Below are 126,743 nucleotides of genomic sequence, written 5' to 3' on the forward strand. Positions count from 1 at the left end.
TTGCTCATCTCCTGCTGTGGCTGCAAAGAGAAGAAATGCAAACAGTTGGTCAGCTACAAAAACTGACCAGCCACCCCACGCTATATGGATGTGTATGAGTACGTATTTGCACGTGTGTTTAATTATAATTACTTCTTTTCAGCAGCAAGCAATGTGTCCGTTGCAACCAAAAATGATTTTGCTATTTCAACGCTGGGAAATCTGCAAGTCAAAGGTGAGGGAATGACTGCACAGAGCAGCTAATATTAAAAAATCACAATCTGGCAGCCGGCAGCAGCCCGCGACTGCTGGCAGAGAGGGATTGCCAATCATTTTTATACCTCTGCACTTTAAATAGCAATAATGTGTTGAATGTGAAATTGCCTGTGCTGATGTGGTTTGCTTCGCGCTATTAAAATACAAGCGTCGGGACACACATTACACATTTGTGATTCCTCTGAGACATTGTTGGGGGAAAAATACAAACTCCATGAGAAAATTGAGGGGGAATTAAGAGGCAAAGGGGGAGGAAGAAGTGGCCAACCAGGTCACTGAGAGATCGCAAGTGTGCAGAAAGGAAACAGGGAGAACATTGTTCAGCGCATCTGGACACAGCCAGGAAATAGCCAATTATTCCGAAGTCACTGGGGCACATTAAGCGACGGAGATTATTTCCGATAACGTTTATCCCCTATTTGATTTCCATTTGTTTTGTTCTGCCTTTGCCCATTTCAGAGCAATGCTAGGCCCAACACCCAAGCCCCCATCCTGGTGCCAGGCACTGCTGTGCTTTGCTCCAGAGACAGAAGCACCAGCACAGGCACAGAGCAGCTGAGAGACGTGGCACAGCCCTCAGGGCACAGTGCTCCCAGCACACACTTCCCTGCCAACAGTTTCGGGGCTTTCCAGGAGCACGGCAGCACGGCCGGCAGCTTTGCCTGGGCAAGGACACGGAGTGCTGTACTTGTGGCCACGCGCAGCCTTGCATCTCCATAGGAGCCTTCTGTGTCCCGAATCAGGAAGCCATTACACATTCTGACAACCACATAACTCTTTGTGGATGAACAGGTCCCTTAATGTATGATTTTACAGCCTTATTTATATATAAGTACCCACATATAATGCATATCTGTATGAAAAAGTACCCAAGCCATCCCTGCATAAGCAGCTTTACTCCTGAAAGGGGAAAAAACGATGATATATGCACGGTGTTATTTCCGTCCACCTCAGAAGCTATTGCATGATTCACTAATCTCCACCCCGCTTTCTGCTCTCTGCCCTCTCCTCTGTCAACATATAAATAGCCATTCCTCAGCCACACATTCCAGGTGCCAAACTTCTGCAAAGTCTTTCAAGAATATGACATTCCTAGCTCAGACGTAGACAGACCATGGGTTGAGGGCAAATAACATAAAAAACCCAAACCTTCAATATTCTCAGTTGTTTTGCTGCAATCAGGCACAGCTGGGTCCCACCAGCAGCCACAAAATGGGGCCGAGGGGGGGAATGGGTGCAGGCAGAGGGTTGGGAGGTTCACTTGGCACACAGGGAACAAAGCAAAGAGATTTAAGGTCCTGTCATACCTGGGAGTTTTATTAGTTCTTCTGCAGCAGTTATAGGGCTGAATTTTTTATGATTATTTTTTAAGAGAATAGGCATAGCGGTAAGGTCCTAGCAATAAAAGGTGCCAGAACGGAATAAAAACTGAAGTATCTCTGTTCATCATAGTCAGGGAGTCATGCTATTGAACCAAGGTCACACAGATGTAGAACACAAACCCACATTTCTCCATCCCCTCTACGGCCATGGCTAAGCCCCACCGGCAGCTGTGCTGCTCTGCCTCTACCAGCAGCTCCTCACCATCAACAGAGCGACCTCGCCTCAAACCACACAGCCAGAGAGCACAATGTAATCAACGCAGAAAGGCTGAGAAAATTAACTTAAAAATGTTAAATGAGAGGAACAAAGACTTCAGACGTGAGCTGGAAGACGAATCACGCTCAGAGAGGAAAGCTGCCCGGGAACTCGGGTGCAAAGGAGCCGTGTTTACAGCGGCTGCAACGCGGAGGAGGTGGCAGGCGAGATATTGATTTGATAAGCAGATGAGCTGAAATGCTGAGTGCATTGGAGATGCTGATGGAAAAAAATGGGATAGATGGAGAGACAGGGGAAAGCAAGAGAACAGCTGTGTACACTGAGATGCATGAGATGTTATGGAAAATAGAAGGTCATCACGATCCATGAAATTCTCAAAAGAAATAGGAGAAGTAGAGATCGCAGAGAGACAGCAGATGTTTTCATGCCAAGACAATGATGGAACCGTAATTACAGAGAGATGGAGCATCCTGCATAGTCACAGCAATGAAGAAACAAAACAAACCCCCAAGCCAGACACATTTGATTGGCAACTGGAAAAGGCTACAAAAAGGTAATAAGCACTAAGCCCTTCTATTACACTGAAGTCAGATGAGTGGAGGAGAGAGGGCACTTCACCAGCGCAGGGCACCAGCACGGACCAGGAGGTCAATCAAGCTGTTGATGGGAACCCGTGGGTCTGCCTGCGTCCTTCCCACAAGCTGCTGCTGGAGGCTCACAGGACCACAGCAGTCAGAAGGAACATTTTTTCCCCTATTTCAGTATGGGGGAGCCCAGACACACAAGGATGGGGGGCAGGACACCCATCAGCCTGGCAAGTGCTGCCCTGGGTCAGGGCTAAGGCCGAGGGCTGTGTGCCTCAGGGGGCTCTGGGCACGCAGCCCCAGTCCAGGGGCTTCCCAGGCATCACTGGGAAGGCAACTGCCCAGCCAGTATTAAGTTTACAGTAAGCAAAGGCAACTAAGGAAATAAAATCAAATGCTTTTAAGGACTGGAGCAGCACAGGACACAACGGGAGGCAAAAAGAGCCCTCAAATGCGCATGGATCTGTGTGCCTGCATGAACATCACCACGGGGCCTTAGCTTCTGACTCATCTGTGCAAGGACTTCTGCTTTTGCAAGCCAGCTCAGATTCAGCCTGCCCCTGAGCACAGGCAGCTGTCCTAGGAGGTATACAGCACTGGCTGCTGTTGGAAGGAAAACAAGAGGGCCTCGGGCTCTCGATATTTTTAGCAGGTGCCAAGATACACTTCCAAATACAAAAGTGACCACTGTTACAGTAAATCTGCAAAGTGCATTTAGATCCTGGGCTAAGGCAGCAGCTGGGACGAGCCAGCACAGCACCGTCACTTCATTTCCTCCACTGGACTTTAAAGCGGCGATCTCTGAGCCTCCGTTTGTGCAAAAAGCAAATAATTACTTCATTTGCAAAAATAAAACCTTGGTTTCACGCTGTTTAGGAAGGCGTGCCACTAACAGAAATAAATAAATGCAGTAAAACCATTCAAATTAGGGGCCGGACTCTGCAAAGTGAAAAGCAGCGCTTTACCACCACGAGTCCGGGCACAGCGTAAGGACAAATCTGCGCGAGCAGAGATACGATCTGCACCTGCGAGCGGAAGCGAACATTCCAAGCATGTCAATCAAGGCCCGCAGGCTCCGCTCACGGCTCCGGAGCGCCGCGTCCCGCGCAGCCCCGCCCGGGGACCCCTCGGCTGGAGCTCGAGTGCCATCTGCTGCAGCCCCGCGCCGCCACGAACCGTCCGGGCTGCAGCGCGCCCGGAGCTCACCGCGGGCACAACCCGGCGCGGCGGGGACACCGCATCGCGCCCGGCCTCGAGCTCCGCCCGCGATGAGGCCTCCAGCAGTGCCATAAAGGAGCCGAGGTATGAACGTGAAGCAGCCAAGGCCTTCTGTCCTGCTCCGGGAAACAATCCTGCCAGCAACACGAGCACCTGTAGGAAGGGGTGGGGGCTCAGCTCCAGGTGGGGACGGAGCGTCCTGCAGCTCCGTGCGCGGCAACACAGCACCATGAGCCTCCCCTGACCACGCTCTCTGCAGCTGCTGATGAAGGAGAGTTTGCAGGGTGCCAGAAAGGTTACACGGGGGCACTCAGACACAAACACTCCAGACCCAGACAATGTGTGGAAAAAAAAACAAATCCACAAATTGCTTTGAGAGCCTGTTTTCCAGAAATGAGAGCACCCCACTTGAAACAGCATCAAATGTCACTTCAGCATCCTTGAATCCGAACCAGGGAGCTCTGATGTAGAAAAAACAACAGAACACCAATGTCACTCACTCATGCAGCTTCAGAGGGAACCAGGGCTGCTATCATGCCTCTGACCACATTTTTAGGCACCATAGTGCACGTCTGAGACTCAGCAGCTGCTCCCCTGTTCCGGATTGAGCAGAGGAAGGAGGCCCCGGTGTGTGTTCCATTGCAGATGGCCAACACAGGGCTAGGAAAGGCACCCACCGACTTCCACCTGAGGATCTGAAGGGACTGCAAGTGCCTCACCCTGGAACAGAGGCCAGGGACGGAAGTCTATAAACATGCTCACAGCATAGACAGGGCAAAGCAGGGACCATTACTCACCTCAGGCAGCATCAGGAAGATGGATTATCCAGGGATGTGCTCCGGCAATTTAGAAGGCAAAGTGGAAGTAACTCTTTCACCCACACTCACTTTAGGGGACATATTGCCACTGATCTCGGAGGTCAGATGGTCTCACACAGCCACCACGTGAACGCACCAGAGGGCATCGCTGTGTGTCCGCTACGGCTGCACAAAGCACCTGGCTCAGAGGGGCCTGTGTCACTGCTGGGGGAAACCGGGAGAACTGCTGGGCCAGGAGCACTCTATGGGAGATTCAGCTTTTGTATCTTCCACCCAAAATACTCCAAGGGACAGAGCTGGCAGGGGCCAGCCAGACCTACAGCCTGAGCTGCTACCATGACCTGACTGGTAGAGCAGAGCCCGGCACAACCCGTTCCTCTCACGCCAGCCCCACGCACATTCCCTGCTTTGCCCGACAGAGCCACAGTTTCTGCTCGTGCTTTGCTGCTGTCCCTGCCTACTGCCAGCACTGCGATGGGACGTGATGTTCGCACGTGACTCAGCAGCAAAGGAAAACAGACACAAGCTTCATTTTTACTTTCACAGGAAACGACCAGCCATCAGTAAGGCTTCCACTCCCACAGACAAAAGCCGGGCTCCAGCTGCTCCGACACGGAGCCCCTCTCGGCCCGCAGGCGGGAAGCACTCCAGAAGGAAGCCGTCCATCAGGCGTCTCCGGAGACCTCATTCATTTCCCCCGTAATAAAATTACCGCTTTTCAAAAGGGAAAGCCCCTTTGAACGGCTTCAAAGCCGCCCCTCGGGACAGCCTGGGCTCAGGCGCAGCTCGGCCGCCGGGGTCAGTCACCTCAGGGCCGCGGCCGCGCCTCGGCAGCGCCGCGCAGGGCACGGAGCGGCACCGTGGTGCCCGAGGTTGAGCCGCGCGCGACCGCTCCTTTTCATCGCCCCCCGCTTTGCCGAGAGGCCTCACCTCGCCTCACCTCACCTCCTTCAGCCGGAGCCCTCCTCGGCCGGGGCGTCAAACACCGGCGCCGCCGCCCGCCGCGCTCCCTCTCCCTCGCAGCGCACGAGCCGCCCCTTCCTCCCGCCCAGGAGCGCCTCACCGCGGGCTGCCACGCGGCCGCGCTGACCGCAGCTCCCGGGGCAGCGCCTGCAGCACGGCCGGCACCCACTGCTGCTGCCGAGCTGACCACGCGCGCAGCCCGAGGCCTTAGCTTGAGGAAGGGAAAACCTACTGGTCGCTTGCCCCCACCGCCTCCTTATTTTGGTAATTTCACCTCCGGCGTTCCACTTACTACAGCTTAAAGCACAAGCATGGAACAGGAAGGCCTGTGCTGCTGAGCCTGAGGAAAACAAAAGATGCAGAGCAGACTCAGAAGAGGGCTCCCACAGCCGCTGCTGCAGATCTCTGACAGCCCCATGACGCCAGGAGAGCATGAAGAGGAGCTGAACTTCACAGTCAGGTCCAAGGAATACACATCCACCCCCACGGTCCTGGAAATCCAGGGCTACTCTCAAGATGAAGAGAAGGAAAAACCACGCTTCCAGGCTAACCTGCACCTGTCTGAAACCAGCAGCCACAGGCTGCATCTTGCAGACTTCTTTGGGATATGGGAGTAGCCACAGAGATCTGTTTGCCTAGGTCTAAAAACTCTGAACTCTAAAAACTGCAGTGTCTGCATTACCTTGGGATGGTGATAGCACCTCTGGACTGCCAGGCTAAACTGCATTCTTCATCTTTGACATCTAGAAAGAGACAACGGGCAGGCACTTTGAACCAGCCCCTCCAGACTGCCTGCAGCTGGGGCAGAGCTGAGTGCCTGCACAGCTGCCAGCACCAACCACGCTCAGGTGTGCTAGGCAGCAGTAATGTTAACCACCCACAGCACCTGCCACCAACTTCTTACCCAGGAGACCACACCCCATGGCAAAGCCATCCCTCAGCAGATGCTGGGCGTGACTGCAAGGACCGAGGAATCTCGTGAAGTGGAACTCACCTTCTGCAGCGAGAAGCCAGGAAGGCCACTGCTGAACTCTGCAAGCTTCCAAACCACTACACCTCCAAGCATCGAGATGTTTTGTCTCCTGTCACTCGCCTAAACAGCACTGAGCTGTAGTCCGCAGTGTCCACAGACTGTGTATATTCTGCAATGAACCCAACAGACTGGTTTTAAACCTTAAGACCAGGAAGACTGATGATCCTTGAACAACTATATAGTCTGTAGATATCTATGCACTCACAAAGGCAATACTCTCAAGTTTAATACTTTGTTTTGTGCAACCCCAGGAGTCAGCCCATTCAGTGCCTTCGTTTCTCTTCCATTCAGAAAGCACAGATACATCCTGCCACCAAAAAATACTTGACCAATTGCAGGGTGCTCTGGCAGCAGGTATGGACAAACTGTTCACTGGGATGCCAATTCACGTCATTGCTCTGCTCAGCTTGAACAAAGAACTTGCCAACATTTTAAAGAGGAGGTTTTGTTTCTGCACAATAGGACGACTCCCAGGTTTGGGGAGTTTTCAGCACACAAGTGGGACCAAGCAGCTTCCCCAGTCTGCAGGGTAAATTCACTCCGCCATGCATACAACAGCTGTGAGTACCAATGCTCAGATGAAGCCTTTCTAATAAGCAGTTCCTCTCAAGATTAAGTCCAGTTTTCAGCTCTTTCATAAAATTTGAAGTAAAGAAAAAACAACCACAAAAAACAGGGGATTTGAAGCTTGACCTTTATGTACCTGTTGAAAAGCCATCAGGAATGTATCTCAGATGCTTATCCCACTGAGCTCTCTTCCCAACCCTACACCCCAAGAGGTCTAGAAATGAAGGCTCTTAGTCATCGCAGTTTGATTAAGATGGCTTAAAATTTGAGCTTTAATTGAAATGGAAAGAAACATTCCAGAAGGATATATGTTTTATAGATTTAACTGAATTACCAAATTTAGTTTCCATTGGACATTATTGCAAATATGAACATTAAATCATAAGCGCCAAATAGGAGAAAATTCAAAAAAGGATATAATAATCATAACATATCAGAAGGGATTGGACCAAATGCTTTTGTAGGCAGTTATCCAAATGTACGATGTACTGACACATTAGCTCATTGGATGTAGACACCTTTGAATCCACCTGAAAAAACCTGGGAGGCCCTGACTACATCATTTTCCTGGCAAGCATCTTCTCCACCAGCAGTAAATCCCAACTCAATACATATCTGAAGTGATATACATTAGAGGGCATGTGCTTAAGAGTATTAAGTCAGCTTAAATTACTTGGGCAAAAAATGTTTTAAGTTTGTGATACAAATAAATCTAAAAAGGAGCAAAAAAAATTGTGAGAGAGAACACCACTGCAATATTAATGCCAAATTGTTACTTTTTTTTTTTTTAAACAGGTCTGTACAGCAACATAGCAAAGAATGCAGTGATCACAATTCAAACCAGACAGCAACCTAGGGGAATGCTAATCCTGTATACAGTACAGCAGAAACACTCCCATCTCCAGATGCTTCAAATACGTTGGCTACCCTAATGCACTCCAAACCAGTTCTACCTACATAGGACATTTTGGTGTGAAAAAGTTTCTGTAAAGTTCCCTTTGTTTCCAGTGTTTTTCTTGTACAAAATATTACAATGTTTTTATATATATTTACAGACTTGCACAGCTAGAAAAATACAAATTACAATTAGGCTTGGCAATCAGTTCTTTTCTTTAAATACATATTTCAGAGCAAAATTGTAGTGGTAACGTATCCTGCACTTCAAGCATTTTTTTCCTTAAGCACATCAAGCATAAAAAGCATGATCGCAGTGAGATGTGTCACAGTATGTGCAACAAATGCAATTCATCAACCTCCTGGCATCAGGAAGATAAAAGACGAACGCAATTTATGCACGTCAGTGGCACCATATAGAAAATCCATAACTGAACGTTAAATTCCTTAATAACATTCATTAATTTCACAGGCAGAGCCTGTTTAAAAATAAAAAGGACAACCACTGTAACTTTCAGGAAAAGCAGACACCAACTTCATGGGGTACTATACATCTTCAACACAAATGTAGCCACAGCTAACACTTCAGGGGCATTTGTTAGCTCCAAGCAAGCCCCAGGATTTTAAACGTTTTTGCCTTTTAAGTAGAGGCCAGGGAGAATTTTTTTGCTTTAAAGCTACAGTATCTCTCATTATGGCTTTTAACACCCTGCCTTTCACTGAGATGAGGTATGTGTTTCTAGTGAAATGGTAACAGTTGAGCAAAACAATTTTCAATGGACCACAAAACTCTGCAGGCAGGTGTAAACAGATCTTCGTGTAAGAGGTTGCCAAACCGAATTGTAACAGTGCAAAACAGGATTTTTTTTCCCCGTTAGGAAAAAGTTGTCGAGGCATCTAGGACACCGCTAGTAGTTGTCAACCCACTGAGCAAATCCTCTTTCCACCAGAGTTCTGTTTATTGACACCACCTGAAGAAAGGGGAAAAAAGAAAGATGAATAAACCACTAACAAGGAAGGCCAAGTTCCGAATCAACTGTGTGCATTATCAAACTTGAAGCACGTTAAAGAAAAGTATGCCAACATACCTCATCTCCCATCATACTCCACAACTGTATCAGTGGCAGACCTGTTGCACTGTCATAATTTGTGACCTGGAAACAGAAAACAGCATGCAGCAATTTGGTCTCATCCATGATGGATGCAAAGCTGCACGATACTCAGTTCTTCAACCCACGTGCAGACCAGAGGAAACAGCTACTGCCAACAGGCAGCTGAGATACAGCTGGCAAGTTTACCTTATTTGTTCAAATCTTTGCCCTTGCCAGAATTATTGATGCCTTTGAGCACTGCATTAAACCAAAGGAAGTTATAAAACTATCACAAACACTACCAAGCTTCCCACACATCTCATTTCAATTAGTTTCTGTGGGTAGTTACAGTCACTATGAGAAACACTTCAAAAGAGGTAAAGTCCCCTTCAACACGATCTAGCGCTGTGTGTGGAAGCCTGTGGGCTCTACCAGAAGCCCTTCTCTCTCTAACCAGCCATGGGCCACATCTTGTATGTCAGTGTGGCAAGAACAATCCAGGCTGGCAGGGCAGTGCTTGATCTGCTGCACAACAGTCCACTTTGGCTCCATTCAGGTAGCCATTCTCAATGTCTGCATCAGCTGACAAAAGGGAATACCTGCCCCTTCCTTTGCGCATCTCTTAGAGGCACACAGTCCTGTGCATGGTGATGCTATGCAAGGCTTTTCTCAGCCTGTTCTCAAGAGCTGAGGCTTCTCAACAAGAATCTTACCCAGCAGCCAGGCTTACAGGCTCTGGACTTTGTTTCTGATTAACACACACACACTGTACTAGGGATAGAGAGGATAACAGCAGCAGTAAAATCATCAGCAAGTCTTTTCCAGACAGCTCTCATGTACCTGCGCCAGCAGTGCTGCCCCTCTGGTCATCTCACTAACAGCAGCGTCAGCTTCTGATGAAAAGTGATCCTCATCTTTGGAAAGAAAAGAACAGGAGAAAACAAGTGAGATATTCACAGGCTTTAAAGTCCAGAAGGCACCATTCATCTAATCTTGTCTGACCTCCCACATAAGTTAGGCCAGAGAGAATCCTCACCTACTGCTGCTGCAGGCATTTGCTGAAACCAGTCTATTAAGCTGGAGATCACAAGTATTACGCCTGCTGCGTTGCTGAAGGGAGAGGATGAAGCGCTTTTCAAAGCCACTAGCTAAGTCAACGTGAACATAAGCGGTTGATGAATTAGGAAGCTTTAAAGACAGAAGAGTTCTTTTGCAGTACCTCTGCCATTAATATTTTGATCCTTAATGAACTAAGCTCAGAAGCCTCAGGACTTTCCTGACCCTACAGCGTGCAATACTATAAATAGAAACTCTGAAACATTTGTCCCACAGGCTGACTGGCACTTGAATGGTGCCAAATGCATTCTGCAAGCACCGGCAGCCCAAATCTCACAACCTGCACAGCTTATGGGGGTACTGCTGCTAACTCCACACACATAATGCAACAGGAAACTCTCACATCCCAGCCAATAAAGTTAAAATCTACACAGTGAAGATGAGACAGGACAGAATTGTTTTCATTTTGGAAGAAAGTTGCTTATTTCCTATCTAAAGCTTACAAAATAAAGTTTCCTCTTCATGCTCCCCACCTTGAGATGATCTCCAAAATCAAAGGAACTCCCTGCACCTCCAGAATACTGAAGGAGGCAGATTTCCTCAGGGAACATGCAAACCCCTCACCTCTGCTAGCAGCAGCATAAACCCTGCCACCCATCTACAGCATTGGCAGATCCCACACTGCAGTCCTGCCAGCCACAAGTTCCAGTGATTAAAACCTGACCTGCCCCTTTATTGTACCCCTTCTGCACCAGGGGGCCAGGATTTTAGACACCAGTACAGCAAACATTGCTAGCAAAACCAGAATCTGCCACCAGGGGGTGGGGAGAAACAACTGCAAACACAGCAAGCATTTCCAGGCAGGGACTGACATCCCAGTGCTTGGAGGGCAGTCTTTTCAAGGCAGAATGTGCACATCAGTCTTTTCAGCAGGAAAGTCTCAGGTATTTGTCTAGCAGACTGAAAACCAAGTTTGCATTTACAGCTCCACTACGTCAGAACGCAGCAGAATCATTACAGCTGTTTCAGTTACATCCTGCCAGTCCTGCCAAACTGCTGTTCAGAAGAGTAATTCATTCTCTCCTCCATACAGGAAAAAGCCTGGATATTTATTATCTTCCTCTTGAAGAAGAGATTGTGCCATACTAGCAGGTCCAGAAGAATAAAATACTATTTTTCAAGTCCTTGATCTCATCACTTCAGAGGCTGCACTTGCAATAGGAGGGATAAAGCTTAGACAACCACTGCTTGCACACAGCTGGTGTGCATTTAAGCCTGCAGGAGGAACACCAATGGTACCTCAAGAGCTCCATTACCTGGAAGTGGCACCACGTTGTCTAGTAAAACTTCTGCTCCTTGGAAAGGTAGTGTTACAAAATCAGACCTTAAGAAGAGAATCAGATCAAAACAAGAACATGGCTTTAAATCTGTGTTCTTTAAGGTGACACTGTTTAATCAACTGCTCTAATAGGAACTCAGTTTATAACCGATAATGGTAAAAAAAAAAAAATCAGACTATTCCACCACCAACCTAAGTAGAAGCAATAAACTGCCTGATTAACAGGCCAAGTCAGTTTGAGCTCCAAGCAAATATCAGCTCCATAACAGAGCCTATGCGTCTTACCTCAAAGCCCTTGGGCACTCTTCCTAAAACAATCAAGTACTTAACACGCCTGTATGCAGCTCTCCCAGCCAATGGGGATGGAGCATATAGAATCTGAATTTTAGTTCTACCTCATTGATTAATGATACATTTGGGACTCTGGAAGGCATCCTTTTACTCAGTTTCCAAGCTGAAGTGGCAGAAGTTGCACGGTTTTTTTTGAAGGGAAGAGGAGAGAAATTGCAAGAGCTTACCGTGCACCCAAGAATTCCAAACCCACTGCTGGGACAAACCATTTTTACCATCTCCCGCTTCAGCAGAGCAATATCCTTCAGTGATTCAAACTAGATGGATGCTTTCGATGCAGATTCAAGCCAGATATTACCTCAGGTTATGGAAGAGGAGCTACAGACCTGATTTGTCTGAGCGTGTCAATCTTCACTCTCTCATATCCTCCATAGTCGACGTATCTGATCTCCACTTCACCACTGTCTTTGAAGTAGCCAACAACTTGCGCCCGCCACCATGCCCCGTCCAGGCCTGGAGCAGCGCAGATAATACCAACTGCAAAGCATAAGAGCACAGGGAAGAGAGGCTCAGCATTAGTAGATTTCTAGAAATCAGCACTTCACGCATTAGCAGTTCTGCACAGTTATTTACTGAGAGTCAACAACATTTCTTATGCTGCTTTTATTTTCTTTCAACACCTCTCACATCCCCATCAGATAAAGCCTGCAGGTGAGACCAGAGATACGCATTTTACTGCTAAATCTCAGCCACTATAATGCTGTTCTATGCAGATATCCATTCGTGTTCCAGCCTCTGGTCACTAGCAGCAGGGTCTGCTGTCTCCAACAAGGAAAGCAAGTGCTGATTACTCCTTCCCTGTGATGCACTCTCCACTTCACATCACATCTGAGTCACTCACCTTCCACAGGTGTTGGCAGGGTTGGAATTCCAGGTTGAGAATAGCAGACATACATCTGCTGGTCCAGGCTACGCAGGACATGGAAAGTGGGATGCGTATGCTGCTGTAGAAACATGTGTCCTGCATTGACTTGGTTAGCCACAACCACTTCTACAGTGACTCCATCTGGGAGCATCAACTGCCACAGGGAGGAGAGAAATACTCATCAGCTTTGACTGTCACATAAGCTTCAGTTGCATTTAGAGACACTGTTTAATCCCTCATTCCACCAGCAACTCCTGAAGCTAAAAGCCACAGGTGGGAAAACGCTGGCATTCTGGTAGTTTGCTTCCAAAGGCTGCTTTGGATCAGAACCAGAAAGATACTCAGCATTACTCTACACTGGAGGAAACCAGATCTGGGGAGGGGCCAATCTTGTGCACAAAAAGACCATCAGCACAGAGCAGCTGTAGGACTTACTCTACAAAAAAAAAAAAATAAAATCAGGAGAGAGCAGTCAGCAACAATGCAGGTCAAGTCACACTGCACTGTCGATGCCATACAGCTTACAAGGATGCCTTGCCCACAGGATTTTTAACATCAAGGTAATCTTTGCAGAGGCTGTCTAAGATTTGTCACAGAGGAGGTTTTCAAAGTTAGTTTGCCCTACCTACCAGAGAGCCACCGTGCTGGGCAACTTCCCAGAACACAAAGCATTACTCTGCTCACAATACATCAGAAGTGCCTTTAACTTTACTAAATTCAGTCCCCCTGAGCGAAGCCCGTCTTCACATCCATGGAGACAGTTATCTGCACAGTTACTGTACCGATTCTAGATACTCAATGCAAGCAGTGTTTCTAAGCATCTTACAACAAAAGCAGCAAGAAAAAAAAAATCTATGAAACACTAATGTGTAAGCATTCTCCAAATGCAATTAGGTACAATAACGTCATCACAGCCAGCAAACCGGGGCTTACCCAGGAAGTCATAGGGAGGGAATGAAGCGCCAGCGATGGTGGAGGTGGAGCATAGATGTTGGTGAGACTCAGCTCTTTGAACTTCTTGCCAATAAGGCTCAGTGCTTTTTCTACGTGATGCTGGGAACCTGGAAGACAGAAGTCCAGCACAAAGTCTGTTGCACAGATATACTGGGGACACACATGTATCCTATTGTGAAGCAATACAGCTGCAAGAAACGTCCTAAGCTACATCAACAATTAAAAAAAAATAGATTGGCCATTAAATCTGATGCTGGGTTCAATGTGAGCAATGCAGGTTGCCACACCATCATTTCAACAACTTTAGCCTCCAGGATGACCTATTTCACAACAGTACAAGCAGATTTTTTCAGCCACATTTAGTCATTTAGCATCCCTCACAGCCAGAGTCCATTTGCCAATGCACATCCCCTAGCTCCTCCCTCAAAACTGAAGCGATCCTGCAAAGGTCTTTGTTACAAGCTACAGCAGCTGAGAGTGTTAAACTGCACTCTCATCTCAAGAATAGAGTTCACGTGCCAGGGTACAGGTGACCTGGCACACACCCCTACTATAACAGCACTGTCTGAGAGCAGAAAAGTTTTGTAGAGCACTGGACTCATTAAGCCTGTAAAACTGTTTTAAATTCCTTGCCCATCTAATAACAACCCACAAGCTAGGTATTAGACCATGAATAGACACATCTCACCTTCAATGTGACAGATTTGGAAGTCGTGGGAATAAGGTAGTGTTGAGATATAAATTTTGGCACCAGACGTTTGCTTCAGGAAGCTCACATACCTCCCTTGTTTGCCAATCAAGCGGCCAACTAAATGCTTTATGAAAGAGATAAGAAAACAACAGTCAAGAAGAGAAACAGATCAAACAAAGCTGCTCTCCATGCCTTATTTCACTGACATTCCCACATCCCGGAGCACAAAGGGCCAGGCAGGACAAGCACAAGGCAACACTGGACCAGTTTTGTTGGTTTGCGATAACTTAAGGCTTTTTGTACAGATACAAACTGATCAGTGCGTAGTGATCATTTTGACACCCTCATATCTCGCAAAGAAACATGAAAACAAAACAGAATGTGGTAAAGGCCACTGTCTTCCTACAGCAAGTGAAGGAACATCTCCCAATTTGGACTTATGTTTATTTTTAAGGGACTGTATTCAACATGCTACTTTATATTTTGAATAAAACATGTAGCAGTTTTAACACAAGCTAATTTGATTAGAAAGGGAGTAAATCAGGCTACCACGTGCTGGACCATACAATCCTGGAGCAGTTGTGCAGCGTGCACTCAAGGCAGCAGCATGCTTATCCTGACAGAGCTGCTGTTTCACTCCACTGACTGACAGCATCTAGGTCTGCTAGGGAGCAGAACTGCAAGGGCAACAATGTGCACAGCAGCCATGGGTGACTGCATACACGAAGTAGGAAAGAAGGGATGAACGCAGTCCAAAAACCCATATCCTCTCCCTCAAATCCAAAAGAAAACTCATTATAAAGACAGACGCAAGGTGCTCCACAGAATAGCTCAGATCAGCATTCAGCTTGTGAGGACTTTAGACAGGCTGTTAAAACATAATCCTTCTATACAGTGAAAAAAAAAAAATCCTCACCTGCTCTTAATAACCTTGTACCCTCAAACCGTTCTGAAAACGCTTTTGAAGCAACGCACTAACAGGCTGGGGTGGAAGATAATGGGGAGCAAAGAGTTTAACACCCAACATTACCCTGGGTATAGACCTTACGTGCCTCTTGTTTACAGCTGTGTACGGGCTCTTCACTCCTGGTGAGTTGTAACAGGAGCTAAATGCTTAAATCCTTGTTTATTTGTTGATCTCCTTGGGATGGCACTGAGCCACTACCAGACTGCAAGAACCAGAAGATCGCTATGTAGGGCAGGGCAAGAAGCACGATGGGCTGGTGGCTGGTTACCTTTGGAACCTCGATTTCCCAGATAGTGAGGTCGGACTTGCTGGATTCTCCTCCTGGCTTAGAGTTCTGGTGGGTCTCTGTCTTCCCCAGGGCACAGCCACTGTCCACAGAATCCATGCTATTTACATCCGAACCTGCAAAACACACACACACCAGCACTCCAATTACTCACATAATCCACCCAGCTACCAGACACAAGGCCATGAAAATACATCATCTTGCAGAGAGGTTAGGTTAAGCTTTTCTTATGTATATTCACGTGAGATGTTCCTGTACTGAGTTCTGCAGCATTTCAGTAAGGATCAAGCCCTGTCACACAGTCTAAACAGTTTCCTTTTGTTCCTGGAGAGGAACCCGAGTACCTCTGGGAACACAACAGAAGGAAGCCAGAGTTCAGCATGAGTCCTTCAAGCAGGGTGACACCTTATGCAGAGACAGGACACTAAAGTCAACACTACCAGCTTCAATGAGAGCTATGTTAGCACCAGCACAGAGCTGCTGCAGTGGAAAGGTATTCTGCATTTTCCCTAGGGCTTACACAGGGCTCCTCGCAGGGAGTTCAGCATGCAGGGAGGGACACACAACCTATTTGTCTGCTTGTTGCACTGATATCACATTCCTGCCTGAACAAGGGCTGCACAGTGAATCCTGAGCATGCCCCAACTGCCTCTTGTCTTAATATCTCATATGCCTGAAGAAACACAGCACCAGAGCTGAGCTATGGCTTGTTCCAAAACTATCAGTGAATATCAAGAAGGTTTCCCTTGGGAAGGGGAAAAGCAAACAGCCTCCTTCAGGTCAGCATATCACAAGGTTGATCCTTCCTCCAGATTAACACACAGGAACATGAAGACCATCCAGTACAAGACCAAGAAGAAAAGTAATTGAACAGATACTTTACATTTGCTACCTCTGAACTAGTAAGACAGCACGGATGCCAAGAAAGTCAAAGACAAACAGCACAGCTGCTTGCCACAGACTCTCCAGACAAGGAGGAAGATTTAAATCCCACAGCCAGGGTGTGAAGGTCAGCTGTAGGACCTCTTACCCAACAATCACATTAACAACTTTACCTGCTGTATCCTGCCTCCCCAGCCTTCAGCTTTAGCACAGAGCTTTCAGCTCTTGTTATCAGTGGGCTCCACAACCCGTTCTTACATCTTCCCATCACATCAGCATTGACAGCAAGGCAAAACCATACTCTTCCCATAGTTATTCTCACCAGTGAAGATGTTCTGCGGGTTTAATCCTTCATTCTTGGCAAACTCAACCCTTGTCTTGCAACAAGCAGCAACCCTACTATGCAGCAATTACAAAAGACATCCTGTCATTAAGAGCTGTTGGCGCCACAGGATCCTAAAGGATTTTAACACCCATCCCCAAGGTCACATGGGTCAACATTTGCTCAGACAGTTTTGTATTCTGCCAGGCATACATCATCCAGGATCTAGAAGGCAAAAACAATACAGAGACAGATGGAGGAGCTCCACAAGCATTGCTGCCTGTTGAGAATTCTTGGCGTTCACCTACCCTTCCAAGCAAAGAAGGCTTCAGGGTAATTGGTCTGCAACCAAGTGATTTTATCAGGATTTATTAGAGCACTTTGCCAGTTCATCCAGCAGCACCTCAGAAGCCTGCCCTACAGCCTCCCTCCAGCAGCAGCCCACAAATGGAGATAAGATCTCAGTGCTTACTAGAGGCTGCCTGAACTGAAGCAGAAACCATTTGCATTAGAAAATTTCAAGCCAGTAAGGTGTTCAATGCCTGACCTACATCCAGACACACCGCTTCATGAGGACACTCACACGCTCAGCTTTAGACAGTACGCATTGTGCTGAGAGGGAATCAGCCTGTTCACCCCTTTGCAGCACATCATAGAACCTCGTGATTCCATGGTGTGCTGAACAACCAGCTAACACTTGGGATACCCATCTGAGTAACAAGGCTAAATATTCACCTGCTGGGAAAAAGTTAAATACAAAAAGGAATTATCTGAATGCATTGTGAAGCAAGGTGTTACTGCCAATAAAAAGTTTGTTCACCATGTTTTGCAGGAAGCTTTACAAACCCCTTACCTCCTGAGTGATCTCCATCCATCTCTGCCGCCCAGTTACCCTCGTGGCGCGAGTCCGAACCCTCTTCTTTCAGCATCCCATTACTGTATGGCACTTTGCTGTCTTCAGGTAGCTTCGGGGTAGGCGGCTTTTCACTTGGTTCTGAGCTCTGCTCTGCAGAAGTGTCTTGGGTTGCAGATGTGCTCAGTAAGTCCGAATACTGGCCTGATGCCACAGACAGCATTGTGTTCTGCAACGGGTCCTCCACACTTGTCCCACCTTCAGATGCACATGTGCTGCACCCCGAGTCCTCCGTAACCAAGTGTGATTTTCCCAGCGATCCTCCATGGCTTGCCACAAGAGTTCTATCAACTCCTTGGGACTCACTGTGCACACAGTTCTTTACCTGATGGTCTTGTACGTCCCCCTGAATCGGGCTGGATAAACAGCCAAGTGCTAAACAGCTGGAATACGTCACACACTGATCACGTTCCTCTGTTTGCAGGGACGTTGGTACCTCAGCATCGCTCTTAAGATCCGTGTTCTTATCCTCTCCCCCAGCTTCTGCCGCAAGCACCTGGTCAGAAGAAACAGTGCTTGCTCTCTCCAGAGGTCTCTCGACTCGGCTGACTGCGGCCTGGCAGATCCGACTGGACACATCACTTACAGAACCAGACAGCACTTCCTCAGTTGCTGCCAAAATGACCTTGGAAATTATTTGTATTGCTACTTGCTCAATTTTCTCAACTTCTTCCTTGTCCAAACTCACTCCTCTGATCCTCTCTCTCTCCAACTCATTTCCTTTTGCATGTGTGTCCTCCTCCTGACACACAGGTACAGAACTGTTGTTTGATTCAGACATCTTTTCTTCCCTAGATTGCTCCAAACAGGCAGACTCCAAACTGTCTGATAACATCCTAACTGCAGAATCCTGGTGACTCAATACAACTTCATTAGTGAGAAGGGCTTGTGGGGTATTGACTTCCTTCTCCAATCCCAAGTGAAGGGCTGTCACACAGCCAGCATCAGACAGCGCTATTTCTGGCACCTGGCTTTCCTTAGGGGGCTTAAATGAAGACTCATCTGACTGCTCTGCATTGCTGATCTCCTCCATGATTCCCAAAGACCCTTGTGTCAGCACCACCGATGCTGATGGGCACTTAGCTTGGTTTGCACTAGAGCCTGAATCCTCCTTAGGGCTGACTGCAGCACCGCTGTGACACTTAGCGCTCTTTGAGATCAGAGGGAGAGAAACACAAGCAGGGACGTTGCTTTCATCTCGAGAACCTTTAATTTCTAGTTTTTCACTGTCGTCCTCAACGGTGCGGGGCTGAGTTGTCCTTATTGCTGGGGCTGAAAGGTCCCGTGAGAAATCTAACCTCTCGTGAGTCTGACGCATAAGAGAGGGCGTCATGGACCCTGCTGGCAGCAGGGAGGTCGAGGTTTCATTCTCTGGGCGTTCCTCTTCTGGGGAGAGAGGCAGTCTTTGAGGAACACGTGCTTCTGTTTTGGGTGGTGAGTCATTCTCTGGCAGTTCTTTCTGCTTCTCTTCCACAATGGCTATTGCTTGTCTGTTACGATTGCTTGGATGCTTTTTTCTATGGGAATAGATCCACCAGCAGCCAAGAAGTGCCAGCACTCCTGGTATGGCGTATGGGAAGAAAGTGCGAAAGCGTAAAGCCATTTTACAAAGCCTCAGCAATTAATCCTAGAAAGGGAAACAGAAAAACAGCATTAAAGTAGTCACGTAAAACGTAACGAGAAGTTTCATAAATGCCTTGAGCTGCTTCTATTAGCACAACAGGGCTGCTTTCCAGCTGCTTTAAATTGACATCTCTGCTCTATCAGCAGACCAGAGAATGCAACCGTCACCTAGCAGTAGGGATATCTGGACAGTTCTCGCCAGTGCATTTATCCTGGCCAACAGCTTCACCTTCTTTCTCCTGTTGTGCCTTTATGGGTCAGCACTACACACAGGGCAGCATCCCACAGAGCACGTTTCTCCTGCACAGCCGTACTACAAGCATTCAACAACTCAGACTTGATACACCACAGGTCTCCCCAGCTCTCTGCTTTGAAGACAGCATCACGCTCCCAAAAGCATTTTATGGGCTGACAAATACCAGTGACTTACTGCATTTGAGAGACTGACGGAGAGCTGCTTCGCAAACCTCCTCACCCACATCACTGCAGGAGGGCAGTGCGTGGCACACAGCCCACGCCTGCACTTCTGGAGATGCAGAAGAGCACTATGTAGCTAATCTGTTGTGTTATGCACAAAGCAAAGGCATTCCTGAAGGAGTGCCTGCCCCCTCATGATGATGCAAGGGTCCACAATAGCCAGAAGTTCCTTTAAAAGATTTCACATTTTCCACTAGAAGACCAACACAGCTATCAAAAAACCCTGCCCTTTCCCTTATCTAGCCACTACCACCACAGGATGGGTATTCATTAAGAACCAAGGGGCAGTAAGTCCACTCAGAACTTGCAGAACCCTCCGTGCCACACATCAATCAATGGATTTATAAGCTAAGCAGATGGGCAATAAGATCAGTGTCAGCCCTCCCATCTGTCTGCAGTGTGGTTTCTGCTACAAGAACAGAGCTATATAAAGGGAGTGCCACAGCAGTAAATCAGGTCACAGCGCTAAGACAGGCAAGTCACCCTCACTGGAAAAAGCAACCCCCAAGCCAACAGGTGTCACAAGACCAGCTGGATGTGACCACACATCCCAGCAGAGAGGACAACACGGGCAGGAGAGGGTTACTCTGCCCCGTTGCAGAAAGATGCCAGTGGATACCACTGACGGAAGGCCCTGCAGGATTGGCTCCTACACACAAGTGCCTGGGACGTCTCTGAAACCTGACCCTGATCGTTTAGTGACTGAGATGGTGGAACAACATTTGCAAGCCTTTACGTGGCTACATGACCAATGTAAAACAGGAAGGCCTGCAGATGAAGATACCTCCAAGGAATCCAGGCTACAGAGACAGCAGCACACCAAGGATACACAAAAAACCCTAGCGCCTGCAGAGGTAGCTGTTGGCCGCAAGTAAGCCAGTGATAGCATGCTTTCTGGGCCCTAAGAAGCACATAAAGTGCACAGCCAGTTAAAACGAGCTCTGAACAAGCAGCAGCCGAGTCCCCAGCTTGCCGTGCACTGATGAGTCAGAAAGCCACCACCTCCCCACAGGGTATGGGGCCCCTGGGCCTTTCACTGCGGGCTCTAAGGCAGCGGGTGGGCACTCCAGCAAAAGGCACAAGTAGAAGCCAGAGGCTCCTGCGTCACCAGGGCAGCAGCTCTTTTATCCATGTTAGAAGGGTCCTACTGCTCATTCTGTGAAGCCTTTCAATGGGAATCATCCTACCACTCCAACTGAAAAACTGAACCTTGCCCCTCTTCAAGAGGAGTGAAGTGAGACTGATAGTTTGCTTAGAGAAATGTTATTTCAGTTGCTTCAATTTCACAATACATTGGAGGGAGAATAAGCAAAGCAACCCTAAGTGCCTCGAACACCACAGAAACTCAAGCTGGGTTTAAGCTGCACACAGCCTGCAAAGGCACATGGCTCCTGGTGCATTACGGTGGGCAGCAGGATGGTCTCAAAGCTTGCCTACACCATCTAAATTACAGTCTCTGTGCCACCATTAACAGGCAGGCAGGGACTATATCCAGGGCTGCTCCAGCCAGGGACACCACTCAAGATGTGCAGGCTTCGGGTCAGCTGGAGACAAGCACTGATAGATGGAGTATCCCAGCTTCACCCCCAGCAACAAAGGCCTCAATACTCAGCGGGCGTCCGAGAGAACGACATGGTGAGTTTGGAGCTTCAGTCTGTTGCATACACTTTTGGAAAGATGCTGTGAATTTTGGGAACATATCTACCCATCTGCACAGGGACTGCCAGTGAAGGAACATGCCCTGAACTCCTCAGCAGCAGCTCCTCATCGCGTGTGGAGCACTGAGGAAGGGACAGCACAAGTGGGGCTGCTCTGTGAGCACGCAGCCCTCCAGGGCCCAGCACCATGCATCATCCTCCCACATTGCTCACTACCCAGTTGTGTTTATGCTATGACCAGAATCCAGGACACCGACACATTTCTAACACACTGAACAGAATAACTCTTAATTGCAGTTTCAGCCTTTTCTTAAAAGGGGCTCAGTGGGTTTTTTAAGCACTGAAGTAACTTAGGAGCATGCTTTCATGTCTATAAATAGAGCTGTAAGCAAGATGGCACACAGCATTTAGCTGCTTCTTTGCATCAGTATGCTGCTTGGATAAAGACAGACATCACTGTGAATTAATTCCACCACATTAACGAGTGTCCAGGTCACACAGGTGGCTTGTGCACTCCCTGTTCTTCGCTAGGTCAGGGCACTCGTGCCTCCTGTCCCTGCAGCTCCCTGAAGACAGGCCCTGAGGAGAGGCCACACGGGATTTTCAGAGCAGCTGCCCCAGTCTGCTCCAACACTGCAGCAGTGTGCTCCTCCCCACAGCCCAACTGGGTGCGCTCAGCCCAGCAGGGACATCACACCCACCACGAGCCCTGGCACTCCTGGCCAGTTATGGCAGCAGACCTCCTGGAGTGTGCATGCTGTGTGGCCTCCCCAGGCTGCCCTGCTTCAAGCACCACCGTGGAAAGTGAGGCAGCTCCTGCACTGCGGGCTGAGGCTTGGCCCATACCCTTGCTCTGCTCCAAATCCTGCCCCGATGAAGGGCAGGCAAGCTCCATGCACCTCAGCTCAGCACCCAGAGCCCATCAGCTGGACAGGACCACTTCAGACCTTCTGGAATCCCCCAACGAGCAGCGTGAAGTAGCAAAGATGGGAAATATGCTCTAACACCCTTTGAACAGTGATACCCGTCGAGCAGAAACCATCTGGATAGAGATCCCACTACTTAGGAGCACAGCTCTGAAGTCTGCTCTACACCTAAATAAACTGCCTAGGTAAACAGCCATTACCCTCAAACTTCATGAGGTGAAAGCTGCCTCTCTCAGGAAGCATGCAAGCTCTTCCCTGCCCAGCGCTGCTGGCACCCGCACCGTGGTCACGCTCCCCACTCACGATCCTCACGGCGTGGTGCAAGGCAGGGCCAACATGCCTTTCCTTAGGGAAAGCCCGCAGCTGGAACACAAACCAAACCATTGCTCGCCTCGAGAACAGCCTTGCTGCAGAGCACTTACAGTTTACATTTTCCCTGAGCAGGAATTAAAGCAAAACACAACTTGCCTGACAATACCTACACACAACAGACTGTTCTTCAAACGGGCCTCAACTCTTGCCAATGAGAGCAAAAATAAGAACTGTTTTCAGGAGATAGGAGCCATAGAAGCAGGAGACACCCACTGAAAGAGTATTATCTAGTTCCTTTGAGAAGCACAGTATTTCTTAGAGAAGAAAAAACAATCAAGTCAGTCTGTTGACTATGCTTAGTCTGTCTCCACCAGAAAAAACTGATTATCAGAGCAAGTGTTCCAACGGCAGCTCCCAAGTACAACTCTCCCAGTCTTCATGAGGAGCTGGGGAACAAAAACATGCCTCCCTCCAGCTCTGCCTGAGCATTCAGGTCCCGCACAAGCCAATATTTTCTGCACTTTTCACACCTCTTCCTCCAGCCACACACACTACCTTAGCTGAACTGGTTCAGCCACCAGCCTCACCTCCTGGTTCAATGCACACATGAATTAAGAAACCCAGTAACACCTCCCATATCTCATGAATGAGGCTTTTATGTTGTTCTGTGCAGAAGCTGAAGCCTGTGTGCACTGGACAGTTCTGATACATTCTACAGGAGTTACCTCCAGCTGGCTTTCCAGAGTCAGGCAATAGAGCTCATGGCTGAGAATAACGTTTTGGTTAATGTGCTTTGGATTTGGAATTGAGGGGAAAAAACAACACAATTCTATGCAGTAGTTTGGATTTTGTTTGGAGGGTTTTTTTTGTCGCTGTTTGTTTTTGAGCTTGGTCTTTGGAAAGCCTGCCTGCTGCTAAGACAAAAGATTCACATCTATCCCCTGCAGCACAATGGTACATTGTGAGCCACTGCTGCTGCTCATCTGCTGTCCACTTAAGTTTGTCGTAATTAATGCAGAACCATCCCACAAGCTGTCTCATAGGCGTACCACAAACTCAAATTAAAGGAGCTCACAGAAGCCCATTCCCAGCAAGCTCCCCCATCAAACAGACAGCCCCATTATGACCATCCCCATGGAGCTGCACCAACCACACTGACAATAGTCCCACACAGCTCTGCAGTGCAGCAGACAGCAGCAGGATGCCCCACGGGGGACGGGCCTGTCCCGGCCTGGCAGACAGAACACTTCCAAGAGTTATTTGCACAGTACTATCATTTAAGATAAAGATCTTTGCGCTTCCGTGGTATTTAAATCAGAGGGAATTGGTGGTTCAGCCAACCGCTCCTTGGGAAGCCCATTTCATTTCTGGTTTGCCATCGGACTAGTTTCAGCAAGAGCTGAGTTCTGCTCCCAGTGACACCCTGCCACAGCCAGAAGAGCCACAGACACCCCACGCCGGGCTGGCACCTGTGGGGTGCATCAGGGAGGGCCCCACAGGCCAGGCCCCAGCTGCAGCCTGCAAGATGGCTGACCAAAGCCTGCTCTGCTGGTCCGTGCTGTGGAAAGGTGCTGGGATCCACACCTCCTTCATCTCCCCTGAAAGAAAGTTCCTAAAACCATATCAATTTTCCAACACATTCCAGAGACACAGAGCCCTCTCCCCACTGCTAATTCGACCGCTTGGGTGCATGTAGGCCGCTTAAATGCACAGGGCTGAGCGCCGCAGCCTCCCCTGCCAGCAGCAGGGCACAAGATGGCAGCTTGTCAAGTCACATGGCCCCGAGCACTGCCATAACAGAGGGGCCCGGCCCTGACGCCCTCACAACAGGAGGAGCCCACAGGGAAGCTCAGCAGCTCCAGACCCTCAGCCCAGAGGTGATCAGCTTGCCAGCACCAGAGCCAGCACCAAGCACTCACACCTGGGGCCGTTCTGCCCACACCAAGAAGAGCCATCACACAACAGAGCTCACAGAACTGGCATCTCGGGAGCCCACTCTGAACATCACAGCTCACACCAAGGCCCAGCCACAGCTCAGGCATGGGGCTGCTCCCCCTGCTGAGTAATGCCCTCGGGAGGGATTAGGAGACCAGGGAAGGCAGCAGGCAGCAATCCAGGTGGCATTCTGACTTGATTTATGGAGTACTCCTGGTGAGGACCTGGGAGATGAAGACAAGGATGAGCACACACGCTCACCTACCTTAAAAAAAAAAAAAAAAAAGCTGAGGACAATGAGCTCATTCCACTGGTTCACACTACAGTCCCAGAGTGGCTTTAAGCCACCTTGCTTCTTCAGGCAGGCCAAGCAATCCTTCAGTACACACATCCTTATAAGGTTAGAAATGTTTGTAGGACGAGCTTCGCAGGGAAGCCAGACAGCTCATTCCTAAGGCCTGAGAGGAGAGTGCGGCCATCTCCCGGAGCACAGGAAGGCACACTGGGGGCACTGCCCCACAGTGTGGACCCAGCACCGTGGGGGGTCCCACCCAGATCCCACCAGCAGGCCGAGACATGGACGGAGGTAAGTACTGGCCTGACCTGAGCAAGCAGGTGGCTGCATTGGAAGTGCGGCCTCCCCAGCAAGGCCGGAACGCCTCCCAGCAAGCCCTGCAGTTAGCGATACAGCACTTGGGAAATGAATACTATCTGGGTGAAAGAGAACTGGGCAAGGCTGCCTCGGTTAAACCTACACGGGTACACGTGGCCTCTTAAAACTTTCCATACTAAAAATAACCTGCAGCACACACTCTGCCTTATAGGAGGCAGATGAATGAGAGCAGACAAAAACCTAAAGAACTGGAAGCCCTACAAGTAAGAACAGAGGAACTGCTGCACAGGAACAGCCCAGAGGTGGCAAACCTGAGCTGCAGCAACCTGCCTCCTCCCAGTGCCCAGATGCCTCTGTGGGAGGCTGCAGTGAAGGGTGCCCAACACAGACCTCACAGGACAGGTCCATGAAGCTGCAGCCACCTGCCGCCTCCCCAGGCCACCAGCCTTGTGTCACCCACCCGAGGGGCCGCAGGACATCGCAGCATCTCGGACTCCTGCCCGTCCCACCCTGTTCTCCCAGGGCAGTGTACCACAGTCAGAAGGAACATCTGTCACCCAGAGCCAAGAGCTCAGGAGATGTGACTCAGAAGCAGCAAGGAGCCGACAGCAGGTAGGAGCCAGGACCTCAGACAGGATGGTATGTACTTGAAAATAAGTGAACAGGTGAGTTTCTCTGTACTTAATTAAAGCAAAGAGTTCTGCAGCAATTCCTGCCTCTAACACCAGCACTGGGATGCTCCGCAGGCAGTACCTCCCTTCACCGACTGCTTAGCACCAGCTACACAGCTCACAAAGCTGTCTCTCCTGCGGACAGAAACTATTAACAAAGCCACTCTACAATCTTCAAGTATTAAAAAACCAATGAGTCCCAGTTGCAGAGGGGTTATTATGACAAGCAAGAGGCTGAATAAGCTGGTTGTTGTAGAATTAAACTAGAGCCCTGGAACACGAAACACCAACACCAGTCTGCCTTTTATCTCAAGATAAAGACTGCTTTCAGTGTAATCAGCTTCACCGATGTTCCTACAACAGCTCACTCCCTTCCTCTGCAGCTGAAGCCACTGTGCTGACGGCCCAACTTAATCACTACTTCATCCTACAACCCTGCTTCCGTGTGTTCTGCCTCACCAAGGAGCCCAAGCCCAGACCAGCAGAGCTGCTCAGCTCCAGCAGCATCACTTCCAGGCCCTAAGCAAGTCTGAGAGTTGTTTGTATGGACATATTTGCAAGCAGAGGTTTACAATGAAAGTATCAGTTTTGCCAAACTGCATGTTTTTTTGCAGATGTCTTGGAAATCACCAAGCAACTCATACATACACAACCATCCAGTGCCAGCAGCCCTCCCCGCCTGCACTGCTGCAAGGATTAATGCGAGGCCCTGAGCTGATCCCATCTGCTATGCAACAAGCCACAGGTTACTCTATGTAATTAACATTAACCCTATCAGATTATCAAGCTTCTTACTGCACTCGGTACCTTATTGCCTTTCTGCTCCACTGTTTCATTATTCAGTTTCCTCAGCCACAATGGTGTCTCGCTGGGAGCCCTCTGTTACAGGGAAGGCCAAAATCGGCTTGCTGATTTGCCAGAAAGGTGAACTTCAGAAACAGCTTCTGCACCACTTCACAGTGCCACACCTTCATCTTTCTCGACTATTCCTCAAAAATTTGAGGAAGTTTGCCAGTTTGAGTCTGCTTCTGAAGCAGAGCCAGACCAAATGTTCCACTGCTTCGAGCTAGCCAGAAGAAGTTTAGCACACTGGCCAGAGGCCACACAACCTTTCCTTTATCACCCTGCTTTAGACAGCAGAGAAAGCCCTCAGATTCAGAGCCACCTGCTATGGGCAGCGGGGCCGCTCGCTGCTTCCCCCACCCCACACAGCCCAGCCACGCTGACGCGTGCCCTCCCCACCCACTGGGACTCATCTCCAGGTGGGCAGCAGCCAGCACAGCCACACCGTGTCCCTGCTGCACGTCCCACATTACACCAGGGCCTGCGGGTTCTTCCTGAGCACATCTTCTTTCCTCCCTGATGCACCCTACCAGGGGAGATTCAATGCTTTCAAAAGCACTTTTCTTAAAATACTGAAGAGAACCACTCCGTGGTAGTACAGACAAAGCCACTTTGATCACCTTTATAAACTACTGACATATTATAATCATTAAAAATCAGGATTTGTATCATCTTTCCTTCTTTCTGCATTGTTACTCAGCTTGGAAATTACTTCCCAGAACTTCAGAACAAATGCATCCAATGCGTACATGTCTTGTGTTTGCTTCTACATCAATACAAGACACAGCTCTTGCTACGGGCAGCAGTAGTGTAAACTGCAGGTGCAGTTTACAGATGAAAATCTAATCAATCAGTGAAGTAAAACGCCTGGCATACATGCTGATTTCCAAAACCCAGGCATGCACAACACCCAGGGGCAGAGACTAAACTAACTAACCAGCGTACTCCGCACACCACACAACAAAACAGACCTGGATTTTCAAGGAGACAGAACAGAGAGGTTTACGCCACAGCGCTGATACGGCTGTAGGAGGCAGCGTGGGGACAAGCAGGTACGCGGGGAGCAGCACCAGACCTGCGCCCAGGCGCTTGCCGCGACAAGACCTTGACAGAACACTTCTCAAAACAAAAGCTGGGCTAAAACAGAGAAGAAAGAAGTGGTGTTGTTCAGTGGGAAACTGTGTGCCTAGGGCTCAGCTCATTGCAAATAAACCACAGAAGTGCACAGAAGGACAGTGAACATCTGAAGAAAAAAGCACTCCGTATTCACCTACACTGGGAAGGAACAGCAAAGGTTTCAGCACAGCATTTAGACTGAACAAGCAGGAAGATGACTTTTTTTGCATTAATAAGCTTGCTACAAGAAGTTGCACAACATACTTGAGACCTAATCAGAGAGACGAGCTTCACTTTGATCTATATTACAGGAGCACCTACAAGCCTTCGCCCCAGCTGCGCTGGGGGCTGTTCTCATGCCCAGGACGGCTCCCCCAGAGACTGCAGGCCGCTCCTGGAGGCAGGACACAGAGCGACCTTCCTGCAGGCAGCTCGAGCTGAAGACACACAAGGAGCAGAAAGCAGGTATACCGAGCAGATGGACAGGAGCCTGTCCCTTTCACCAGCCAGCAAACAGGACGCTATATGCCATTCCTTTTGAAATATTTTAGAGATGTGATGTGCAAACCTCTTCCCTGCAACCCCAAACACCACAGTTGTTCTTATCCCCACAGTTCAACAGGAAATGGACGCATCCCAAGCTCACAAACAGAAGAGGCTACTCATCAGGGAAAGGGGAAAAAATACAGGATCACACCCTTGAGTTTTATGGGGAGATTTTTATCTCCAATCCTTGCTTCAGAGACTTCAGGCTTCCAAACCACCCGTACAGCCCCAAGCACAGCTAAAGCCCCCACTACAAGAGGCACATGCAGATCATGAGCTCTTGCTAGGAACTGCAGCTATTTATACCCAGAGAGCCCAAACCAGCTAGAGCACACGGGAAGTTTCTCATCCTCATTGCCAGGTGGCAGCAGAGGTCACAGGAAGCACTCCCCAGGACCTCTTCAAGGTCTACAAGCACAGATTTGTTTGCTGAAGAATGATTTAAAACCATCTCATGAAATACTCAACTCTGCTAACAGCAATGCATAGGCACCCTAAAGGCACAGCCAACTTCAGGCAGGGCGCAGCAGCACAGCCCGCATGCTGGTCAGCAACAAAGCAGGGGAACAGCTGAAGAGATCATTTGCAAAAGCAGCAACTGACACAGAAATGTATCACCTGCTGCAACCCCTGTGAGGAGCAAACCCAGCAGCCTGACCTTCCATGCAGCGCAGCACGTGCTGAACAGAACAGCCTCTTGCAGACACCTCAAAGCGGCTGAAGTAAGCAGCTTCAGGTTTCACCAGCCATTTGTGTGAAGCGTACCACAGAAGCACTGTAGTTAGAAATCAGGATTTTAGAAAGGCCAGTCATTAGATCTGGAATATTACATAATTAGAAGTAATTAATGGTTTTTAATGACTTCTAGAAGTTGCTAAGGGCACCTGGGGATACTAACCCTGAGCTCACCGCTCCTCTGGACACTAGAAATATCCTAAATAATTTTTTTGCAGCAATTAAGCACACATGGAAGACAAGAGCCATAGATTAGCGGAGAACGTTGCTTTTACAGCATCACGCTCCTCAGGTAGCTCTACTACTGCACAAACACACTTGCTCTTGAATATGCCTTAAGTCAGCCTGCAACGCTTCCAAAGCGAACACGAGTCTCAGTGCAGCAGTTGGCAGCTCCCAGTGCAGAGCAGCTTTGGCTGCAGCCCTCACACTGCTGTCACCGGCTCCCAGGAGCCCACAAACCGGCGGGTCTGACCCGCAGGTACCACCCCTCGCACTGTGCACAGTGAGGGGAATTCCTGACGCTTCACCCCGTGCGCTGGGGAACAGCTACCTTTACCCCAAGGCTTTCGATGCAGCTGATGAAAGAGAGGGAAGCTCTCTGGGCAAGCACCCCAGTGCATCTCCAGAGCTTTAAGGAATGCGGTTCCTCCAGTGGGTATCTAAGCTTGACATGATTAAGGAGAGCAAACCTAAATAAGAAGCAGCCACCAGAGCGTACAAAAAAAGGGCTCCTGCAGCACTATCCCGTACAGATCTCCAACAGCATCAGTTGTTCCACATCTGACAGCAAACAGCCTGTAGCCTCAATGCACAGGAGCCGCAGAGCCTGACCCTCCTCAGCACCAGGGCCTCAGCTGAGCTGTCAGGAGTCCTTCAGGAGCTCAAAAAAACACCGGAGGCAGCAGGCGCCGGGCGAGCAGTACCAGCTCTGCAAGTGATGCACTACGGTAGCCTCTAGTGAATGCCAAGCACAGCTTGAGTCCTACAGGTTTCTTGTTCCCTTGAACTTACTAAAACTCTAGTTACCATCAGTGCACTAGGCAGCACACGCAAGCAAATCAATCAAACAAGAACTAAGCTGTGAAATGAGTGAAGCCGTGCTACCTTCGTTCTGAAGGAATCACAGGTATGCAGACATCAGCTGATGCCAGCTGGGCACGGCCGCACAGCACCGCTTCAGCTGGCACCCAGGAAGCTCATTAGAGAGAGAGGAGCTTCAGCTCAGCGCAGCTCCACGACTCCTGGCCCTACCTCCCTCCTGCCACGTGCGGGGCCGAGCTCAGTAGATCATTCACAGACACAAAGTAAACACGAGAAAAATAAAGTTACCTTCTCTCGCTACAACTTTCCCCAGCAACAAACCGTTTCCTTTCACCTGAGCCAAAGTCCACAGCGGCTCCGATAACGCTCCCTGGGTGCGAGCACAGCCCCGGCCTTCGCAAAGCAGCACACGGCCCTGGAAACGCAGCGAGCCCGCGCGCCCCGCGGTGACCGCTCCTCCCTCACAGACCGCGGCGGGCGCAGCTCCCGCTCGGCTTCCCGCTGCAGCAGAACGCGACCCGAGGAAGGAATCCCGCACCGCGCCGCGCTCCCAGCTCCGCAATGGGACTTCACGGAGCTCCAGAAGGCGGCACAGCCCCGGCCCGGTAACCGGGACCTTCCTCCTTTACGGGGAGAGGGAGGGGAGCAGCGCCCAGCACAGGAGAGCGAGACTGCACGAGCACAGCTCCGCGAGCAGCGACGAGCCGGAACCGCCGCGCTGCCGAGTGCGGTCCGTGCGGCACACGAACAAACAAACAAACAAACAAACAAACAAAGGAGCAGAAGCGCACGCAGCGCACCGGGCGGCAGCAGCAGCAGCTCCCACCGGGATGACCGCAGCGCAGCCAGGCCCAGCGCCTCAGACGCGGCAGGGACGGCGCGGGACGGCCCCGGCCCCCGCTGCAACCCCGCGGCACCGCCGCCAACTCCGCGCAGCAGCCGCCGTGCGGGGCCGACCGCCGCGTGCCCCCACCGTCCCGCTCGGGTGCCGCTGGGTGACCTCCAGGCCGGGCCGACGGCGCTGACCTTGGGCTCGGCGCGGCCGTGCGGGACCCTCCGCGACCCCCAGAGCGCAACGAGCGGCGGCGCGCCGGACGGGCGCGGAACCCCCGGTACCAGCGGAGCGGATCCGCAGACGCGCCAGGCCCGCGGCCGAGGGCTGACAGCCCGGGACGGAGGGCCGCGAGCCTCCCGGGGAACGGGGCCCGGCCGCGCGCGGTACTTACGGACGGTCCGGCGCGGCGCTGCCCCTCCCGGCGCCGGTGCCCGAGCCGGTCCCGGTCCCGGTCCCACCCGCCGCCCCCCGCCCGCGCCGACCCACGTGCCGCCCCGGCCGGGCCGCCGCGCTGGGACATGCAACGCGCCCCGCCCGCGCGCCCCGCCCCTCTCGCGAGAGCGGCGCCGCCGCCGGGACCGCCCCTCCCGCGCGCCGCGCCTGCGTACCCACGGCGCCTGAGGAGCGCCCGTATCGCCGCCCCGGCGCGAGGAGGAGCCCCGCCCCCTGCCCGGCGCTGTTCGCTGTTGCAGCGCTCCACCGGACGCTGCTGCCCCGTAGCGCGGCTCCGGGCCGGAGGCAGAGGCCGCCCTGCTCCTCGCAGAGCCCCGCGCGACGCCGGGGGACGTTCGGACAGCGAGCACGGAGCGCGCGTCGGCGGCGTGCGGCCGGAGCCTCCGTGTGCCGAGGCCGAGCACGAACGCGAGCCGTGCCGGGGCTGCCGGAGCGCCGCGCTGGGCGCCGTGGGGCTCGGCTTTCATTTCACTGTTCGCGGCGGCGTTCCTCGCAGCGCTGCGCGGCCCCGGGGCTCAGGGCGGCAGCGGGAGGAAAAGCTGCGCCAGGGAGGGGCGACCTGGAGAAATGGCAGAAATAGCGGCTGGGCAGGGCTGAGCTCCCGGGGGTGTTGGGGTAAGTGTTCCGCTGTGGGCAGCGCCCAGTTTGCTGGAGTCTTTTCGTTTAGAGCGGTCGGAAATGGATAATAAGCCGCACGTGGTGTGAAAAAAATCCAGGGAAAACGTTTTTAGCGCGAAGATCACAGCAGATGGCGTGCTAAGAATGCCGTCCTCAGCCGGAGCAGACGGGCACTTGTGCTGGATCGTGAGACGTTACATTTATCAGAGGTCACAAGGACAGGGTTAGGCATACGTGGTAATTATAAACATTGAAGCTTTGGGGACATAAAGGTATCTTTGTGTGCAGCATGTAGCTGAGCAAAACTATGTGATATTGCACGATGATAACGATACGTTAAATAAAACAAATGCTGCTAACAGAACGAATAACTGCTTCCGTGTCTGACCAGTCGTGTTCTTACAGAACAGTCCATGTCTGAATTTTTCATGAGTGGGGCACTGCTTCCTGGCCTGCTAGCTCAACTTCCACGATGGTTTAAAAAGCAAACAAGAGTTCCTGGCAAGAAAAACTGGTGCCATACAAAGTAACAAGAGTACTGAAAATTAGGAAAGGATGGGCAAGTTACGTCAGCACCCTCAAGGCCAGCTTACTCTTGCCTTTTTTTACCTCTGCCTTTGTTGTGAATTACAGGGCTACCCATTAACATCTCAAACAGAACTGAAAAATTAGAAGGCCAGAAGAAGCATACTTGCTGAATTGCTTTGCAGGGTGTTTGATCCAGTTGTTGGAGTGTGACAGCAGTTCCTTGCTTTCAGCTCAATCCTGGTTTCATCTCTGCACCTGTGCCCGTTTGGTCAGCAGCACTGGGTGCTGCAGCAGACCCTATCTGCGGGCAGCAGGCACTGAGCTGGCAGTGAGGGGCTGCAGAGCATCATGGCCAGGTTTCAGCTGCAGTTATGACGGGAGCAGCAGTAATTTTTCCTTTTCCAGGACCACGCGAGACCGGCAGTGAAAACCAAGGACCACCCTGGCTGGAAAGGGACCAGAGGAGAATTGCACCTGGAGAAAAAGATCCCATCCAGCTTTCCAAAGGACAGGATACCCGGAGCTGGTGACGGCCTCTCCTCTTTCCACAAGCAGTAATTCAGCGCACAGAAACTCGGGTACCAAGTGTTTGGAACAAATATGTAAGTTTCTTTCCTGTTTTGCTGTCCTGCCCCTGCCAACCCCTGGCCTCACTTGTGTTTGTATGATGAGGCCTTTACTCCTTCGTCTGCTTTGCGTTGTCCTGAAGCAGGCTCCCCTTTGGCTCACTGCCACTTTGTGCTGTCTCTGGCCCGTGTTCAGTCATGCCTGTCTATAGACAGTTGGGTGGGTCTCCTACACTGCAGAACTCTGCACGTGCTCTCACTGCGAGAAGAGCTGGAACAACTGCCAAGGAGGGGAGAGAGCCCTGGCTGATATTGCACAGCCAGCAAGTGGAGGCACTTCACAGACTGCAAATAAATTAAGGCATAGGGAACGGAGCCCGGGACAGGTGAGGAGGCAGAGGCAGTCACTGCCACCCTGGCCCAGCATCTTATATTGTATCATAACCACAGGCAGCCTCAGGAAGCTGAATTAATGAACTAGGGGTTGGAAAACTCAGCCCCAGTCAGGCCTGTCTCTGATCTGCCTCTTCAAGACACAGTCACTTCACTTACCTGCATCTTTAAAGCCACGCTCTGGATGACAAATTCTCGTACTGCTCAAGAAAGTCATTCTGTTGAGCACCCAGCTCTGCACAGAATTCATTCTCTGAACATACTCATCAGGAGTAGAAGCTGCAGAACAGATCTTTTTCGTTTTTCTGAAGGACAGCATGCTATTGAAAATAATAACAAACAGTTTAATAGTTCATTGGGAGTTTCTTAAACACAGAGTTAGTCATCACTATAACTCTATCATTTGACTATGCCTTAAGATGTAGTTGTTGGACTTTTTCATTGTTGCTTTGAGCAGCAAACCTGTACTTGTTTTAACAAGTTACATCATGGGAGACTTTATTCCATGCTCTCCACCCACACAACCCTGGGATTTATTTTCACCTGAGAACTTATTAAGCATACCAGCAAATAAACTAATGTTCCAAGACGCTTAGGATTCACACATAAATCTTAAGTTCTACCGTTGCAAACAGAACACTGTTGCTTTGATAGGGAATAGTCAGTAGCACTCTTCACAGCAACAAGAGGCTGGCTTTAGTTCTTAGTTCCGTGACGCTGCGTGCCTGAGCACGATGTACTTGCTCAGGTTAATGTGTTTTCTGCCTACCTTACTGATCCAGATGGGCTTAAAGGGAGGAAAGAAAAATAAGAAGCATTTGTCAATCAAAGTGACCAACTTGCAGCAGAACTCAATCCTGTGGTAGGATGTCAAGGACCAGACTTCACCTACATTTCGTGCATGTGGGTGTTTCTCAGATGTAGCTCACGACAGCGTTTGGCCACTTGAACAAATGGTGCTGCAAAGAACAGTACATCCCCTCCCTGCCCTTGAACCAGTGTCCTGTGATGAGCAGCACCGCTGCCTCCATCTCCATCTGCTGCGTTTCCTTAAGCCAGCTGCACGCAGCGGTGAAGCGGCCTGAGGTGACGCTGCTCCTCGCAGCCATGTTACCATTCCGAGGTGTCAGATTCTGCACCATATTTGTGCCACAGTTTCCCTCAGTGCCGGCACCCCGCCAGCTTCTGGAAAGGGCTTTCAATTTTTACATTTGTGCAATTTTTTTGGTCGTTTTTTAGAGCGTTCACAAGAAAGTGACATTATCATTAAGAGAACTACAATCTATTATGAAACATCTGGGATATCGAGAGTGTGAATACTGAAAAGACGCGTTATTCCAATCAGAAGTATTTGGAAATATTTATGCTGGCCAGAGAGACAGCTTCGTACTTAGGAATTATCTGCTCTCACTATAGGTCAGTCTTATTGCAGGAGTTAGCAGCAGTTTTAACAATTGCAGTTTTCCTTCTTGTGCAGCTTTACCCTTATTTAAATCTAGAACAAAATTTATACCTTTTCATCAAAGAAGTTTGGAATCTAGACTTTTTTTTCCTTTGTAAAATATTCTGGCAGCATCTGTGCCAGCTGGGCAGGGATTCTGAAGCTATTTCCAAACAGAGAAGTGCTTGCTCCGAGGATGCCATTTTTTCCCTGTGTAGAGTTGTTCAACCGCATAAAGATTGAGCTAAAACAGCTCCCCTTTCATTCAGTTCCTGTGGCCATGGCACCACAAGAAGCAGGGAAGGTCAACTGTCCAGAAGAGGAATGTCAGCATTTTTAGCAGCAGTCACTTAGCGTGGCTTCAGGAAATACCTCTCTTAGGGCTCCTCTTTATGCACAATGCTGCTATTTCTGATACAGATTAATGAATATTTCCTCGAAAGTAAAGAAAATGTGCTCCTGTAGAAGATACAGAAGTAATTCTGATAATGGAAAGATTTAAAAGTGAAACCCTTTTATGATTCACAAAGGCAGCATATAAGTACTTACACATTTTTAGTAGAAAACTAATGTATTCCCCTAAAAGAGAGAGATTTTTCTGGTCATAAAAGTTGCCTGACAGTTGAAACTTGAAGCTTTTAAGCAAGAAAAGCCCAAATAGACAAATTATACTGAAATGTTCTTTAAAGGCCAAGCAGCTGTTTTATTAAAATACTGGATTTACATTAAAAAAATCTGATTCTTTCAATTAGAATAATCTTACTGAAGTGACATGAAATTCAAGACAAGGGGCTAGCATTATTCTGTCCAAATTCTGTCCTCAGTTACTCGCAGGGAGTTTTGCTGTTATTCAGAACCACGCAAGATCACACCCACACAGAAGCACATTGGTCTGGAAAGACAAATACCAAGGCAATTGGTTCTAGTTTTCCCTAGGGAGAACAGCTTTTCAAATCTCAATTTCAAACCATCCAAATCCGTATTCCAAGAAACAGAAAAAAGGATTTCACAATATACCAACTTCATCCCGTAAGTGAATGACCTTCAAACAACTTGAAGCAGGTTGAATTTACATTTTACTTCAAAAAAAGGCAAAGTACGTACATGAGGAGAAGATGGGAGGAACAACAGTTATCTGAAACCAAGCTGCTACCATTTCTGCCTACGCTTACCAGCGGTGTCTGAATCAGCAGGGCTCTCGCCCGCTCCGCACACTTGTAGGAACCGTAGGAACAGGACTCTGCATCGAGGGAACATTTCAAAGTTGAGGCCCAAATGGAAAGAGTAAGATATCATACACAGTGTAAGTTTATAGTACACAGCTTTTTTTTTTTTAAATGACGTAACGCAACAGCAGGAAGGAGAAGTAGTAGTTAACCATTACTAACACTAGAATAATCAAATTTGTATGTTATACATATACAGCAACTAACTGCTTTACAAAAAAAGCAAAATAATACAATATATTGTCACATGTATTTACAGTGTAGTAAATATACTTTTCTGTCAAATTTTACACAAAAAATATTTACAGGTGAATATACTGCATTAAAAAAAATGGTGGGACCAACACTAAAAGTGACTTTCTGTGGTAAGTTTGTTGCATAACAGTAAGACGTGCTTCATTACATCTGTAAAAATTAAACTTAGGATGAAACAGAAAAAGCCCTAAAACCTACAACCCATTTAGGAATAGAGCACTGGAATGCTCCCAAGTGCTCGGTCCACAATACTTATTTGAAAAGTTTCCTATTTTGGAAACTTCATGCACATTAAAGCAGAAACATTGGCATAATTAACAGGTAGGTTATGTACTATTCAAATACTACTGAATTATCTTTAAGTCAGGGAAAACACAAACACAAAATGTTAATCATCTTTACAGTACTTAACTGTAGTTAGTACGTAATGGATAACATGTTCTAAAACAGGGGTGTCAAACATACAGTCCCCATAGTGTAGCTACGTGGTCCACGTGTTACAATCAGGTTTTTCTGAATTTAAGTTTTCATGTCAAAGTACACAGACTCCATGGCTGCAGAGGTAACCCTCAGACCGTGACTAGGGCAGCCTGCACGCTGCCTGAAACAGAGACTGGAAGGTCTGAACTAGTGAGTCTCCCGCTTCTTACATCAGGTTTCCAGCCTGACCTTGAAGCATCATCACCAGCAGCTAACTGCTGATCACTAGCATAAATGGAGTGACAGGACGAGGAGAGGACTGAAAGAGGCTGGATTAGAAACTGAGAGCGGTGCTCACAGGAATGAAATAGAGCAGGACACAGAATACGCAAAACAGGAAAAGGGAACAAATAAAGGAGAATATGAGAAAGAAAACAAAGAAGGAAAGCAATAGCAATGGCTATTACAGGGAGCAGGTTTTCGGGTGATGAATGACAGTAAGGCACTGAACAACCATTTACTAATCAAAGTTTAATAATAAGACAGGTGTCTTCCCCCTCGATCTAAGCACAAACTTCCTAACTCCTGGTACTGCTGTGAGCCACGGCAAACAGTGCCCTGAATTAAATCTTTGCTGTAGCCTATGGCCACCTAGAGTACTGCATCCAGATCTGGGCTCCCCAGAGGCAGACATGGACCTGATGGAGCGAGTCCAGAAGAGGCCACGAGGACGATCAGAGGGCTGAAGCACCTCTCCTATGGAGACAGGCTGAGGGAGCTGGGCTGTTCAGCCTGGAGAAAAGAAGGCTCTGGAAGACCTCACAGTGACCTTTGGGGGCTGCAGGAAAGCTGGGAAGGGACTGTCAGGGAGTGCAGTAACAGCACAAGGGGCGAGGGCTTTAAACTAAAAGGGTAGCCTTAGATCAGATAAAAGGAAGAAACTCCTCGCAATGAGGGCGGTGAGGCCCTGGCACAGGCCGCCCAGAGCGGCTGCGGGTGCCCCATGCCTGGAGCTGCTGGAGGCCGGGCTGGGCGGGCCCTGGGCAGCCTGTGCTGGTGGGAGGGGCCCCACCATGGCAGGGGTCCTTCCAGCCAAGCCATTCTACAGTTCTGTGACTACAGTTATGCTCAAGTTCAGCTCGTTTTACCTAAAATGTTTGACACCCCTGCTCTGAAAGTTCGGGTCCCCTCACTGAACTACACAGTGAAAACGTTAAATGACTCCTTCCAGGAAATAGAACAAATTAAATTTTGCTGACTTGCTTTGTCAATGTATCATTTTTTTCAGTCAGGACCAAGAGCTTACAGCAGTTCTAGTTCTTGCTGAAAAGGTAATTTTGGTTTCACTGTACTTGTATCTCTAAGAATGAATTCATTCTTATTTCATGATGCATTTTTTTTTATAGAGACAATGCAAAATATTGGAAGAGTTGCTCTCATATGCACTCAGTCCTAACAGAACAGACTTGGCAGTTCATCTGGAATTATTTTTAAAGAAAATTTGCTCATAGGAGAAACAACTGAAAATTGTCTTTTTCTACCAGTAAATTCCAAGCGATTCTTTTTTCCTCCCACCTATGGAGGGAACAAGTCTTCATCTTTCTACAATTCATTGTCTTCAGCAAAAGAGAAAGGGCTGGAAATAGCTTGGTTCAGTATAATCAGGTGCAAACTGACAGCGATGCCAGGTGGCTATTAGCAGTTTGATGTATGAGATGAAAAAGGTTTTTAAATCAGTGACTCCCAAAATTACAAATGCATAGCAGCTTACAAACATGGCACAAGTCACTGCTCTATTCCTTAATTTAATTCTAGCCTTGTAACCCCTTCCACAGATCTAACAGTTCAGGAATCATGTTTCTACTGCAGTTCCTACACAATCAAGAATAAAAAAAAATTGGTTAATTGCACAAGTCTTCGTATTCTCCAATGTATCTATTTCAGGATCACTAATTCTACATTTTCCTCTTGTTTTGGCAAACTATTTGCATATTAAGCTTGTGTTCATAGTTCTTGGAGGACTGTAAACAAATTAGAAGAATTGTTATTTTATGAATCAATACAATAAAGGCATTTTTATTTACATAAATGTTACATTGTTACTGTGTGGGTACACGTGAATTATGTGCTATATCAATAAGATCGGAACACTAAGAATTGTACCATTCTCTAATAATTTAGCTGTGGAGTTTGATTTACTGAAAGCCACTAATAAAATTGCACTAGAGGATTTTATTTTTTTCATATAGCGGATATACTTTTTTTCCCCTTCTAAAGCCATTTATAAGTTGTTAACTTGAACATACAACAGATCCGAATCTAGGAAGTTTAACTGTTCTTTAGCAGTAGGTTTGCTTAGCCCTAAACGAGCACCTGGCTGACAGGCCTCTGTCAGAATGCCCATTCACCTCTGAGATCCAACGCTCCGCGCATCTTCAGTCCGTGCAGGTAACACCTGTAGCACCCAGTGCTACATCTTTACACGTCATTCAACATAGCAGCATATTATCACAGTCCCCCATTGCTAACGCACTACTGTGGCTGACAAGTCTTTCACAGTGATAGCAATTTCAGTTTCGTATAACCCCCAAGTACGAGCCCTTACAAACTAAAACCCCTCGAAAGTTCTGCAAGAAAACTTTGACCGCAAATGTCTGTACTGATACCAGAAATTGCACTGCAAACATTCAAACGTAACCTGGATTTGACAAAGTGTCAGTTATCTTTAAATTCATGTACCTTAAGCAAACATTACTGTTTTTATATCACTGCTTGGACAGCACAAAAGCAGCTTTGCCAAACAACCTCCCAGAGCTGGAAGTTCACTGATAAAACTCTCCCCTCCGTATCCCAAAGGTTTTTCTGCCAGGAATTTCTTGAAGGTGCATATTGTTAGAAGGGCAAAACTAAAGCATGCGTTAAATGGAAGAAAGAAGCAATAAATTTTAAACACTGCTATAATGACACCGTAATAGTCAGTTCTTGACGATTTTCTTTCCACTGTACAACCTTTTTTTTTTTAGTGCAGTTAAAGTACAGCAAAAAAAATTGCTTTGGAAAAAAGCCAGTTTATCCAGTCTGGTCCATATACAGTCCAAGTGTCTGAAGCTATGGTCTGGGGAATGGAGAGACTCATGAAGCCTCCTTGTCCTTTCTCAATTTATTGCTAATTACTAGGAATTTAATCTAATCAACCACTTCTGGCTAAGCTCATTGTACTGCGGCTATTGTTAAGTTTCTTTTAAGCATGGTAAAAAAAAGTCCACAGCTAAAAATCCTACAGGTTTGAATTAAAACCAGGATGATAGTAACCTCCCCTGGCTCATAAAGCCACTACCTTGAGAAGTGTGCAAACAGGATTAACACTTTCCTTTAGAGAAGAAACAAACAAGGCGAATCACAGAAGCAAGGTAGAACCGTCTATGGGAAATGGCTTTCGTATTTGGACAAGATATGTTCTGCAGCGTTAAAGAACTCCACACCTCCTTCGCCTACCGAGTCCTTCAGGATCTATAATGGTTCTGAAACACTGGCTTAAATAAAAAAAAAAACAGAAGAAAAGAAAAAAGGCATTAAAATTCAGGCAATGTTTCAGGAGTTGATCATCTGGCAACATGGCTGACAGGATGGGAACTTGAAAAATTAAGTGCAGCATCACAACTGGTGGGGGGCCCTTTGCAAGAGGCCCACGTACGTCAGTCAGTTTCAAAAAAAAAAAAAACCCAGAAAACCGATCAAACAAAAAACCAACCCAAAGTTTCACACAATCTTCTTAATGCTGTGACGTTTCAAGCTGCCAGCACTTCGCTGCTTTTGCACCTGGCTGGCGGAGCCGTGGCGCATCCTCCCGCTGTTGGTGTGGCCAGCGGTGGGCGAGAGCTCCACGTTCTCCTTGTCGATCCCTGGGGAAACACACAGACCAGCGTTAGCCTCGCTGCTTTGCCACCCTGCGGCTCAGCACCAGAACGGCAGATGTTTCTGCAAACAAACAGGTTAGAATGTAGGTGCCTTCACGTTACAAAATACTGTGACACCCCCGATGCCAGAATCAAGGCACCCCGCTGGACCACACAGGGCACTCAGTGACTGTGCTCAGGACACGACCCAGGTCTGCCATGCGAACAGGTGGAGGTGAGGAGACAGCCTCTGGGAACACAAGCAGCCAGCGGTGCTGCCCTAGCTGGGAAGCACTTCAGACATCCAACTAACAACGTATCCTAAACAACTCGTGACTCTATTAGCAAGAAGTAACACAGCCTTACTGGTGACGATGACTCGCAAATGAGAGATTCAGTGCAGCTGTTTTATTGAAGTACTGTAATATGAAGAATCATTTTTTCAGATCAAACATACAACTCTGCTCTCAGGGAAAGCACAGCCCCTGACCAGGTCCAACACCCCCCCCGTGCTAACCTTCAGAAGGACAGGAAACGTCACTGCAAACACTCCTGGAATTCCACTAGTAACAAACAGGGCAGTGAGACTCGGGTCCAGTTCAGGAGGGAGGGCAGCGTGCTCCGCTTCGGAGCTGCCTCAACACCCTGCAGCTGACAGCAGCGTCCGTGCTGCCTGTGCACACAGCTGCTCATTTGCAGGAGCATGTGCTCTGATATATTTGTGGGCAGAATGAACAAGGGTACTTGAAGATAAAATATTCCATCCATACCCTCAAAAGACACCCTCCCAAATCAAAAGTAAAGAAACTCTACGGCCAAAGCTTGGATATAACTGCACAATCACTGACAAGAGGTGAGTCTGGAAATGTTCACGACTGCTGTTGCAGAAGTGCTGCTCCCCCAGACAGAGGCAGGAGGAAGGAGGCGAGGATGAAACCGGGCAGGATTTATACCCGGGTGCACACACTCTCCTAGAAGCTTTAGACATTCTCTGCAGGACAAGGTAACTTTACTATGTTGTGCTACAGGAATCACATCAAACAACCCTCCAGAACAAACCCCACCAGTGTAACTTCGTGCTGACATGATGACAAAGCACGACTGGGTATGAGCCACTGCTCTACATCTCTGGATACAGTCTGTCATTTGAAGACATGAAAGCTGAGACTTCTGCTTTGTGCAGACGTGCTTCCAATCAGTTATTACTTTTATGCTAACCCTACTTTGAGTTAATCACTCGTGTGGCAGTATCTTCGTGCAGCTGTCACATTACTTCTGCAACAAAATGAATATGTTTGAGGCACATTTAACAACACTAAACACTTACAGTACATGTGCAGCATTGGAATGAGTAGTGGGAATGGTATTTTAATGGGAGAAGCTCAAAGTATAACCAGCAGCAAAAATTAGCATGTCTGACAGCAAATAAAAAGGTTAGAGCAAAATCCTATCACTACACACGCTATCTCCCACAGTTTTATTTCTCATCCCTCTAAGAAATTGATTCTCACTGGCACCAACAAGAATAGTGATTACTCTGCACTATTTCACACAGTTGCAATGAAAATCAAAACTACAGCCAGAAGCTGTCTGCAGGCGGCCATCCCTCCTCTGCCCATGGGCACGAGCTCACAGAAGTCACAAGCAATGAGAACAGGAAGCAACCTGCAGGTGTGAGTAAAAAAAAGTCTTCTGCAGCCTAACTTATTTATTTCTCCACACAGAAGCAGAAATCAAATGGTGCTGATGAGAATTAATTTTATTGAACCCTCTGTCTGCTGCAATTTAGTTCAAAGAATTTGTCTGTTCCCTGGTGGTGTGCCAACGATGCTGAAGCTGACTTCCTGTGAAACTAAACAGCTCATGAAACAGTTTTACATTTTAGCTTAATATGTGCAGCAGAATATTTTCACATACCAAGCTTCCACTTCTTTATTGCCAAATTTATCTTATGCTTAAAGATGTGAGTAACTTTTGCCTGCTATACCATTAAGTATTACCAGCATCACACGAGAAATGCAACAGCTTAGCACTTACACTGAAGCCATTCCTGTGTTCGGAAGGATTAGTAAACCACTTCTCATGCCACAAGCCCAACCCTAAAGCAGATCAAGCAGCATCTCGTGCAAATATGATGGAAGTAGAGTGTACCTTGATGAGGAAGCTGCATGAAAACTGCAGATTTAGAGCAAGGCAGAGAAGCTTTACAAACACAGAATGAAAGAAAAAACGTAAGTGAATAATGTCCACAAGGGGAATGGGGGGGAGAGATGACAGACAGACAAAACATGTATAAACAATCTTGTCTATTTGTTTCTGGATTCAAGAAATATGTTATCTGCAATTTAATGGATTTGTTACCATATTAAAAAAACATACTTGGATCAAATTGTTTCTTTAATTCAACTCAGCACTGCTAAATACTTGATGTTCTCGTTCAGCAGTTCTCCTACCAGAGTAAGTGGATGACAGGCCTGCATCTCATACCAGCCCTGCAGCTGCGGTGCTGCTTCCAGCAATCCGGCGGCCCACATTTACTTCATATCCTGCACTTCTTTTACCAGTGGTTTTTATCTTGGCAGATACATTACATCTCTCGCTGCTTACTCCCTCACACCGTGATGCCTCTAGGCACGGTGAAGGAGAATGCAAGACTCCTGAACGCGGCGATGGAGCTGTATGAAGTGCCAGAACAAGATTTTTTGAAACAATTCAGCAGCTTAAAAAGCAAAGCCTGTTTTATGCAAAGTAGCGCTGGTTAACGAAACAGTTTAAATGAGAGAAAGTGCAAGTTGACTTAGGTGGAGCAATGGAACAGATGTAGGACAAAGGAACAAAATGAAATGCTGAAAATCCACTCCCTAAGTTTTTGAAGGCGCTCAAGCCTATTCAAAAAAGCGACTGAATTTTATTACTGCCCTTTGCATTCCTTTCAGCTTTTGATAAAACAAAACAAAAAACCAACAAACCAAATCTAAAAAACAGCTGATAAAACAAACTGGAAAATATACCTACTTGATAACCACCAGCAGATAACACAGCCCAGCCTTTCATAGGAAAGGCCTGTGACAGTAACTAAGTTATCCCTCAGTAATCTCCTTTGCTTCAGAGACCTTCTAGCATTTCACCTCCAAGCAAACCATGCATTCAGTGTCAAAAATGCACGATTACAGACTTGCTCCTACCCTGCATCATTTAACAAGTTTGCCAGTTCCTCTCTAATGCTGCTGGTGGAGATGGGCTCTTAACCAGCATTCATCAAAACCCATCTGTTTGTGCAACACTTGAAAAAAAATTTGAAGAGCTGCCTCAATTCCTTCTGCGAAAGAACATAAAGTGAGGGGTAAAAGAAGGATGCAACCAGTAAGTTCCTTTTAAGTCAATGTTCTTTTCTTACTTGTTCTCAGGCTGGAATGCAAAAGAAGGAATCAATACCAAGGCCACAACGACAACCAAGGTCTCCTCTAGGCTATAAACTATTATTAAAGTAGCAAAAAAAGAAGTAACAACTGTGCAAAATACCTTCCACACTTCCTCACTTCAAACAACCCTATTTAATGTATGTAACACATCTTGTAATGGTGGGACTGGAGATCAAATCCTGTTTTGAGAATATTTATGCTGACAGGAATCTCACAATGTATTTCTAGAAGTCAGCATCTATACATTAAGAAGTGATCTCTCCAAACTTGAATAACTTAAAGTGAATTCTCAGACTGGGGAAGAGTTGTAGTCACTTCTCAGCGTGTGAAAAAAAGGAAATTGCTGTTCCCACACTACTACACCACAGAACACTGTCTCACCTCTGCAATACTCGTAACAGTCAAAAAACCCATGCATGGCATCTGAGAGCAAGCTGATGATCTCAAGGACCAGGTTTCTTGAATAGAGCTATGCACAATTAAGTAGGACTTATGTCAGAGCTAGGAGAAACCAATTAATAAACAGTCAAAAAAACCTAACGACATGCTTCAACATGCTAACAACAGCATGTAAATATCACACCTAAATCTAAGTGGTCTTGAGCCTTTCATTAGGTTAGAAACAAAGGGCTGATTGACTTCAGTGTTTAGAACTGCAACAGTTAAATCATTATTTAAGGAACATCAGACCGTGTAACTATTATGACAAATAGCAGCAAAGCATTTCCTCAAAGCATTTCCTGTATGAGCCACTAATCCAAATCACTTCAGGCAGAATCTTCAAGCAGATTTCTATGACGTACCTTCAATTTTCTTCCTATATTCAATTTTCTCTAGCTTCTGTCCCATATGCTATGCCAAATACTTTTTAGTCTTTTTTTTTTTTCATTTTTCACCCCCAAAACCTATGCTGCTATATTAAATCTCTGCATCTTCCTATAATTCCCCTCTCCCCAAGCCAGAAGGAATTTAGCACTTCTATCTATTTACAGCCTTTGATGACTGTGCTTCTGAACATTGTCACACATTCTTTTTTTTCTCCAAGGAGAATCTGAGCCTCATTTGGTGCTGCCTCTAAGAGTCTCGGCCTTATACCACATAGCCAACTGAAACAGAGTCAGTCCAGGCACTCTCAATCACAGCACAGCTCTGGATTATTTTTCCTAGTATACGCTAGCTTGCAGTGTGTAAGTGGCTATTATTTTCCTTGCAAAACTTCATGATTATGTATTTGTGTTTATCAACTTTCTAGGATTCACTGTCACATATGTTCCACATTAAGATGCAGCTGCTATTTGTTCTGATGTACCTCGTGTTATTTCCTTCATGCATAACGACCTGGAAGACAGCTTTTGTCATGGACAAAATCCAGCATCTGAAACACCAGTGTAACAGCTTAGTCAACAATATAATATTCATTTGACTCAAGAATGCAATCATGTTTGATATGCAAACACATTAAAAACACAAGGAGATTGAGTGCTTGGCTGTATAAATTCAGTATATTTCCTTACCACAACTGCTACTGACCTGGGGAGTGCTGGGAAGTTGCGAGTGAGGTCATGGAATTGGAAAGGTTAAGGTTAGCAGTAATGCTAAGCTGGCTCTGCACTGCGGGAGGATACGGAGATGTGGGTGTCAGGAGAGATTCCTCGCTGGATTCCTCATCAATTCCAGGCAGGTATGTGTCAATCAAGGCATCAAGAAACTTCACTATGAGCTCGGCATAGTCTGGGATTTGTGTTTGCTGTGGGTGATGGGGGGAAGAAAAGGTTGGTTCATTTCTTTCTACTTTTTGGTCGTTGAGTTTCACCCCTAACTCACTGTAAGTTTACAACGGTTTTGCCTGAGATGTATAAAAAGCACCTGGATGCAATTATGTGTGAAAACCCATCTGTGATCCCTCTCAGATTAATCTAAATACAATACTACAGATCACTTGTAGATGTAATTTCAGTATGTCTAAGAACTGCAAAAGCAGAGGAGGGGGCTGTTCCATTCATAAGGTGCCACAGCATCCAAACTTAACGTTGTTAGAATTACTTATGCCCCCAAAGCATAATGCCAGAACACTGCCTACTCTGCTCATGCAGTTCTTGCAGCAATGACTAGAGGCAACAAATGGGAGCACATACGGTCAATGCTTTTATTTCTTCTGTTGTAACATAGAATTTATCATTCTGGAATTACCGCTTTTACTGATTTAAACCCCTAGCAAGATACAGACAACAAACCAGAGGTTTTGAATAATACTGCACGTCGCAGGGCTCTTTGCAAACTTTCGGGTGCTGAAAAGATGTATTTACCACCTGACTGCTTTTGCCCAGCTTCAGTAAGTTTACCTTTCTGAGCTCGTCAAAATAGCTGCTGCAGGCTAGAAAAATGTTTTAGCCGTAAGAGTGACCCTTACGTTACTGACTTATCGTATCAATTTTGTCATTTGCAACTTACCCGCATCCTTCCTGGAGCACCAGTGTGCTTTATAAAGAGAACAAATGTAAAAACGGATGAATTTATCTCTTACCTTGGAAAATGGGCCAGCAAACCTCCACAACCCATTAAATCCAAAACCTGCAACAACAAACTGAATGTTATGAAGGATTTACGAAGTCAGAGAGAATCCACACAACAAAACCCATCAGCTATTTTGCTAAGGCTGCAGTAATTCTGAAGCATTTTCATTAGGATATCTAACTTTGAATTCAGCAATTAAAAAAAAATTACTTTGTAGATAAGAAGTTTGGTATTGGGGTGGAGACTCTTCATGGTAGACAACGCTCTGAACAATCCCATGAATTGGATTCAACAAATTTGGATCTTGACACAGTGACAAAAGGGTATTGATCTTGGAATCCAATAAATTATGCCTAAAGAAAAGAACAGTGAATTATTTTTTTCTGCAAAATAAATATGCAGTTCACAACAACTTCAACAAACAGCATACCGCTTCCAACCCATGTCTAAAAAAATACACTGAAACAGTATCTCAAAGTACACTTTAAATCAGTTTCGATATGCACTTGGGTTACTGATTAAAAAATCGAGTCTAACTGGTACAATAATAACATCTAAAGGAGTATATGTGGACTTCTATAGAAAACTATATGACCACATTAAAAAGTAATTTGCTTCTCTACAAAGCCAAATCAGTGCCACACTAGGTCACCACACTAAGTCACCAGACTACTGTAATGGCAGCAGTGACGCTGAAAGCTTTTGGGAGAAATGGATGGCTGCACAGAAGGGCTCCCTGGCTGCTCTGCCAACCTACCCAGAGACCAGACGTGTGCCGGAGGGCCATCTGCAGCAGTGCTATGTCAGGATGCCCATTTCAGTACGAACATTCCTTTTTCCCCTATGTTAAGTGAATGCAATGTTCTCAAATTGTGATGGACATTTGTCTTAAGCAAAGGGCAGACTGCAGCTCGTAACGTACAAATGAGTAAGCACCTCACACGTGCTTGCCCTGGTCCAGAGACATTTTAAAGGAAGGCCAAGTACAGAGTCATCACAAACAGCTTTAGATACTTACACAACAGGAAAGACCTTTGGGAAGACGACACTGGCTTCTGCTAAATACTCGTACAGAATCCGCTGGTCAAACTCATCAGTAGTGTACTTCACTAACGTTGCCTGTGAGAACATAAAGGACTAAATTAGCACGCTTCTAAGGGAGCTTGAGTAGTTACAGGCTTTTTTGAATGTTATTGTAGTTTAAGGTTCTTAAGATTTCTGGATTCCAGAAGAAGCGTCATTACAAAAGATTAATTTACGGAGATGTGGAATTAAGTTGCTTTATGTCATGGGAAACAATAAGAACAGTTGATAATAGCTTCTCTTTTTGGCCAAAAATTAGCAAATCAGACTCTGACAAAACCGTGCAACTGAGTCTTCCTGCATTATAACAGGAATGCAAAGTGCACTGGTGCATCTGATGAAAGCACGAACGCGCCGGTTGCTATGTTACTATTTAGCCAAGGTTTAAATTAAATTATGCTGGTATTCCAACAATTTTCTCTTCTTAACTTTTAAAATATGTAATACATAAAATAGCTTCTTGTTATATAAAATCAGTTTGTAGTATAATTCTGTCAGGAAAAGGAATCAATTCTGCAATACAGAATCATGGAAATTGCGAATTTCCTCTCTTTTTTCTTTTTAAATGGAGTTATAAAAGTGATTCCTAGGAATTCTGAAGAAAAGCAACGAAAGAATAGAGAGGCACATCACATTCTAATTTTGATCCATGTGAATTCCGAAACACCACAAGGAACACTTCTTTGGACAATGAAAGATTGTCAGAAAATAACACAATAATACACAGAAAGAAGGCTTACAAGAACTGTAAGCAGCAGTGCTTGAATTTTTGGATCAGTCAGAACTTCTTCATCTAGGAGGACATTTGACTCAGAAACAGAAACTTTTCGGAGATGTGGGTGCTGCTGTGGTGATATTCTCTGGGTTTCTGTGAAACAAAGAAGACCAACTAATCGAAAGCAGAATTAACCTAAACCAAAACAGAATTAGATCATGCATAACTAATTCAATTATGTGCAAACTTCAGAGTTCACCAAACTTTTCATAAAGTATAAAGGCAACAATTATGCTGTAATACTAGCAGCGCTAGACTGTCACATGGGATGTATTATCAAATGGCAAACAATAACCCCAATTTCCTATTCAGTGAAATACAGGCCCAGGGGTGGTACGTAACGTTTTCAGGGTCAGGCAGCAGACTGACGTCAGATACAACAGAAGAACCCTGGTCTTGCATTGCAATTGGGGATGGGGTCACAGGAAGCAGATGTGGGAGAAGATGAAGAGAGGCATTCTAGGCATCAGGTCAGATTCCACCTGCAAAATCCGCAGGTAGGGCTTAATAAGCCATAAAAAGCCAAATTTTACTTATTTCACTCCTGTATACGGTACTCTATAGCTGCCCCTTATTCTGCATCTGCAAACTGAGCAACTCTAATTCAAACCTCAATTGTCAGTGATTTGGAAGACTACACTCTCCAGAAGCCATGAAGATATTTCTCCCTTACCTTGTAGTAACCTAAGCAAATAAACATTGAATTTGGAAATAAGCCTTTGTATATAAATACAAAGCATTTATAATCAGTGTTATTCTGAAAATGTTAGTCCTGTTTCTCACCCATTTCATAATCATTTTCGGCTACTCTCCTCATTTTGGGAGGCGTTGTGATTCCAGATTCCATGTCTTGCCTTTTAGGAGCCTTTGTGTCCGATATCAAATGGTCAAAACTTTTCCTTGTACCTAAAAACAATTTATCAGGAAATTAAAAACATTAAACCTAAATCCACACTTTTAAGTATTTCTGATTGTCTGGCCAAGCTGCTATCCTATCCGCAACATATCAAGGAATCTGGGGACATTTTCACCATTTTCAAGGATGGTAGAGAAATTATGGTTACACCATGCCGCTCTCCATCACAGTTTCCAAAATGCTTCACAATGCGTATGAGAATAGCGTGCAGTTTATTCAAGTATGTAAGCCGTGGGCATGCTATGGTTTCCTGGTCAACACATCACACTGAATAAACATGCCAAAATGTGATTACTGAAAAGGAAGCGGTAACGGGATTGTAATGAAAGAAATGCCTTTCTTCTTCCATGTACACTACATTGTAGAACAGTAACCGTAAGTTATGTGGAGAACTCTTGTTTCATAGAATCACACAAACTTTTGAGTTGGAAGGGACCTTTACAGGTCATCTAGTCCCACTCCCCTGCAATGAACAGGAACATCTACAGCTCCATCAGGTGCTCAGAGCCTGGCTCAGTGCCTCACCACCCTTACTGTAAAGAACTTCCTCCTTATATCCAAACTAAATCTCCCCTCTTTTAGTTTGAAACCATTTCCCCTTGGTCTGACACAACTGATCCTGCTAAAGAGTCTGTTTCCCTCAAAACTGGTACTATGAACGTTTGGTATCTGAAATATCTTTTTTTTTTTTTTTAAAAATCACTTCAGCATGCACATTCTGAGTAACGTTTCCCCTCTTCCTCATCAAAGCAAACTGAATTATTCCTCGTCAGCTGTAGTGTCCTCTATTTGCATTTTGTAGAAATTGCATGCATTTTTCTGAATCATGTCAAAGTACTTGAAGTCAGAACAAATACAAGTATAATTTTTCTCCAGTAATATTTCATGGAGTATTCTGCAGACAAATTAGTAAATTAGGTATCTTAATAACCTAGAAGCTTTTTAGTGTTCGCTTGCGAAGGCTGCCCCATATCCAAACTCATGGACTTTCGTGTTCGAGGGCTTATCTGTCCCACTGTTGGGTAACTGGCAGCCAGATGTCTGTCTGACCCCTTTGGTGATGACCACGGTTGATTTTCCTTTAGTGTCCTGAAAGTACAGAGAAATTAAGAAAATCTTTAAAACTGTTGCATATTTAGACATTAATTTTCAGCTAGCCAAAGTATCCTTTATTAAAACCGTATTTTCTAGCAGGTTAATCTCCCAGGAATATGTATTAATAAAAAGTAATTATTCTGCTAGCAAAAATGTCTGAGCAAGTCAAAACTAACAATCTGGTATGAACCTAATTCTGAAGAGCTAAAAATAAAGTAACAAGAACATAAGCAAATCAGCCTATAAGGCAAGATGTAAGGCATTCAACATCTGCTGCTTAATGCTGAATACCAAAAGGAGAGATACTGAGTGAAGTGCTCTGTACAAAGAAAAACTGACTCTGCATGGCACTTCTGGGTTGACTTCCCAGCTTACTTCTGTGGCTGCATCTAGACAGTCAATAAGATGTCAAGGTTTTCCAATGACAGGAATCAAGCAATTACTTCGCACGTCCTTATTTCTTAAAAAGACAAACAATTTTATTTTAAAATGCAAATGAAGAGTGAGGTGAAATTAGGTCTCATAGAAAAGGGTTATCAAAAAGATTAAGAATCCCCAAAGCAGTTAAGTCAGTCTGAAATTGCTTCAGAGATCTCAAAATTATATCTCTAGGGATTCAATACACGAATTTCCCTGTGATTCTTGATCACAGTAGCACATTGGTCAGGAACCACTAACGTGCAGCTGAATATTAACTTAGCTTTAATGAACATGGGGTTTGGTTTTCTGTATACCACAGCTTACCTTTAGATAATTTACTAAAGGAAATGACATAGAAGTTTGGGTAACTTTTATTATTGAAAAGTTAGACAACCAACCTATAGCTAGTGTCACTGTGATGTATGGGATATGTATCCATAGGAACATTTTCCATTGCGACATCTGTCAACAAGAGAGACTTCCTATGCTTTAGGCTGCAGCGACTTCGAACTTCCTCAGACACTGTCAGCAAAGCTAAAAAAAAAATCAAAGAAAGTTAGTGCAAATTTTCTATGGCAGGAATACATTGAAGAATGTAAGCATCTATTTAGTTTTTTTACTTAGGACAAAAAAGACCACAGAGATGTAATTAAACCTTACTGAAATGTACAGATTAAAAGTAGGTCATTTAAAAAATAATTGTATTCTCCAGTGAGGTAGAATTCCATGATTTAAACATCTGCCCTCATACGGCCATGATTTCTGTTTCTAGACCACTAGAAACGTGAATTTTGTAAGGAACGTGCTTCAGAATTTAAACCAAAACTCCTTCAGTCTCCCTGAAGCATTCTGGAGGCTGCACAGCAGGTCCTGTGCTGGCAAGCCTTCAGACCACACCGTGACAGTGACGCACACCGGCCAAACCCAGACTCTTGTCCACCTCCAGTTACAAGTTTTCTTTATATTGATAGCGGTGTAATTAACCTAACACCAGAAGATATTCCCACAATAACCCATTCCTTTTCAGTTAGGACAAGTTCAGAAGAATGTATGTTTGTTTAATTTTACCTGCTAGGTAAGCCACGCTCTGGGTGTTCACCTCAAACTTGTCACAGTTCCTGTGTTTGTTAACCAGAGCTAGTAGTGTATGTAGAATCCTTACTGTTCTTGCTACAGTGGTAGGAGAAGGATGCCTGTACCCTACAAAATGAGGTTTAAACACCAAATCTTGTATTTAATTTTTGAATACATATTTATGAAGCATAAACATTTTTAAAAGCATTTTTATATATTTTTCAGCATGTTCTCAGGACATTACACATGCAGGGTAAAGAAATACAATGCTAACAGAAATTGCACATTCAGGACTATTAATTCAGTCCCTTTGTCCAAAATCACATAATTACAAATGTCTGTGCATATATTGCATCTATTATCTCACAAATCGATCTTCAGTGAGCAGGACTGCAGGCGAGCACAGAGAAATAAAGTATTCTGGGAGAAAGAAGTAACGCGCTGTAGCAGACGAAACCACACATTCATTTTCACACAGGACAAGCGTAAAGCACACCTGACAAAATATTTTAGTCAAAGAACATTTAATTTGGTATCTGTCCTGTGACCTGAGTTACTTAAAATCCACCACACACTTTTTTCCCCTTTATTCTTGGACTTTTACTTATTTCTGAATTAAGAGTAGTTATGTAAAACACGCAGCAACATGTACTCTTACCTTTCAGGAGATGTCCCACTAGTGCAAAGTTGAAGTTGGAGTTGAAATTTAGCCCAACAAAATGATCCATCTGTTTGCAGTGCCATTCAAGTGGTCTTCTAATTTCCATGAACACCTCCTCTGGGCTCTGACTCAGAGAAAATAAGACACAAAAATATTTCATACAATCGAAGAGTGTTTTTGGTTGGGACCTCAGAGCTCATCTCCTGCCATGGGCAGGGATACCTCCCACCAGCTCAGGCTGCCCAGGACCCCAGCCAGCCTGGCCTTGAGCATCTCTGGGTATGGGGCACCCAAGCTGCTCTGGGCACCCTGTGCCAGGGCCTCAGCACCCTCATTATGAATTTCTTCAGAACAGCTTATTTGATTGAAGGTTACTCACCATAACTCAATTAATATCGTGACAAAACACAGTAATTCAAGAATGTACAGGAACCCACTGATTGTACTCCTGACTTGAATATACCTATCTATTTCTGTTCCAGTTTGAGACAGTTAGGCCATCATCTCTACATCACAGTGTACCTGCTGATATTACACAAGTGAACGGCTTGCAATGCAAATTTCAGTTTTAATTGCTTAATTATTGTTCACTAGGACAAGCAATATATATATCTTTTCTTTGTAATAGATCTAACAGCTTACACGAAGTAAGGGTTAATTACAGCTGATTACTCACAGGGGGCTTGCTTACCTTATCATTGAACACTCGAAGGCTATCCAAGGTATGCAGATTCTGTTCAAGCAGCGCTGTACCTGCTGAGTACAGGTTGACTTCATCTAACTGCAGCACTGCCATGGCTACCCAGAAGAGGGCCTTGTGCATAGGGGAGTCCTAGAAGGAGAAGGGAAATGAAAAGGCCACAATTCTACTTTAACGTAAGACAGCGCAAAGCTACCAAGTGAAGAGTGAAACAAACTGAAGTAAACATTAAAAACCTTTTTAAAGTCCTTGGCTATGTGAATGAAAGTCAAATATGCACATTAAAACAGCCATTCAAATACACCTGGCAGGAAAAACAAGTTTAATTTTTATTTTTATTTTTTTTTTAGCATTTTTTATGTATTAACAAAGGAGGAATTGCAGATGCATCCACACTCTCTAGAAATCCCCTTCTAGAACTTTGCCCTAGAAGTGTGTTCTTTTGGGTGTGCATGACAACGTCACTCCACAGGTAAATTCTGAAGTGATTCATTCATGGTGTACCTATTGATATGCTGTTCAATTCATCAAAGTAACATAAAATGGCTACATTAATACCACATAAGACACAATTAAAATTTATTACAAGGCATGATCAGAAAGATATGTATGAGCAATGGCAAATTTGAAAGCCAAGATGGAAAATCTTTTGGAGAGAATTAATACAAACTGTGGTGCAGCCTTTGCATGTATTGCTATGGCCCAGTTTGATGAAGCAGAACAGTACATTCTGAAGCCTTTTTAAAGCTTTTGCATGTACAAACATCTGTGACATACTTCCCATATGTAGTACTTTCAAGCATGAGTCATGGCAGTGATGTGTGAATATCAGATACCACAACACTTACTTACATTTTTGAGTTTATACTTGTAATTATATCTTTCACTTACAAAATACATTGTTTACTCCAGAAATCCAGTTGTTTACCTTGTTAAGAAGAGGCTGCAGTTTGGTGAGTGCTATAACCGTAGCTTCTATGAGAACTTGGCTATTGTAATTATCAGGGCCTTTTAAACAGCTCTCAAGTCCCTTTTTGTAGAAAAAAAGAATAATAAGAAGAAAATGGAATCCATAATTACATTTTGCTTTGTGAAAAGATCAAAGCTCTAAACTATAATATGGTACTCAATTAGTTTACAAAGCCTGAGTTCCCTTTAAACCAATTTGCAAGGAGTTTTAGAAATGAAGATTTACATAAGCAACTTATTTATTGCTGTAAACAGCTGTGTGATGTGTATTAAAAAATTAAGGGTGCAAGAGCTACAGAATAGCTCTTCTACAGTTTGGACACTGCACAGCTAAATTTTATGCCCACATAATGGTAATAAAATACTTAAAGAAATTTACCACTGTTCAACTGCAATAGAACATAACCTTCTTTAGAAAATATGGACATTATCACCAAGCTAGGTAGTTTGTTCTTACATAAACATTCTGCTTTTTCTTGTATTTAGTTGTTACACATTGTTAACTTCCTTAAAAAAAGGAACACACGTGCAGCTAGATGTCTTACCAGAAAATTTCTTTATTTAAAGAAATTTTATTTAAATACTGACTTTTCTGGATCTAAATTCAGTGTCTCAAATTTTAAACTCAATATTGAAAACCAATGTTGCTCTAGAGACAGCTGCATTAATTAAACTTACAGTTACTAAACTAATTTAAAATAGAAAGCCAGGCCTACAAAGACAATTTCCAATCAGGATGCTATGTAGAAGAATATACTTGAGGAATGTATTTACTGTGAAATTATGCTCAGCTTTCTATTCAATAGGAACATAAAAAAATTTTAGTTATTTTTTAAGTCAGAGAGGAAGACAAATACAGACCCATATACCTTGCTAAGAATTCGGATTATTTGTTTTATTTGTCCATGAGAGACACGCTTACTTATACAGCCAAAGACAACAAGTGCTCTTGGCTGCAGGGATGGATTATACTGGAATGCAAATCTGTGAAGAAACAGAATACACCACATTAAATGAATACACAATAGACAAGCTGTACAATGGAAAATTGAAAATTCTAAGTGTACTACACAAGCAGCTACGGTTATGTTTTGAGATCTATAACATACTTTTGAGCTAGTTCGGTCCACTGGTCCAGCCACTTGCATGTTGGAATATCTCTCATACAAGCCTAAAAAGAATTACATTGTTTGAATATACATAACATGAAGAAAATGTATTATTTTAATTCAGAATGTTCAGTTATTTTAGTTGTCAGAAGTGTTCCTTATCACTGGAGGTACAGCTTGCTACACTGGTTGTTGTAGAATAAGCAGCACCATTTTCCTTTATGTGTAATTTTGTTTTGAAACACATACCTCCATGATCTCCAACAAAGCTTCAGTAACAGTTTCCAAGGAGGTCAGTGCAAAAGTCTCCCTCTCGTAGGAGCCAGGTGAAAATGACCTGTCTCGATAGCTGGAACGGAATGCTATGACTGCAGCTGATTTCACTTTGCTGATTCCAAACAGCAAATAAAATTTGGGCAGAGAAAATTCAGTCAAGCTCAGTCTTAAAACTTGCTTGGTCTCCTCTGTTGAATAAATTTTTACACATTAGACTTAAAACACTGACATACAATTCATATTTTAAACACACTTAAGCTCACTCTCCCACGAATATACAAGCAGATAATAAACCTATCGACGTTTCAATACTGTTTTCCTTGCTACTTGTCTCAGAGCATGCCAGAACAACTGTGGTCTGTTGCACAGACCATTGAAAGCAGTCACGAGAGAAATGCAACCTAGAAACAGATAAAAAGAAACTCGTCTAAAGATGTGATTCTCTGAGGCTTTTTCTCATATTTGTTAGGAAAACGGAAGCTCAGAGAGCTCCTGGTTTGAAAGGCCAACATTACCCAAAGTTCAAACTGCAGTTAAATTCTGGTTTTGGCTCCCATTGCAATCAAGTCACTTAAATCAGAAGAAAATGAAGGCCCTGGTGCTGGCACTGCATATTTTTACAATTCTGAACTTTGTTCCATTGCCATGTACTTCAAATTCATCTCTTTAAACAGGAAGGCTTGCCTTTCTTTGTGCATCACAGCAAGGCTTTTCTTTAAATGCAAATGCAAATGTCTATTCACACACACTGTCAATATTCTTAGATATAAAAGGAGCTTTGAGATACTTAAAAGACCAAGAGTATATAAACTTTTTTTTTTGTTCACAAAATCCAGCCTGGTTTTATACTGTCCTTTTGTGACTGCTATATCTTTGATATTTCAATTGTTTTAGGACTGCTAAAATACCTCTGTATGCAACACTTCTGCTTTAACCATGCAGTTTCAAAGTTGCCTTATGTAACTGATATTTGTTACCACATTATGCAACTATTCAAAAGATACACATCAGCCAGTTTTAGCACAGATGCATTTTCTCCTTAACCTGCATTACAGGAACTTACTGGTACTTACTTTCTTCCCTTTTTCAAAGACCTGTTATAGAATTTATACTGCACACCTGCTTGAAACCAGTCATATTTTAACTCATTCTGGCTCATACCCTTATTCTGGTTTGTACACAATCTGAACGGCAACACAATATCTTCAAGCTCTCAAATTTGTTGGAAGAGAGAAAGATAACTCTGGTATTTCTGAAACTGAAAAGCAATCAATGGAAAATCTGTTAAGAAACTTACCGCTAAAATGAAGCTGTGAGCAGGTGCACAGAGAATGAATGATGTTGATGACAAGACCATGAGTGGAAGCTCTGAGCGAAAGTGGTCCAGTGGCCACCAACAAAGTAACCACATGAAAGAGGTAGGGGAGATGTGCAGCCACATCCAGAGAATTGTTGAAGGAGAGCATCAGCATGTAGCGTGCTAGGATGGCAATATCATCCCACATCAGGTGCTGCTCCAGGGTAGGGGTTGGAGACAGACAAGTCTTATCAATTATCTTGCACATCCTTCCAATCACCTGAAAAGAGAGCAACCATTTTGTTTTTGCCAAACAAAGAGCAGAGCTCAAAATTTCAGTAAAAGCAATTACAAATTAACACTGGAATTATTCTATTTTTTTTCCCATTATTGCTTGTACTGAGTCATCAGAAAGCACCTCAGTGCTATGTTGTTATCTAAAGGTGAAATTACTACGTAAGAGGCAAGGAGGGAACTCACTTTGCTTGAAACCAATTTTACATTTCCAGAAGCAAGTGCTACCGCCGTGTCTGCCATAACCTCAGCTTTTATGGATCCTAAGCCCCCTGTGGCACTAGTTTTGATGAAACTGTCCAGCACTACATCAAGGAGATCTGTAATCTGGTAGAGAAAGAAAAAGTCTTTGTCATCACTTGGTTAGTATCATTTTTCTACAGTAAATAACCTTCTGAATAAGTAATCATCATATTTTTTAGTTGAAGATGCACAAGTACCATAAATGGAAGAAATAGTCCTAGTGACTGGTCATCTTTTTGGAAAAAGCCTATGTACATACTAGAAATGTAAAACGAATAGTATCAGATCAAAGTGCTTCACAACTGCACAAGAACTATGATACGGTTTGTATCATTTTTATTTTGTTCTCCACTTTGAAGTACAGCTATTCATAAAATGCTGCACTTATTGAAAAGAAACTGGATTTGAGGTGGAAAAAAACAAAACATGCTTCTGGGAAACAAGCAAGGTCCTATCTGTCAAAAATTTTATCCTCATGTGAGTGATTGAAAACACTATAATCTGCTTATAAACAAATTACAAGAAATCACGCAGAATTTGTACCTGTCCGAGACTTCCCCATATTTTAGCCTGAATGGAAGGGTACATCTGTTTTTCATTTATTGTCATTGTTATAAGCTTATCAAGAATAGCAGTGACTCGCTGGCGCTTCGCATCGTCGTTGTGTTTGCAGAATCGGACCAGATTGGACAGCCAGGGAGTCATATACTCCAGACAAAGATGTTTCAGTTCAATACCTGAAATAAAAATTCACTTTGTAACAAAATACCACTGTAGATCTCTATGAACAGGTAAACAACTATTTGCAAGCACTATTCCGTCCAGTTTCCTCCTAAAATAATTACTATCAGATCTGAGCAAATGACACCCCATAGCATAGCTTTTCTAAAGAGCACACTATTAATAATAACATCCAATAAACACCTGTAACAATCTGTCAAGGAGATTTTGACATTTTAGTATCTTAAGAAGTGTGACAAAGATGCGCACATTTAGTATTAAGTGAGAGTAAAGATAATTTCTTTTCAATCTTGAGAATGTATTCTGAACAGCTTCCAACAGTAAAATCAGAGCTGTTTTATGTCTGGAAAACAGAGATAACAGAAGTAGAGAAGCAGAACCAGATAGGAGAGACATCATCAATCTGAAAGGGTTAAATTTGAAAGAGGGGACACTAACTCTTTTCTCAAGGTGTCTGCTAGAACTCAAAACCTCAGCGAGCTCATATTTTGATGGGTTTTTTTTCGTTCTGCAATATTCTTAATTCTGGTGAATTAATAACAGTGTGATAGAGATCTGTGCACCAGAGTACTCACTGCACAAAACAGTCAAGGGTACAAAACAAATAATTTGCATTGTGATCACACTGAATAATTGTCTAGATAAATGAGATGGCCGGTGAAAGTTAGAAAGACAGGGCTTGGGCTGCTTTATTTTTTTTAAATATCTGCTTCATTTCTTTTCATGCAGGAAGACAAGGGTACATTCAATGTGTAATTCAAAGTACTGTTGGAGTTTCTGCTCCAATAGATGCCCCTCCTGGTCACGACACTGGCTTCTGAGAATTACACAGCTTCACAGAAACACAGAATTATCTGATTAAACTTGATTATTAATAAGCAAGTATAAACGGGTTATCTTGAAAACATCCAAATCAGTTCTAGGAAGCATTTGTAATTTAAAGTTACTATGATTCAGTCACATGAGGAAGTCTGTTAAACTTGACAGCTACCAGCTTAAATCATTTCATTTTCATGGTTAGCATTGAGGAACACCAGTGTTACTTACTAGATTTGCTAAATCCCGAAATACACTCTTCCAAGAATTCTAAGGTAAGGTGTGGCTCATTAGCTGCAAGAGTCTTACTAATAGACACAATAAAGAGCGTGTTGTTGGCAGGAATACATAGACCTGAAGTTTCCAGTAACTGGCCCTCAATCTTTAAATTAAAGGTACAGGTTAAGGCACACAGAAGATTATAGGCAGCAGACCTGTAACAAAGCAAGCAATGCGATTTGTAATAGTCTTCTTGTCTGTTTTAAAATACACACATTAATGGCAGTCACATTTCCAAAACCAAATCAATATTGTTACATAATGTACTACATTTAAACCCTGAGCTGCTTTTCTGCATCAGTTAAGATTCAGAGACAACATTTGCCTTGGACGAATGAATTAAATTACTCCTTTGTTTTAAACGGTTTCTGATAAGGTTAAAGAGTATGCTTGAAGAACTTTGTTACTGGACTTCTCAGAAGAGCATCCAGTTCCAGGAAGTGCTAGGTATTTCCAAAGGCACCTGAGTGGATGAGACACAGGTTGCCAAGAGCCACACAGGCTCCCAGTGAGCAAGGACCCATTTTGGAGGCAGCCCTCTCTGACGAGACCCAAGAGCTTGCTCTGCGAGGCACAGTTATTAAGCAGGAAGTTCAACGCCAAGAAAACCAAAGGCACCCAATAAATATATATTGCAAAGCATAATTTGCCTTATAAAGGGAAATTAATTTAAAAGATCAGTACCGCAAACTGGGGTCTGAGCTTCCCAAGTTGAGCAACGCTATGTTCAGTAGTGTTCCAGGGACATCCTTAGGGCGAATTTTAGTGTGCTGTGGGATGGAGTCTGGCTGTGACAGCTCCCACCGTGTCCGTATGTGAATAATGGACCTCACAATGGCTTCACACTCCTGATGCATGAAGGTGAGTGGTGTTCCCTGGTTGGCAATGGTCAAGGTAAACTGATTCTCATCAACAAGACATATTTCCTCAATTTCAGAGGCGTAGTATATATCATTTAAAAACACTGTCTGTCCCAGGACTCTTGTTCTTTCAGCTGACGTCACCTGCACAGCTGTTGATCCAACCTTAGAAAGAGAATCAAAAAATGGTTGAGCACCTGCTGTTAACGATACAAAGAGAGAAGTCTGACATTTCTATCTGACCAAGATAAATGTATGAAATTGCATGAAATGTTGTAATACTGTGTGTAGTCTTTTCTCCAGAAGACACAAAGAAGAAAATTAAGACTGCAGAAATGCAGTCAAAATCTTATCAAAATATAACAATTCACTAATAAAGCATGAAAAGTACTTACTTTAATAGACACTTTGGTGTCTTTGTGAGCCAATTTGAGGGCATTGTGAAATACTTTCAAGTCCTCTTCCAAAGCCAAGGTGGCTGCTGGAAGTTTCTGCTGGTCATGTTCAATGTGCTCCGCCAGTTTTCCTGGAGAGTCTATGAAAATAAGCCTTTTGCTTCCCTTCAAACCTGTCAAGAGTCTTTCGTGGTATTTGGTGTATTCTCTGACCCAAGAATTACAGTTATAAATAAAAACTGCTGAGACATTTTCATAAGCGAAGCCTGGAAAAACTACAAACCATTTAGAAAGAAAGTCTGTTTTAAAGCGATTACTAGGGCCAGCATGTGTGAGGTCCACTACAATTTCATATGGCTTTGCGTAGTATGGCTTCAGTGTTAGCAGGACGTGGTATATCAGTAAATCTCCATTGATCTGACCAGTCTTGAAACTGTAAGAAAACATGACAGACACTGTTGGGTTTGCCTTTTAGATCCATAATAAAACACTTTAGTGGCGTGTCACACACACTGCTACACTAAAACAGATTGATATTTACATAGTTCCCAAAAAGTCAAATTCACAGCAATGGGATTGGGCTGGCATCCATAGCCTCATTTCTGTCGTGGCTCACATTCCAACCAAGGTTAGCGCCCAGCATGCTAAAGCTTGGTTTGGATTTAACTTCATTTTGAAGTGCCACACAACCTACCACAGCCATGAAGTCTCTGGACAGCCAGGAGGCTCATCCAGCACTGCAAACAAAAGCAAAAACAAAATCCACACTGGTGAGGAAGAGTGCACGGATTAGATCAAAGCTGATGCAAGTTAAGGGTTTCTTTGAAAAAAGATGCAAAATATCACCCCAAACTCTTTTTTTTACGTTTCTATTAATTCAAATTACACCTACTTTTAAAAGCAGAAATAAGTTATTCAAATAGCCTTGATTAAGACTAATTAAACATCTGTATACCATTTTTTTCAGCTCATTTTATCTGCCAAATACTGCAGCAAGCGCTATATTGTACTCTAATGCTTGGTGGAACATTTCTAGGAACTGCTGGTCCTCTGAGTAGTACAGAAGACTGATCTGCGAAGTAACTCTTACCCGAAAAGCATTCAGGTACTACAAAAATATTAAGAACCCTTTGTTCTCATGTAATGATTTGCTGAATTTTATGAGATTGGGCAGAGCATCTGTCTGAACCAAGTTTTCAGAGTTGGTATAGCAGATTAAATTCTACTAGAAAGAATTAAAAAGTAAACTTAGCAGTAGTTTTTGAACTTTTTAAGAGTCATGCCTGTTTCAAGCTAGCATCAACTCAACTCTTTCAATGCAAGACAGCAGGCTATGGAAAATGCTACTAAGCACTGCAAGCATATAAGTCGTTCTGATCACAGTGGGACACTGCTCTTGGTAACATCTGAGGTAAGCCACCTGAGCACAGGATAACTGAGGAGATGCACTTCACCAATGTAAAGAATTTGTCTGCCCAAGAGACTTTTCTTCCTGTGTTACTTCCTGTTATTCAGAAAGCTAATTTGGGCAAGTTGGTGTTTTTCCCCCTGTAACATGTCATGGCATAGCTGTTTAGAAAAAAAAAAGAAGAAAAAAAAAGAAGGAAGTGTGTCATCACCGTGGTTTTAGTTCTCCACTTAGAATACAGGACATGTAATTTCAGTTACAGATTTGCTTACAAAAAAAATACCAGCATTGTCTAAGTCTACTCACTTCATGTTAATGGCCGTTGGTATCCTAAGAGCAAATATACGCACAAAGAAATCTTACTGTTGAAGGACTAAATATCTAAATACCAACTTTCTTTTGACTACGTCTCAGAAAGGTAAGTGCACGTTTTCCTTCTATTTTCAGTTCCACTTCAAGGTTTCTTAGATTTTGTAGGAAATTATACATGAAAGTAAGTTGGGCTTTTTTTGTTTAAGTACAACTCAACCAGAAACAATAGTTCAGAAACAATCTCTGCCTGACTTAAGGAATCTGATAAAGAACTGCTTTTAGTGATGTTACAGGTTGTTCACAATCAGACTCCAAAGAACTAACAGTGGCAGTCACTACATTGCTCTGCAGATCCTACCTACTGCAGCTCTTGCTGTGTACTGACACAGGACCCTATCAATACCTGGGCACAATGGGGTTAAGCTAAAGAAAAAAAAAAGAAAAGCTATTTAATGATTAGTTCCTGCTCGCATGATTGCAACTGAAGCCCTTAACAACAATGGTTTCTTTATTTTTAAGAAAAGCACATCTGGTCCAAATAAACAGTCGTAGACCTACAGTTCTTGGGCAGTACGGACTGCAGTGCATCTGTACCAGAAACTGCATCTCATTTCTGAATATCATACCAAAACTTTGTGAAATCTTTTGTTTCCCTTCCCCCCCCACTGAAAAAGCTTGTGCTGTTGCTGCTTTTCCTCCTTTCTGAAGAGTGCAACAAGGCATTCCCCAAGCAACCGTTACCACAGAAGGATAAATACTGTACCCAAGCTGTAGCTGATTACTAAGATGGTTTCTAATTCAAACTTAACAATAAGGACTCATCTCGGAACAGAGTTCAGTTCTACGTGATGTGTGAACTGCAAAGAAAGATACAAATAGATTTTCCCGCTCGTCTGCCACACGAGCAGCCACCCACTGCTTACACCCCAGGCCTATCGCTCCCTTCCCTTCCCTGGGGGGCTCCAGCAGTATGAAGGAAGTCATCTGGATCCTGAAAAGACAGGCAAGCTCACCTCTCTGGTTTCTGAGTGTGAACACATTAAGTTCTCTGGTAGATAAGATAGGTTTCATCTATGGCAAAAGCAAATATTTCTGGTATACTTCAAAACTACCAAAACTTAGAAGCATAAAGATGTGCTTTGTTTTTACTTTTACCTGTAAAGTAACAGCTTCAAGAAGAAACATATTTCCACAAATAGCGCTGTTAATGTCAGTCATCCTTGATAGCATTTGCATGTGAACAAGATGTAATCCACAGCACTCAGAGGAAGCATTTCATTTTGGTAAGAGATAGGAAAGAGACACCGAGCACAACAACCAGCCTTCAGACCTCAGGGTGTCTCACACATGCAAACCTGAGAAGCAGCAGCACGGACACGATACAGGAACTTGTCTCACTCCAGGGATATTGGACAGATTAGGATTATGGTACAAATCTGAGTACTACCCTAATGTAGAGCAGAGCGTAATACTACTGCTAATATCATCGGTGTAATTTCAGAGGTTTTAAAGGAAATGTCACAATCTGAAGTATGTTTGCGATAAACAGCCTTTTGTACAATAAATCAGAGAAATTAGAGAACAAAGATTTTCCTAGGTATTTACTAAATTCTCCAGACAGCTGTGATAAGAAATAGTAATGATTAAAAGAAGTTACTGCTGCCATTTACAGGAACATTTTCAATTAAAGCTCTCCACTTGGCCATCTGTACAAGTGCAGTTACTTCTCCCATATTTGGGGAAACACGGGAAAGCAAAAGCGGTACTTTGTAGGTTTTACATGGGTGCCTCCCTTCCTCATTTAAAAGCAGAAGTGATGAACCTGAAGATGTAATATGGTTAGCTTTAAAGAGGAGGAACTACCACAGAGTCTGTATCTACATCCACAAATCACTGAGCACTCAGCAGAAAACACTTTCCTCTGTTGGCTCCATGTTCTTTTTTCATCTTCATATACATCACATAAACCTCCAAATGCTGGAATTTAACATTGTAAGAGCTCAAGTCCAAGAGCACCAATTCAGTCAGGATTCCAAGCAGCTGAGTGCTCCCTCCTATACACGGTAAGCACGAGACCAAGTTACAACACATTTTTGATCAGAAAAGCTGCTGGCTACTATACCTGAGAAGTCTGATTCAAACCTCTAAGAACCAGCACCGCTAACCTAACACCAGAATTCTTGTTTTTGTAGGTGACAGAAGAGGAAGATGAAGACAAAGAGACATAGCAAACCATGTTCTGCTTTCCCCGTTGGGATAATCCTTTCGCTGTGTTTGCAAATAAGTGCAAACCATACTGACTATCCCAGGGTTACCAATGAAACCTGGAATCCAATCTGCCAAAACCTAACTTGTAGTCAGAACGTAACAGAAGCCAGTACAAAATCTCCTCCAAGCACTGATTTTAATGGCAAACCAACAACTGCTTCTGAAATGCAGACAGCCACCCCTCAGTCTTTATCATCAACACTGGGCCCAATCACTTACACATCTTCCTCAGCACCAAGTGTTCCTGGCACTGGAGGACCTAGGAATACCAGCAAACCCAAGATCACCATGACAAAAGAAACATGTGAAGACAATAAGTTTCTTATACTGATTTGCTTCATTATAATAGCAGCACTTGTGCTCATCTGCACCTTCTTGTTTCTGTCTACTGTTGTAATAGCAAATAAACTGTCCTATCTCAGAAAAGCTCGACAAGGAAAACGTCGGCCCAGGAGCAACGGTGATATTCTGGCTACCAACAGCTTCTGGCCAACTGCAGCAGGAACGTGGCAGAGGACACCTAAGGACACAACTGGAACTGACTTGGTAATGCAGGACCTGCTATCAGGGAGAGACGCCGCAATCCGAATGAAAACCCAAGACGAATCTACTGAGAGGCACACTAAAGACACAGACAATAAACACGAAGACAAAGAAACAATGACACACAAAAGCATTTTAACCAATTTTGTAATTGAGATTTAGTCAGCTAAAAAGACCTTCAGCTTTTACGTTTTATACTGAATTTATATGAGACAAAAACTTAGCTTTCAAGTAACAACACACATTTTAACACAGGAAAGCTAAACCTTCAGGTTTCTCATTTTTAAGGTAGTGGGTATGCTGTAAAAACCTGTACATCTGGAAGGGAGTAGGATTGCATTCAATGGATTTTTTAAAAATAGCACCAAGGCCGTTCGAACTCCTTTAACCAGAAATCATGGTTGTAGGAACCAAACAGGGTAAAGCAGGACAGAAGTTTGCCATTTTCGAAGATCATGGAGGGAGAAAAAAAGGAAAGGATTGTTAGAATATGCTATATTTATGTAGACTACATAGTGCTACATGGGCACATCCCAGTTGCTATTTTAAGGAAACCATAATTCAGTCACAACTTCAGTCACAACTTTGATGCCATTACTGAATCAGGAACTATTCTGTTAAAATGTCTTTTCAGGTTTATTCCATCAAAACTTCGTAAATCAGCTTAATTGCTTCTGAACCAGATTGAGAGCAATCATGCTTTTTGTTTTGACTTCAGGTGTAAATATGTGAAGTTTGTACTGTGTGTTAAAATATAAGAAATCCTTTTTGTAATCATCAATAAACTAGAAACATTAGTTTTGAAATGAAGTTTATGTTCTGTTTTTTTCTCCAAGTCATAAGGGGTAAAACAGCAGTATCATGAAAAAGCAGGAAAAAAAGCAGAGAATCATGATTCTATCAGTGGAAAGAAGGAAAAGAAATAGTAATGAGGGTGGGATCTGCAGCCAAAATCAGGTGGAAACTGTGAGGGCTGAAGGGAACGTGGATGAGGTAAAGGATGCAAGAAAGTGTGTGTCATAACAGCAGCATGGGATCAGGACTTGCACGTGCAGCAGGAGCTGGCAAGAGACTGGAGAAGAGCCAGCGAAGCCAGCAGAGCACAGCAGCTAGAACGGGAAGCAAAGAAGCTGCAGAACAGGACACGGAATAGACACCGTGGAAGGCACAAGAATGCACTTGCAAAATGCTGTGAGGATAGACTTGTGCATGTTTCTTTCGCCAGGCAGCCCTCCTTGGCCAAAACGCTCAAGGAGACAAAAAAGTAGTTTGGGTTATGATATAGAGAAAGAGAGACAGCAGGAAAACAACTGCCCAGAGCATGCAGACCCCCTTCAATGCTGGCAACAGGTGCCAGCATTGTCCAGACAAAAAAGAGAAGTGGGGAAGAGGAGGCAGTGGAAGGGTGAGAGCTACAGCTGTCTGCTTGTGACACAGCCACCTAAAGGAAGATGTGCAAGCCAGCACCTCGTGATCAGACAGCATTTATGACTCACTGTAGCGAGCCTACGGTTGCATTTCCATTAATAACAATGATAGCTCATCAGAACCACCACTGAGTTTTTACCAGTAAAAAGGAAATCCAATCCAAACTTACTTCTGTGTCATTCAAATGATTTGTAACCACAACTATTTTCAACAAGGACCGGAAAACAAGTGTTCGTGAATTTCTACGTAACAGGCACACACCCAAAGGCCACCTAAATATTTAAATTTTATAAAGACAATTGAGCTGAGAAGTTTGCTTTTAAATCATGCAAACCTTGATCTAAGCTTCTTAGTAATCCTCCTACTCTTGACACTTCCTGCAGCAAGTGTTGGTAAACTTCCTCTTTAGCTGCAGAAACTTGCTTCAACGTGAGACAAGCCATTTTAGAGCTGCTCGACTCCTAGCACAGTCTGTCCTCCTAAGGCTTCAAACAAAAAATAAGACAGTGCTTGCCTGACAGAAGACAAAGGTAAGAATCAAATTCAAGATGTAAAGATTTAATATTTGCATTATTTATCTTTAAATGAACTGCACTGTGTACAACACCTCCTAAGCTAATTCAAAGCTCCTGTAGTACTTAGAAACTAGAAGGAATGTCTGTGTCTTCCAGGGCGTTGCTAGTATGAACCATCATGAACTCTACATGTATGCACCATTTTAATATACTTTGAAGCAGAATATATTTTTGAGCAGAAGAAAATAAAATGGCGTCATTTTAATCTGTTTTAAATCTTACAGTTCAGATAATGTTCTCTAGAAGCATTAATCTACTACGTGTATGTGTCTCCACTGTTGCATTTGAAATTTGCTTTTACGTAGTTACACGTGCTGATGATCCAGAGGCAGCTTCACATGACTGGTGTTATCAGAAATCAGCTCGACACTCACAAAGTAACTTCAGATGGAAGTCACGATTAGTGGCTGTATTTTAATGATTTGTCTCATAGGAGACACTCCGAAACCTGAACTCTGAGCAGCACAGGGAAAAAAGCCTGCTCCATCCCAACCTCTTAACATTAACACAACCTCCTTTCTTACAAAAACTGTCCCCCATGCAGGAATTTATTTACAAAGACAGTTTAACATGGGAGTGCTGTACCATTATAGCTGCAATATTTGGAAACTTTACAAAATTATCACACTCTAACCCTAACTGCGGAAGTGAGGGAAGAACAGGAAACAAACCTTGACCCTTTCAGCCAGGTCTCGGCTTATCTCTCTGCTTCTCTCTCAGTCTTTAAGGTACAAAGTAGGTCAATTTTCTTTACTCTTGTTTGTCAATACTGCTGTGAGTGTTTCATATTTCATTTTGCAGGCATAATAATTTCTGTGAGAGATCAAAGTTATTTTGAAACACGTTTTGGACTTCTCTCTCCAAACGCCTTTTTCAGAGAAGGGAGAGAACAAAAAAAAAACCCCAACCCCATGATATTGATGGGAAAGTCAGTGACAAAGCTGACAGTGACTCAGTGACAAATGGCAAAAAACATGCAAGTTTAATCGAGCCTAGTTTCTTTTGTACTGTAAATATAAAATTGTCTGATATCAGTACAGCATCACTGCAGGTTCAACTTAATACGTTTTACTTTGTTCTTGACATAGGAGAAGACGTATTTAAATAGACTGCTGGAAAATGGTCAGCAAGACAGTAATACTGGTTCTCTTCTGTGGAGAAATTTGGAAATCGCTGTCCACTGAAACACCTTCAAATGTTTCCACAAGTGAAAGCAGTGTGCATACCAGCACCAGGAGTCTGACAGAGGACAGATCTACCACATACCAGCTGCAAACAACCAGCCCCAGCATGCAGGAGCCTGCAGGAGCGCTGACCGCTGGGACAACACTGCCACAGCTGCCTGAACCACACATAGAGCCCACCAACGGGAGCTGGGTAGCAGCAATGATAACGGGCATTGTTTTGGTCAGTATGGTCATTGCTATTGGTATCATTCTTCTGTGGAAATGCTGCAAGAGGCCACTGCAAGTCGATTCAAATTGGGCAGGTCAGTCTCCGTTTGCAGATGGAGACACACCAGATGTCTTTATGGACTCTGCCCAGGCTACCAAACGTTCATCGGTTTTATTTATGCTGCCTTGGAAATCAAGAGAAAATGCATCCGTACAGCACGATCCTCCTGCACCCGAGAAACCACCTAACGGCACCGCCAGCAACGACAGCAGCCAGCAGCCCCCAGCAGCACACAGCTGCTCCACCACCAGCACCGCTGCAGCAACGGCTCCCGGCCCAGACGCAGCGAGCCCGGAGCAGGAGCAGGAGCAGGAGCTGTGCCCCCAGGCGGCCGAGAGCCTCGAGCTGCCGCCTCCCCCCGCGTGGCTCACTGAGCCTGCCGGGGAGCACGCCTCGGATCCCGGCCAGCAAGAGGAGCTTCGCTTGGAAGTGAAGGAACCGTATCCCCCACCGCCCGAGCTAATTACTGAAGAGATTCACGAATCTCTGCCACAGCCAGAACACCCTCAGTAGATTGCCAAAATGACTTTCCAAAACGCTCCTCATTTTTCTTAAGTGAAGCATTCTTCAAATAACTGAATAATGGAGAAGTTGACACAGGCAAGAACAGTGAGACCGCAGCACGAGCAGCAGCTCCCTGGCATTTCTCAACTTCAGCTTTCACAAAAGGGAAGAACCCCTTTCTGCCTGAAACAAACCATGTCAGAACACAGCACGCCTGGTGCCCGCTGCACGGACAGTGGGTGACTGCACAGCGCAGACAGCCAGCGAGCCCTGACCTTGGAGGCCGCAGAGAACAGCGCGTGTACCCTTGTGTGTCCGTACATGTAACACACAGATGGACATGGAGCATTCAAGAGACAGTAAAACTTTAGAGGGACTCAGAGCTTCTCACAAAGGTTTGTTCTATTAGACTACATAAATGAAAGCAATGAATTCAAGTTAATTTTAATAAAGCTTTCTAATTCAAAGATGTTTTGGTTGCTTAAAGCTTAACAGAGTTATTCGCTTAGATACAAAGCTTCTAATTCAAAACAATCTAAATGCTCTGGCATGCATACACACCGGCTGCGCCTCGTACAAAGCTCTGTTTTCTGCATCAGACTGAGGAACTACTTGGGAACAGTGGATGACAGGTACTTAAAGCAAATCCCCCAGCAGCCATCAGTCCTTTATTGACAGGAAGGAGATCTCCAGATCACAGACTGACAAAATGCTTACTGATATAAGAAGTCCCATTACTTTGGATTATTTTTCAGTAATACAGTACTATATTTTTTGGTAGTATAGCGGTTGTGAGAAAGGTGATGTGGCTCCAAACACACGAAGAACAAGTATGAAAAGATGGTGTTTTACCTAGACACTTGGTTTTTGTGGATGAAACACTTCACAGAACACCCAGGCAAATGACTATCAGAATTGGTTGCACACGTTTACTGATCTCTTCCTCTCAAGCAGGATTTTCAGAATGGATTCGGTGTTATTAAGCTTTAAAAACTGGTTTAAGGCTGTCTAGATCCAGGTTCCTTTAGCTCCAGATGCCAGCTGTTGGAGAGGTTCCTTTCTGGGCCTTGCATATGAGGGAAGTTCACTGTCCTGTCTAGAACCACGCGTTTTTATTTTAACTATTTGATGAGAAGGTGGAGGGAATTCTCACAGGTAAATTACAAATACATATACATTTCACTGGCATTTAATGCCTAGATTTGTAGAAAGAAGCTGCTAGATACTGAAGCTAGGTTTCCATGACATCTCTGCAAAACGACAAAGAACTTGCAGCCTTGAGTGTGCCAGGGGAGGGAGTATATTTTTGGATGTTGCACAGGCCACTCCTTTGTACCTATTACAATTAACTTTATATTTTCAGAATTACCACTAAAAATTAAGTCTTACGTTGCACATACGCAATTCAATGCTGCTGCATGTACAGTGAGCGTAGGAAAAGATATTTCCAATTTCTTTTTCTTATTGTTTATATGAGATGTACGAGTGCGTATGCCTGAAGAACAGCGTTCCGGTTACTCAAAGACTTTGAGGCTTTATGCATTGCGCCAAGTTAAAATTAACAGCATTACAAACGATGCATACTCTTACCATATTGTTTGGAGAAAAGCAGGTCAATATTTCCTGTAGAAAGCAGTGAATTCCTGCAGTCTGTGCTGCTTCATACCCAACAATATAGAGACAACCTGATCCGAGCAGCAGAAAACTGAGTATTTTTAAATTAGGAAAAGATATTCTGGCAGAGTAGCTTAAGTAAGCTCCAGATAGGAAGCCTAAATTAACATTAACCTTTGTTACTGGAACAGAGATTAAATGAAGGTAGAAAAGAACACAACTGACACGACTTTTAAAATGGGAACATTTAAACGGGCTAAGCTAAGACAACCTTACATGCTATGTTTTGATGCAGTATCGCGACTACAAAAATACAAAGAAGTTAACTGATTCAAATTAGAAGACCCAACTCTGTACTGAATATGTATGCTTCACAGTAAATTTGAGTCAGCACCAGCGACAGCTCTGCAGTCCTCCAATGTAGTGCAGATCAGGTGGTTGCAGAGCCCCAGCTAGCAGCAATACGATGCAGCTGAAGAGGCAAGCACAATCCACAGACAGCAACTGTAGCTACTCTCTAGAACAAGACGACCTCTAAGCTTAAATCTTTCACAGAAATAATGTGCTGATATTGCAGAAGACGTTACGGTAAGTTTGTGTTTTTTGTTTTTAATCACAAAAACCTACTACAAAATTAGAGACAGAAATAAGAGCGAAATTATTAGTTGATGAGAGATGCTTGCACCAGAAATTTGCTGCAGTGTCAGAGATCTCTTACTACCATTAATTCAGCTTTCAAACATGTGTTAGCAGCTTTGAGAACGTAATAGACACGGTAATAAGGAAAAGTACTAATGTGCATGTTACTAAGAATATAGAATTTGGGTTTCAAACTAAATTCCTAACAATTTAAGTGTATTTTAAGCAATTCTACTTAAGCAAATAGCATGCATGTATGGGGGGGTTCTGCTACATTACTGCAGAGATTTGTAAAGCAGATCCAGTTGACAGCCATTTTTTCATCCTGTATAAAAGAACACATTATTCCAAACATAATATAGGCTTGAAATCACTAAAAACAAGAAGCAGACATTGTATAACGTTTGGAAGAGACTTGCATTTTCGGAAGAAAGCCCTCATTTGAGCTTGAGGGGGAAAGGGAGATGAAAAAACAAGTCTCGTTCTGCCAGACAACATGACAGCCTCTGAAGGGATGCTTTGTAAAGTCTCTCTTGAACAATTATAAAAAGGACCGTGCCACAAAGGGGTTTATTGATATTTTTACTTAATTTCTTCTGCAACTAATCACTGCAAAGACAGCCCTTACAAATAAACAAAATTCATTACATGGATTTAAAGGGTGTCATTTTGGTATATTTATTTTTAGGCAGCAATGGAACACCAGATATTGAAAACATCTACCTGCCTGCTGGCCCTTCTGTTTTTCATACCCACTGTTCTGGGTATCTGTCCTTCTAACTGTGCATGCTCAGGAAACAACAGGAACGTGGACTGCTCAGGCAGAAACTTAACTGTATTGCCACACGGACTTCAAGACAACATTACGTATTTAAATCTGTCATTTAACCAGTTTGTAGATCTCGATCATCAGCTGACGAGATTCAGCAATTTGAGGACCCTTGATATTTCAAATAATTGGCTCAAGAACGTTCCTGCTCATCTGCCCAAGTCCTTATGGGAATTATACGCCATAAATAACAACATTAAAGTTCTTCAGAAACTTGACACAGCTTACCAGTGGAACCTTAAAGTGCTGGATGTTTCCAGGAATATGGTGGAAAGAGCTGTTTTGATCAACAACACACTGAGCAGTCTCAAGTTTCTCAACCTCAGCAGCAACAAACTTTGGACAGTTCCAACCAACATGCCCTACAACATAGAGACCGTGGATCTATCCAATAACTTCTTGTCTCAGATACTACCAGGAACGCTGGTGAGATTACAGCACCTCACAAGTCTCTACCTACACAACAACAAGTTCACATACATTCCTGACAAAGCTTTTGACCAGCTCTTTCAGCTGCAAGTAGTAACACTACACAACAACCCATGGTCCTGCAGTGACCAACAAAATATCTCTTATTTGCTTAAATGGGTGCAGGGCACCTCCGCCAGGGTCCGAGGGGCTCCCTGCGCTAACCAGTCCGTGCTCTGGGCCAACGTCACGCCGACCTCCACCGCTGCGCCAGACGCCGGCTTGATGATTAAAGGAATGAAGGCAGCAGACACAGCTGCCTCTCCAGCGGCAGCTGAACCAACCCAAATGACAAAAATGCATAAACAATTTAAAGCTAAGGAAGTGACTACCTTGGCGTCGCTAAGCCAGACAGTACTGTTCACGAGCACAGACCGACCTCTGCTTCTCTACCCTGAGGAGCTGACAACCAGGAAGGTCAGCGCTTACGAAGCGGCTGCCACGCACACGATCTACATTAAAGATTCAACCGATGTAAACTCGAGCCTGACTCATTCAACAGGATCATCCACCACTCCTATGACTCTGAGTATCACCAGTGGAATGCCAACAAACTACTCCAGAATGCCTCAAAGCACAACCGCTACCTTAAGGAGAGAGGAAGCCACTACAAGTGTTCTGAACACCGACGTGCCCTCCAAAGCGAGCACCTGGGAGCTATGTTTGTTTTATGCTGTAATTCTTCATGCAGCGGCAGCGCTTATTGGCTAGGAGCTTGTACTCTGAGGTTATTCCTGTGATACACAGCCGGGGGGAAGACGTCCAGGTCAAACAGTGAATCCAAACACGAGAAATCTGAAGTTCTGACTGATCTAAAGAAAATAACAGTTCCTAAAGAAGTGCAGACTAATGTCTTGATACTAAGCTGCTACTTATTTTAATACGTCTTAATTGAGTAAAACTAACCTATGATCTTGTTTTTTAAAACGTGCTTATTTTGTATTTAAATTTTTAATTTTACTTGCACAGAACAAAACATCCGAATTTTAAGTACTGGTTGTATGTATTATTTTGTCATTAAACAACTGGAAAAAAACAGAAATCCTGTATCACATCTGCATTGTCTTGCTTGATTTGCTGGTGAGCAATTCTTGTAATATAGCAGCACAGATTCTTTGTAAGTTACGATGCCATGCATAAGGAAGGGAAAATATAAAGAAACTAAACCTAGCTGTTTCACTAATCAGAAGTAATTCTTGAGAAAAATTGCTAGCATGTATATCTATGTTTGCTTCATATGTACTAGGATACTTTAAATACAAAGAACAACCATTTTGAATTTAGAAATTAAATATGACAATGCCATGATGTCTATCTACTAAGAGGGGTAAATCGAGAAGCCAACATGGTCCAGCTTCAGCATGGGAAGAGTGGTAGGGGCCGATCTCTCTTTTTGCTCTGTCTTGACTTAGATCTGCAGGCAAGTTATTTCTTGTTCTCCATAATGTAAAACAAACAAACAAAAAGATAGAAGTAGAGGAAAACACAACGTGTTCAATGCCATGACACCCTCCAATAACAAGGAGTTTAATCTACATAAATTAACAAAACCAAACACCTTAACTTACAATCAAAAATCTGAAATATTTGTTATTACACCACAAATTTGTCCAGAATGCTTCAAACTATGACTTTTTGCTCACTAAAATAAAATATTGGCCAATTTCTAATGCAAGTTATGTAACATATACCAATTGAGCAATTCGTTTAAAGCTCTCGTTTAAAAAATCCTTGAATCTTGTGACTTAAAATTGAATTCAAGCCATGGCATTGAACACGCCCAAAGCCTTGCCTTCCTACGATGAGCACGAACGCTATTCTCCTTGACATCCGCGCCATCAGCCAGTAGAAATAGATGCACGCATGGTTCTGACCACTCCAGGAAAATTACGTGGCAAAGGTACTTGATACACTACTGATGAAGTTTTGCAAACAGCATGAAATGAAAACTGAAGAACAAGTTAATTGTAAGAGTATTATTCACTTAATATTGCAAATCTTTATTCAATATTTTCCACGCATTTCAGGCCATTTAATTTCCAGTTATTGTAGCACGAAGGTGCTACAAAATCTAGAAAACCTCAATACCAAGATTGCAGTCCTCAACCTATTTCTCCTAGGTATCAGTGAGGGCAGCAGATCGTTTATAACCACTGGTATCAGAAAAGTCACAACTTTCCAACTGTGAACAGTATTTCTATAATCGGAAATGTGTTTTAATTTCTAACAGTACTGTAAATGTTGCACAATGAATTTGTACAGTTATTTCATTGGCATTTAAATAAAAATAAAGCTATGTTTGTATTGAAATGAACTACTGACAGTGTTTCTTTTCACTACTATCTTGCAGACAGGTAATCATACAGAATAGATGCTATTTTATTACACAGATCTATTCCAAACAGGCATTTGGCTCTTTATGCCTTATGAAGAAAAATTATGGTATGATCAAACTGTACTATTTTGATACGCAAATTTCCCTAATACTGTTTATTAATAAGCTGATGAACTAATGGTAATAGCCCAGCCTTCTGCTTCTTACCATTTAGACATTGCAAACCCCTAAGAACTACGTCTACCCACTAGAGAATGGTACTCCTTTCTTCATCTTAAAAATAGAAGTCTCTCCATGCTAAATAGAACAGAAAGCTTTTTAAGAGAAAAAGCCCACACCAACAACATTTTCTAGGCATTTTAAGTACATAAGAACTAGTTATCCAAGTGAAAATTCAGACAACTTAGATTCTAAGAAACACGTGCAGAAGCGCATCATACTAGTAAGTGGCAACAAGCAACCTGAAAGAGTTTCATATATTCTACCCAGGTTAATAATCTGATATAAACTGATAAATTCCAGCAAGTAGCATCAGAATAGAGAAAATGCCACGGCCTGCCATCCTCTTTGGGCAGGAACTGTACTTGTCAAGTACTGTGATTGACTCTAAAACGGCATCAACCTACTGATTATGTTCAGAATTAGGTATTTCCTAGAGTTATCTCATTCATATGGTGTCATCCCACACAGTTTAAAGCAGCTTAGCTTGAAAGGTAAGAGAGATCACAAAATGAGGTGCCATGACTAAAACACCTTGAGTGAATTATATTATGTTGAAAGAATTATGTGAAACATGATGTGTGTCTTGGCATCCTGCACTGAATGGCTCAGCAAAATCCTACTGGATGCAAAAAGCCTACATGGAATTAACTTTTAAACACTCTGAGAATGTTGCAGTTACAATTAGACTACTTGGTGAACAACAAACCTATGGAAAATCCTGCTTTTCACAAGTTATTCAGGGCAAAACGCAAGTCCCATACTGAATGACTTGCAACCCAGGCTTTGAAGTCTGATGCAAGCTGATAAACACTTGGAAGTGGAAATGGGGTTGTGCAGTTTACTAAAGATGTGTACTGACTGAGGGAGGAAAAAAATAAAATAAAATAAAATCACAGATGTGCGTGGAAGTGAGATGGCACTCCCTTCAAACTCCAGGGCCATGCTCTGTATCCAAAACTTGCCCTTGGTAGGTACAAGCAAGAGGGCTTCTCAGTCAGACTGCCTTCAATAAGCAGATTAAATTTGGATTCCCTTGTATTTTTCCGGAATACAAATGAGTTGATAACAGAGCACAAGTAGGCAGGCAGTGTGGGAGGCAGGCACTTGTTGCTTGGCAACAGTACAGTCAAATTGAAATGAAATCAACACCCATGGATGTAAGCGCTGCAGAAGCAGCTTGCTGTGCTTCAGACAGGCAGGGCACTCAGTCCACGATTAATATAAATATGATAATCTATCCTCAGGAAATTCTTTGTTTCAAAACAACTATCTAACACTTCAATGTAATGTTCAATAGCCTTTTTGAAAATGGTGCTGTATCTGTTGCTTGCTTATCCAAACACAATCCAGCACACCTTGTTGCAGAAATATGTTTGCTTTCAAAAGGCTACAATTGCAACACGGGCAGCTGCAGCATGAAGCAACTCTGAGGTTTGTGTTCCCACGTTTCCAATTAATTAGTCCGATATACCAGCTTTAAAACTTAATGGCAGTACGTCAGGATCAATATATACTGATGTATTGATCACTGTAGCAACAGAGCAAGGATTAAAGACAGAAGAGCACTGGCTCTTCTGTCTGGTTGTTACCCAGGAAACAAAACATGGAGAAAAAAAGACAGAAGAGATTAAATTTCACAGCACAAGAGGATATAAACCGATCCAGATATGTCAGAGAAATGACTCAACAATGCCCTAGCAACAAGACTTCAAGCTAAAAAAGAAAACTTGCCTGCTCAAGCCCTGAGACGTACTGGCAGCTCAGATCTGAACAGCCTTTCCACATTTCACACCTCAAAACATGACATCTGGCTCAGTACCTCAAATAAACACCACGCAGCCACGTCCCCGTTTGCAGCCTCAGCGCAGCAAAGAGGTCCCAGCTGCTCGGTTTGAAGAGCAGCCTTGTGGAGAAAAACCAAAGGCTTACACAGCGACCGAAGAGAAAAAATAATGAAAAGGGTGGTAAAGGCAATAAATGGTAACTGACACGATAAACAGGTGCCACCCAGCCTCATTATCCGTATACTGGCTTTATCCTGGCCCGCTACCAACTTGACCAAACCTGGACAGATTTCTCCCAAACACCTGTACACAATGCTCACACACCGAGCTGGCACTCCATCCAAGGACATCAGCATTTAATGAAGGTAAAGATCCTACGTTTTCTCAGACAAAGCAGTCAGAAGTTGAATAAATTGCAAGTACAGCTACCAAGTATTCAGAGTTTCCCTCAATCATCTACTTGTGTCCGCTATGCATCTCACTTGAAGAAAGGTAGAAAAAAATCTCATTTCAACAGGCTCACTCATACCAAAATTAACCACGCCAGGGTGCAGCAGCAATTTTAAATATATTTCAAAAGAAATTATATTTATTCAAATACCAAGGAGGTATATTTTTATTTTTGTTGACATACAGTCAACGTAACTTCTGTAAGATACGGAGGAACTTGTTCTCTCTGCCCTCCAACCCATTTTCCTCAACAGAAGAATTGGTTATCTTGAAAAACTGAAGTATTCCTGAAAGTATGCATTCTACTTTTTCCCATCCTAAAGAGATTGCTTCTCCTCATGATGCACACCTGCACGAGTCTCAGGGAAGCAGTTTCCAAAATGACTCTGAGGGAACTGCAGCAGGAGCACTAAAATGCAGGCAGGAGTGGAGCTTATTCAAGCTTTTCAAGCTTATTCGATTATAGCAGTGAACAAACACAACAACCGGGAGAAAATCGGAGTTTCCAAACATCCATTTTTATTCCTGTATCTTCAACGTTAGTTTTTTTTCTATTGACAGCAGCACAACTAGTTTAGAAAGGGTCTGAACATAACACACGATATATTCTTTAAAATCCTACCGACATTCAAGTTGACAAAGTTAGTTACATTGCCTAAAACAACTAGCAGGCTTTTAAAAACACATTTATTTAAGCTGATCTATGCTGTCCCAAGAACACCATACCCTTTTTCAAGCCTATGCAGAAATCAACTTTAAAATTATATATCTTTGGGTTATTTCTAAGTGTTCACGACGAGCTAGTCACCTAGACAATGGAGCAATTAAAAATGGGTCCTTAGCTGAACTTATGCAACCGTGTGTGGATTTAGTTTCAGGAGCCTCCAGGGAAATGAACTTACAAACAATTGGAATACCTCGAGACAGGTGAGCTAGCTTCAGTCCTGGCGCTGGATACGCTCACTTTACTGCCAGCTCTGTATCCCAGCTGAACCTCTAGGGCATTCATTCACGTTTTTTCTACTGCCCAGCAGAAATGCAGTGCTCAAACATAAGGTTCAATTTCCCCAAATAAAAATAAAGCAAAATGAAAGGCTTACTTACATATATTTTCTTATATAGTTTCTAATTCAGAACTATAAATTGTTGGAAAAACGGTTCAGAGAGAAGTGGAAAAGGAAACAAAATTTATGCAGTGAGAACTTTTTTGTGTTTAGTATTCCTTTAACTGGCATAAGCCTACATATTCATTAGGTACATAACTAACAAGAAGCTCGGGCACTTTGCTCTCACTCCATGATCCATTTTGGACCAGACATACAAGACTTCATTTTTTCTCCACCTTTGGACTGCCTTACCCAAACAACCATTTACATAAATTGTTTAATACAAACAGAACATGCTGCTAAGAAATGCCTTCCTCTGCTCGCCACGTGCACTCAGAGGCTCTGCTGACAGTTCACCCCAGCTCACAACACCGTTACTGGAAGAGACCCCACAGAGAGCAGCAGACCACAGCCACCAGCTTGGGCACCACAAAAGCTGCTCCCAGCCTCGCCTCAACGAGCAGGAGCACGATCATTCTGACAGTGCACACCTGCCAACACAGGTACTGTCAGCAAGCACCCCACTGCCAGCACACAAGCATCCCATCAGCAACAGAAGCACCGGGAGAAGTTAAAGCAACCACAAACAGCGTGCCAGCAGCGGTGCTGGGCAGCTGTGCTGGCATGGCTCTGTACCCACCAGCGGCACCAGCAAAAATCACATTGAAATAGCAGCAGAAGCACAACCATGAGCCCTAGGGGGACAAAAAGGCAAGGCAACAACCCCACCACAGCAACATCCACAAGACCTGCCGGCATGGGCGAGCGCCACGAGGACACGCGGCCCCAGGAGCAGCACCGGGGTAAAGCAAAGGCACCGCCAGCACCGCCACCGAGCCTGGTGTCACAGCTCTGCTCCATCACACCTCTCACTTGGCTGCGAGCACGACGACACTCCTTTTGTTAAGAAGTCCATGCTCAGCACTGAAAGTTATTCTCCACCTCTAAGGATGCTGCTTTGAATACGCTGTCCTCACTCCACAGATTTTAAAAGGTTGTTATTTAATTACCAAATTAAAATATCAAGTTTCATTTACACTCTTACCGTAGTAGCACCTTTGCAGCCTTATTTTATTTGAATTAGACACAAATTTAAATCGAGAGAATTGCTACGTCTTTGGTCATAAACTGACTAATATTAACCTTGGGATATTCTTCCTAAATTCAGTATTGCAGCACGCCACTTGTTATGAATAACTGAAGCAACATTATGGTGTTCATGATACACAAAGCTTCTAAATACTTGTATTATTCTTTGAAATGGGATATGGGGACTTTTTTTGAGAAACCGTATCCCACATTTTAACTTGTTATTCATGTTATACTTCATAATATGAAGAAGTTATAATCATTGATAAAGGGTTAATAGTAATGTGGTGTGATGTGGTTTAAGGGGTAATAGTAATGTGGTTTACTTCAAACAGTGAAAAAATAAATAAAATTCATTTGAAGTTTCAGGTATACTTCTACACGTACCCACACAGACCTGGGTGGAAAAGCTATTAGACAGTTCTAATTTTGTTCTGATCACAATTCAAAACTATGGTCTCCAAAATTTGGCAAATAAGCTACTTTCAGAGTCTCATTTGTGTCACTTTCCTATATACACTTGATACTTCAGAGTTTGCATGTTTATTTTAGACAGGATAGGTGAAAGATTCCTTACCGCCGAGCAATGTAGTAGAAAACAGGATTGCCAGCTTTAGATGTCCCAGCTTGGTAGAAAATATTTAACGTTTTCAATGCTTTGAACTCTTCTTTTTCATGTACCTGGTGCCTAAAATGTAGAACATCAGCTTTTCACAACTGCCTTGCCAAAAACCAAACCAGCAAAAACCAAACCCTCTATTTGCATCTTTAAAGAGAAGTATTATGTTCATAATATCTTGAACCTTTGTTAAATCACAAGAGCTACTGCTTTCTGAGGTTTCTCAATTATTAGAAATCTACTCACAAACGCAGCAGGTGTGTGTAAAGCCAACTTTCTGAACTCTCCTTCAGAATGAAAGCTGGAAGCTTAACAACTACTTATATTACTCGACATGAGGAAGACTAAAAACCCACAATAATCTCGTTACCTTGTCATAAATTCTTCAAATTTCGAACTAGTGAGATTTAAACTGGACCAATGCGTATCTGCCACAGGTTTGTGCTCAGGTGGACCCAGATAGGCAAGAAGAGTAGCCATTTTGTCAAAAGGTCGTCTTCCAACAGCTTTGTGGTCCCTAGAAACGGCAAATTTCTTAAAAGATAGCAATTCTTGTGGTTTTTTGCCCAATATCCTCCCTTACCTTGAGGAGGCTATATTTTTTTTAAAGTTAAAAAAAAAAAAGTGTTCAGTGAAAAAATGAGAAAAATGTGACACACGTAATTTCTACAAACGATACAACAGCCACTGAGAGATAACTATATACGTGCACAGAAGGCTGGCAGCAGAGGCCAAAGACCTTAAACCCTTTCCCAAAAACGGGCTGTAAGTAAGGGGGAAAAAAAAAAAAAAGTCCCCCAAGGGAAGACTTCCAGCCGTGAAATTCATCTCAGTATTAACAACAAAAACATTTGATTCTAATTCCAAATGTTCATTCCCCACCAGCGGATCCTCCCATAGCATTCTTAAGTCTTACCTGTTACTGGAAAGGTACTGGCCAATTTTCTCCTGATTGTTCCACAACAACCGGTGCAAGGCAAGAACGTTGCCATCACTGATGAAAGACAGGCTGTGATTGACAGTGTCACTCGCTGGGCAATCGGACGCAATATCAAGGAAAAACCTAGAGATGAAAACCAGAGATGGTCACAAGCACGTCAGGGAAATCTGTCACACAGGCACAGTTAAAATGCTGTAAGAGCACATCTCTGCTTACAGTTTACACAATAAAGATCCTTTGCAGAAGTTTCCAAAGGGCCTACCTTCGAGCTGCATCAAAATTGCTTTTTACAAAGTCATTAAAAGGCCGCATATGTTCTTCTTTTGTAAACAGGACGTGGTTGGCAATACTTTGAAGTATCTAAATAATGATTAAAAAAAAAGGTAAAGGCACAAAAAGGTTTAATGTTGAAACTGTTACGACAGCCAGTGTAACTTCACTGTCAGAAACGCCTATCTCAAGCTGTTGTGAAACATCAAAACAGAAAAAGCCACATGAACCAACTAATTTGACGTATCTTCTTTTACATAATTTTGAATATTAGGAAAAGACTTCACTTAACAGCTTTACTTGAGTTTAAACCAGGGAAAGAAATCGTCTTGCAAAAGCACAATCTATTAAGGGTTAGCGTTTTTCCTGGAAATCACGTAGACAGGCGTAAAGGCAACAGCAGATGCTTATTTAAAGGAAATCACCTCAACATCAAAAACATACACAGGTCACAGAAGTACAGAACCATGAAACTTTTATCAATCTTGAGATCAAAGACAGGAAAAAAAATCACTTTACAACTTGTATGAACCTAATCAATATCAGCATATGCTCTCTGCTCTGAACATAATGGTAGTTTCCTGCTTTTTAAATAAGGTTATGATGCATATAGACATTGCAAGGCAGCTGCGGTTCAAATAAACATGATCTTTGCTACACAAAAATAAGTTTAACTAAATTCTCCTCACATCAGTCACCTGAAGAAGAGAATTATTTCAGGTAGGATACAAAATATGGCCGAATAAAGATATATGCTGATTCACCTTTGACATCAGTTTCAGTCCCCTCTCAATTCTGGGCGGAGGCTTTTTATCTAAAATCCCTGCCTCGTAAGGAGAGACGATGGCGGGATTGATGAACCGCAGGAACATGGCGCTTCCAACCGCTCCAATGCTGTTCTGAGGAAACCGCTGACTAACAACCTACGAAGTTGAGAATTATAAATAATATATTTGCATTAAAGGGAAAGCAACTGGAGAAAAGTCTTGTACGGCAGTCCCACATTACGTATTCTTTCCATAGCAGCCAAGCTCAGTAAGTCTGAGTAGGATTCTCTTGCCTTGATAGGTCTTGCATTGCATGACAATCAAGAAAGAGAAGGAAAGCAGAGAAGGGGCGAGACGGCTGTGCAGACATGGGCTAGGTTTACTTCAGCTTTCATATCAACTTACTCGCTGGGGTGAATTTTTGAACACAAAATTCAAAGTTATGACTACTTAACTCCAGCCAATGACAAGTGGACAAACGCCTTACGTTTGTACTCAGGCACGCATAGTCTTCCAAACAAACACGGATAATTTTTAGATTCTCAGGTCTTTCTATTTGCATCAATATTTCACTTTTATTCTCAGGGTCCTCTCCATCTATGTGACTCAAGAAACACAGTTTCAGGAATAATTTGAATTTGAGGGAGGGAGATATTTGTAGAAATACTCTCCATCATCACCGCATCTCATCAGATTTGCCAAAGAAGGAAAGACAGGATGGTCCAGAGCTGAGTGGACAATGTTGTATAAAAATTCAATATTTATGTGTATTTTTGTAAAACTAACAGCTAATAATAATAATAAATCTATGTTTTCACGTAACAAAATCAGCAAGTTTCATATGCAAAGTTCAATTGTTTCCACAAAACACAAATACTCCCCATTTTCCCATACTTCAAACCAGAACTAGCGCAATCTCAAATTCATGCTTCTTAAAACAGATAAAGCCATTAGCACATACATAACATATCAAGAATCACTATGGTTCAGTAGCAACTTCATTCATAATTATCTTGGGATGCAATTATTGATCATGTTTTCTTGTAAAATATTAGTTTGCAGAGAGATTTTGCATTTCCACATGTTACTGCTCTGCTCAGCTACTGCAAAAAGGGAGTATTTAATAAAAGCCTAAATTTTCATTCTGCCTCAGTTTTATTCATACATTATGTTTTGAAGTCACTGTTAAAGAAAAGGGTAAGCCTTAGCTTTTAATGACACCACCTCATCACAATATACAGTAAGTTAGTTGCAGTGGAAAATGTTTGTCTTCTCTAAGTAAATAAATACAAATGCTACAGTTTATTGGTTACTCACAAGGCAAACAAAAGAAAAAATCTGAAATGTCGTAGGAGCCTTTTTTTTTCCAGCAACACATCAGTTAATTGTTCTTCTCACAGGATGCAAGCTGAAGTCGTGTTATCTACCAGAGCATTAGAACAACTAAGCAGACTCAGATTTTCCCCAAAACCAAGGAAAACATTTTCCTTCTCCATTTTTTTTTTTAATTTGAAGATGGCAAAGACAGAGGAATCAGAATATTACATACTAAGAAGTAATGTTAAAAATGTCTTTTTGTTTACTCAGATAGGCACACAGAGAATATTTTAAATAAAACTTAATTCCAGTGTTAATTGAAATGAAAGCTATTTTGTGCCAGAATTAGTAGAATGATTTCACAGTGAGTTCAAACAGACTAAAGTGAAGATGTTTTGAACAAACAGCAAAAGATTTCTGTTGTGGGTTGAAAGAAATGGCTAGTAAAAAGGTCTCCAAACTTACTGATTTTTTGTTTTCCTTTTTTTCTTTTACGGTAGCTTTATTCAGTAGAGAGTGGCAAGTTGCCTACAGAACAGAGATGAGCACAAACAAGTCACAGCACCAACTACATACAGCAACAAAAAACCAATGTTGACTTGTACGTAAACTGCACAGTAAAATGTAACAAACATAACCAACAGAAAATGAAATATATAAACTAAAGACTGATGATGGAGGTTTTATTCCACTTTTTTTTTTTTTAATTAAATCTTGTTTACAAAGCACTAAATATAAAACAAGCAAATGTTGCGTTTCAATCATTTCTACTATTTCTGGCTAGATTAAAAGTCAAACCACATTAACGTGTTCATGATACACAATATTGGGCATTAAATCGTATATTCAGCTTTCAGATGCAATTCACCATTCCCAAATAGGTTTAATAGTACAAACAGCAAAGTGTTATACCTTTGAAATGCGCATTACTTTTAAAATAAATTTAGAGTTTAAAATCTTCCCAGTGTTTCTCTGTGTGTCCTTCAATTTTGTCAGATCTGTGATTCATCATCACGGTAATTATGACTTTGATAACACTAACAATAAAAACACTTCGGTGAAAAATGGAGGAAAAGAAAAGCAGCAGGTCTACATCAAAGATATTCGTTTTGATTGTGTTAATTTCAAGGCAAAGGGACCCACCACAAAGCACCACATTCTCTCATATTTTACATCAGGATCTGAGCAAAGCTGTAGCATATCAGCCTTATATACTGCTCTCCTCCAAAGAGGAACATTTTGCTCTTGGAGCTCAATCCTCCATCTTCCATATTGGCCGTAACAGTAAACTAGCATCACCAGATGACTGGGGCTCTATCAGTAGAAAAGCTCACAATGTTCAGTGGTTTGACAGCAAGCACACACCAAGAGTTCATATAATCTCTAGAGTATCAGAGAAGAAAAGAAGTGGAAGAGAACTCCTAAAGCTTAAAAACATGACAGAGTAAAAGCAAGTCAGTGAAACTAACCAACTGAAGAGTTCAAATTTATTCAAGACCTTCTAATATTTTAACCAAGGTGCATTCACCAAATTTCTGACCTCATGTAACTTCTAGAAAGAAACAGTTAACTTCAGAAGCAGTCTTATCCATCTCTGTTCATCAGGCTACTTCATTCAAAGGAACTAAACTTTCCATCTCTCTTTATTAAGAAAAATCATGTATGTTTGTGTGTTTTATTGGTATGTTTCTATGTTTTTATGAGACAGTCAGCACCATTCCTTCGTACAAGAGTCAATAATCCAGTTCGTTCTTGACCACATAAGATTCCGGAACATACATCACCTGAAAACGAGCAAGTGTGAATGTGTTGCAGTTACTGCAGAACTAGCAGTCAGCTGTACATGTCCAGGTGAAAATGTTTATTAGGACTCTGCGCTGGTAAAAGAAGCACCTGCCAGTGCAGTCTCTAAGATCCAGCTAAATACATTCTAATTTTAATTAGTGTAGCAGCATAATAGCCACCGTCCTCTTACAGAAAATACCTGATGAGTATTCTTGCATGTGTACTTGAAAATTCCACTTCTAAGCTAATTTGTTTTTTTCATTATTATTGTTTGTTTGATTTGGAGAAGACCAGTAGTCATCTGGTTTCAGAAACAAATCATGGTTTTTATTGAAACACTGTAAATACAGCATTCACTACAAAAACCTAATAGCATGTACAGTGTAGAATTTTTTGTGACTATTCACAATTAGCTCAATGTTTTTCTTCCTCTATGTCTGCTTCCACTTTCTACAATAATCTCCCACACGCAGCTAAGGCTGATAACTCCTTTGCAATCCCTCCTTCCAAACAAGGCTCAGAAAGTCTGTTTTCCCTGTTTTACTTTAGACCTGCTCCTCCAGAACACCTCGGGGCTCACAGCTCAGAAACTGCTGTGCACAGCTCTTCTGTGACAGCATTCTCCTCCAGGACTGGACACTGTATTCCCCACAGGTCCCACATGTGGCAGGGGCATTCTAAAGGTTTCCTCTCTTGGAGCATTATTTATAAATGCAATCAGAAACACGCGAAGGAGTGGTCCCAGTTTGCTAATTTTCTTTTGCAAAGTTGTGGTATGACAGCACAAAAAAAACCTTCAGCCACAAGTCACAAACTCAATCTTTGTAATTCACCTCATGAAGAGAACTCCATCAGTTTATTTATCTTGGTCTCTTCCAGGTTCTCTTCCCCCTGTTTACTGGCTTAATGTATCAATTCTGCGCACGTGAAAAATGTCTGGTCACCCATTTAAAGAAGTACAGCAGCCCATTACACAGAATGTACTCCAGGCATCTGGCAGGCAACCCTACAGTAACTCCAGGAGAATGTGTTGCCTGTATCAGTTGGAATATATTTTACTTTATAGACCAAAATCTACTCTGGTGTCATCCTACATCTCAAATATAACACTTTCCTCCCCGCCTAATCATCCTGAAAATACAGAGCATCTGCAGCATTCCAGTTGCAAGATTAATGTTATTTACCAAATCATATGCCAGTGGACATTCTTCCCAGTAAAAGTTAATGGCTTTGCTTACAGTTGTCCACAGCAACCTAGAGACTCCTGCTTTCAGAACTTAATTGAGAGACATGATACAGTGAGATCAGAATAAAGCTTGCATACTGCAGTGTCTTGATTTCACCTGTAAAAGAGCTTATTTAAGGAAGCACACAGAACTACAACAACTCTCTACCAAATACAGCCAGAACATTTTAGATACTTATTCCCTTCCGCTACAATAAGCTTCAATTCATGCTTTCTAGACTTCAGGACTTCAGCTAGAATTGTCCCACTGAAACCATACAGCTTTGTTGCTTTTTGTTGTTTTTAAAATTTATTTATTTACAAGCATTTTATAATCTTTTTAGCCTGCTCTTTTATCAAAGATGTAAAGTGGGAGGTTGTGTCCACCTGTAAATAACACTCCCAGAGCTGTGATCTGGATGTTTCATAGACAGCTTTGGAAAAGTTTACTGCAGAGATGAATACTCTTGAAGAATTTGCTTATATTTTTATGCAGAGAACTTAAGATTAATAAATGCACAAGTAGCTATTATATTCATAAAGCTGATGTTTATCAAAGGTATGAAGTTAATTAACTTTACAGAAGACCAATTAAATCAGAAATAAAAGTAAACAAGTACAATGCTTTTATATTCAAAATGTGGTTTTGCATTCTGTCCATCCAGCAGTGATTTTTTTTGTTCCCTTTTTGCTGCCTTCCCTACAGAGGGAGCTGTATGACAAACTGATAGAAGCGAGTATAACCATTACCTCCGTAGTTAATCTTTAGTCTCCCACTGATATGCTAAAAGCACTGAGATTATTAGCTCTGAGTTCTTAGCTGTGATACAATTCCTTAAAAAAAGAAAATATTTTAGTCACCTCCATACTGCCAACCCAAGTCCTAAAGCACCATCTCATCTTCAAGCTTAGATCCCTGTTATTCACCAAACTTGTGATAGAAGTCTCTCAGTAATACCCACTGTGCACCCATTACCAGACCAAGCTGTCAGAACTGAAAAAACAAACCCCACAGTTCAGGGGCAGGCAACCATTGCAGGCATACCTGGTACAAACAATGGCACACACTGCGAAGCTGTGGTGGGAATTCCGAAGAAGAATTAATGATAGCATGAAAAAATTTTTCCGTCATTTGCAAGAGACTCCGCTGGTTCTCTTCAAGGCTTTCTGTAGGCTCCAGTCTGAAACAGATCCATAAATGTAAGACTGGAAATCAAACAAATCACACTATCTGTACTCGTATTTTCAGTAGTAACCTTATTCCACAAGGTAAACAGAATTTTTATAGGAACATTTACAATCTTTCACACAAAAGATTCCACGAATATATTAAAATGCACAAGTACAAGGTCATTTAAAACTCAGTAATAAACAGATAGGCCTAAGTTGGACTCTCTTCCATACAAAGACAAGCATTCATCATTCTGAGAGGTCTGCACTATCACTTTGATGGTTTCTCTGAAAGCAGTTTCTGAGATAAAAGACAGATGTTTGAGAGCTAAGCTATTAAAAAGAAGGCCTACCTTTTGGTAAGCTATTTAAAACAAGAATACTGAAAGTTTTCTAAGAATTGAAGTCAAAACAATAGAACAACAGCTACTAAATCCAAGTCTTGAAGTGACATGAGAAATTAGAACAAAAAAATTGCACACAATATGCATGCATTGCATCTTGTTTCTGTAACTAATTCAGCAACCTAAAGCAGATGCCTTCTGGTACTGCTGGAAAATCCCACATAATGCCTACATAAAAGAATGAAGGAGCAAGTAGATGACGTTTTGTAAGGGCTCTATGCCTTTCTTAACTCCCTCAGGGCTTAGAGGACATGCAGAAGAACTCATCCCACTGCACCGGACAGCTCTGTAAACTCTCCCTGGGTGTAAGGAATGTAGATACAAGGATCATATCTAGTGGAATGAGGAGCGGAAAGCATGAAAGTGTGAGAAAAATATCTGCAACAAGGAAAAGGGAATCAAGATGATTGGGAGACAAGTTTATAAATAAATACATTTGTTTCCCCCTTTGAATCTCAAACCTTGTAGGATCCACCTCAAAGCTAACATGCTGCCATTCAGAGGATGTGATCACTGTTCTTAATAAAGGTTCCAAAAGCTTCTGCAAATAAGTAGCACCATATACCTATGGAAAAAAGAAAAGAAGCATGTCAGGCCAGATTAAGATAGCAATCCATAGGGACACTACAAAATTGTGTGAATTATGACAGCCTGAAAACACTTGATTTGTTTTGGTATAAGACAGACTTCTATAACACAGTTGTGAACAACTTCTACAAGTACTTTAATTATTTGGAGAAAATATAGGTCACTTGAGAATCTTTCTTGGAGCGCAGTGACTCAACACCCCACCTCTGTACAGTACTTCACATTTTATACTGAAATGAAAGCACAAACAAGAGCTTGGAATTCATCTCCCCCTCTTTAAATTGCCCTTTACATAAAAGATCATCATACAACTCAGATGGACACAGGTTTTAAGACACTTACTGTGACTGAAGATTATGTAGGTCAAAACTTCAAAATAATTAAACTTTGTACAAGTATTTAGCTGTTTTTACCAAGTTATATCTTCTAAATATCTAGTTATATTTGTTTTCAAGTCCACAAATCTCACAAATGTTTTTGTTAAGCAATCAATCAGGTTTCTTCACAATACAGAGCACAAAGACCAAGAGAGATGAAGCATTTATAACATTGGAAACTTTCAGAGGGACAAAGCACAAACTTAAGCCCAACTGGTTGAGTCAGGCAGCCTTGGTAAAAGGTTAGTTCCAGGAGGACTGGTATTTCTTCGTTGGGCTTAAAAGATCTACAAAAATTAGTTCACCGAGCATTAAACACAGAACTCCCTACGTTTTCAAGAGATGTCAGTGAGATTTATGACTAACTTAAACTGAGTTTCAAAGGCAACTTTGTACTATTTTGATCTAACCCATTTACTCAAATGCTTAACACTACAGACAGCTTTGTATTTTTATATTACTAAACTGTTCCTGTGGTTGATGTGATTTGTAGCAGAAAGTAAGGTTAGGTAACATACCTTAAAACAGAAAGTCATTATTTTACTAGCTAAGCTGTTTCCTCGGAAGAGTGTCTGCATGGAATCTGCTAGCTCAACTTCCTTTGAAAACATATTCCAAAGTAGTTGGTAGAGCAAGTGCCGGGAATCAAAGAGTGTGACCAGAACACGAGCTAGTTCATCCTTAAAAGAATCAAGGAAATGTTAATCTGAGCAGCGAGTTAAAGCTTGTACTAATGCTTTAAATTTGCCATTGCATGTAAATATCCAATTAAACACACACAACCTTTTCATAAATCATCCCTATGCTACTGTCTAAAAATCTCTCTCATTGTAACTCCTCATGCAAATTCAGAATTTCAAGATAGATAAGCAGTTATTCTGCTGTATAACGAAGACCAATTAATCTTGCTAAAATCTCCGCAGAGGAGTAAACAGACTTTTGTTTTTCTGCATTACAGCACACAGTCTGTAATAAGTAGCATCAACCCAAACAAATGCATTATAATAAATGCATATAAAATCACTTAGACATCAACTAAAATTTAATATAAAACTCTATAAAGATCTCTTAAAACTGAACTTAATATATTCTCAAAAAGTGTATTAAGAAAAGCTAAGTATTACGAAAGGTAGGTCTAATCTCTCTTTGGTAGGCTATTGTTACACTCCAAACCGTCTGCACTAATAGTTTCAATCTTATTATTTTCAAAAAAATATAGGAAATAAAATGCATGAGTCAACTTACCCACTGAGAACAAGGCACCACGTTAGCTAAAGCCATAGCAATAGGAAGCTCCCCCTGATCACCCATCATGGTAACGAGCTCCACCAGCCTCTCAAACCGATCTGCCAGCACCGTTTCAGCCAACGTATCAAATTCTGTTCCCTGCTGTAGAATTTTGGTGAGGACTTCCATAAACGTAGCCCTTGTCTGGAGGTCTTTATGATAGCCTAAGCCTGATTTTAAAAGAAAAAAGAACAAAAAACACATCCAATAAAACTACTAAAAAAAAAGTAAAAATAAATGGAATACATAATGACACAATTTTCTCCAATTACTTTACCTATTGAATGCATAAGACCGCTGTCCACATTTGCATTGAGTAAATTCGACATAGCGAGAACAGTGCAGTGCCGCAGCGAAGCTAGTCTTCGAGACATGCCACGTTTCCTGCCACCTGTTTGTGCACTTTCATCTTCAACTTCACTACAGTCATTTAGAAGGTTCATAAACAGCGTGAAATATCTAAAGAAAAAGATAACAACTTGGATCATTAAAACAGATTATATGAAGGCAACACTATGAGAAGTCTTCCACACTAAAAACAAATAAACTGTAAGCCTTCCAAAAGGCATGCCCCAAATAATCTTTTTTGTGGTATTGCCTAAGTTGTCAAAGAATATGTTGAAACAACAGGAAGGCAATGCCCTTAGAAGATGTACACAAAGTTCCTCAGACCAAGCGAATCAGTTTCACAGGTGTACCTTTGCAGTTAAATATAATTTCAAACCCAGTTAATCCCTCCCATGAATTAAAGATATGTCTATGTTAAGGGGAAAGAAAACCAAATCTAATAATTATTTTCTAAATAAAGATGTTTCCATAAACTTAGGAGATAGATTGGTGAACTGACATATGTATGAGGTAACTTTGGACAATAAAATTATTTTTTAAAACTCTAGCTGAACTAGTTTGTAGTAAACAATCACATGGTGCATCTACTTGGAGCCACTGCATAGCAAAAATAGTTAAAAGTCACTATTTACTTAAGAAATAACTGAGATTTGGCTTCCATCAACTCAACACCATCTCCTTCTTCAGGTTGTAATGGAAGCCCAGCAAGGAGAGAGACCACTGCCTCCATACTTGCTTGATCCAAATCTCTGAAAAAGTAAAAATAAAAAAGAGCTGTGAAGTCATTTCCGATTTCAGAAGGATTATTCTCCGCTCCCACCTGAGCATTTCCCTTCAAGCAGCAAGTCTCTTTCACTGACGCACCTAGTTGCAGGTGAAAAGTCTACCTGAGTAAGATCTGCATTCTGCCCAGCAGGAAAACAGCAATCACATAATGCAGTGCAGGACAACAACTGAAAAGCAAGCATGTCGCTAAAAACATTTAAGTACAAATGTAACACTGTAATCTCTGAAAACTTTATAACGTATCATAGGACAACATAGCTTCATAAATTAAAACAATCCTAACGCTAAATCAGAAATGGTGTTAAGGAGAATTAAATAGAAATTGGAACATTTTGAAAGAACCCTCAAGAGCCACGTTAGTTAAGGCTATACATTAAATACAATCCTGTTGCTGCACAAAAGTTTCAATTTTGGCATTTTCCTTAAAATTACAACCACTAAAGAAATTCCACGCATATCAAATGACACCAGGAACACCACCAGCAACGTCAGAAACAGCATAACAGTATCCTTCCGTACCTTGTCAAGCACTTCACATCTTCATCCGTTGCTTGATTAGATGTTCCCATAACCCAGTCTGTCAAATATTCCACCATTTTGTTTCTGTGAAATATATATACACACACAAAATTGCTTTTTGTTTTTAAATAACAATCCATTCCCTCAAGCACACTTACTACCATTTACCTCATCTTAATTATTACAAATTCAAATTTGAATCGTCACACACTGAACTTAATCTGAGTTATCTTCACTGTACCAAGTAATACCCCAGCCTGCATCACATGCAGATTTTTTTTTTTAAACATATATTTAGCATCCCCAAAGTCAAAATAAAAGTTCAATGTAGCACCAAGATTCTAAATTACTAAATGTGAGGACAAATACAGGAGTAAAATAAACTGTTACGAAAAAGTGTTGTTTTTTTTTAAACAAACAAGCATGTAACAGAACAAAATTACGCTTGTCCAGGTTACACTATCCTAAATACTTCACAATGCATACATTTTTTACTTACCTAAATTTCATCTCTTGGCAAAATGAAAGGTCATCCCTCCGCTCCATCATCACCTCCACTAACTGACAGAGTTTAGTTTTTATTTGAATCGCATGTACCAAATTTCCAAGTACACGCACATACCTGAGGATAAACAGCAAAAAGATGAAGTAAATACTTCATGGTGCACCAAAAAGGGCCCACACATCTGATACATCTTGTCACCTTTGTCTCAGAACCTACATGCTGGCTGACACAACAGACCTGCATAACGGATCAGTGTTTGCGTCGGTGTTTTTTCCAAGTGAGGAAACCAACCTTTATATATCAGCTAAGGATGGGTACCAAATTTCTTCTAGTCAAAAAAGTTTCAGTATAAAACTGAACAGAAGCCTGCCCTTCAGCTGACTGCTAAGCACTAACCCAACTGCATACAAAAGAATAAAGGAATACGTCCAGGAAAGGAGGTGAGCTATGGAATGGTTGCTTCTGATAAATAAATAAAAAGTCACCTTCCGTCAGCTCACTTTATGCTATGGTATAAACAGTCTCCACGAATAGTGAACCTATTAGGCCCATAAGAAAGGGGATCACAATCAACTTCTTCCTCAATGGATTCAAGCAGAAAAGGTTAAGAGTGTAATTTTCCTCCTTAAACATATTACTTTGTATGGGAAGGTCAAGAAGGTTTCTTACCTAACCAGGTTTAGCATCATTGTCTCAATACTAGCTTGTCCAAGATGTTCTGAGCTCCCTTCTGTATGATTGTCAAGCAAGTTCTTCATTATAGCAATGGTTTGTTCTACAAATTGTGTGTTGGTCTCAGTTAACAAAACCTACAGGAAGAAAGTTTCTGGTCTTAATTATGGACAGAAAAAAAGGGAGGCAGCTGTTTATCAAATACACTGCCGTATTTCAAAATCTAACAGATAAGCATTTTTCTATTATCACCTGATCAAAAGAATATACTATATGTCATTAAAATACATTAACACTAACCAATCTTAGAGATTCTGAGAACATTCTCACAGGTTGTGCGGTCTGAGAATTTACTCAGAATTCAAAAATATTTTTAATTACTTTATGCTAAATGTAACTTGGAATCAAATACAAAAATTACATGATGCATGCTCTCAAACAATCAGAATGTTTGCAGATTTTTTGTACAAAACACGAACCGACAACTCATTTCAATTTCCTATGTGAAAGACAAGACCGATGCTTTTTATTAAGATACAAATGTGAAGGAATATATCAACACTTTACCTGTCCTTGAGAATCAAAAAACTTGCTGATGGTATTCTTCAATTTGTTAAATAGCATTGGATAAAGTGCTGGACTCAACTCCAAACCCACCAGATCTTTAATATTAGTCCGTATCTGAAGTCCCACTTTCTCATGGTTACAGACCATCAGAGTCAATAATCGATCTATGAATTTGCTAACAGGAGTCTCTGCATTTCCCTCAGTGGATACCATAGATATCATGGAGCCCTTACGCTCATTGACTGGGCCCATAGGTGGACTGTATGTTGCTAATCCTGCATTGCTACGATGCTGTAGGCACACTCCTCCAAGGGCACAGAGGAATCCTGTCATGTTGATCCATTCCTGAAGAGAATCTGTGTCAGACAAGTCTATGGAGCCTCCCCCACTAACGTGCGACATTCGTCTCTTAACAATTGTCTTATGAAGACTTTCGGTACCCTGAAAAAGAACGACTCAAGATGAAATCTCTTCAATTAAACAAAAATAACAGAGAGAGATCAGAATTTAAAAGTATTCCATATCAAATCCTGTCATTTAAAATTCCAGTCTCAACAATTTTTTAAGATTTGCCTTTTGCAGTTTATTTTGGTAGTCAAAGCAGAAACCTATCCAGGGGAACTGTTTTTGGAGAAGTTGAAAAAACAAGGCTAAAAATGGCCCAAAGCAGGTTGTCTGGATGACTCCCTGCTGAATACCAGGATAAAGCATATTTAAGTCATGATTGCCAGTGGAAAGCACTGCACAATTTCTCTAGTAGTATTCCAGAGTATTGTTTTTACTTTATAAGTTCAGACTCCATCTACCTTACAGCAATTTAAGTAAGATTATTTCTTTCTCTTATCCTGAACACAGAGGACTGATTTCTGGAATATTTTCATGGAACTTACATCCTCCTACAGAATTAGTTGCCTAAATTAAAATTAAATTCCTTAAAATACCTGCCCATCTTCCATTTTGGTCTTTGGATAGTTAAGGATCAGTTTTGTAGCTTGTTCCCATTTTGCATGTGTATCCTCCCAGGCCTGAAATTAGACATATCAAGATTTAACTTCAAAACTACTTGAAGCAACAGTCTTTTCTGTGTTCAAAAAAACCAAACCAAATCAACCAACCAAAAAACCAAAACCAACAGATATGTACATAAATTTATAAGAAGGCTTACCTCTGTGTTGCCTGCAGTTGGATGTTCAATGCGTCTTAATAAAGCCATCACTCTTTTCTGAAGAGCTGCTCTCCCTACAAAGAACAGAATATTTATCAAACAGGTTTTTGAACAGCTATCTACATCAAATATGAGAACTTTAACTTTTAAATTAGCAAGAGGAACATAACCCCTTAAAGTGTTTCGAAAAAGGTTCTCCCTGTCACACTTTTAAATCACCACGGACAGCCAAATTCCCACTTTGTTCCACCCGTTTCAATGAAAGCAGGAGTTATACTCTAATCAAGAATCTTAACTTGTTCAAAGAACTCCAATCCAACAATCTTACTACACAAGGAGAAAGATATTTTCCAGACTCATTGTTCTTACCTGTTGACATCATATTGCTAACAGATGCAAACTCCATGAAAGTGTTGTAGTTTGGCAAAAAATTATGAACTGAAACTTCATCTACTCCACATCTGATATCTGCTTCCTCACAGAGGTGACGGAAACAGGACATTGCAACAAGGACTGCCTCAATATCTGGACTCCACAAGAACATGTATAAGGCGACTTCCAATTTTGTTTGGGCCTGGCGACAAATTGGTGTTCCACTGCATCCTGATGTACTTTCCTTGGGAAACAAAATTCCAAATTTGGTAATATTGTTTAGGAATATGACAGTTTTCCTAAAATTTAGCTTTATCCAAGATGCTTTTCAAATTTGCTTTTATTCCAGAGTAAACAATCCTAACCAAGATAAAAACTGCATTGTATATGACATTGCATAAACGAAGTGACAAAAACCTACCTTCATGAAGATAACCACGTACTTATGGAAGTCCTACTGATACTAGAAAATTGTGTGCTAAAAAACACCATTTTTTTGGCTCATAAAAGATATTCAAAATATCATTTTCACTCTTTCCAGCAGCAAAACAGTAGACCAGAAAACCTTGTCTGTCAAATGGCATATCTTACTGAAATGTTTGATCTTACTATCTTTCGCAGTACATTCCAACTGTATGCAATACTTAAAACCGTGAGATTTCAGGTTTATGTTACTTACCATGGAAGAATTCCCTTTCCCTTTCCTGAGGGTGGCTCCAGGAGCACAGCGCATCATCTCTTCATGGTCAAGAGACATTTGACTAGTTCCACCTCCAGAGACATCATAAAGGAAGAGAAAGTGACAGGAAGTTCTGTCTGATTGCTATGAAGAAAGGGAAGAAAAATAATAAATCACTTTATCTTTTAAAACAATACGGTTCAGGACAGGGTTCTACCTCAGGAAGGGAAAAAGCTCTTCAGAATTTACAAAGTATCTTCCACACTGGTGCTTTCAGAGGGCTTCATAAACACACCCATATAAACAGTATCTAAGAATGACCCTTTCCCTGAAGAAAATGAAGTATTTTGAGATGCATCTTAAAAATGTATCACCTTGAAGTAAGCACACCATACCTTTTCCTCCCATCCTCAGGCCTCTTGAAATCCCAATAGGTTCCTTGGCTTCGCTCCACAGAATACACACCAACATAATTACAGTTTAAATGTAAACAAGTCTAAAGAAGCCAAGCTCAGCAGGACTGTAAATTTTCTATACATTTTATATTTTAAGAAAAAAGGTAGAAACTGAGAATATGAAGCAGAGCTCTAGTAACAATTATTACTTTTTTCCTTATCTCGATATTAAAAATCATCCTCTAAGCGTTATGAGGAATTTAACAACTTAGATTTAACAAATAAATACTTCTCCACTGAAAGCAGAATTACAATTTCAAGTGCATTCTGTGAATCAAGGACAGCTGATTCCTACTTCAAGGCAAAACATAAAAGTCTTCCCAAATTCATAAAAACCCAGAATGCCGACAGTCTTGAGCTGAGTACATGAGATCATGTTTTACAGATGTACATTACACTGGAGATAAAGGAAAAAGCCTACCACTCAGTGTCAAAAACTCCAAATCTCCATCAATAACACAGATACCAAAGTTGAAAGGAGAAGAAAGTTCATTTAAAGATAAAAACGCTTTTGGTACAATGGACTTTTTAAGCATGTCACGAATCACACCTGACATCTTCTCATGTTAATACATCTACTCACAAGCCAGACAGAAAAAGACAGAAACCCTTTATTTTCAGTAGTAGGTCTTCAATTCAAAAAGTCTGGTTTTAATTCTAGCAAGTACAGAGTTTCAAAGAGTGTTCGGCCTGGAAAAAGTCTCTTGGTATCAGAAAGAAGCAAGTAAATTCTAGGACATGTCTGAACACAAGATCAATGAAGAAGTACATTTTCTCATAACCACCTTCCCCCTTTTCTTACCTTGCAGACTATTTCCCAATGTATTAGGGAAATAAGCATAAGGCATCAGATCTTCAGAAATAATTGAGGTTTTGGAAAACCATTTTCAGGGCAAGTAAAACAATATGTGTAGCTGAATCCTCACCCTAGCTTCAGCTAAGGATTCTAATCACGAACGCCTCACATGGCATTTTCTCATAGACAACAGAAAAAGCATTTTTCTCTTAGTGGAAAACAGAAAACAGAAAGTGTAGGTGTAGCTACTAAAACTCCTTCAATCATAAAAATAACCAAATGAATAAAAGGAGTGACAAAACAGAGATATTCACATACTTTATTTTTTAGAAGAAATTTATTCCTACAGATGAGAATCTCTCGCAGCCACTTGAGGATTTCTGTACTGCTGAGCATCTGATGACTGGTCAATTTCTTGCAGATATAAAAAAGCATTTGTGAACTGCAGCAAAATGAAATGAAGCATTAACTTTTTCATCTAATAAAATATTTGAAAAAGATATTACTACATTTTACGTAGAAATAGACAATTAGCATGAATATCCTACAGATGTGCTAACATCTTCTTTTAAATTGTATAACAGATAAAATATAGGTTTGTACTTTAAATGACATGATCCCCTCTGACCCTTCCCACCGCCCAAATGGCCTCGATAGTTCCCTAGAGGAAGTTAAGCAATTTGGGTACTTGTTAGAAGTCCAGACTCCAGGGCTGTCGATTCAGAAGTCCTCCATTTATCCACAGAACAGATACAGCACAGACAGTGGCAGTACAAGTTTACCTACACTGCTCTGATAACGTGTCTCAACTCTGTTCTGGAAGGAACACATCTAGGGATGTTCCTTCTTCATATCCATTCAGGCCTCACACTCTCTGTTAAAACTGCCAAAGGGTCCAAATTAGTGTCAATTTTAAAGGGTTTTTCCCCCAGCCCGAACAGACCACAGACTAATTCCTACTACTAGAAATTACGGTAATGAGTTTCAGTTATTGCCCAACTAGGAAGGACTCGGCCCCAAAATTATCCCGTAAGAAGCCCCTAGAGCCACTTTTAGCTGTCATGCAGGCCCATTTGTTGATGCCAGTCAAAGTGTTCCACCTAGTCTTTAGAACCCTTTCTTCCAAAACAAACTCCTGTACCAAATCGGATTAGATCACCAAATATTCTTATTAAGTTGGTCGGCTCCTGCAGTTCTCAGAATTTCGAATTTACAGGCTCCTAATTTCTGGTTCCGCTCTTTGTGTAACTAACTTCTTTGGAACTTTGTTTACCTTAGTATTCTCCAATAAATCAACTGCAACAGCTGCTGTGAAGTTATAAAAAGCAAGACAACTTTACCAATACAAACTCTTTAAACACACGAGAAAGACAAAAGGAGCCCACAGCTCAGGGCCAACTAATACCTTCCTTAGGGGAGGGTTTCAAAGTCAAGATTAGCAAATCCACACTTCTAGAATCGCTTAGCATTACCCTCCCTCAGTCCACACAGAATAAAACAGAATTCAAAGGATAAACACTTGAACGCAGGGATAAACTCTTTAACTTTTTAAAATCAACAATCACTGCTACACCTCAACAGCAGGCTGAAGAGAATCATTAAGAAAGCCAGCAAAACGCTTACTGATATTTTTGTTAAAATTCAGATTGCATAAGGAAGATGCAACTTTGTCATCAGAAAACAAATAAATTAAGAGGGTGCAGATTCATGCTGATGTTACATAGCTTTCCCAAGCTATTCACAGCTATTGAAAAAGAGAAGAGAAATCAAAATCTATTTCTCTTATATACAAAAGTTAACTTACCTGATTTCCCAGAATGTTTCTATAGGTGCATCAGGATTCCATAAGTCAATGCTGTCTAATTGGTGAAGAACTAGCAAGGCCTAAATTCAAAACAAAATAGCATCTCACTTAAGATAAGTTTTTACTTCAGTATTTACTGAATGATCCAAACTGCAAAGATATTAATTCAAGCAATGCTATACATATAAGCCTCTAGTGGTGACTACAAGATTTCTGTAGTTCAAGTTCCTCACCAAGGACAGGCAAATACTTCTCTTTGTAACCATCCCCTGCACAACCAAAGGCTTTGATAACAATATCTTCTGGCCATTATTTAAGTGCTTACTCGTGAACTACCACCAAAACAGGGAAGAGAAAGTCGAAGCCCAACAGTGCTCTGCAGAGCGCAACAGCGGAACTGTCAAACTCTGTTTGCTCAATGCCAGGGCAGAACAAAATGTTTTAGGAGGTGTAGGGCTGTCATCAACTGGCAGTCTGAAGGGCTGCATTTCAAAACTTTCCCTATAGGACCCTCCTGTAAAACTTTAAATGCAGGAGACATTCAGAAGAATATCAATAGTGACACATTTCTAAGACACAGCTTCATAGTTCATCAATACCTTGAAACTTCTACAAAAGCCTTCATTCGTCCAGCACAGCCTTACTAACCGTTTGGCATACAGAAAATTCACCTCTTACCTCCATGGCTTCTTGTGCTATATCTGGCATGCTGGATAGTGGAACGAGTTGTACAAGGCCTGAAATTAATTCAGCGGTGCTGCCTTGTGTCTCAGGCCCTTGCTTCCTTGGATTCTAAATAGCAAAAAGGAAAGCAAGTTTAAGAAGCAAAGCTTGTCAATGACTGACCATGTTACTGACTGATAAGCAACAGTTTTGTAACTAAACTAGGTGGATTTCCACAACTTTCATAGTGTAGCAGCCATGACACCCCTTACATATTTTATCTTTGACTCAATACAAAAACTTTTAAATTAAACAATAAACACACCAGACAAAAGGAAACTGTTTAGCACGCTGGTTAGATGCCCTAGTTTTGGCAACACTGCATTCCCGTGCCCTCCACAAGTAGACACCTAACAGATTTGATCGATATTCAGTTTACTTCTGATACTTCAGATTTGATGCACAAGATCTGTAGAGTTACAGAAGAATATTGTAAAGAACAGAATATTCATTCCGACAGGTGAATTCACAAGAAAGCACTTTTAAACATTGGGCTTATTAAGTTATGGTTCTCTTTCACATCACTACAATGAATCTTTAGCAATTTTACATAATTATTTTAAAGAAAGCTTGCCCTAATCCTCCTTTTACTCAACACCGTGGATAACATTAACAGAAAGCAGTAAAGAACTAGAAGAGTCTTTCTGGTCACTGAAACAATGACTGTAATCCCTTTTTCCTCCCTTCAGTTACAGAGCTTTGTGATCCCTTTCATTGTGTTCCTCTGGTTCTCTAAGATCTTTCAGTTTATTTTTCTTGTTGTCTTTTTGCTTTGACAGTGCAGGTGAAAAGAATGAGTAGGGAAGTGTCCTAGATGTCATGTTTATATTTTTACTTTTTATTCATTTAGAAACTTCAACAATAAATTCTACTATTTGAATGAAACATTCAGTGTACTTACACACAGCAAAAGCTTTGGATCAGCATGGATCAGTTTTACCAAGGATAACAGCAAGAACTTGTAGCTTCTGGTTTCCAAGTCCGTCGGTTTTTCTTTAAATTTAAGGCTTGTCATTTTCTCTTTAAATGTCAGACTCTGACAGGAGGAAAAAGCACAGTTATTGTCAGTAAGGTACTATACATAGTAGTTATAATTAAACAGTTTATGAAGCATTATTGTTTATATTATCTATGACTCATGAAAGAGTGAAAAAGTATGTTCAATTCACTCAAGTACAGTTGCATGGACTTCTGTTTAAAAAAAATCCTCCGTTAAATATGCATATGCTATCACTATTACATCTTTAAAGTTTACCTGATAAGTATTTTAGTGAGCTGCAGGTGGATGTAACTCTGCATAAGACAAACTATGCAAATGAAAAATGCATAGAAGAAATAACAAGAATTTCAAGCAATTTCAGCTGATCTGAGAGAAAAAAGGATCCCAAGTAAGTTTGAATACATGAGAGGGTAGGGAACTTTTTTTTCCCCAAAGGTAACACATTCTATTTTCTGTCATAGTTACAGTCTGCGTGATAGCATTTTCATCTATATGATGTCTGAAAAAAGAGTGCCTTTCAGTTTTCACAATGTACAGAGTGCATCTTTTAATTAAAAAACACCAGTTCCACTTGAAAAATCACTAACTGTCCCTGTACCATTCAACCTCCTCATCTGAAATGGCGGGTGCTGTATGGTACGAATTGAGGATTCACAGAAGGAATTCTGACTAGACTCTACTGTGAATGAACTATACCGTGTTCTACCACGGCTGTCCACACAACACAGCCCAAGCAGCAATGTGACCAACAGGTTTAAGTAGCAGACACAGCACTGGCTGTGCTCTAAGTGTGTATGGATGCTACTCATCATAAGGATTTCCAAAACTGAGAACGTGCTTCAATCCCACAGCGTGCACAGCACCTCAAAGAGAACAATCTTGTTGCACAGTGAACGACTGCAGCATCTTTACCTTAACAAAAATAATATGGACAAATGCTAATGCCTGTGAAAAACATTCATTTATCTCTCTATATATATTAAAAACATATACAATATATCTGTGAACTTGCATTAACCAGACCCAGAGTGCCCAAACAGAAGATTTTCATCCCTCTCCAGAAAATGTGCAGAATTCATATTTTCATAATTTTAAACTCCACCACCAGGGACTAAGCTAGTATTTTTGCCTACTGCTACCAAAATAGTCGAGAGTAAAAAAAATGTTGTGGGTATTCAACACAAGACAGAACACTTCAGAAACTCAGCTTTTTAATTATCGTGTCTAATTTACTATTTGATAAGATCTCAATTAAACATTAACAAGTTTAGTGAAGACGAAAAAGACAAAAAACAAGTTCTAATTTTGAACAGTAGAATAAACTAGCTCAAAATCATCCTCAACTGAAGTATATATTCAGTATTGTAGAATGTAATTCTCCCAGAAATGCTCAAAGCTCACACTATTTTGCTGGCCAGTGAATATATATGAAAAAAGAATAAAAACTACCACACATAAAGTACCTGATTAAGGAATGGATACTATGCTAGTAGAGCTGACTCACTCTGTGCAAAATCTTAGTTTGCTACAGTAAAGGAGAAGAGACACGTGGCAAAAGGAGCTGATCAGCCCCTGTGAAGTGTTTATTTACCTCACGCTATCAAAACTAAAGGCAGGGACATGACCGCTGTCTGCACAGACACCAGGGGGAAAAACACCAGTGTGAAGCTAATAGACAACACTGGAACAAGAACACACGGGGATAAGTTCACATAAATAAGTTTAGGCTGGAAATTAGAAAACAGTTCTAACCACAGAGCTGGGAGATTCTGGAAGAGCATTGTGATGGAAATGTAGGCAGCAGAAAGAACAGAACACATCCAACAAAAAGCCTTTACCAATGAAACAAGTTTGTGTAAGGGATGACATTGCAACTGCCAGACCAGCAGAAGCGGTCTCCTCCAGTCCTGCGCTCCACGGAAAGCATGCCACCTTTTGTGTCCGAGATGAAGTGGTGTGACTGCAGCAGTAACTATGCACAGAAAAGTCAGAGCAACGAAAGGCTTTTCTGCGGTAGTTACGAGGGGTCATACTTACAGCAACAGAGGCCCACTGCCATGCAAAACAGTGACTGGTTGGCATCTGACCATGAGCGACAGCAGCCAATAAGAACAGAAAATAAGAAGCAGAAGACAAAGCACCACCGATCAATGTCAGAGTTGACACTACAACATCCCTGCTATTTTCTCAACAGATGAACATACACATGTAAAAAGCAAGTTAAACAAGTTGTAGCTTTCAACTAAAGGTATTTTGATCATTTTTCTTTCACATGAGAAGCCCAATAGAGTATTTTCATGCATAATTTTAGGCCTTCTTCTAAAAACAAACATCCAACACACTGTGACAATTCAGAACATCAGTGAGCTAACTTGACACATCCAAAGTCATAGAATCATAGAATGGCCTGGGTTGAAAAGGACCTCAAAGATGATCGAGTTTCAACCCCCCTGCTGAGTGCAGGGTCGCCAACCACTAGAAGTCCTACATGGAAAGATCAGAAGGAAACACTGTTGTATGAGAACTTATTGAATAAATCTGGATGAACCACAGATTTGAATTTACTCAAAATTTCTTCTAAGACAATCCAGAATATTGACTTCATTTCACAGTGGTTGAAAGATATTTTGTCATTGATGCTGTCACCAAGATCAGTCAACTTGCTCATCAGAAAGCAAGCAAGACAAATAACATGAAGAAATAGTCATGCCAATCATGGCAAAAGCATTCCAGTATTGAGAAATTAACCTCACATACAGAATGCTTCTGTTTTTCAGATTAAACAGCAATAGAAATGTTATCTAGCTATTCGCATGGCAAGTTTAAAACGAATAGTTAGCCACAGAGGACAGTTACAGAATACTTCTACATTGCCAGTTTAAAAGCAGCATGAAAAATATCTGAGAAACACGTCATTACAGACTAGGAACAGCTAGTCAATATAGCAAAACCTGGAAAGTTTACAGAGCATGTATGGCTCTCTGTTGCTTTTTGGATCGTAATGTTCTTCCCCCCTCTAGTTTCCAGTCTAAAGTTAATGAATAAAAAGCCAAAATGGAATGGAGACACAGGAAAAGCAACAGGTTCGTGTTTTACCAACTTCTTAACAAGTCTTACCGGAGTCATGCGAATTGCTGGATGCGCCCCACAGCCCTGAATAGCTTTGTGAAGAGTCTCACTAAACATGCTGCGAAGCTCCACGGAATGGCAGTACACAGCATCGATCCTGGGCCACCAGTCCAACGCAGACTAGAATGAAAACGCAGAAATGCTCAGCAGGTACACCGCTAATATCGGTTACATGATGGCTTGTCTACGATTCTGGGGATCGTTCTATGATTATCTTAGATCTCTAGAAGTTACAAAAGCTTTAATATAACTAACGAGTGTTTTACACACCATTACAGATGTTAGTTTTTCATTTGAGCTGTAATACTGATAATATTTAAATGAATTGCAATAGAAACAATGCTTCCAAGTTAGCTGCTTGCTATAGTTTTCCTTCTGAACAAATACAAACTCTAAAAATTCAGGAAACGAGTAGATTTCAGGAGACAGAGAGCTACTCAATACTTTAAACGTTCAACACGTGCTCAACTCCTTCTGATACACTAAGCAAAGTAGAAAATTGATACCCTGAGTGCTTGATAATATCTGAAAAACTGTATTATTCAACATATTAAAGTTAAGTAAAGCATAGCAATTAATTTGAAAATGAACAAATATCACAGCAATATAATTTTACTTGAAATAACTTCATTATTTTTCCTCTGGATACACCACTGCATCTACAGTAGCACATTCGTCTCTATTTGTCAAAATGCCCAATAATTTTTTTAAACATAGTGTTCTCCTTATAATAAATGGAATAGAAAAATATGATGTGAAGTAAGTACGGCTGCTCAGCACTGCCTGGTTCCATTTCCATACTGACCAGGGAACCCAACCAGCGGACAGCATGCACTAATGTTTGCACACACTTGCCTATTAACAAGCAACTCTTGTGGCACAGATACAGACAACAAGATTTGGTCTATTATTTAAATTGTATTTCATAAGCTATAGATCAGAATAGAAGTCACGGATAGCTGGGCTAATTAAATACTTTCAGAACTTACATTTGTGATGATTCGGTGGAGTGAATTTACCAGTACATAATGAAATGTTGATGGGGAACTCTGTGCCAAGCAGATCTGCAATGAAAATAATACATAAAAGCCACTCATGAACACATTTTTTTCTCTGATATCTTTCATATTACACTGAATAATATCCTGGAGCCTTTTAATTAAATTGACAAAACTGTCAAATGTATAGACGTGAGAATAAGAAACTCTAACTGGCTAAGACTTACAGAAACACAAGGTAACGCATCACTAAGGGACGCTTACACAGCTGAAATTATTTACAAACTCCCAGCTGTTGCTGGCACATCTTTGATAACTGACAAGTCACCAACAGTATGCAGAGAATGACTTACCAGAATGCTGTGTTCTCACCTTAAAGTGTTGGTTATTATGTGGGTTTATGCGGAAGCATGAAACTAAGCAGTCAATCATAAGGTCTACGTCTGCATTCTGATTGCTTCTTGAAAAAGGTTTGCTCGGATTAAACAGCAAATTCTATATGCATTTTTTTTTGTTAAAGAAAGAAGAAAAAAAGAGAGACACCAAGATTACTCGTCTACTTTCAACACTCACACTGGGGAAAAAAAGAAGCGTGCAGTCTACCCTAAATAATTACACTTTTTTTCAAACAGAATCCATCAATATTTACTGTTGTGACATGACACCTTTGGGAAGCACTGAAGTAGTTAATAAATTACCCAAGTGTCACGGCTTCACCCATGAGGCACTGAACGAAGAAAAGAATGCAGAACTTCAGGAGGAAGAAAGCAGAGCATTAAGGAAAAAAAATAAGGGAGCAAAATTAAGAATTGCAACAACTCAATCAGTTTTCCACTGCAATTTTAAAAAAGGAAAACAACATTCCATTAAAGAACACCATGGTATTCATTTAAGAGGAGGTTTGAAGCTAATTTCAGCATTTTAAAATTCAAATTTCTTCACTGCAATTAGGAAACATAGTTTTACCTTAAGATCTACTACCATGGACTGCACTAGTAGGAAAATGACAGAATTATCTTCCCAGTTGATGTAGGTAGATGCTTTGCACAGTTTAACACAAGCAATAGCAGCACTTTCAGTCAGCTGTCTGCTCCCACTGTGGCCTGCAAGTGCTTTCCTGAGATTGTCCAGAAACAGTTTCTGCAGAATTCAAATGGGTAATAGTTATCATCACAGCTTTGGTAATCCGTGATCAGAGATTTCAGAAACTTAAGTATTAAACCAAACGATGTTGCATTTCCTGATTAGAAGTCATGAATACTGAGGCTGCAAAAAGCAACTTGATGCAGCATTTTACAGAAGCATTGGATGATCTAGGGCAATCAGAATGCAATAACAATAGATGATTGTTTACTCGTAATAAGAACGTTTGCAATCACATCAAATTCTCCTTCTGCAGGTATTGCAATTACAGAGCACACAGTACACACACTGCAGAAACCTAGAATGGTACAACACAGAACAGCCAGAAGAAATGCTAAGCTCGCTACTGGTGGAAACAAATCTCCAAGCAAACATGCAAGTTCTGAAACAACATTATTGAGGACATATTAGCTGCATGAATTATTGACAATGAAAGGATGTACGCCAGCTGAGAGCATATAAAGGGTGCAGAAATTTATCTACAGAATTTTAATACACTTTGGGTATAAAAGACGTTATAAAATATACTTAAAATATAGAATAAGCAAAGACAAGCATCTTCTAGAAATCGGAGTTAAGATAATTTTCTTTTCTTACCTTGTTCATTTTAGTTTCCTCTACCACATCCTTTGCTATATCTTGAATTATCTCTGGACACAGGACCAGGAGTATGATTTGCAGTGGCCACACCGCTGCTTTACGTTTTGTGCTCTCTGCAAAGCCATCCACTAAGTCAAACAACTTCTCCGCACAATCTGCATGAAATATAACCTCAAGTTCAACACTGATTTTAATTATGAAAACATAGGAATAACAGAGCAGTGATATCTCCACCTACACAGAAAAAAGTTTTGCTTTGCACATTACTAATATGCTACTCGAGCTAAAATGGGATCGAGCCATTTAAAGCCATGGCTTATCTGAAAATATTAATTTTCATCCCTTTTGGTCTAAAGATACGTACAGCTGATGTTTTCTAACAAGTCTGTTTTTTCCTATATCAAGAACAAAAATACACACCTGAAGACTTTGCATCTTTGGAGTTATATTTCTTTGCGTTCTGAACCACAAAATGAATCTCTTTAAAAGTTGGGACAGGAAAGAAAGCAGAAATACATTCTTGTCTGCCATGAAAAAGGCTAACAGAAATTTGTTCTTACATGCAGGATGGACAAGTAGTTAAAAAGACACAAAATGAACGTGGGGATGCCTTGTGGGAAAACAAAACCAACTAAGAATATCCACAAACCCCTCCTGACTTAACAGGAAAAAGTTAAAAACAACTTTTGAACAATATGTCATTTATTATGCCTTACCAGCCATATCAGTCTGTGGTGTTTGATACAGCTTTGTGAATTCATCAGGATAGTTTTCCACCCAGTTCCAAAATGCCTGCAGATAACACAGAACATCTTTACATTCCAGAGCTTAAAAATATATATTTTTTTGAAGTTATGTATTTAAATAAAGATTTTACTCTTACTTCTAACAACTCAACATCCCTTGCAAGACATACGCATCAAAGGGATGCACCAACACATATTTTATATTAAAATTCTGAATTGCATATATTTTTAAGTTACAGAAAAACTCAAGTAAGTGATGAAACAGGAAATTAGTAATACTTGCCTTTTCCAGACTGTTGATAACAGCTAACTGAGCTACTTTCTTAAGGGCTTTAAACTTGAATACAGTCTCTGTAAAGGTAAAACATCTCTGCATTAAAGAAAACTTAGTTCCTAAAAGCAGCAAAGAAAGTTTAGAAAAAACATGCGAGGTGCAAAGCCTCACTTTTTAAACTAATACTTTTAAGCTACTTGGATACTAGTAGGCATTTCGTAAAAATGCACAGAATATTTGGATTAAAGCAGCAATAAAAAGTTGTATGTATCAATACCCTTGTGTCGTCTCTAACAAAACATATTCAGGTACAAATATTTCAAAAAACAAGTTCCCCTCATACCTTGCAAGAGTCGTTTTAGTTTTGAACAATCCACACTGATGTACTGTAAAAGTTCAATATCATGAACATCAGCATTATCTTCTGAACAAACAGTCAGTTCCTGCAATCTAAAAACATGCAAAGTAAATTAACTTCTCCGTCAGACGATGTCAGGTAGGTATACACACACACCTATGATTCTACACATTTGCAGAGCAGTGGAATAATAAAAGATCTCCACATTTAATATGATCTTCTCAGATAAACTTCTCTGGGTTTCAAAATTAAAGACAGAGCTTGCACAATGATAAGTTAATATTAAGTCCTGTTTCATCCTCATACTGAGAATAGATCCAGAAATACCAGTGGTAAGTCTACAAGACACCAATATCATCTGGTGACAGCCTGTTTACAGCCAAGATTTGCCTAAATCCTTCAGCTATCTCCCATATTGTAGCTGTAATCTTGGCCTCTTTTCATCCAAATTACTCACTTGATGGAGTCATGACACCTTTAGACTACTGTTCTTAGCAATGAGTCTTGCCCCAGCTAATTTCTCAAGAGTAAAACAATGACTGATGCCACTTAAAGCACAGAAGGGAGCTACGATCACTCTCTGTAAGCTGAAGGTCCTTGTTATTTGGTGCAAAAGAACAGGATGAAGTTTAATCATACCATTCTAGATCCAATGGCATTTTTTCATAGTTTTGTACTGGATAATTTACTAAGCATCTCGACAGATACCAGGCCACTAATAACTAAATCATATGTTCTCACAAACTAAAGATTGCCATGTCTAGTTCCAAAGCCACAGATGTGTTTTTGACAAGGAATGCAATTTCTAGTACTACACACAAAAGCAGCTCTTCATTTCTTCAACGCCAGGGAAACTTAACAGCCCACGCTGGGAATGGGAAGGTCCCCACTGCAGTGCTTTTCGTGCCAAAAATCCCCCAGCTGCCGTAGAAGGCCTAGAAATATGCCTAAACAGGAAGCACAGGTCAAAAGATCAGCAATGCTAACTGTCGGCAAGCTGACCCCTGTGGAGATCAGCAACAATTGGTCAAGTATTTAACTATTTCTGTGCAAGCCATCCTGAAGAGAAAAACAGGTCAGGGGGGAAAAGCACTACACTACATTCAAACTGATGCTGGGAAGGATTTTAGAGCTTGAGAAATAAACCATGCTACACACATGTGAATAAGCACAGATTCACAGATTAAGCCTAAAGACTGTCAGAAAGTCTCAGCTGAAAAACATTTCCTATAAAAGGAGCAATAGGAACTGTTTCCTTTTCCACAAGCAACAGAACAGAATCAACCTACTCAGTAAAACTACATCCTCCATGTTAGCTGCCAACGCTATGTTCTTGAAACAGTTATTTAAGTAATTAAAACTTTGAAAGAGCCTTTAAAATACATAAAAACTCATATAAATTATTTTAGTTTTATTTCTAAAATGCAATAATTTCTCAAAAAATGTTGGAATGGAATTTTCTTCACATTACAAGGAGTATATAAATCTTTGTTTCAATTAATTGGCATATTAATTACTATACAGCAATATAAGGGTGCGCAAAATCCACTTCTGATACACTACGGATTATGTTGGCTGTAACAACGTGTGATAAGAGGTAAGCCACTTCAAGCAACTTTCAAGAAACATCACTGTCAAATGCTGAAGCATAAGAAAGACCTGGAGCACAGCAAAAAGAGCAAAGAATAGATGGAAACTTGGAACAGTATAAAAGATGAGGTTATTTTTACAGTAAACACTGTGTGAGAAACTCTTTGTCGAAGACAAATGGGTCTTTTCCAACAACCAACAAACAATGCTCGAGTCCAGCTCTTCTGTCCCCCTCAGGCATAAGGAAAGCTTAACATAATAACCTTCAAGCAGGAAAAGCGAGGAAGGGGAGGAGTCTTGGGGCTCCAACAGAGCTGTGGACAATCTGGAATTTGGTATTCTAAAATCATTAAAAAATGGATATAGGTTGTTATCTTCAGAATCCCTTTTCTCCACACCACTTTACATCCACTAGAGGTTATTCAACCCTAGGCTACAGCAATACATTTCTCTGAGTCATCACCGTTTCATTTTACAATAGCATTTAACTTGGACTTACAAAAGCAGGTAAAAAGGAGCAATAAGCATAGCTCAAAAAGTATGCCAACAGTAACCCAGAACAGATAAGAAACAGGTACCTTTTCTAACCTGCAAGTCAAGTAAAACTCAGAAAGGTAGAGGGAATTTCACTAAATACCATTTAAACAGTAAATATTTTTCAAAAATGAAAGACTACAGTTCATGAATGATGTTCTAGACACTTCTTTTTAGCAGGTGTTCTAATACACTGGCTAAGTCAAGCTACCGAAACACCTACCTGGTGGAAATGCGGCTGAACACAGCATTAAAGTTATTGCAGCTAAGAGAAAAAAGAACCCCAGAGGCAGAATTGCGTAGTTCAGCTGCATGCTGGTTCCCTTCACGGTAAGTGTGGATGAAGTGGCAGATTTCTGGCAGCAACTGTTTTACCAGCATAGTCTCGTCTAGTCGCATCGTATCCTTCGGTTGCTAAAAATAAACATTTGGTATTTCATGATATTCAATTTTCTACAGGTTTGAAGGCAAAGAATGGAGCATCTGCCACTAGTAGGACAGGACCTGAATCTGGATTTCAAATTCCACTTGCATGCTACCACTGACCATGGCGTACGTAAGCTACACAGGAAAGGATTCTTCCCATTTCAACAATACTCTACATCATTCAAACCACATTACAGTTTTGGATTAGTCTCCAAAATATGTAGGATGCTAAGCTGACCAATATCATCAAGCAAAATACCAAACTCATTTCTGAAGTAAAATATGTTACCTCTTTGAGTAATGTTCTCTGTCAACATAAGTAAAGCATTAACTATCTTGGTTTAGAACAGTAGCCCAAATGGCATAGACTCACCCTCCCTTCTCTTTTGGATAGTATTCTGACCCCTATATTTTAAACAGCAAATATTTTTTGAAATGAACTGAAGAAGAGGTGCTTCTCTGTTCCTCTTCCCTGCAATTGCTCTACAAGAGTCAAAAGTGTCTCAACTTTCCTGTAAAAAAAAATTCAATTTTTGCCAGTTTGTACAGTATGAGACATAAGGAAACTATTTACAAAAGAATTTGAAGTGAAACTTTGCTCCAGTAAGAACAAGTTTTAACAGAAGGGTCAGCATTAAAGCTTTCTAAAATTCTACCAATGAATTTACCATAGGGAATTGGGAAGTTTCAGAGACTCCCACTTCGTTGACCTGAGCTCTGTTGCCATGAGAACTTGTTGAAACATTGAGCAAGAACAGGGAGCAAGAAAAACGTCTGAAGATATCACAGAACACAACGCTCTTTGTATAGAACTTTGGCTCAGTCTCACTATACGTATACTGGCTCAACTTGCTCTCACTTGAATGGACAAAGCAAGAAGCATTCAGTGTAATTTTAGGCTGTTCAAGTATCATCGTGTATCAGGAAAAAAACCAACACTGATGTTTCAAGCAAAATGCGTATAAGAAATTTTTAAAGAAATTAATTCCAGAAATAAAACAGGTTTTTGGGGTTCTCTTTTGATTCGCTGTATGAAAGATGGAAAATGAACCAAAGGAGGTTTTCACTTTGGCTTTTACAGATGTACTTCATTATGCAAAGTGCATTTACCTGGATCTTTTGTGAATTTCGATGAACCCACAAACAGTGAGACTGTTCTACTACTATAAGATACACTGCTTGACACACCTAACCACAATATAGTTATTTACTTATAAAGAAAAAACTTTCAAAAACAGTTGCAGGGAAAAGCAAAAAGCTTAGATGATTTCACGATATTCATCCAGGAATACAGCTTTAAAAAAAAAAACTCTTTCTTGCTAAAGGAATAAACCACAGATTTGGAAATTTTGTTCACAGTGAAATTTGGCTTTGCAGTTACACAGTTTAGCACAGTACGTTGTACAGCCATTTACATCCCAAAGGTAACAGCAAACTGCCTTCCAGCACAGCTCTGATTGGAAGCCTCAGGACTGGACTCCCAGTGGAAGCTTGAACAGAGTTAACTAATGTAAACTAGGAAGCACCTGCAAAAGTAAATTTCAGAGTAGTGATAGCAAAGTTTCTACTGTAAATACAATTACACAAAACTGAAATAAAATTACTTTACCAAATGCAACTCACAAGAAACTTTAAGTGGAATACGCCACATGCATTCAAACTGCACAGGAATCTAGCTAAGCTAGATAACCAAGTCTAATTCTTTACCTGTGTGCCCCCTCTTGCCCCAGGTCACATCTGCCTCGCAGAATACAGTTGTCTGCAATTTTTTAACAAATTATTACAGGGAGATCATTATTTATAACTCCAGAAATTAGCTGAGCAGTGAAAAGGGCAAGTTCACAGGTTTGCTTGAATCTATTTAGATGGAAAAATATTTCTAATCGTTATTACTAAAGTCACTATCATTAATTTCAGGCAGGAAAAAACAGCCCACAAATCCTTAATTTATCAATTATGTAAATAACTTTCACATATGAAAAATTCTAGTCTTTTAAAAACAGCACTAATCCTACTTTGCTCTGAATGAGCTAAGGTTTATTTTTTGTACCAGAAATAATTGGTACACCAGCATTTGACTTATACTCTCTCAGCTCACTCAATACCACGCTTATGCAAGTCTACTCACCCCCGCTAGACATTTTTCCAGTGTATCCAAGATAATCAGTTGAGATAGATATAAGTTCTTTTCAGCAGTTTCTCCAAATATTCTCTGGAAGAAGAAAGGATATGGATCTGAGTGGCACAAATTTGACTAGTAACACATTAAAGTAACGTTGCAGAGTGGCATAGAAAATTATGGCTCCTCTAGTGCTTTAAAGTTAAGTTCAGAAATAAAGCCAGTCAAAAAAAAAAAAAAAGATTAAAATAGGAATTAAAACCTTATTGCTGAAGAAACATCTCTGTTGAGTCTGTAGTGCCAAATCTAATAAGGAACAAGCAGTTACCACAAAGTAAGAGTGGAGGTGCACTGCAGCCCCTTGCCTTCATCAGACCTGTAAGCTATTCAGAAATGAAGGTTACACCTTTTCAGAAACTATTTTGGTATCAATTACTGCTGACTCTTTTCCAATTATGTCTCGCATTGCCAACATCTTACTTAACAGAAATGATGTTGCAATGAATCTATATCTACAAGCTCATTCAAGTGCTGCTAAATTTATCACAGACCACAGGAAGAAACATGAGACTCCAAAAAGATACTACACTTCAGAATCAGGATGGAGGTAGAGACCCATCCAGCACTGCAGCTATCGCCCTGTTGTATTGCTGATAGTGACTGGTTCCAACAATAGGAAGACAGCAAAACAATGCAGAAAAGATTTAGCCAGAGCTGTATCAGTACTCTGCCTGAGCCCGCAGCCCAGCGTAAAGCTGTCCAAAGGAAGACACCTCTCAAACACCTCACACTGCTCGAGAGGTTAGCTCAAAACTAACTGCAACTTTTGGCAGAGTGCAAACCCTACAGACTTTTTCTTAATACCTTCACAAATAATGCTGACTCGCACAGTTGCTCATTCCACTGAACAAAAAGTTTTGTTCCTCAGTGAACAGCAAACGTTGATTTTTTTAATTAACATTTTTAACTAGGTCTTTCTGTATATGCTACATAGATTTAGAGAGCTTCAACACAGCTCCTGGCAGGTCATGCACTGACAGCTGAGAAAAACCCTCCTGGCATTGCTGCTGCTCAGCAGCTCCCTTGCTCTGCTGCATTCCTCATCTAAAAAGGCTGCAGCCACTGCTTCCCAGCTCCCTGCAGCGCCTTTCCAGGCAACAGAAAGCATCCTCCTCATCTCCCAACAAGCAGTGCATCCCACCAGCTCGCACAGCTGGTACCTAAACACTGCTCAGAGCCCCAGCAGACTGTTCCCTTAGCTGCCTACCACCTTCCCATCTACAGACCCTTCCTACAAATAACAGAGGATTCCCCTTAACCACCACCTTTCCTGGATTTCTCTGCCAGTGATCTCACCATCTTCATTTGTAACACAGTGGCACCAGTGAATGCGATTGCATATTAACATGAAGAGAAAACATGTAACTGTAAAAAGCAATCAACATATTGACTAAGCTTCAGTGACTCTTTGCAGACATCATGTAATGTGAATAAATAAAAACCATTTTGAGAATCATCCAGCAACCCAAAGTGAGAGAACTTACCATGTTATTAACATTTTTTAAGATATTAGTGAGACCACTGATGACCAGGGAGAACTTGTACTTGGAAATGTTGATGAGACACTCCTTGTTGTGCTCCGTGCTGACTTTGGTGTGGGTATTCTGCTGGCTGGCCTTTATTGGAAGCTACAAAGAGAGGTAAGTAGCATGAGCTTTCTCGTGCTGAAATGTACATCTTCAGAGATGGATTAAATAAGACATCGGGAACAACCTTGAAACTCATTCTATAAGACAACTGCAAACAAATGGATTATTTCACTTTATCTGTGTTTCTCTTCCTACTAGAGATGTCTTCACTGTGGCAATACTGGCACGCTGAAACAAGAGGAGGCGAAGGTGAAGGCAACGGCGCGCAGCGAGACGCGAGCTGCAAGGCAAGCAGCGCAGTTCTGAGCGGCCCCTGCCCCGGAGCTCAGGGCTGCCCAGGAGGAGCCCCCGGGGCCAGCGTGAGCCTCAGCTGCAGGCACACCTCAAGGACTGGGAGCCCCACGTCAGCCCCCCCAACACCCGCACTGACAACTAGACTGAAGTGCAGCTTCTCCAGAATGGTAAGATTCAGAGTGACTGAACAAAACCGAGAACCTTTCATGCTGTACCCAAATTTTTCCATGGTCACAAAGCAGTCACTTCCCAAGCGTGCAGCCACTGCCCTCTGCTTCTCCACAGCAGTCAGTTACAAAATATCACACAACAGTGTGGAAAGCAGGAATTTCTAAAAATCCTCAGTAAAATGAATTTTTACCAGCGATCAAAAACAGGAACAAAAAAAGTAATCGGTATTACTGTCCCTTTCCATAAATCATGTGTCACTTATGTTTTAAAGTATGACTCAGGAATTCCCCATCTATAGAAACTTTAATCAAGTGCCACCACTACTTTTAATTCTGACCACAGCTCTCAGTAAGGGTGTATTCCGAAAGACCAATAGCTCAGAATGAATGCCACAACATTCTATTTTGCATGAACTGTACTGAAGAATCCAAAACTTGAAACATTTTTCTTAACAGTTTTGATCTCATCATTAAACACGACCAATTCACACTCACATCTCCCATTCGTAGGGAAAGGATCTCTTTAGCACGCAGTCTAGCTTTTATGGCTGAGAGCAATTTCCTCTCCACAAAAACCGCAGGTTAGTCTGAGTCCTAAGTATCGGTTCTTTTGGGTACCACGGACTGTGACCAGAATGGACGCTGTCCCGAGCCAAAAATGAGCGGAGCGCTGCGCTGGGTGCCCCAGGCCAGCGCATCACCTTGTCCCAGCAGCAGGCACAGCAAATGCAGCCAGGGCCAGCGAGCACGCGCAGGGAGCTCCTTGGGGAACGCCTTCCTCAGGTCAGCGGCTCCGGGATCCCCGTGCCCAGCGCTGAACCCAGCACACGGCCGGGCAGCATCACCGCCACCCGCACGACCGCGGCCACGCGCGCCTCTGCCCATAACACACTTGTGATTCTCAGATTGCGACGCTTCCAAGCAGCGCAGCGTGCTCCAGTGTGTTCTTTTCAGAACTGGAAAAGGCACATCAAAGCATTTATGACTCAGGCTTTGTTTTCATTGCTAGATGTTATTTTTACAATATATTTTCAGAAGTCATTAGTGGAAGATAGATACATTTAATTAAAAATTTCAGCATTACTAGTACTGCTATTGGAATTTGAAGTCTGTGCTGACAATGGCAGAAAAGCTCAATCCCACCAAGAGATGAAACACTCCAGGAGTGCCTCTCCAAGAAGTGTGTCAGATCCAGTCCTGCGTGCTGCCATGCAATGGAAACATCGTGTTACACGCTTCTGGAGCTTCCTGCCACAACAGCCACTGCAGCAAGGTCACCTAGAAGTAAAGCTGCTTTTTACAGTGCCTTTTAAAAAAGGAAGCTACATAAAAAGGAAATATTAGCACTGAATTTTTTTTAGATTCCTCAGCTATTTCCTTTGTGCTTTCTGACATGCCGGAGCACCGCCTGCACCCAAATGAAACGCAGCGCTGAGTGACCAAAAAGAAACTGCTCAGCTTCTACACAAAAATCCAATCTAAACCTTACAAGAGAAGTTGAAAGTACTTTACCTTTACTGTCTTCAATTTTATTTTAGGAAAAAAAAAGAAAAACAGACTGAAAATGGATTACCTGTACAGCTTTTATTTGAATCAGAAAATAAAGCACGAGGCTTCAATATAACTGGGGTTTCCAATCACAAACACAGGCGTCATTTTGAACTCATCCCATTTTGGCTCAGGGATGGTCACTGTGCTCTCATTCAATTGTTCTCACCATTAAAATAAGAAGCAATAATCAGCAGCCTTACAAAGTACACTGGAGCACACACAACCCACGCAGAGGTGTGCTGTGATACAACCTCCCTCCCTCTTACCAGTTTGACCAAGCCAGATTTAGGTGTCAAATCATCTAAAAAGGACAGGGAACAACGGCATTTCGGTCCATGATTGGCCTTCCTTTATGCAGCTGGCAAAGAAAAAATATGTAGACTGAATCTGAAATCTTTCCAGCTATCAAGTTCTAAATATTTTAAGATGAATTGAAACAGAATCTTGCTGTCATAGACAAGGAAAAGCCATTAAATAGCTGAGTCTGACAGCTGCAGTAAGAGCGTACAAGGCACTGTGCATCCTGAATTCAGGATAGAAGTCATCTTGCGTTCCGAGTACTGCTGAAACTAGAGAAGCAAATCAAGAGTAAGTAACGAGCATAACATCTAGAACAAAATTCCCCAGTGCCATTCTTAACAGCATAAAAATATACCTACATTTTCCATTTCAAACAGTTTAATGGAACTTCTTCATTAGGCTGTAATGCATAGATGTATTGCAAAGACTGAAGATTTACACAGCACCATTACTTCCACAGCATCACCAGTTAGAAATCAACAGGCATCTCCCTCTGGCACTATAAACGCGCACTGCACCACCTTCTAACGAGTCTTAACTCAGTAAAAGTACCTCATAACTAAGCCTTCTGAAGAACAGGGAACTTTGAAAATATTTTACAGATGTTGCCCTTAAAAAAAATAGCAATGAAATAACGTTTTCAAACAGTTAACTAAGGATTTGCAACATGAACAAATGTCTATTTCCCCACTTAAACAAGGAAGAATCATCAGACCACCTTGCTGCTTCTCAGCAGCCCACGAACGGACTCAGGTAACGTGTGCTGCGTGCTGACCATTCCCGGGTCTGTTCTGCAGGTCACATCCGCACGCAGAACGGCAGCTCTGCAGAAATACTTCACATACACTGCTTTAGAGAAGTAAGACCAAAGCTGCTTCAGGCTTATGTTAGGGAGAGAAGAAATAGCACCCTTGCGCTGAAGCATAGTGCTACAGTCCAGTTTGCTTCTTAGGTCCTCTGGAAATTTTTTCAGAGTCGCTGCGGAAAAAAAATTCCACCTTCTGCACAGCCTGGTCCTGCCTTGCAGCAAAAGGCACCGCTGTCAGCACAGCCATCAGAACCTGCACAAAATACTTTGAAATTCCTTAAAATACAAACTTATTACTACTAATGGTTTCTTAACAAGCTCAGATGAAAGACAGCAATGGCAAACACAAAGCCAGGACTTGCAGCAAAGCACTTCTTCAGGCCTGCAATTCTGTATAGGTTTCAAATGCCACAGAGAGAAGCAACAGGAGGAGGGAAGATGTGCTTTAATGCAATGCCTTTTAATGAAAGTTAAGAAGGGAACATTCCTAATGGCATTCAGTTTTTATAAAAGCTTTCTTAACTGAAAGTAATCATATCTCAAACTACACATGGGAAGTCTAAACCATAATCTATGTAATAAAGGGCTTCTTTCGTTAAAGTATATCATAATTGTTTAAGTTGCCACACATTTGTACTGGACTAATATTTTTATTAAATCTGGTAGTGTTTGAAACAGTCTAGATTTAACTGGGTTAGGCAGGGAGGTTTCCTTTCTAAGTTTAGAAGAACCATTTCACCACTGCATCGGCCTTCCCATAACTTCAGTTGTAACGCATCAAAAAACACTATAAAGCTACAGTACATAAAATAGAAAGTGAACACTTCCAAGGGAGATAAGAGACCACTTTATTTTACAAAGACCTGGTTATGTCTGAAATAAGAGAACTTCACTAGAATGTAGCCTAGCCTCTTGGCGCTACTGCAGTCTAATTCTGTCCAGATCACTGAAAGTTTCGAAAAATATATTAATAACTACTACTATGTATGATATATTCTAATTGATTTTGAATGCGTTGTACAAGAAACGTGATCCAATCTCACATGTACAGCCAATTGCCTCTTCCTGCACCAGCTGAAACCTTCAAGCAGTCTTCAAGGGAAGCTCAAAGCAGAGGGCGCTGCAGCAGCTGAAGTCTCAGAAATGAGAGCAGATGGGCAAAACTGGCACTGCCTTGGAAAAACGCGTTCAGTGAGTTAGTCATTGGTTAATGCATAAAACTATGCCTGCCATTCATTGTAGGCCCAGAGAATCATGCATACAAAAGCAGATTTTGGTTAAAGCGTCATTTATAACAATAAGCAAGAGCAGACAAGAACAAACTGGTTTGCACTGATTTTGGTTGTTTTCAGTACAGATGAGCATTCTCTCCGTTTGTTGTTCATCTGTCTTAAAATGAATGAAAAGACTGTCTACGTCTGTAAATTTTGGTAAAAGATGGTTACATTTTCTTCCTTTGTAAAAGAAGGAATAAACCTTGAAAACATTTGTCCTCTCCCCCACAGAAAACAAAACAGAACAACTCACAACTCAGAACAAACACAAGCTCCCCTCCCTTATTCAAATACAATGATAGCACCATACAGAGGGGCAGTCTGGCTCCCTCTGTGCTGAATCAAAAGGTCCTGCATGTAGAAGGGCAGACACAGTACGCAAAAGCTCAAAAACGCATTATCATCACTAAAATGACATGCACTACATTCAGGACGTTTTGATTAAGTATAAACTTAATTTTCAAACGAGCGATCAAAGGCATAACAAGTCGATAGCTTAATAAGCACATGATTACCCAGCAATGACACAGAACTGAGCAGCTACAAGAAGCATGTAAGTACCACCATTGATTCAGAATACGTTTAGCAGAAGAGAGCCGGCCCTTGAGTGTTCTTTTAAGAACAGAGCCACTCTTCCACCCTGAAGATCACTGCCAGGCGAGGCGAGGCGAGGCAGAGGAAACTATGCATTAAAAGAAAACAAAATTGAGGCCTCTGAGCTGAAATTAATAAATAAGTGTGAAAACTTCTGATAAAAAGTCGCCATTAATACCTCATGCCTTTCTCACTGCTTCATTCACTAGTTGATACAATGTGAAAAAAAAAATTGCACTGGTTAAAGAGAAGCATTCAGTAAACTGATCAAAATATTGCAAATAGCGCCCGTCATCAAAACTGTCCGATGACTCCACCAGTCGATACCGCATTTGATGGAGATTGTCCCTGCAACTCCAATATTCTAGCATCTCAAAAAGCAGAGCAGCTTCCTTTCTGTCAGGAGAGGATTCCTCCCACATACCTTTCTGCAATTATTCCTTAAAATGTGCAGAAAAATACTTCTGTTTAAAAAGCTCAAGTTCTTAACTCCTAACAGATGTTGGCAAGCCCAGTTCCACAATATACATAACAAAGCAAACGACAAAGCCTAGGGCCTTTTAACACCAGTACACAAAGAAACATTTTCTAGCAATACTGGGAAAATAATCAGTACCATGCCTTTAAAGCTTATGGAAAAAATGATCTGTGATTCAAGATAAGGTGTGTGCAGGGGGGTACACTGGCCATGCAACTACCATGCCTAAAACATATGTGAAAAATCTGCATCATTTTAATGTCAATAGACAAAGCTTTTTTTTTTTTTCCTTAAATAAATTTCACTCACAGCAGTTTTTAAATAAACGTAAAACAGAGCAGCTTATTTCCACGCAGCTAAGCTGCCGTCTCTCCGCAGGTTGCCCAAAGCCGAGCGTCACCATCAGGGACACACGGCTCAGGCAAGCGAACAAAACGCAGGACTCGGAGCCGGCCCCACGCCTCGGCCCAGAGCCGGGCTGCGCTCCCAGAGCAGCGCCTTTGGTGCCATGAGGGATCCGCTCCCTGCGCAGCCAAATGAGACAGACAGCAGAAACCGACCGCTAAGACTCAACCTAGCTCCCACTTACATGTCAGGAAAGCATCTTGGGAGTAAAAATGCCAAGCTTAAGCACCTGGCTTAGCCTCGCTGGGAAGTCACGCCACCTAATCCCAGTAAGCAGTTTCTTCATGTGGATCAGAGACACAGAGTCCAAGGCCCACAAATCTCTCCTCCTTCCATTCAGAAAACCCTTCTCCCAGCTGCTGGTGCTGGCTTTTGTAAACAGAAGCAAATATCCGTCACTGGCACAGCTCGGGGAGCTGCTCCATCCCGCAGAACAGCTCCCAGCACTGGGGGTGAAATTTCACACCAACGTTCGCCGTTAAGAGATGAGGAAGAAGGCAGAATTGCCCGAGCAGCTCTCCAGCCACCCTCCTTACGCTCGTTTTTGAGGCTTTACTCCTTTCTGATGAGCAAGAAGATGGAAAGCGAAGAGACAGAAGCCCCGAGAAGATCCACAAAAGACGAGCACGTTTCAGGGAGCGGCGAGAGCGGAGCCGAGGCAGAACCGGGCACCTCGCCCACCCCGCCAGCCACGAGCAGCGGCTGAGGCGGCCCCAGGCCGAGGCCGGGCCCGGAGACGGGGGCACCGCTCGGCTCCCGGGCACGGCTCCACCCAGGCCCACCGACCCGCACAATGGGTGCCGGGCCGCACTCCGCCGCCGCCGGGAGAGCCGGGGCCGAGCTGAGGGGCCGAGGCAGGGGGCAGCGCTCCCCCCAGACGCCCCCTACCCCGGGGCCGCGGCCCTCCCCCGCCGTTCGCCCGCTCCCGGTCCCCCGATCCCCGTGCCGCCGCCCCTCCCCGCGGCCGCCCCCTCTACCTGCTCGTCGAAGCGGTTCACCACGGCCTGCACCCACTCCACCGGCTTGTGGGCCGCCATGTCCCCCCGCCCGCCCGGCCGCGGCGGGGGGCGGATCCCCGCGGGGGGGGCGGCAGCAGAGGAGCGGGGCGAGGGGAGCTCTCCGTATCCCTGGCGCGCTCCGGGGCTCTCAGCTCCCCGCGGCCATCAGCGCGCAGGACCCGCCATGACACCACACCGGAAGCGGGAGCCCAGGCCGCCCCCGCCCGCCCGAGCAGCAGCGCCGCGGCCGCCGCGCCAGGGGGAGCGCCGACACACGGCGGCGGCGGGCGGCGCCTGCGCGGCCCCGGGCACGCTCCGCGCCTGCGCACCGCGCCCCGGCCGCGCCTGCGCCGTGGAGACGTCCGGCCGCGCGCTGAGGGGCGGTGCGGGCTGCACGGGGCCGCGCCTCCAGCGTGGGGCGGGCGGCTTCGTCGCTTTCCGCTTGTACGTTACGTTCAGGCTGGAGTGCGTAGCTGGTACTGTTTTAAGGAATAAAGAAAGGTTCTTAAGAAATTAGGTTATTTCAGAGTAACGGCTTTTGTTACAAAGTGTTTTGGTACTATGTTTGGCATAAGACCTCGCTGCACAGCGATGTAATTTCGCACACGAACATTCGTCCTAAGGCTGGCGACAGCGCCGAGCTCACTGCTCGCTCCTGGTGACTCGGGAGGAGCGGTCACCGGCTGCTGGCCGGGCAGCACGCTCACCCCGCAGCCCGGTGACAGCTCTGACAGCATAAATAAATGCACGAACTGAGGCAGGACCTCCGGAATGCAGAATTAAAATTGTCAAATGCATAGGGAAGAACTGAGGAGCGAATGGGCTGAAAGATAAAAACTGAAATCTAGCTGCTGAAGCAAGGACGCGTCTTATTTCCCATTTGGCCAAAGACGGAAGAATGTCTCAAAACAGCTTTTCAAAACCAACGACGCAAACAGCACGAAGCGAGCTGGGGGCTCCTCAGACGTTCCTGAGGTGTCTGCGGTGCCAGTCACCCTCTGTGACCCAAAGCACCAGGGCAGCCGCGCTGGGCCTTGCCAAGACACAGTGGGGCCTCAGAGCGCTCCGTGGAAAAGGATGGAACGGAGGAGAGGAGCGGGAGCGCCCGCTGCCAGCCCTGCCTGCCTGGAGGGCGCGGGGCTCCTGCTCTGCTCGGCGGGGCCTGGCTTGTCGTTACCGTAACACATTCATTGTCGGCAGCAATGAAATAGACTGAGGTAACTTTCCCTGAAATAATGAACAGTGACATTCCCGTAGTTCCAAATTTTAGAACGTGAACAATTCCACGGTGTTCAAGCAACAACTTCGTAGCAAGTATTTGAAGAAGCAAATGGTCTATACAAAGATGAAAACTGAGGACAAATATTTTATTTAAGAAAACACCGTTGCTTGAAGAATAAATAGTAGTTTTCTCTCTGCACAACTTGTGGTACTCTCAGGAAATGCAAAAAGCGTTCTGACTTATGTAAATTGTGATGTCTAATAAGTGGGCTGTTAAGTGCACTGCATTTTGCATTATTCATTTGCCACGTACAATAAACTAGCTGTGGTGTAAAGACTATCGATTCCTTTGCATTAGAGTGCATTACAGTGGTCAGCACCAAGATATCTCAAAAAGATTTTTAAAAGTAAATGTTGAATTATATTCTAGAAAAGACTTCTAATGTATTTGTTATATATATTTATATCCAAATCAAACCTACATGATATGTGTGCATCTTTGCTAAGTATCTAAGCATCCCACAGCAATCAGGCAGGAATAATGTCTGCCTAAGGCAACGCAGCCACAATCTTCATAGGGATCTCTGCATCCTGCCGAAATCGAAAAAATAATAACTAATTTTGGGGGAGGGGGGGGGACAAGAAAGGCTTCAGCTGATTGATACTGATGTGAAAAACATGTCACAAAAAGACAGAAAAAAATGAGAGGTGATAAGATTATCTGAGATGGAGGCATCTTGGGAACTCTCAACTTCAGTAGAAAAAGATTTCTTCCCCTCAGAACTGACTAAACAAAACAAACAGTGCTTCTTCCTGTTTCTCAGGGTGTTTTTCCCAAAGCAAATCTGTTCCCTAAAAGCAAACATGACTTGCTGCAGCCTTCCGAGATGTTAGGGGGGAGGGGCGCCTCAGAGGATGACTGGTGATGCTGGAAATCCTCAGCGCTTCCCTCAGACTCTTTGGAAATTTCCAGCCAGTACTTGGTCATGATCACTCTTCCACACTGTTCTGCTTCCTTCTATTTATTTTTTTTCCTTTACTTCCTAGGTTCAGTACAAAGTGCTCCAAATCACACTATCCCAAAAATGACTATCCTAGAAAAAAGCACAGCGTCTCTACTGTTAATTTTGATGTAGGAGTTTGTCTGCTGGACACAAGAAAAGCAGCATGATTTTGTCCTCCAATGGGCAGAGATGTGGCAATTTGCTAGTTACATCTTGTTTGAAGAGAAATCATTCCAAGGTCCCTGGCTCCAGATAAATTCTGAGTTGTGGTACCATTCGTTAGTAGCTCTTGGCAATCTGGTGCTTCTTGGTTATTTTGGTAGGGCTTTTTTTAAGACACTTTAGCTTAATGCACTTTCTCAAGCTTGTATGTAAACTCAAATAAGAAATTAGAGCCTAATTCATCCACAAAAAGACCCCACTGTTTTGTCAGGCTTTAAAGTGAATATCGGTAGTTTTTCCTCACTAAAAATTTCCTTTTGTGGCTATCAACGGTGACAACAGTGGTGGGGTCACACGCAACAGGAAAGTCCCTGCTGTGTGCTCTGCTGCCTCTCGGCACAGGCTTGGACCTTGTAAAACCTGAAGAGCCAAGCAGCAAAGCAAGGGCTGCAAATTTATCTGTGTGGGAACAGGCCCTCTCGTGAAATTTCCAGACAGTCATGATTCTAGTTAAGTCAAGAAATGCCCCTTGAATCACTTCCTTGGAGGTATTCTGGCACTTCTGCTTTTTGCCTGAGTGAGAGGATGGGGAACCAGATGAGAAAACCGAGGCACGCAGAGAAAACAACCTGGTCAGATCTGCCTTCCTCTGTAAGTCACAGGTCTGAACTCAGTTCCTGATGGAGAGGGGGTCATTCAAGAGGAAATGGGCCAAGTCTGGGACCAATGGCAAAAATATTTTCCTATTCTTTTTAAGGGCAGTTTGTTAAACAAACAAACTTCAGTAAAACAAGGAAGAAAGACAGGAAGAAAAGGATCTGCCAAGATGCTGGTAAAAGGTGACAATATCTCTAAGCTACAAACTCGGCAAACACAGATTTTAGTCTAAGAGCGGGCAGGCTCCCAACAAAAGCTGCGCAGCCTATCCGGCAGTGCTGCCAGCTCCATCTCCGCTGAGATGTTGGTTTCCGCCTCCCAAGAGGATGTTGCTCCAACAGATTTGTCCATTAGAGGGCATTATAGGCCACAAAAATCCCTGAAGTTCCAAGTGTAGGAAAACAATCCCTATTTATTTTTGTTTGATAAGTGAACGGTGGTTTTGTATTCTTTCCATGGCTTTTACCTTATTATCTCATCTGAAATGCGCTGTATGGATTTCAAAATGCAAAGAAACTCTCTCTGATAGATTAAACCATGAATTTTATTCTGTATATTCTGCTTTCCAGTTTCTCCCTGACTGCAATGGGATCTGTTAAAACTGAAGAGAGAAAGCAAACAAACAAACAATCTTAATGCTATTCACAGAATAATGGATTATAATTTAGAGAAATTAGAGTTTGAATACAGAATATTCATACTGGAATTTTTATGCCAGATAATCTAATAATCATAGGATAATTAAAACTGAAGCACATTACTACACAGTAAACCAATGCTGCTGGCCACCAGTAGCTATTGCTGCCCTCAGCGTGGATCTGACCCTTCAGGGAGCTGGGCACTCATTAACCTACTTTGCAGATGTGATCTTTTTTCACTCTCGGGTTGTCTTGCAGCACTGCTGCCCCACAAATTTCCTAAATATCATCATGTGAATTAAAAGCAACAGTGAAGCACAGAAGCCACTTCTGCCTTGCGTGCAGTACTAACAGGAATTGAGAAACAAGAAGAAAACATACCAAAGCTGCAAAGGCCAGGGAAAAATGCCAAACTCTTCTGAGAGTATGTAGTATAACAGGAAAAGCCAGCTCCAAAAAAAAAGGAGAGAGAAGGCAAGAGGAAAAAATACTTCTTCCTAGCTCAGCAAGAAGGGAAAGGAGAAGGTGTGGTCTCAGTTGCTTTTTTTTCTGTTATACCTGTCAAGCACATGGGCTTCCCCCAGCTCAGTTCTCTGTGGGACCTACACTCCAGGTATTTTGCTGTATTAGACTGGCAGAACAGAACTGGCCAACTCATCTCCTCCTCCCACACACAGAAATAGTTATACTGCTATCAAAGCTTATTTCTGTTCTGGAAAGCAAAAACATTGCACAGTCCTGTGCGCTTCTACAGCAGTGTACGTATCATCTTTGTCAGAACATTCACTGGCACATTAAAATAAAATAAAATAAAAAGTACACCATCTCTTGACCCAGTCACGCTGGTACGAGCTCCAAATCCAGACCAACAGGGCGCTGATGGGTGTCGTGGAGATGGGACTCTATCAGCCTAGCACTGGAGAGATTCCAGGTGCAGTTTAAGATCAGAAGCTGCACAGACATAAGCTGGGCACGAGTGTCAGTGTCTCCCCAGCCTCCACGTGACAGCTTTATCATACCCACACCAAGGCAGCAGCTCTGCGCTGTACTGAGTGCTCTTCGCAGTGCAGTAGGGACTGCTCCTAAAACCTACATCCTTTATGTAAGGTGCGGTATAAATACAGATTAAAAAGAAATCCCTCCGTTGCAGCCTTAACTGATGAAATGTGCAAAAGCTGAAAGGGCAAAGAGAGCCCAGGGAGCAGTCTGACCAACCCCATGGTCACAGCAAGGCAGGAGCACAGTCCTGAGCAGTGCCCATACCCATCCTGCGGGAGAACTCCAGCTCATCAGAACCTCAGAGAACAGCTTAAATGTCTCTAGAAGAACATAAGCTTGGTGCTTAGCAGTTTAAGTGAGGATAAACACTGATTAGTAGCTTCTGATTTGGACAATATAGCACAAAAAGAGTTTACCCATATTTATTTACTACTATCATCAAGATCTACCCTCACATTATCTTATTACTTGACTGCACCAGCAAACTTTACTTTTCTGGAGTGAGTGCATCCCCGTCCCACCATTGCCACCGCTGTCCAAGCGCCCTGGATAAAAACTGCCTCGAGTTTGCCTACCAGGACTGCTATCAGCCTTCTAATTGCACTGTAAACCGAGCCTGGTGACAGAGGATGTTTACACCGCATGACGTTGTGTATCTGGTGCATGACAAAGCCTTATCACATGATGCTACAGCATTACATCTTTAATGCCGTAATCTTCTGTTTGTGTGAGTACAGA

The 126,743-nt window shown here is 42.6% G+C and overlaps 5 protein-coding genes across 9 annotated transcripts; 3 read left to right on the forward strand and 2 right to left on the reverse strand.

The window, feature by feature from the left end:
* On the reverse strand, positions 7,281 to 31,483 carry AKAP1 (A-kinase anchoring protein 1). The gene is made up of 11 exons (XM_021415633.1): positions 31,374 to 31,483; positions 17,589 to 19,275; positions 15,514 to 15,647; positions 14,276 to 14,402; positions 13,567 to 13,694; positions 12,610 to 12,787; positions 12,095 to 12,245; positions 11,395 to 11,462; positions 9,863 to 9,936; positions 9,020 to 9,085; positions 7,281 to 8,902 (listed from the first exon to the last, which is right to left on the reverse strand). The coding sequence occupies exons 2-11, from the start codon at positions 19,249 to 19,251 to the stop codon at positions 8,840 to 8,842; spliced, it is 2,652 nt and encodes an 883-aa protein (XP_021271308.1). The 5' UTR covers positions 19,252 to 19,275; positions 31,374 to 31,483; the 3' UTR covers positions 7,281 to 8,839.
* Positions 36,040 to 121,363, reverse strand: NF1 (neurofibromin 1). Of its 4 annotated transcripts, XM_021415322.1 has the most exons (59): positions 121,304 to 121,363; positions 114,348 to 114,491; positions 112,813 to 112,896; positions 110,482 to 110,672; positions 108,120 to 108,226; positions 107,786 to 107,853; positions 107,473 to 107,548; positions 106,754 to 106,911; positions 105,980 to 106,153; positions 105,386 to 105,508; positions 105,005 to 105,079; positions 104,004 to 104,135; positions 100,788 to 100,922; positions 99,842 to 99,955; positions 99,164 to 99,243; positions 97,678 to 97,801; positions 96,109 to 96,252; positions 95,427 to 95,673; positions 95,058 to 95,131; positions 94,834 to 94,917; positions 93,893 to 94,333; positions 93,323 to 93,462; positions 92,648 to 92,770; positions 92,149 to 92,232; positions 91,476 to 91,592; positions 90,773 to 90,954; positions 90,454 to 90,665; positions 89,727 to 89,888; positions 88,705 to 88,808; positions 87,715 to 87,850; positions 84,125 to 84,187; positions 82,340 to 82,498; positions 81,568 to 81,665; positions 81,282 to 81,428; positions 80,736 to 80,882; positions 80,324 to 80,434; positions 60,718 to 61,150; positions 60,147 to 60,487; positions 59,415 to 59,617; positions 58,170 to 58,363; positions 57,570 to 57,710; positions 57,090 to 57,369; positions 55,766 to 55,980; positions 55,517 to 55,578; positions 55,277 to 55,391; positions 54,367 to 54,468; positions 53,430 to 53,570; positions 52,736 to 52,862; positions 52,072 to 52,203; positions 51,402 to 51,537; positions 50,420 to 50,577; positions 49,356 to 49,478; positions 48,538 to 48,665; positions 47,733 to 47,833; positions 46,925 to 47,067; positions 46,725 to 46,771; positions 45,731 to 45,947; positions 40,634 to 40,784; positions 36,040 to 40,415 (listed from the first exon to the last, which is right to left on the reverse strand). In XM_021415322.1, exons 1-58 carry the CDS (start codon positions 121,361 to 121,363, stop codon positions 40,642 to 40,644), a joined length of 8,502 nt encoding a protein of 2,833 aa, XP_021270997.1. In that variant the 3' UTR covers positions 36,040 to 40,415; positions 40,634 to 40,641. The 4 variants fall into 4 exon arrangements, with proteins under 4 accessions (XP_021270997.1, XP_021270995.1, XP_021270998.1 ...); XM_021415320.1 differs by having other exon boundaries at positions 36,040 to 40,784; XM_021415323.1 differs by lacking the exon at positions 121,304 to 121,363 and adding an exon at positions 115,412 to 115,435 and having other exon boundaries at positions 36,040 to 40,784.
* EVI2A (ecotropic viral integration site 2A) lies at positions 62,319 to 65,728 on the forward strand. 2 transcript variants are annotated; one of them, XM_021415341.1, is made up of 2 exons: positions 62,319 to 62,543; positions 64,630 to 65,728. In XM_021415341.1, the coding sequence occupies exon 2, from the start codon at positions 64,646 to 64,648 to the stop codon at positions 65,408 to 65,410; it is 765 nt and encodes a 254-aa protein (XP_021271016.1). In that variant the 5' UTR covers positions 62,319 to 62,543; positions 64,630 to 64,645; the 3' UTR covers positions 65,411 to 65,728. The 2 variants fall into 2 exon arrangements, with proteins under 2 accessions (XP_021271016.1, XP_021271017.1); XM_021415342.1 differs by lacking the exon at positions 62,319 to 62,543 and adding an exon at positions 62,553 to 64,500.
* On the forward strand, positions 66,083 to 69,677 carry EVI2B (ecotropic viral integration site 2B). The gene is made up of 2 exons (XM_021415339.1): positions 66,083 to 67,206; positions 68,340 to 69,677. Exon 2 carries the CDS (start codon positions 68,371 to 68,373, stop codon positions 69,217 to 69,219), a length of 849 nt encoding a protein of 282 aa, XP_021271014.1. The 5' UTR covers positions 66,083 to 67,206; positions 68,340 to 68,370; the 3' UTR covers positions 69,220 to 69,677.
* Positions 69,807 to 77,722, forward strand: OMG (oligodendrocyte myelin glycoprotein). The gene is made up of 2 exons (XM_021415336.1): positions 69,807 to 71,412; positions 72,152 to 77,722. The coding sequence occupies exon 2, from the start codon at positions 72,158 to 72,160 to the stop codon at positions 73,469 to 73,471; it is 1,314 nt and encodes a 437-aa protein (XP_021271011.1). The 5' UTR covers positions 69,807 to 71,412; positions 72,152 to 72,157; the 3' UTR covers positions 73,472 to 77,722.

This window comes from Numida meleagris, chromosome 18 (assembly GCF_002078875.1).
Source record: "Numida meleagris isolate 19003 breed g44 Domestic line chromosome 18, NumMel1.0, whole genome shotgun sequence".
NCBI lineage: Eukaryota > Metazoa > Chordata > Aves > Galliformes > Numididae > Numida > Numida meleagris.

Excerpts from the sequence above, each read along its gene's own strand:
- AKAP1 (XM_021415633.1), bottom strand. The coding sequence starts at position 19,251 with ATGGCTTTACGCTTTCGCACTTTCTTCCCATACGCCATACCAGGAGTG. Across the intron at positions 14,403-15,513 it reads GGGAAATCGAGGTTCCAAAG|CATTTAGTTGGCCGCTTGAT; the intron begins GTAACCAGCCAC and ends TCTTTCATAAAG. Across the intron at positions 12,246-12,609 it reads CCTGCCAACACCTGTGGAAG|TTGGTATTATCTGCGCTGCT; the intron begins GTGAGTGACTCA and ends TATGCTTTGCAG.
- EVI2A (XM_021415341.1), top strand. The coding sequence starts at position 64,646 with ATGAAGACAAAGAGACATAGCAAACCATGTTCTGCTTTCCCCGTTGGG.
- EVI2B (XM_021415339.1), top strand. The coding sequence starts at position 68,371 with ATGGTCAGCAAGACAGTAATACTGGTTCTCTTCTGTGGAGAAATTTGG.
- OMG (XM_021415336.1), top strand. The coding sequence starts at position 72,158 with ATGGAACACCAGATATTGAAAACATCTACCTGCCTGCTGGCCCTTCTG.
- NF1 (XM_021415322.1), bottom strand. The coding sequence starts at position 121,363 with ATGGCGGCCCACAAGCCGGTGGAGTGGGTGCAGGCCGTGGTGAACCGC. Across the intron at positions 90,955-91,475 it reads AAATCTCAGTTATTTCTTAA|ATATTTCACGCTGTTTATGA; the intron begins GTAAATAGTGAC and ends CTTTTTCTTTAG. Across the intron at positions 81,429-81,567 it reads AATTTTGATGCAGCTCGAAG|GTTTTTCCTTGATATTGCGT; the intron begins GTAGGCCCTTTG and ends TTTCATCTCTAG.